Raw genomic sequence first — 125,772 nt, 5'->3', positions numbered from 1 at the left:
AAAATATAAAGTTTAATTTGAATATTGTTTTCTTTTCGTTCAAGTTTCGACATAAGTTTTATAAATAATTTTTCAACACACTTGCTCGTAAAGCCCAATTACACACTAGTGCATAATAGAATTATCTCTACAATGTTAAGAAAGTACCTAACTGCAAATGATGAGAGTAAACAGTGTATTTTCAATTTAACCGGGTAATGCAGTTTTTTTTTGTAACAACAAAGAGGTTTTATGCTGCTGAAAATCCATTAAAATTTTTGGAATATAAAATTCCTTTAGAATTCTTTTTGATGTCATTTCTAATATACTAGACACTACTACCGCTTCAGAAACAAATGGCGCTCTAAGAGAGAAGAAGCGGCGCAAGAAACTCTCCCAGCATATTTTTTGCGCTCTTTTTAAAAATACATAAAATAAAAACGATTTATGCAATACAATTTTGCTTTTACTCGTAAGTGTGTTGAAAAAGTGCGTATGCATTTGTTGTAAAATATATGAATTTTATCACTACAAGGAATATCTTATTAATGTCCAAAAATCAATTTAAAATATTTAAAAAAATTTGTTTGTTTTGTGTGGCAATGGCAAGTTTAAACCTAGTTTAATTGTTTTTTATTTGTTGTTAGTTTTAATTTTAGATCCGAGTTTCACTATTTTTCGTGCTTTGTGCTCATAGAGAATAAATAGTTTGCACACCTTCGTGTGACAGGACTGTGCGTTAGTAGCCCTCTCTGGGTTTCCACGGAAGACCAGCGTTGTGGATTCTTTCGAAACCACAACTATGCTGAGTTGGGGGCCCATTGGCGTCATTAGACCATAATTTGATTAGTATAACTTTAAGAATTATTATTAGAATGTATAATGACGTCAATAAAATTTTTTTTTCTTTCTTTCTTTCTTACTAAAATTATAATTTTGAAGTAGGCTGTGTGTAGTCAATCACCTTACATTTGGCGCGTGAAAAACATAACTTGTACACCATTTCCCATAATTAAACTATTTATGCAATACATGTTTGCTTTTACTTAGAAGTGTGTAGAAAAAGTGCGTATGAAACTCGTGAGTAACTATCTCACTAGACACACGGCTTATTAACGCCCTCGCCTTCGGCTCGGGCTGCAATCCCCAGCCTCGTGTATAATGAGCAACTTAGCTTACTTTTATCATAATATACTTTAATGCACGGGAGTGATTACGTGTCATTTAGTGATCTCAATGCGTGTAGATAAAGAATAATATTAAAATGTAGTTATTTATTTATTTTTGAAATACATACCTTCACTCGTTAGATTGCCAGCCATACCTAAGTCTAAACTTGTTAATATTCAAATTGAAGGGAACTATGACTGGTCCATGCCTCAACTCGTGGACAGGTGCTGCTTGTGGTGCCAGGTCGACCTGATAATGTTACATCATTGTAATTGTTGGATGCAATTACTAATTGTGACAGTAATCACGACCATCATGTTCATGAAGCATCCTTACACAAATAATGTATTCAGGCTCTAAAGGTTGAAGCATCCATTATACGACATAGGTATAGTAAAATCAGTAATTTAAAAGGAATATTTGTAGTGACGACTCAAAAGCGCTTAGTTTAAGCCTAATTGAATAAAGTTTATTTGACTTTGACTTTGACATTGTAAATAAATATCGTTATAATAGCATCATAATTTAAATATAAGAAAGATAATATCAGTAAGAATACTATAATAGTTATTTTTAATAATCGACGGAGATTAAATATATTATCAGTGCCTCATTTATAAGTTTTTAGTTTTGTCTGTATAATAAATGAGTTGTGGTAGGTTCGGAGAATAATTAACACAAATATTAGTGTCGGACATGAATTATGCACCACGCATGTGATGCAAATACTTCAACACAAAACATAACTTCCTGATGTAATCTAATTGAATTAATAAAAGCGCAACCTGTATATAAAGTGGAGTTCACACAAAATTGTAGCGTTAGTCCGCTAATTGCCGCCGCGGCCGCTACCGTGCGCCGCTTCCGGCACGCTATGTGTGTTCACGGCCTATCTTATATATAGTATGTATTGTGTTCTGTTGTCTGTGCATGAATCGCCCGCTATCAATACTGCCGAGCCCGTGGGAGGTCTTTATTGTGTTTTAAATATAGCCTCCCGGGTCATAAAACTGTTTTTAGAACACAAACGGTTAAATGGGTCCCTACTGCAGAGCCTTTATTGTGTTTTTGGTTGGATGCTCTATCTCGAAATGCTATATGTATGTCCGATCTTACCAGAATAACTTGAATTTCATAGAATCCATCAATGATACTTTTATCTTAATAAATCAATTATATCAAATTACTATTAACTTTGCTTTGAATCTGTCGGAAAACAAAACAAAACTTATATCATTCCATTTTTGGTGTTTGCTATTTATTGTTAAAGTCGCAATTTTTATTAACACACTCTAGCAAAATATAAAATGACAGCTGTTTATAAAATTTAAAACATTATTTTTTGTATAGTTGTATATGTTTGTTCCATCTATTCTCAAAACGGCTGGATTGATTTTTATGGGACACTGACAGATATCTCTCTCACGACTGAGGATCGTTGTCATCTAAACATTTTTTTTTTCAAAGTGATAACCCTCACTCCTGGTATTAATTACACAAATGAAATTGCTTCAATTGGCTTTAATTCCAGAGGTGAGATAATCCTCACTTTAAAAAATAACTAATTGTTCAGATTTGAAAGTGGGTCAACTCAAGTCAATTTCCTAATAATTTCTATATTAATTAATTAATTAATTAACGTCACTCAAAAGGTTGGCTCAGTGGAAACAGCGCACAGAATGCGAGAAGTCGTGGGTTCGAGTTACGCATCGTTCATAAATTTTGTTTTCAAATTTAATCGTCGTCGGCTGAGGATCTGATATGCAATGAACAGGCACCGATGGCCGCCATTGGTGCCTATCCATTGGCTGACTACAAGAACTTGACATATTGATAAGAACTTGATAACGCTATTATTATCTAAAGAATGAATAAGGGGTTCGGTCTGGTGCACCCCAGTATCAGCTCGACCCATTTGATTCAGTGCTCGATCACATAACGTTGGCTAGAGATGTTTCTTTATTGCATCTGCTGTAGCATTTATCACGAAAAGAACGAACGAGCTGTTTGCCTCATGCCTGTCGTCAAATTCCGCCATAACACCATTCAAAGTCAAAGTCAGATATAATATATTCTATTAGGCTTAAAAAATTAATTTTTATTTAGCAATTAGTAAAAAAATTATATACATTTACGTATATGGGCTCTGAAACATGTCGCGAGGCCCATATGTCTGACGTGAACAATGAAACAACGTTGACGAACGCGGACAATTTTGTAACTTAAAAAATTTCTTTTTTGATAAACAGTAATGATTATACACCATATTTAATACACTAACTGACAAGCTCATCCACCGTTGTCTACAATGAAACATATTGACATTCCCACTGTTCCCACCCTCACAATAAGTAAATGTTATCTCACAATTAATTTTACCGAACAGACAGAGACATAACAAAGTCTTGTTTAAATCCATAAAGGTATATTTATAGTTAATAAGAGCCGGTTCACACGGGGCGGGCGCCACGTGCGCGCTAATCGTCTAATATCTGTTTATTGAACGCCTGTTCGCAAGCTCATTAACTCGACGGGGAGTGGATGATTTATTTTATTATTCATTTGCTTGCAAATTTTATGCCTTTCTTAAACACGAAGATCACATGGTTTCTGTAAAATAAAAAAGCAACATATGAAGGGACTTGTCACTTGTCAACTTGGCTCAGTTGGTACGAGCGCTCGGACGGAACGGAAGAGGTGCGGGTTCGAGTCCTGCATCGTTCAATAAGATTGGTTACGGATTAAATTTATATAATAATGCTACTGTTTATCGGAGTAGTTTCTGGTCCTCTGTAAACACTGCCATAAGCGCTAGAACGATGACAGAAAAAGTGAGCCCACTCGACAGAGATCCTTTCTACGAATTTACAAACGCAGGCGTGGTTACATTAGGGTTCTTGTAGCGAATTCCTCGGAAGTTTTATTTCAAAAACCAGTAATTCATAACAAAAGTCGCTTTGAGTAAAGAGATAATTTAATAATTTCTAGTCTGGTTCGTGTGTTTTTTTTAATAAGACAAAACTGACGAGACGAGCAGGACGTTCAGCTGGGGGTCATTGATACGCCCTGCCCATTACATAAACCCAAAAATTATGAGCGGCACTATAACTGCACTCGTCACCTTAAGACATAAGATGTAAAGTCTCATTTTCCCAGTAATTTCAATAGCTACAGCGCCCTTCAGACTGAAACACAGTCATTCTTACACATTACTACTCCACGGCAGAAACAGGTGCCGTTGTGGTACTCATAATCTAGCCGGCATCCGGAGCAGAGGAGCCTCCCACCGGTGAATAAGTGTATGAAGATGTCATAAGAAGTGTCAGATTCAGCTAGATAATATTCGTGATAAAGGAGGATTCCGTCTCTATTTAGCGATTATTTTTCAAAACTCCAACTAACTCAATACTGCAACAGCTATTTCTTGCAACATCATTATTTTAGTTTGTTCATATCCGTACGTCACTTGCAGTGTACGACACACGCCCATCGCCCTCTGTTATTGTTTCTTTATAATCTCAATATACTTTATTTTCTCTGGGCTATAATTTTACCATCAGTCTGTCAGCGCCCTAATTACATAATTACACTTCACAAGCGTTTATTTTACTGCGGGTGTGTGGAGGTCTTAACGTGAAACCGTAAAGCCGTATTTTTTTGCTGCAATGACAAAGTATACTTTCCAAACTGGATATACAATAATGGGTGATGGTATATGTCTATCAATAAGTTATTTTAAAATCCAAGTTTTTATAATAATAATAATACTTAAAATATGAGAATAAGTCCCGCAAAATTATAAAATTTATTTTACTTTTCAAAACCAACCACTATCTTTGTATCGTTTATAATGTTGTTTATTAATTAGATTAATTAATATGAAATAATTATTTAACTCATGCAAGTATTTGCATTGTCGTATTTGTACATATTATGTACGATTTTTCAGAATCAATTATGGCACAAATTCACCCATACAACTTATTTCAAAATATATAATTGTAAATTATATATTTCAAAATTTTGAGGAGGATATTTCAATATCCTCGTGTGTCGTGTTAAAAGTCCAAACGTGTTAGTAGTTCTTCAGAACTACTAACACGTTTGGAAATAACCAGCTTTGAATTCGGACTGGCCATCAACAGAGTTAAAACCAAGATGATGAAAGTAGACCGCGTAAATAACAACAGGGTAGAATTTCAACACATTGCCAACTGTGAGGTGGTGCCAACCTACACCTATCTTGGTTCTACTATCTCCAATACCGGGAAGTTGCGAGCTGGAAATCCGAAGGCGATGTGCTATAACCAGATCTGCGGTAGAGAAGCTCAATAAGATCTGGAATGACAGAAGGATCACCAAAACCACCAAGGTTCGACTTATGAGGTGTCTTGTGTTACCAATCTTCCTCTACGGGGCTGAAACCTGGTCCCCTAGACTTCAAGACCGCCGCAAAATTGATGCCTTAGAGATGTGGTGTTGGAGACGACTCCTGAAGATCCCTTGGACGGCTTTCCGAACCAACAATTCCATCTTAAAAGAACTGAAGATAAAAGAAAGGCTATCGTCGACTGTGCAACTACGAATTCTGAAGTTCTTTGGTCACATCTCCCGAAATGAAGGATCGATTGAGCGGTTGATAGTGCAGGGGAAGGTGGAGGGGAAAAGAGCGAGAGGCGCTCACCCACACGATGGACGGACCTTATCAAAACAGTGACCCAGACACCTATTGTGGAGTGCTCCCGCAATGCTGCAAACCGTCAAAAGTGGAGGACCATCGCGAGGGAGACAGTACGACCCATAACTGGGTAACCAACGGCGACTAATGTTGCGTCATCTTGGCAACCACGACCACTCTGACAAGAGTGAACGATTGAGAAGAAGAATAGTAAATTCCATAGTAATAGTAGTATAAATATAAATTCTAGTAGATTTGGCAATTTTAAAAAATATGTGTTTGAACCTACAAGTTTTGGGTTTGGATGTATACACTTACAATAGTAGTAGTACTGCTAAACTTTCAACAAAAAAAAAGCAACGCTGTACGTAGATACCTATTAGTTAGATATATATGTATTAAGTATATGAAATTTTAAATTATAAGTAGTCATTGTATATCTAGTTGGTAACTGGTAAGCGTGGTTGATAAATATTTTAATAAGTAAGACGAAATTTTCATTGAACCGTAACTTGCATCAGGTTTATTGTATGTTCAATTTTTTTTTCCAATGTCGTGCATTTGGTATATTGTATCACTCTCAACTTAAATGATATTTTGACTGTGGTTTGTTGTGGCCGACCTAATTGGCAAACAATTAAACTTGTATTATATTAGTTATGGTTCATTTTTTTTAAATGAAAATAAGGGAAAAAATAAGCGACGAGCGGGACGTACAGCTGATGGTAATGCAGTGCCTTTCAGGATTTTTAAAAAACCCAAAAATTCTGAGCAGCACTACAATTGTGCTCGACACCCTGAGACAAGATGTTAAGTCGAATTTGCCCAATAATTTCACTAGCTACGGCGCCCTTCAGACCGAAGCACAGTAATGTTTACACATTACTTCTTCACGGCAGACATAGACACCGTTGTGGTACCCATAATCTAGCCGGCTTCCTGTGTAAAGGAGCCTCCCACTGGTAATATTATGGTAATAAATAGTTCAATATGAAATGCCATCGAAATACGCGCCTCTTGAAGAGTTGCATTACTTTCGGCACCAGATTTAATAACAACTCTATCTGACAGCAGTCGTATTTCATAAGTGATACTTCAAACAGATATCTGTCAATTACATTTCAATAATCCACTCTATCTCGCTGTATTAACTTTGATGAAACTTTGCACAAACGGCGCACGTCAAATGAAATCACGTCGCGTAATTAACAAAGCATTCTTCATGAAATAGACCAACGGGATATTATTATAAATGGTTTGCGGTATGTTGCGATGTTTTTGTTGTAATTTAAACCGTGTTGCTTTGTGTTAAAGGTGGTAGATTGTTTCAAGAGCTACTTGGTAAATTTCTAATGGTAAGTCAAATTGTATGCCCCTCGGTAATATACATTAATCAAGTAATGATTGAATGCACCTTTACGTGGGTTCTGTTCCACTTGGGGCCACTGAATGTCGATTAGAACGAAAGGAGTCGTCTACTTTAATACCTTAAAAAATTTGTATAAAGCGGTAATATAAAAGCTGTTTACAAAAATACGATAATAATCTTTATCATCTTATTAAGTACTACATAATATAAATTCATTCAGAAATACATTTTTGTTTCATTTTTAACTCATTAACTTTATTTCCGAATACTTACATAATTTTTTTCTATTGACAGAACAACATCTGTCGGGACAGCTGGTAATTTATATATTAGCATAAGATTGTGTTTTGGGTCTACTTAAAATTTAATATTTATTGATGAATTACTTGCCTTGCGTACCTATATAGATAAACAGGATCGCTTCTTTGAACTGTAAATTTTAGCTCAAAAATATTATTAAATTATAAAATAATTTATTGAAAAAATGCAACATAATATATGATTTAATATAATATATCTTATATCTTTAATTTTTATGGTAATAAGGGACGAGACGACCAATAGTCGTCTCACAAAGCCGAAGGATTTGGAACAGAATGTTACGGATTAACAGACAGATCTCACAAACACAGATACAGCCACAGAAAAAAGAAAACTATGTAATATATATTTTTTTTTCAGACTTACTAGTTTTAGTCGGGGCAATGTGTATACGCTGGGGCTAAGTGGAAGTGTCCCCGGGACGTCCCACCTGTCCCCGGCAGACACGCGCCGCACAATATTGGAGGGGCGGCTTTCTACTCCACATCCCTCTCCTTGTATCTACTGCATACTATGTTCATACCGCAGTTTTGTATACTGCAACGCAATATGGTATATTGTTATGGGGCAGTGCGGCCGATATTAATACTATCATTGTGCTGCAGAAGAGGCCTATTCGCGCAATTTATAACCTAGGTCCTAAAGAATCATTAAGAGAAAAATTTAAAGAAATAAACATTTTGACTGTTGCTTCTCAATACATTTTTGATAATGTTTTGTATGTTCATAAGCACATTGAGGAATTTTCTAGAAACTGTGACATTCATAATGTTAACACGAGGAACAAACATAAACTTGTTATGCCTACTACTCGGTTGGGTCGAGTTAGTAAGTCTTTTGTTGGGCGATGTATATGCTTCTACAATATGATGTACAGAAAATGTCTACAGAAAATGTACTAAACAAATGTGTTACGAAATTTAAAAGAATTGTTAAAAAACGTTTGTGTGGGAAAGGTTATTATAGCATAACGATTTTCTTAATGACACCACGGACTGGGATTAAAGCGAACACCCTCAGGCTCTTTAATTATAAATGTTTATTGTACGATATTACATTGTAATCCATATTTTATATAAAAAAAAGCCCGCTGAGTTTCTTGCGCCCATTCTTCTCAGGTCTGAGGCAGTCTCTTTTGAATAATAATAATAATAATCCTTTATTCAACTAATAATATGTGGTACAAAATGTTTTTGTGCCCTACCCTCTGCGATAGGATACCCTGAGTTGCAGAGGCTAGGTCCTTCCGAAAGGCTATCCATTATTAAACATAATCAGCAAACTCACTAAAAAGAGGTATGTGTGTGTGCGTGTATGTGTATGAGTGCGTGTGTGTGTTGGTGTGTGTGATTTTTTTGTTGTATTTGTTAGTATGTCAATCTGTGCACAAGATTAAATAAATGTTAGTAATTGAATATTAAGTTTTAATTTTAAGAACATTTTCTGTATCTTCGTATTTTAATACTATTAGCCATGATTTTAAAGATTTTGTTAACGAGAATTTATTTACTTTACTTATATTTTTATTATATTTACTGAAGTAGTTGTAAGCGTATGCCGAATTAAATTCATACTGTGACTGAGCAAAGCCTGTTTTAGTGATTGGGGTACGAAATGTGTTTATTCTGTTATTATCATTAGAATTTATATTACTTTTTACATGAAATCTTGAAATTATTCCATATGAATGGGTAGATTTTGACGTTCAATAAGTGATTATAAATTCTATTTTGAATAAAAATATTTGAATTTGAATTTTCAACCATTGTAAGCAAAAAGTAAATCTATACTTAATATGAGGTTTTTTTAATAAATATAGTTTATCAAATAGACCACCAGCTTCCTAACTGGGAGCAACATACAGATTGTTGTCGCCCGATATAGCTCGTAAAAGACACTGCTTCTTTGACTATTGAATTATAATATAAATAATAAAAAAAAAGCATTTCTCGCATTATAAAAAGTTAAAAATTACAGACATATTTTCTTAGATTATTTACATTTAGATATTTTACTTGAAAATATAAATAATATAAGATTTACAAAAGTAGACGTACAGGCATGCAAGAACCCCTCTTATTTGAGGGTTAAGGACTCCACCAGACTTTTCCATTTCTTCATCTTTGGCAACTGTCTTCCAATTTTTACCAGCTATTTTAATTATATCGTTGACCCAGCGAGTTACCGGTCTACCTTTCTTTCTAACACCATTGAATTATACTATACTAGCTTCAAAACGTACTGCTGGCCAGTACTCGCGATGCCTTATACATGGGTCATGCAGATCTCACTTGGGAAATACTCGACCAACACCAATTGAAACTTGTATTTTCTATCTACCGCCAGAAGTCTCAAGCTTATGCATTAACCACTGATAAGGGGCAACACTTAGTGGTAGATTTTTAAGGTTATTATATTTATTTATGCAACAAATACATAATTTGTTATTTTTAAGGTGACCTTCAATTCTAGGATAAATTATACAAATATTTTTTTTGTAAATTATGTATGTCACTCGAACGATTGGCTTAGTGGTAAGAGCGCTCGCACGGAACCCGAGAGGTTGCGGGTTCGAGTCCCGCGAAGTTCATAAATTTTGGTTCAACTGATTTAATGATTTTATTAGAACAAATAGTGCCAAAAGTTTAATTATCAACTTTATGCATACGTAATAAATTCCAAATTAGAACAGCTAGGAATACGTGAGTTTTTGCATTTTATAGAGCTCGTCAAGACGATGTTCGCACAGTTATTTACTGCACTTAATGATCAAATTCTCGATCCACTGAATCTATACCAATGGTTTCGCGACTTTCTCAATTCGCGCTCATATCGCGTGAGGGTGGGTGACACGTACAGTGAGAGCACAGAGGTACAGTACGGGGTTCCGCAGGGATCAGGCTTCGGACCTGTGTGCTACGCGCCGGCACCGACCTAGTAGAAACCTACCATTTGGTGCAACAGGATGTTCACGCAGTAGTCAAATGGTTACACGATAATGGAATTATTCTCAATGCCGATAAAACTAAACTCCTTGTAATACACCGCCTTATTTATACCTCAATGAGTCACCACATTTAATGTATACGCATAATTTTTTCTTTTAACCATAATAATATAAGAAACTGTGTATGTAAACTTATCGAATATGTTAATAACGTCACCTGTCTGCATGAAAGTAGATAAAAGCTTTTCCTGGACCCACACATGTCGATTATATAATATATATATATATATACATATTATGTAGTAAACTTAGAATTTTTAAGCTATAAAGTACCTAAAAGCACGCTGAAATGTTTACATAAGTCCCTACTTTAGTCTATTATAGACTATTCTATCGCTGGTAAGTCACAACCATAACACTAGGATAATATTCACGGGCGAATACTATGTACCTAGGGTCAATAATTATTATGGTGATAGAACTATTAAAAAACGTCATCCCTATTTACTTAACTGCTTGCCCGAGGATATTAGAAACGAGCCTAACAAAACTAAATTTAAAAATATGTTTAAAAATATCTATTGAAAAGTATTTGTTGCTAAAATGTTTATTTCTTGTTACATAATAACCTATAGCTATTAAATAATATAGTAAGACTGTACGATCCCCCAGTCAAACCGTCTAGGCGGCTTTGGAGGACAATGTATATTATATGCTTAGTAAATAAATAAATACATTTTCAAATGCACATGTTTCATTAAAAATGCGATTTAAAATTCATATAATATTGGCGGTGATAATACAACCACCCTGAAGAGATCTCCGACCTGAGAAGCACGACCGAAAGAGATTCAGCGGGGTTTTATAATACAGGTATATAAAAATAGCTCGAGACATTTTTTTTTTCAAAATTTATGTAATTACTGAATTGTTTTGTTGGATGACTTGTTTTTATCTTTTCACATGTATGTGTATATGCATGTGTAGTCACATGATCCACGTTGTTTTAGTAATTTTGGGAGTTTTGACTTTTTTGATGTTAACCTGACGCTGCCTAAGTATTTCAACGTCAAAATAATATTATTTTGTACAATACATATTATGTATTTATACAAGATTTATATACTAAGAGATTATATAGATTCTAGACAGATTGTGACAGCTGTGAACATGTCGAAAAAAATAGCGACGATCTTTTAAACTCTATTTTCAGCAACGCACGCACACTAAAACAAAGTAACTTACATACATATCGTTAGTGTAAGATGTAGCTTTCGCACATACTAATTAATAAGCCTGGCCTATTAAAAACGTTAAAATGATCTAAGTATTTATACGTATTCATTGGGTACTATCAACGATGAAGTGAAGTCTTTTAAGCAGTCATAAAAGTGACCTTATTTGAGCGTAACTGAACGTTCTTCTTAGATACAGCATCTACTTTACAAACTGAACTAAAATAGAAAAGAAATGGTCCCTCATTTTATAAATCCGCGAATAAATCAAGCGTTATTCTGATGATAAACGCTCTCATAACAGCTCGTTTGTATTCAGTGGCTCGTCGCGCCCGGGTTAGCCGCCACTACGCAGACTTACGAGCCGCGCCTTAGAGTACATACCTAGAGGAGACGGTGACACACATAGGTGCTGTACTAATTATTAACGTATGCACAGTGTTCATGAGGGCAAGTACCGCTACCAAAACCATGGTATAATAATCCTAACTAATATTATAAATGATAATAAAAATATAATATCGACACACTCACCAGTGGGAGGCTAGCATGGGAGGCTCCCATTAGCCCAGCAAGATTATGAGCACCACAACGGCGCCTATTTCTGCCTAGCAGCAGTAATGTGTAAGCATTACTGTGTTTCGGTCTGAAGGGCGCCCTAGCTAGTGAAATTACTGGGCAAATGAGACTTGACATCTTATATCTTAAGGTGACGAGTGCAGTTGTTGTGCCGCACAGAATTTTTGGGGTTTTTGAAGAATCCTGAGCGGCACTGCATTGTAATGGGCAGGGCGAATCAATTAGCAGCTGAACGTCGTGCTGGTCTCGTCCTTTATTTTCATATAAAAAAAAACACTCTTACACAAATTATCTTGCCCCAATCTAGGCATAGCCTGTACTATGGGTACAAGACAACGATATATTTAATACAACATACTTACTTAAACATACATAAATTCAAATAAACATCTATTACTCGGAAACAAAGATCCATATTCATCATATAAACGTTTGCACCTACCGGGATTCGAACCCGGGACCTCTAGATCAGTAGACAGGGTCACTAGCCACTGGGCTATAGTCAAATGTGAATGTAAGTTTGTTTGTTACGCTTTCACGCCTAAACCACTGAAAAGATTTTGATGAAAGTAAGTACAGATAGAGACTAGAACTTGGAAAAGGATGCAACCTTTTATCGCGAATAAGAGGTTGGGACGGGTTGAAATAAGGGATGGACGTTTGTATGGAAGTTCGCCATTATCAAAGGTGACACTATGAAACTTTGTATATATTTTTTTTGCCACTAACAAAAAAAACACTTAGAAGAAAATATAAAATTACATAATAAATTATAATACATAATAAAATAAAACTAGGCACACATCAGCCGCAAATAGGCACTAGCTCTGCATATGCTGACACACATATTACATCTTGAGCCATTCATTGACACTGTAGCTGTCCTAAGGCTTATACGCAATCTAGTAAACAATTTTTAATTATACCACTCTTTATGGTTAGCCATCTGTACGGTGAACTGTAGTGCGGAGCTAAATAAAAACATAAATTTTTTTTTAACAAAAAAGCAACCGACTTCAAACACCATTCCAAAACAATAGATATGATGTGCACTAAAAATAATATAAATAATTACGTATTTTTATTAATTATTCTAATTCTAGTTACGATTATTGTCTCGCCTCCTCACGACTCAAGCACATCTCAACTATAACTATGTGTGTAGTAACAAACCTATCTTGGATGACACCGACTGCAAAAATAACAATAATCGTAACTAGAATTAGATTAATTACAATGGGACCACACGGGAAGCATAAGCTTTAAAATAAAAAAAGAATAATCAAAATGGGTTCACCCAGTCGAAAGTTTTGAGGTAACAAACATAAAAAAAGATAAACATACCGACGAATTGAGCACCTCCTCCCTTTTTGAAGGTGGTTAAAAACTAGCGAAAGAGCTATAAAAATATTTGAATCTGATGGGTAGATCCAGAGAACAGTGGGTTCAAACAAACAAATAAACAAAAATCTCTGTACCTTAATTAAATTAATAAAAATGAAAAATAAAACAAATAGTTTCACAGATTAAAGTAGTTGAATAAATAAAACACAAATATAAATTTATTTTTGACCGTGATTTATAATTTCTGACGACAAAAACTGTTCATTTTTATTATAACCTCTCTCTTTTCTGTCTTCCGGTAATATGTCAGTTAATTCGTTAACAATAGCCTACCCTAGACATAACCACTATTTTTGTCTCTACCGTTTCTCTTACAACTTGATTCATCCATCATTGAATGTAAAAAAACATAACAGACGAAAGTTCAACAAATGGTTAAATACTTCAAGTGTACGAATATTCTAAAGTCTTTAATGGACATTTTATATTGTAAGTTTCGCAATTTTTATCTTCTATACATAAAATGGCTTATTTTTTTCCCAATTTAATGTTTTCAGAACACAGATTACAATGATATATTCAAACCAAATAAATCTTATAACTATATTTACAATACTATTTTTACATTATATTAAAACTAACGTTACGGGAAAGTGTACCAAGAATATTGACAGCATTTCCGCGTTGGACAGCTAGGCTGATCCGTTGAACGAAATAGCTGCCAGCGCTTGGGTTTCCAGTAGCTCTATTGAGGCGCTTAGTTAGTTATTTGTACATTCTCCGCGCCCCTAGACCCACAGGCCAACTGTCTCGACACCAAATGGCACAAAGATTTGACTCACTGAGTCTAACGTGTTTGTGACGTTTGCTGTCTTCGTCAGCAACAGCCCTTTCAGCAAATGACGTAAATTGGACATGAGAAGTAAACAGAGTGTCGACACAAGTTGCGTCCCAAACCATTGCTCTTCCCCGTGCCCAAGCCACCAGTGTCATTCCATCAGGTTTGCCAATTACCTCTAAACTCACAATATTTCAAGCCTACCCACAAACTAGCACTATATGAGGCTCTTTTGTACGCAACATTTGGAGTATTTCTCTTATCTCAAGTCAGGTGCACTCTAACATCAGCTCGAAAACCTTGAGTTTAACGGCTTGCATTGTCGGGTATTCAGTTCTCTGTGCGTATCACTCGGCGTTACGTAGACAGATTCCTTCATTGCGTGTCTTTTTCTGTATTTATCACGTGGAATATTATATATGCTTGCTCATTTACAAGGTTTTAAATAAAAAAAATACACTAACACACCCGTCAAAAAAAAGTATTAAACCAGAAATGTTACACGAAGAGCTAGTCATATTGAGCTGTCAATAGTTAGCAGTAATTATGGAAAACAGACAATAACCTTTGAGGGAGCATATATATATAACAACCGACCCTCAGCAAAAAAAATGCCAAAACATTATCTTCTTTTAAGGCGAGTCTTCAAAGGCATAATCTCCATCATTATGAAATGTTTCAATAGCATAAGTGGGTTGTTTTATGTTTTATCTATTTTCGTAACATTGTATTACATTGTATATCTACCAAAATCATTGTTTGTATGTACTTACCTTAATTGTTAAGATGTAATTTCTCGTGTTAGTGTAATAGATCACAATGAAAATAAAGTTATTTAAACCTAATATTCCGAAGAGCTCTAAAACATGGTTATATAAATAAATATCATCCGAACCATCTGTATGTGTGGCGTTCCTCCACGTTTTTAAGGACTTTTTCCACGTACACACGGTACGGTTGCGATTATCGAGCGAGAGTCATATAGGATGCCTACTGTTGGCCTTTCAGTATGGCCGCTATCCCAAGAAATCGCCAAAATAGAGCATGATTGAAACCATTTCTTAACAGCTTATATAATTTATAACAGCTTTTATTTTTAATAAAAATTAATTATTTTTCTACAGAAGATAAGAAAATAAATTGTTTCTTTACATTTCTATCTTTAACAGACATTGCGAAAAAGAATCACCAAAGAACCCTTAACTTTTATAGATGGAGCCATGCTAATCATTCAATTTAGATTCGAAAATTGTATGAAAAATTATTTCCTGTTTACCAATACAATGATATAGTTATAATAACATGAAATAGTTTTATAATTTTTGTGAAGAAAATTGTATTATATTTGTAATATATTAAAAATGCTTCTAATTTTGAACTAAAATAATGGCGATGTTTTGCGATAGCGATAACGTAGCCCCCTCGATTGCTCAAGGCCGTTGGCTCGATCCCCGGCCTTAATATAAATGAAAAAAAGAAATAATGAAAGAAATTGAGAGCAAAAGTGATCACTTACTGTCAGGTGATCTAAATACTTTTACCCTTCTCGCCAATGGATCCAGTAATGGCAAAGTGTAACGAAGCCATGTGTTGTGCATTGTACGTTATACAGTGTAACAATAGCGCGTGAGTTAGCCGAGTTAAAAACCGTGTAACTTTATTACAATAGCGCCGATACTGTGGGGTGGGCGTACACCGTGGGACAAAACAATAACATACAAAAACACACACCCTGTTTGGTATGTGTTCGGGTTCGACAGACAGATTTTAACCTTTCTAAATAATGCAATAGATTTCATGAATAATATGTATATTACAAAATTAATATTATAGTAGGCTGTATAGGTCTGGAGCCCAAGCCTAATATCAAAGCGGCGGGAAACAGGTGTTGTTTTTTCGTGCGTTTATTAATTTCTTCAAATTTGCTAAAATTGTTAAAAATGTACATGTTATTCTACTGTTTTATTTTTTCGCAATCGAAATGAAAAGCAGAGTTTATAACTCGTCCACAAAACCGTTTTATCCTCGATATTACTATCAGCCCTCGCCTTATTTTTGTTAAACATAGGTTTTTTTGACACCGTGTTACTTGAGCCAATCGCATGGTATTATAATAACTTTAATAAAATATAAGCATTTATGCTTTTCTGTTGTCCTGCAGTGTATAAGCAGAGCTATCTGCTAAGGCGGGTGCGTATTAACTTATAATAAACTACGCGCGGTTTTGCGGGACCGATGCGCTCACTCCGCGCAAATCCACACTATCGTAACTAAACGTCTAATAAGCCAAAATATACCTTAGTGCTTACATTTTAAAGAACATATTGGGTATTTTGGTGAAGGAAGCACTTTATTTCAGGAATTTCGACCTTATTTCAACAAGGTTCAGATTAAATATTGTGTAATACAGTGAAGTATTTGTGTCTTTTTAAGGTTTTTAAGGCTATGATACCCCAAGGCATAAGCGATATTAAAAGAGGGTAGGTATGTTTTTTATTAAAAATCATCGCTTAGCGCCTTCGCCGTGTTAATGGGATTTTTGTATAGTACTGTTTGTTTTTGAAAGTCATATTGTGGGGATTAAATATTCATAATAATGGGGATATCATAATGACGGGAGCTGATTAAACTACTATGAATAGTTTTGCTATTAATTTTTAACGATATGATGTTCTATATCTGCCAATTCATTAATGATTAAACTTTGATGCATAATTATAGTTATACGATGAATTTGCGAGGCTTAGGGGTCACTTGATGGTAGGTGATCAGCCTCGGACACATACATTGTTGGTACATGAACATTTGTAGGTTTGGTGCATATGTATATATTTTCGATTACTACATTAGGTCACCGAAACAAAGAATATAAAAACCTATTTAGCTTCAAATAATAATAAATATAGTGGCTACAAAACTGGAAGTTTTGAAGGGAATACTCAGCAGACAGGAGCACACCTCTTTCATAAATTCACATATCACTAACTCTTGATGTTTTGGAAAACCTATATATAACTTCTGGTTGACTCGGCAGTAAAACTTGTAAGTAGGGGAGCGGGGGGCACGTTGTTACAATTTTTAGATAGTTGTTAATATGACAAAAGCTATCAAATAAATTATACATTTGATTACTTGTAATATTAGTATGTCTATTTAGCTATTAAATTATGAATGAAAAATTATTACTATTTATGTAATATTTTCACAATGGAGAATTTAACTAAACAAGTAGATTGTAACATCTTACCCCGGAATTGGGGCCACTTGTTACATCATCGGGGCACGATGTTGCGGTAGATAAATAAACAAAATCATCAGTGATACATATTTTTTTATTAGTATTTCAAAACGATATAAACAATAGAGATCACTTTACACAGTCTTCTAATATTTATGAGTAATTATTATATCTATTATGGTAATTATTTAAGGTTTTTTTGTGGAAAATCACTTTAGCAGGAACATTTTTAAATCTTATATATAAATTCTACTTCTGTCATCCATCCCGAAGAATTGCCAGCTCCAATCGCTTCTACTGGTCCAGAACGAAGAAAAAGATCCGTGTATCTCATTTTGGGAAGCACGAACATCGGCGCAACTGAATTCCCAGCAGTATTTATAGCACATGCAAGAGTAATAAGTGTCCCTCTTTCGGCAGGTATGATCGCACCGACCTGTTTTTGACCCCGGGCAGCAACTATTTTCTCGTTTTATCCTGCAGCAGATTCTTCTACTTCTTTACTAGTTGTACCTCTTTCTGTTTTTCTTTTATAGTTTCTCATTCTGAAAAAAAAACAAAGAATATGTAGAATTATTAAAAAGAGAAAACGAACAGTACAATACCAGATATGGTAATATTTTTGTTACATGTAACAACTTACCCCAAACAATTGTAACTACCTGCCCCATGGCACGTTTTTTAATATAAATTGAAGTCATTATTAATGGATATCAATATTAGAATAAAACAATATTGTAAATTAAAGGATCTATTATGGACGTTCAAGGTTAAAAAGTTTGGCAAAATAAAAAATATAGTAATCAGGAATCAAAAATTTCGTAAAGGATTTTTTTACTTACTTGGTTGAAATCGGGACACACGCACACAACCTAGCAGCTCAGCGCTTGGCGGGTCACTGATTGTTTTTATCTAATGCACGTTGTTATAAGAAAACGAATGAGGACATAATAGTGACAATGACAATGAGACACTATTAATTTGGGACGAAAAAAAAACCACTCATTTAATTAAAATAAACACGTACAATTCAAATAATTTTTGAATGAATGTACTTATGTACATAGAACATAAACTTAGTACAAATTTTTGTGCCTATTTGAAGCGCCACTCACGAACGTCCAGAGAACTAATTTTGACGTATAATACAAATGGCTGCGAAGGAACGTAAAATACTCTGAAGTATTTTTGCATTTTGAATTAATTTCGTTCGTTTTACGTGTTAATTATTCTTCAGGAATCAACGTAATTTAGTAGGTACACATTTTTTTTGTAAATAGTTTCCAACCATCTATCAATGTTGGCTGAGGTTGTCATCACTAGTTTTAGTACCGATGACTCTCGCTACATGACGAACAGCGCCAAAATGGCGAATATCAAACAGACACAAAAGCACTTTGACAGCCGCCAGTCCAGTGGTATTTAATAGAGGTCAGTGATGTCAGAACCTTAGATAATTTATATGGCAAGATAGAGCCTCTTGCTGTTAGACAACCGATCAAAACAGGCCAGGTTTATACCTTTAGTGTGCGTCTTGGAGACAGATGAGATTTTATGTATGTATACATGTAAGTATAGACTGCACTGTTTAACTAATTATTGTTTAATATATCGTTTCATTAATAAATATAAAAATATTAATAAATAAACATATACTAAGAAAACATAAAAACATAGTGTCTTCCCCTTAATAGAGACAATAATAACAGTGCTATTGGATACTTTAAATTAAATTAGTTATTAGCTTAAGGCTAGGTTGTAATTAAAATTGGGTTTTTATCGAAAACACACACATAACGCACTTTCACAGCAATAATTACACTTCCTTCAGTTCAGTGTTACCTAGGTATATATCTAGGTAACACCCACTGAGCTGATTCTCTTTTGGTGTTGGGTTCGTAGCAATATATCATCAGCTTTCATCACCTGTGAAGATGTCAAGCATTTAATACAGTTATATAAAGTGTCTATTCTTGTTATTTCATCAGTGAGGTACTCTCGCGTTTATCCCTTTGTTTCCAGTAGACTGCACGAAACTTCAAAAGTGTAAGCATCGCCTAACAACAGCTATATAATACAAAGCTTCAGTAAAACTGTTATTTGTCTGCGAAGCCTGCGCTGGAGGCGGGGAGGGCTGCGGGGAGGCGGGCGGCATTTTAAAATGAAATTCCTGATTGAAGCGAAGCACCCTTCAAACGTAATTTGTGACAACGGCTGCCATATTGCTTATTGCATACTCTTTGTACAATATTTAACGTAGCGGACCATTGAGTAGGTAAGTATGCCCACCTTGTACGTGGAATGGGTAAATGCAACCTGCACGAAGTTTCTTCGGTTTTATTCTTGGTATATTTAGGTCTTGCTGTTAAACAACCGATGAAAATAGGCCAGGTTTATTACTTTAGTGTGCGTGCATTGCTCTAAATAAAGGTTCCCTGTCAACCTCAATTTTTTTTTCACAGCTGTCACAGTCTATCTAGATGTTTAAATAATCTAAGGTTTATTTATAGATGAAGTTTCTAAGCCCGCTGGGAGCGTTTCGAAAAGAATAATAATGGCAATAATTTTATGACGAATTATTAATGGCAGATAGAGAAGAGTCTGGTTAGTGATTGAAAATGCTGTGTTTGGTAATGGTTTCACGTAACATGTTAAATGACTTTATTACTCGTAGAATCGAAATGGAGGTCTAACCTTCATCAACTTTATTACCAGTGGTAGGCTCCTTTGTACAGGATGCCGGCTAGATTATGTGTACCTCAACGGCGCCTTTTCCTGCCGTGAAACAGTAAAGTGTAAGCATTATTGTGTTTCGGTCTGAACGGCGTCGTAGGTAGTTAAATAACTGGGCAAACGGTAACTAACATCTTATGTCTGAAGGTGACGAGCGCAATTGTATTGCCGCTGAGCGGCACTGCATTGTAAGCAGGGCGTATCAATTACCATGAACTGAACGTCCTGCTCGTGACATCTCTTGTTTTCATAAAAAAAATTACACGATTATTTTAAAAACATTAATATTTCTCACTCGCCACCATTTGCCATGAGTTCGTGCCGCGTCTGCAAAATTGAATACGCACTCTATATAATATCTATTAGTAAACATTTATAAAACATAGATATATGAAAGTTTTATTTTCAAATCGTGAACATTAATATTTTTTAATTTTTTAATTTTATTTCTGTATGGATACTTAGATAGAGGATTGCCCAACTAGATATCGCAGGCGTAGTCGCCAAGTGCGGCAACTAATACTACGCCCAGTCTTGAACAAATTGTGACGTGTCACATGTTCTGTTAAACTTTGCTTATAATTGAAATTAAAATGCCGGGTTGCGTAGTTAAACTTTGTAAAAATAAGTCTACAAGAAATAAAAAAGACACTGGGATCATATATTAACAGTAAGTATTTTGTATTTTATTAATTTCAATGTAAAATAACACGATGCGTATGTTACAAAATTTGAAAGATGTCATTGAGTGTCAAAATACCACGCACACAAGCATCTAATAGTAATAAAAAAGTTATTGATCTTAGGTTGTGTGCTATCTAGTTGGAACGCAGCGGAGACCAATCCTTAATCCTAGATTATTTAATTACAAGAACACGGAAAACGATATATTCATTGCAATGAATGAAATTCTACAAATAACGCAAAAAAAAATAGATTTCAACTTTGATATGAATTTTTGTATATATAGTGTTTGTTAGTAGCTGACATTTCAGCACTAAAGATATTACAGACAATTTCTGGCCTTTAGGGAGCATTTTATCAAATCAAAAATCGATCACAATAAATTTACTCGATGATGAGTTTTCTTGACAATATATTGTAGATGATACAAATCCAGATAGTGAAATAAAATTTTGAAAAACCCATTTTCATCAATGAGGCAAACACAAAATTAGAACATAAAAGGTTCTACAAGATACTGTGATAGTTAAAACCAGGGACTGGTATGGCGAAACGTTTCGGGAAAATATTCGGCATTCTTTATTCAAAGGCGTCCGTTTCCGATGAAAATACAAGAATTTCCACTCAGCGGTCCAAGCGGAGCCTTGTCTGTGTCCACTACAGCCTACCTTCCTACTATACTACCGTCTTATTTGTTTTTTACGTTGCATAGACTTACAAACGAAGCGACAGAGCCGTATATTGCCAGCCAAAATATCGTGGTTTAATTATATATTATTAGTTTAACAATTTTTTTAGCATTTGTGACTAAAGAATTACGAAGGGGGAAAGAGGGTCCCTGCTGTCCTCACATCCCTCTGCCAGTGGGCTCTTTCTCATTAACCGCAATAAACAATATTGTTGTTACAGGCTTCGGAGGAAATAACCAGTGGGAGGCTCCTTTGCACAGGATGCCAGCTAGATTATTGTTACCACAATGGCGCCTATTTCTGCCGTTAATGTATATGTGTAAACATTACTGTGTGTCGGTCTGAAGGGCGCCGTAGCTAATGAAATTACTGGGCAAAGAGACTTTTAGGATTTTCAAGAATCTTGAGCGGCACTGCATTGTAATGGACAGGGCATATCAATTACCATCAGCTGAACGTCTTGCTCGTTTCGTCCCTTATTTTCATAAAAAAAAATACAAAATCAAAGATGGCGGAAAATAAAATGCGAGATTGTAAAATCTGATATAGCTGCCATGTTAATAAAAGAAATTCTCACACAAAAATAATTACTAAATATTAACACAGGTTTTAAATTCTGTTCAATGGCCCAGAACGCTTCAGGTAATTGTTCAGAAATTGAGCTTCCTTGTTTGGTGTTTCCGGGACGATATAACATGGGTACCTACTTTCAAAAAATGCTCGTATGCATACCTACCTACCGGGCCAGCGACGCTACTGTGAATCCTCTGGTGTTGCTAGATAATGTGGGCGGCGGTGATCACTTAACACCAGATGACCCGTACGCTCGTTTGTCCTCCTTTTCCATAAGATAAATACAATTAGTAATTGAGTGGTTTTTTTAAGTGGTAGCATAATTATTTAATATTCCTATTAGAATGAATAGTCTGAAAAAAAAATATTTTATTTAATTTGAATAGAAAATGACTCGCTTTTATAGGTATAAATAGGCTAAAGTAGGATTGGTAATCAATATATATTAGGTATATATACCTAAAGAAATTTGAGTGTAAATACATACAGATTGTAGCTGATATACAACGGCGATAATAAATTTTCAAGTTTAATTCTATATATTGTATAACTCCTTGCCAGGTATAGCCACTCTGTGGAATCAACCACCGGCTGCGGTTTTACTGAACCGAAACGACTTAGGGACTTTAAAGCTTAGACCATACTTCCGAAAGGCCATGGCAGGTTGTCTATTCACATCCCATCACGTTGCCTACCTCCTCTTATAAAAAAATTAAGATTAGGTACGATTATTGTAAAACAATAATATGCTAAGCAATTTTGCACAGCCCAACTCTCAAAATCAAAAGTATTAATTAACCAGCTCTGTCTAAAAAAAATAACAGTCAGTTTAGTCGCGAACCGCCCAACGACTTGAGTTGTGCCCGTAATATTTCAATATAGTCCAGCCTTAAAGCTTTCAAGTGATTTCCCCGCGCTGCCATTGGCCTACCAGACCCAAGCCTGAATCCATCGATAGCTGTTACCCGAGCGAGAAAGAGACAGACTCATCAACATCCTGCGCGGAATACACGGAAATGAAGGGGATAGATATATATCTGTTGGTCGCTTAATATTGCATGAGCACGAAAACGTCGTATCAATAATACGCGCACGAATGAAATAATAGATTATTCGTTTGTTCAAATCGACCGTAAACAAAATGTAAGCATCTATTACTGATACTCATTCGTGGGTCGCGCTCAGGCTATACGGATGTCCGATTGCGTAGAGCGGGATAGATATATGATTGTACGTTGCGCTTCTAAAGTGGTAGAGCCACAATGTTGGCTCTAGATGTTTTTGTAGCAGTCGCTAGCGAGTTTCCACATTAAACGACTGTAAGGACGAACCAATCAAACTGCAAATTTATACAAATTGATACTAAACGGGTTATATTAATTTTATAACAAAAATTAAGTGTGTAAATAAGTCGTAATTAAAACTAATTGGGTTTAATTTAGCGCTAATTATTTTGTATTAAGGCGGTTGCGACGGGGTGCCACGCGATTATCTTGCGTCACGGCGATTTTCAAAATGTCTGATTGATTAATCGATTGATTAGTTGATTGATTGACTGAAGTGGGGACCAGTGGAGTGTTGTGGTGGAAGTTGTGTCTCGTGGGGACTTTCCTGTCACGTGTGCTGGAGATGGCGGCATAGGGAGAGGCCAGGGTTGGCCTTTCGGGGCCATGCTTAATAACCTCACATCCACAGCTTTAGGAGGTAAGTCTTGTCATGTTTTCCGAGACAGATCACAATGGAGCTCATTATTAAGTCTTCTACAGGTGCTAAATGCTACATAAGCATTTTCAATAATTTTTTTATATAAGCAATAGATCCGCCCAGACTTCTAAAAATGCGGATTTAATTTGAATAATTATGAATAGGTAATACTATCTATATCGGTCAAGAATGAATCTAGCTGCTGCACCGACGAATGACGATTCCTACCAATTAACTCAAAAATCGCCTATTATTTTTTATTACCAAAATCAAGAAAAGTTGGGGCAATGCGAAATAATTAAGAGATCGTTAATACACAGTCAGTATGTTTTTGCATTGGAAGATAGCATAATAATTTGTTTTTTTTTTAAGTGATAACCCTCACTTCTGGGAGTATTTAAACAAATTAAATTTAAAAATTAAACTACAGAACAATGCGGGACTCGAACCCGCGAAAGGTATAGATAGCATAATTATTACATAAAAAGTTACTAAATGACTTGGCAAATGTAGTCCGATCTTAGTCATGCATATTCAATCCGAACTAAAATAAATATTAAAAAAAATATTATTATATGGTATATGTATGCAATTATGCAAGAGGTCTGTAACTTTTAGTTTATTTACTTTTTATTTCCTTTTAATTGTTATTGAAAATTGTTCTTTTGTTTTTAAGTATTGTCGTCATTCAGAATGAGGCTCCCAACATACACAGTAGGCTCTATAATACTTAAGTATTTCTTAATGTATTATTTAATGCTTAGATCATTTATACGTCTAGATGACAGATGTGAAAACGCCGAAAAACTTAGGTACCTCTACTTTGAGCAATTAACGCACACTAACACAAAGTGTCATTCAAATCGCGAGTGTAAGATGTAGCTTGTCACATACACCAAATTAACATTCCTGACCTGATTTTATCGGTAGAGACTCTGTCTAAACGTATAAATTATCTAAGATTTAATTTACTTGATTAATGTAGTTGTTAATCTTGACAGTTTTCCGACACAGGCTACGTACAATTGGCCATACACTATCGAGATTAAAGCCATGAATACTTAAAGATCGATCTTGCCAATTATTAGCGCATTGGAACCTGTTACCTGTTGTTTAAAGTTGAATAGTATATCGTTTGGAATGCTGATATACGAGGAATGAAACGCCTTCCCCTTTGGACTTCCCTTTCAAAATTCGATGATGTTGTTCATTAATTTTTTCATCGCAAACAAGAGATAGTTCTAGTTCATTTTAAAATTCAGTCGGATAGTTGACATCGTAGTTAGTAATGAAATTAACGGATTTCTTTGTCTTTTCGTTGACATTTTTCTTGACGTTGATTTTTTAGAGATAATGTAACGTTTTCCCTCAACTAAACACGATTTATGTAATTATCATCAATGTTTGGGAGAACCATCTCGATGAGTACGATCTTTGATTCAGTGAAGAATATAATGTATCCAGACGATATGTCAACAAAAATCTTGCCATTACCAATATCGAGACATTGTTCAGAAAAAGCTTCACCCGATTGGTCGTTCTGTAATTCAACTCGAACGTTTAAAATCATAGGGACGCCCTTAAAAATGCAATAAGGCTGGATGTTTGTCGAAAATCACAAGCCAATTAAAACAAATATTTTTTACAAAAACGTTTCGGCTGCAAACCACTTGCTTAATTTTAATTCGTCGAAAGCTTGCAAGTCGGGATTTCATTAATTTGTGTGTGTAATTAACAGCAAATTGAGTGAAAAAATAAATCTGTTTATAAAGCATTTTTCCAGTTCCAAATGCACCCAAATAAGATTAAGAAACTTATTCACATTCGCAAATTTTATTTTGGATTATAAGAAGGTCTCTCCGTTATTCAAATAATGAATTTCAATTTATATCTACTATAATATCAATATTCTATTGGTCAGAGCATAATATTTTTTATATTTGTAAACATAATTGGCAGGGAAATCGGTACAAATAGTTCTTCAAAATACGAAATACATACAATTTAGATACGTTTTTACGTAACTGCACAACGTACTGGATCCGAGACCATCTCTGGTCAGGTTTACCGTAATATAAGCTCCAACTATATGACTACATTTAAGAAAGGGCTGCTGGAACTGCCTAGGAGCCAGTTCTCCGGCGTGATCTCTTAGACCCAATTGAAGTAAAACGCGATTAGAGTTTTATGCACTAAGCTTACGTCTGTAAACGAGTTAACAGATTATATTCGGATTACACCAATACAAACCTAACGCAGTTATTGAATAAACGCGTTTAAATGCTGACCGCCGAATTTTGGTGTTCAAACATATTTGATCGCGTTCAAGAGCTGTCACTGTCTTTAACGTAATAGAAACATTGACATATAACAAATTTAATTATGTTCATACTTATCGATGACAGTTTTGACAGTTATTTGATACATTCTGTTGTTTACGTCATGTAAGCTCAGTTTACGTCAACACGCTGAAACATTTGGTGAAATCACTTTGTTTTTAATCAAGATCAATACTGGTATTTGAACATGCTTACATAAAACTGAGTTTTATTAAACTCAGGTTGAAGTGCAATTGGTGAAATCGGGCTTAGTCAGTTCCGTTCAAAAATATAATTAATATAAAGTATTCTGGATCAGCAGCGAGTTATGGATATTGAAATACAGAAAGAAAGACATTTATATAGCATTAATCAAATATAGAAATTGAGCCAGTTAAATTAAAAAGTAAAATATATTTTAAATAAAAATAGTTTGTTGTATTTCAGTATAAGGAAATTGCATAGGTTTGTGACAATAAAAAAAATGTAACAAAAAAACAACCACCTTCAAAAACACTATTACAAAACAATAGATATAATGTGCACTAAAAAGTATAAAAATAATTGCGTATTTTTATACAATGTAATTAATTAATCTAATTCTAGTTACGATTATTGTTATTTTCGGAATCGGTGTCCTTCCATCGCAACCCGTTCTCGCCTCTCGCCTCCTCACGACTCAAGCACATCTCACCTATAACTATGTATGTAGAGCAAACCTATCTTGGATGACACCGACTCCAAAAATTACAATAATCGTAACTAGAATAAGATTAATTAATTGGATTGTATAAAAATACGCAATTATTTTTATACTCTTTAGTGCGCATTATATCTATTGTTTTGGAATAGTGTTTTTGAAGGCGGTTGTTTTCTTGTTATTTTTTTTTTATTTTATGATTTTAACAGAATTTGAAGTACACTAACTAACAATTTGTCTAAATATGTGTAAATATACAAAATTTTTCAATGCAGCAGAGAACGTAAGTACTTTGCAATTTGATTACAGACAGTGTTCCGTTACTTTGTCATGGATTACGTAATCCGAACCTAACCAAACTATCATTGAAGTATATCCTTTCCAATAAAAAAAGAATCATCGAAATCGGTTGGCGCAATATTGAGTTATTCGTAAATTTATCATCCACTTTGCTATACGTATGTATAGTAAATTTTAAGACTTTTATGGTTTTCTCATGGATTCCACAGTCAGATCTGGACTAAATTACAATGGAACCACTCGAGAAGCACCAGCTCTCAAATAAAAAGAATTATCAAAATCGGTTCACCCAGTCGAAAGTTTTGAGGTAACAAACATAAAAAAAAATACCGACGAATTGAGAACCTCCTCCTTTTATGAAGTCGGTTAAATGTACGTACCCGGAGTCAGGCGAACTACTATATCAACTAAGTATATTACTTGCGAGTAATTGCATTTAAGCTACAATTTTGTTATACCCGGGCATTACCATTACTGATACCTATTACTCCCGGATATCCGTTCGCTCGTAAACAGGTTTAATAGGACCGGTTACGGTAAATCTGAACCGTTATCGATACGGGGGGTAACGGTTATGTGTCTATGTATCGTTACTCGTTACTGTTAACTTACGTAAAGATATCGTTTATTATTTCATTCTTAATTATATTTTCTAGCCTCATTAAACAGTGACACTGTTATATTTGAGAATAGAAGAAAATGTAGGTATGTTTCCTACATTTTAAAATCATGAAGCTCAGTAAAAGATGTTTAAATAATAATTAAAATATCTTCATGTTCTGATAACTATACAAAATAGAAACAATCTTTTTATAAACTAGGCAATAAACACAATTTTCATAATGAAGAGTTTTTATTATTCGTCATGAGGATGAACTGAACTGATGAAATATTAATTTTTCCTTGTTCTATAATCCGAGGCAATCGAGAAAAGGGTCTGAAATAGCGCTGCCGATCTGCTGTTCTCCAACTGGATTCCACAGGCGTTTTCGCGAAGTGCGGCAAACAATACTTCGTCCAAGTGGGCGTACTCGGGCCAGTCTCGAGCAATGTGTGACGTTGACGTGCCACATGTTCTGTTAAACTTTGCTTATAATTGCAACTAAAATGCCGGGTTGCGTAGTAAATCTTTGTAAACAATAAGAAATAAGAAAGACACTGGGATCAAATATCATCAGAAAGTATTTTGCATTTTTTTAATTTCAATGTAAAATAAAACGAAGCGTATGGTACAAAATTTGAAAGATGCCATTGAGTGACAAGATGCCACACACACACAAGCCTAATTCTTTAAAATTTAAATAAGAGGGTCTTTTCATTAAGATTTTTTAATTGATTAATAGACTGGCTTGTACTAAGGCACATTTACTAGGAGAAGGTTTTTGGAGGAGGTACAGGTTAATGGGTCGACGGACTCCATCCAAACATCCTTGTGAACCGGTGTTCGATAGTAAGTGAAACTAATTACTATAGAATGACCGCCTTATATGTCAAGGCCGATGACGAGCGCAATAATTGAGATGCCATTGCAAGAATTATTTATGTAAGTGGGGGCAAACGGGCAAGAGGCTCATGCGATGGGGAGTGGTGATTCAGCCGCCTATGGACATCCGCAAAACCAGGGGTGAAGAGATGAGTTGCGGGAGTATGAAATATAGTTGAGTATGCTCTCGTTTTAAGGGTCCCAAAGTCGTATCTATAGTGTCGGTTAATGCTAATATCGACGTTAGTAGGTAGCTATACATAATATTATGTTGTTGCGTTCACAGCTTTAGTTGTTAACTTGTAATAAATTATTGTATTGTAATTAATATAAATAAATAATTGCTGTCTCGTAAAAAAAGTCAAATAAGCATCACGTGTGTTATATGGTCTCATATACAGTAGCCGGTAATTGATTCCACAAATTGGCTGTATGAGGCAAGAATTTTTTGTAAATCCTGAATGGAACTACAATATAATGAGCAGGGCGTATCACTTATATCAGATCTTCCTCGTTTCACCACTTATTCTCATTAAAAAAGCACATTGCACCAAAATCTAATTCCATCCCAAAATTTTTTGTGATATTTGCAGGGTTTGAAGTGTGATTTTGGTCAACAAATAACAATGGTCAGGAAACTGAGGCACTATGGTGTTAAAGAAACTGCTCACGACATCGTTATGTATGTATAAATAATATAATTCACTAGCTGAATATCAATGGTCTCTCGAGATCTCTTGGGTTTTCTTTCTTATATGGGGGTACCGCAACGGTCTATTTTCAGACCCTTTATCTTTAGAATTCATATAAACGTTATGCCTAAACATCATAAAAGTATGATAAAGTATGTTTGTTGATACTTCATTCATATTCAAAGTAAAATGAGTCCAAATAACGCGTGATATAGTAAGCAATGCTCTATCCGACATTGTTGAGTTTCTTTTTATAAAAGGGATAAACAGGCAAATGGCTGACCATATCGAAAGTGAAAAATGAGTGCCAATGGCATTCCCAGCCTTTGAGGTGGTTATAAACTCTTAGCTTGAAGATTTCTCGTTTAGCGCCAATAATCTAGCTTAAAATATTAAATTTACTGAAGTCTGCACTAAATGTTAAAATGAAGATTCGAGTATTTTGTTAAACGGCGAGAAATTGAAAACTGTGGAATCTACTGTATTAATATTAAGGCTCTATGAGGACTCTCTACTAGAATGCACGGTTAAAGAGATAAGGCTAATAATATGTGGCATAGACAAGAGTTTGTTTTACTTACTTTGACGATTACTACTACGATATATTGCTATAGGGCTATGTAGCCGATATTACTCCGATTATTGTGCTGCAAAAGAGGGCTATTCGCATAGCAGTTGTGCAAAAAGACCTAGGTCCTACAGAATCATTATGACAAAAATTTAAGGAAATAAAAATTTTGGCTGTTGCTTCTCAACATATTTTTGATAATGTTCTATATGTTCATAAGTACATTGAGGAATTTGTTAGAAACAGTGACAATCATAATGTTAACCTACTACTCGGCTAAGTCGAGTAAGTAAGTCGTTTGTGGGGCGATGTATATCCTTTTAGAACAAAATCCCAGAAAATGTACAAAACAAAAGTACCACGATATTGAAAAGAATTGCTAAAGAGCGTTTGTGTGGTAAAGGTTACTATAACATAAATGTATTTCTTAATGATTCCACAGATTGGGAATGGAACGACCGCCCTTAGGCTATTAACTGATGGGACTAACTGTACGATATTACTATTTAAACATATTTTTTGATGAAAAAAAAAGGCCCACTGAGTTTGTTGCGCCTATTCTTCTCGGGTCTGAGGCATTATTTTTGTCATGGTTTTGTGATAGTTTTTGACTTTGAATAAGTGATGTCATATCCTGTTATGAATAAGAATATTCGAATTTGAATTTGAATTTGAAGAACCAGTCCCACTACGGAGCTACCAGTTCAATCCTCGCTATCCATGTCCCAATATATTTCCGGTTTTCGAATATTACTTAAGTACGTTCATTCTATGATTTATAAATTCGCCATTTGGATCACAGTAGAGCCTTCATGATGTGTGTATATGGGCACTTAAATGAATTTGCTAAAAATTGTAGTAGTATTATACTAGGTTTATATACAAACTTTTAACAATATCATCTCTCATATCTACAAACATTATGCGTTCTACTCGGTTAGATAAAACTCTATTGTAATAAAGACTGACTCTAAAGCCTAAATTTTTATTAAATATGAGAGAGCAATCTTTTTTACCAGTAGGAGGCTCCTTTGCACAGGATGCCGGCTAGATTATGGGTACCACAACGGCGCCTATTTCTGCCGTGAAGCAGTTATGTGTAAGCATTATTGTGATTCGGTCTGAAGGGCGCCGTAGCTAGTGTAAATACTTGGCAAATCAGACTTCATATTATCTCTCAAGGTACAGAGCGCAATTGTGGTGGCGCTCAAAATTTTGGGTTGTTCAAGAATCCTGAGTGGTAGTTAGTTACTTTATTGTAATTGAATAAGCTGAACATCCTGCTCGTCTCATCCCTTATTGTCATAAAAAATCTAAATCTTACAAGAGGCTCACGTGTTGGAAAGTGATGAGGCAGCCTCCCATGGACTTCCACATCACCAGGGGTCGTGAGATGGATGGCCGGCCTATAAGTTGCGAAGTATGCTCTTCTCTTGAAAGAGTTGGTGTGGACATTATTTGGAATACCTCCATGTTGTTTTGTATATTTAATACCTATACATTCGAGGATAAGTTTTATCGTATCTACCTCACAGGAAAAATTTCAAAGACCGTTTTCATACTGCCGCTGAGAATATAGGTGAAACTGGATGGGTTGCTTAAATTGTACTGAGAACAAGCCAGATCTAGATTAGCAAAAGAGAGACATCTTTTATTATAGAGTTAACGCATGTGTTAGAACATTTTAGCCGGAAGACGTCCACTGCTGGACAAAGGCCTCCCCCAAAGATCGCCATGACGATCGGTCCTGTGGTGCCTTCATCCAACGTGTTCCGGCGATCTTGACCAGACCATCTTGTAGGCTAATCACCACTACGTCTTCCGGTACGTGGTCGCCATTCGAGGACTTTACTACCCCAACGGCCATCTGTCCGTCGAACTATGTCCCCTTCCCACTGCCACTTCAGTTTTGCAACCATCTGGGTCTATTTCGGTGACTTTGGTTCTCTTACACGATCCACTCATTTCTCATTCGATCTCGCAGGGAAACTCCAAGCATGGGCTTTGCTCTCTGAGCTATCTCCATTGCCCTCTGAGCGATATAGAGCTTCCTCATCGTTCTTTTTTCCATTTTCTTCCTTATGAGGAAGATAATCAAAACCATGTTAATGTAGGTCGGTGACTTCTGAAAGTCCTGGAAAACAGTGATTATATGATGTATATGAATTCATAATTGTGATTTAAATATTTTTTTAACAATATGTTATGTTTTTAAAGTGATAACCCTCACTTCTAGGATTAATACACAAATAAAATTTGAAAAACAAAATTTTATGAACGATGCGGGACTCGAACCCACGACCTCCGGCGTTCCGTGCCGCAGCAGGTTATCAACTGTAAAGTGAATCCTGTAGATGAAGCCACAACCTGAGAGTTGAACAAAGCAAACAGAATTTTATAACGAGGCGGTACTCGAACGGTTCAAAAGCTCAGTTGGTTAGAGCACCGGCACGGAACGCCGGAGGTCGTGGGTTCGAGTCCCGCATCGTTCATAAAATTTTCTTTTTCAAATTATATTTGTGTATTTTTTTAACATCATATATATAAACTTATAGCCCGTCATTACTTAAAATCATTTAGAAAAATCTCCATTCATGCACCCAAATAAATTACTTTAATTAATATTAATTTCACATGAAACCGCAGCATCCCAAGCTTATTCAAATAGATAATGAAATGTAAAACTCATTCCGACGTAAATAGAAAATGGAATGAGAAACAAAGATTAAGTTGAGCGCTTCACTTTAGCGGAACGGCGTAACTTTGACAATCTTGCTAAGTCCAGAGCTTAATGTAACCTCAACGCTTTTGGACGTTTTGATCAACTTTTCACGAAGATGTCACTTTCAAACTGATGACAATAATTAACTACTGTATTTATCTCTTTGTAGTTTTTTTTTTATAATATTCAAATTCAAATATTTTTATTAAAAATAAGATTCAAAATCACCCATTGCACGTGTATTTTTTTCGGGTGGGTTATTTGAAATATATACTCGAAATCATTTCATGAAGTTTTTTTGTGAGCATTATTTTATAACTCTCTATAAATTTTTCGGATTCTTATCACATGGCTTGTCATACATAATAAGATGTCATTATTTACGCTGTCTTCTGGTTGCGGGTCGTCCCCTTGCATAATAAATATTAGGTGCGATGGAAACGATGGAAACGATGGCTGGTCCATGTGGACGTCAACTAGGTGACGACAAGAGGCTCTCGGTGCCCGGTCAACATGTTATAATTATTAATAATCGTTCTTATTAAAGTGAAACTTTATTACTTCATCTCAAACTTTTTCGGCTGTGTGTTGCATGTCGCGTGACGGTCGGGCGGCGCCTATAGTTAGCAGCAGCTGACCGTGTAGTGTAGAGACTTTAATTCATTTGTGCCAATTCTCCACGCTATTTTGTTTGTTTTTTTTATTTCCCATTATCATTCCAATTTTCCAAGTATAAAATTAAGATTGATAAAGCGATTTTTATACCCTTAATGGAATATTATTCCAAAATTTTTTAGTTGAATGTCTATAATGTGAAAAAAATGAATGAAATGAAAATGAAGATTCGAGTATTTTGTTAAACGGCGAGGAATTGAAAACTGTGGAATCTACTGTATTAATATTAAGGCTCTATGAGGACTCTCTACTAGAATGCACGGTTAAAGAAATAAGGCTAATAATATGTGGCATAGACAAGAGTTTGTTTTACTTACTTTGACGATTACTACTACGATATATTGCTATAGGGCTATGTAGCCGCAGCAGCTGACCGTGTAGTGTATAGACTTTAATTCATTTGTGCCAATTCTCCACGCTATTTTGTTTGTTTTTTTTATTTCCCATTATCATTCCAATTTTCCAAGTATAAAATTAAGATTGATAAAGCGATTTTTATACCCTTAATGGAATATTATTCCAAAATTTTTTAGTTGAATGTCTATAATGTGAAAAAAGTTTCACTTTTACCGTGGTTTCATAAAACCAAACAATCCTTTTTTTATGTAATTGCTAAGGAATGTCCAAATCAGTATTAATAGGTTGGTGCTGCCACGATGCGATAGTTTATATAACGTTTGCTATTTTAAGCTCTGTGATTATTGAATTGGTATGAATGATATTGGATATTGTTTGCAGTACCTTATAACTAATTTGTTATTATAAGCATATAAATACATTAATAATTAAGTTAGTTAAGCTTCAAGCTAATACATCTTATTAAACAAGGAAACTATACATTAAAAATTAATCCAATCTGAAATATTTCGTACCTTTTACCAGATTAGTTTTATGGTTACTAGCCTCATTTTTTGTTTATAGCCTCTTAACTATGTTATCGTTATTAAAACAAATCACTGAAAAGTTCCAGTCATTTGTGGTATTCCTTCCATAAGTTCACCAAATGGTACTTTCTTATACCATTGCTATAGCGTATAAAATTTGAGGACTTTCACACACACACTCACACACACACACACACATTTAATATATATTTATTAAAATTATGTTTAATTAGTAAGTTAAGCTATTTGCAGTGAGTGTAAAAAATGAAAATAAAGTATTATTATCTAAATCTCTATTTTAACTTGACCAGCCTGGAAGTATTGATAGGATATCAACAGAGAAAAAAAATCATATTCCGATAATCTATTATTCCGATAATCTATGATAGTTTATGAATCGTTTGCAAAATAAATTAGATATTAAGTAGATATAACGTACTCATTGTCATCAATATAACAGTAGCAGTTAAAGTTAACTTCATACTGTAATAAACTTTTAATACAGTTGCTCAAAAAGTGGCGTATTGCAGGGACGTTTCGTATTCGTATTGCGTTCGGGATGTTAGCTATTACACCCTCGAGCTTTTTTTACCTTTTCCGCACTCGTGCGTTTTCTTTCCCAACTGTCAAAATAATGTGTATTAAAAAGAAATAAACCAACCACGAAGTTTTTACAACAAAAAAATTCGTAGAAGTTTTTAGGATTCATGCAAATATTTCTAAAAAGAAGCTACTTATTTGTTTCAATATCAAATCGAATGATGTGATTCAATGAGTTAGGTTAGGTTTCATTTCATTTCATCTCATTAAATTTCATTTCATATCAATAAAAAAAATCTACTGAAGACTTGGCTGTATGGGCATAGTTCCCTTTGCCTACCCAGAATGGGTAAAGAAAACAAAAAAATCTCTGCTTATATTCTTTTATAGTTGGCGCCATTTTGTGTTTTTAATATTCTATTAAAATGCTTCATTTTTTCGCAACTGTATTAAAAATAGTTGTTCAGTACACGTGCGGAACCGTCATTGCAACTTGTTCCGACTGTCAACCCTCACCTTCGGCTGCACCTCGGCTCGGGTAGACATTTGTCGGAACTCTTTGCAATGACAGGTTTTCCGCACTCGTAATGAAATATACTATTTAAAATGTTTATGCAAGCGGATCACCGGCTTGCTCATAGGGCGCAGCATACGTGTCGTACTCGACGCTTATTGCTCCAACCTGGAGCCTGTGAAAGAAGCGTTAATCACAAAAAAAAAACATTTATTCCTTCCTTGCCTCGCCTAGTTTCGGCATACTGGCTCTCGAAATCTCGCTGCCAGTCATGGAGAAAGCAAAGCCATAATGGCTTCGAAGAAACGAGGGAGTTTACAAATACAACATGGCAATGCCCAAGGTGCAGATCCAGCCGCATATGGAGTATTGCTGTCACCTCTGGTCTGGCGCACCCCAGTATCATCTCTAACCAATTAACCGAGTGCAACGCAGAGTCCAATTATCTGTGAACGGCTAGATCACTTGAATCTGACCCGTGTTCCGAATAACTGTGTGACTTGTATCCTGCCGCCGATTTCCTTCGCACGACACGCCATAAATTAGGATATCATTCCCACCGTCTAGATGTCTAGCGTTCTTCTACAGTGCAGTTTTTAAGACAATTTCTTCCACACAGAACCAAGCCATGTCATGAGCTTGCTTGTGTGGTTTTTCCAAGTCGGATGCGACATGGGAACATCTATAATTTATATGAACACAATAGTATAACTGTTTTTATTGAAATTCCTTGAGACTAAACATTTTCAATATGTTCATCTCTTATTGCGATTAATCTCTCTTACTCTCTCTCACCAGAAGAATTACAAGAACGTAGACGACCTTATCGACCTAAATAATCTATCAATTGAAAAACCCAAAAATTCTGAGCGGCACTACAATTGCGCTCGTCACCTTGAGATATAAGATGTTAAGTCTCATTTGCCCAGCTATTTCACTAGCTACGGCGCCCTTCAGACCGAAACACTGTAATGTTTACCAATTACTGCTTCACGGCAGAAATAGGCGCCGTTGTGGTACCCGTAATCTAGTTGGCTTCCTGTGCAAAGGAGCCTCCCGCTGGTACATACGTTGTGAGAACAAGAAACACTGAGTACGCAACGTCATTCCATATTATAGGCTATATTACTTTTTCATTAGGCTGCAGACAGTGCTTTTATATACTAAAAGAGAAACTTCAATAAAATACTCGAAGGGTTGGTTCAGTTGGTAAGAGCGCACGGAGGGAACCCGAAAGGCGCGGTTTCGAGTCCCGCATCTTTCTAAAATTTAGAATATAAATTTAATTTGTTTCATTGAATTACCTAGAAAAGAATACCATAGTCTTTACGAAACAGTTGTTATCATTTTACTAACTAAACAACGCAATTAATGAACTTAAGAAGCTTTACACCACTATCAGAAGTGAAAAGTTCATGTAGGCCAGGTTTATAACAAGAAAAATAACTATTTTCATAAAAAAAATAACACGAAAAATTTATTTAATAATAATCATACTAGTGACGACCCGCTCCTCCTCATTTTTAATGTAACCCTATAGGAAATGTTTGACCATGAATAGTTTTTGTTCTCGACCACCCGAACCCCATACTCAACGATTTTAAGCTATTCTCATCAAGAACTTTCCACCGATATATTACTGCGAACGATAGATTGGTGATCTATACCTATTGTGTTTGCTGAGGAATTAGATTTCAACGCCATCTTTGTGTTACACTACATTGCTCTTATATCTTATATAGATATAAATTACTCTGTTAAACTTATCGGGTAGCTCTCTTATTCGACTTGAGTCAACCTTACCCAAACGGGTGTTATATAGCCGATCGTTACATCTCAGTCTTATTAAGCACGTGAAATAAGATACTCCTAGCACTTCAGAAGTTTTCACTTTAAGAATTTTCACTAGATTGATTTAAATATTACCACTCTGGCGTAAATTAATTACTCCTTGTCACATTTAGGCACTTCCGACCCCTTTTACCTCGCATTGAGTAAAAGGGATTACGGCGTGATTAAGATACACCTATATAGCTTAAATATATTTATAATGTTAACAGGATAAACGTTACAAATTCGAGATGGCAGGTATCATGTTAAATAGTCCTTCGAAATAATTAAAAAAGGAAAAAAAAAAACAGATAGAAAATAGTTCTTTGGAAATGTGGTGATTTGACAAGATTGATTGTATGTCTGTAGGTCACAAAGAGCAGTGCAACGACAGCAAGCTCGATCTAAAGCCGAGTGTGGAGCGACATCATGCGCCCGGAGCGAGGCTGCTCGCACACACCATCCGAGCCGACCACTTGCAAGGTAACTTTGTTCTCTGTTTATCTGACGACGTATTATGTACTGTCTGTAGGTCACAAAGAGCAGTGCAACGACAGCAAGCTCGATCTAAAGACGAGTGTGAACCCAAACCAACCGAGGCAACCACTTGCAAGGTAACTTTGTTCTCTGTCTATCCAACGACATATTATGTACTGTCTGTAGGTCATAAAGAGCAGTGTAGCGACAGCAAGCTCGATCTAAAGACGAGTGTGGACCCAAACCAAGCGCCTGGTGCGAGGCTGCTCAGATAACAACCGAGCCAACCACTTGCAAGGTAACTTTGTTCTCTGTCTATCCATCGACATATTATGTACTGTCTGTAGGTCACAAAGAGCAGTGTAACGACAGCAAGCTCGATCTAAAGACGCGTGTGAAGGGACGACATGCGCCTGGGGCGCGGCTATGGGAAAGTATTTAACAACAATATATAGTTAACCGACTATTACCAACAACATTTTAAGTTAGCATGTTTTTAAATAATATAATATGTTATCAGTCACTTTTCTGTTTGTTATAAGCTTTTTGACAAAAACCATATACTTTCTATCTGCTTTTACAAACGCACCAATAATCTACTAGTATGTTACTAATCAGCAACACGTGGTAGATTCTACTGCTCACTACACACTTGTTTGTTTATAATCCAAGTCAATAGAAATAATATCTTCATTATTTTTAGTTTTCAATTTTGTTTCGAGTAACTTGTAATGAGTGATTGACTCCTAACACAGATTATCTAAATCTACCAGGAGAGTTTCATATGTATTGTAAATTACTGGGTACAAATAAAGAAATTTTGATTTGATTTTTTGACTATGCTTGTGGATTTAGGTGGAGTTCACCAGCAACACAGCGGCCACATGTCCACGGTACCCGTCAGCATGTCATCGTCAGCATCAGATAGCGACAAGCCCACCAAGCAGAAGAGACACAGGACGAGGTAAACACGCACACAATATTTAATTATATATACCTATACAATAGTGATTATACATTTATTCAAACAATACAAATCTTATTATATTTACAAGACTATAATTACATAAAATTAAAACTATCATTACGTGGAAGCGTGACAAGAATACTGGAAGCGTTTTTACGTTGGATAGCTAGGCTCATCCGTTGATCGAAATAGCTGCCAGCGCTTGAATTGCCAGTAGCCCTATTTAGGCGAGAAGTACTTTGTACATTCCCCGCGCCTTTGGGCCCACTAAGTGTCTCGAGACCACACGTCGGAAAGATGTAATCACTGAGACTGAGATATTTGCGACGCTTGCGGTATTTGGCAGTCAAAACAGCAGCTCCAGCAGCAACTGTGAACTGACGTAACTTGGACATGAAAAAGAAGGACGCCAGTGTGTCCCAGACCGCGCCCTTCTCCGTTTCCAAGCCACCAAAGTCATTTCGTCAGGTCACCGGTCAAGCTTTCCATCGCGGCTCGTAATACCATTTGGTTCAAAAGTAGCTGGTATAATTTGTATTGTATCTTGTAAACTGAACTTTACTCGGTGTCTGATGATTCTTATGATGCCGATAATTATATTGTATATTGATTTATTGACGTCATCTCTCGATAATTCACAGTTAATGCTCCGCATTAACAATACCAACCTTACTATGGAATCCAAAAGAATTAATTGTGTTTTAGAGTTGGATTTTGGATTAGGAATTTGCGAATTTTAAAATGCCATTTTTTGAGTACAGATTTGTTATATCAATCAGCTACTGATGTCCTCTGAAATAAATAAATATGTAAGACAATACAATACAAGATATAATTTATTCATCGGCAGAATTCTATCGCACTAACTGTCGAAATTATACGCAGCCAAGTGTACCAGATTAAATAAAATACCACCTGGTTGTGGCCACTAGAATCCCCTGGAAGTGGTGCAGGACTGAACTTCACAAGATCCGCAGTGAAACAATGGAAATCTCACGATTGATGTTGCCAGAAAACTTATGCGATTAGTTATATTAAATTAATGATATAATTTTGAACAATAGTTATATGATAATTAATTATAAATTTAAAGCTTATATACAGAAGTTCAATAATACCATTAGTAGTAAAGTTTCAACTGAGGATAATGATGGTATAGGTTTACACCGGCACAGCTGAACGAGCTAGAGAGATGCTTCACAAAAACCCACTACCCCGACATCTTCATGAGGGAGGAGATTGCCATGAGGATCGGGCTTACGGAGAGTCGAGTACAGGTGAGTCTTTCACTTTGTATTGAAAATTGAATACCTTTTTTTAGGTAAGAAAGATGGAAATTGTATGTAATAAGTATTTTTTTCTAATTTTATTAAATACTGCTTAAGTTTCACGATAATGAAGAAGAAACGATATATTTCCTACATAAGTCGCATAATCGCTGTTCCGTTCTTGAGTGATTTTTCTTACAATCAGTTCACTTATTTGTTCATCCTTTATAATAAAAATAATAAAGTTTACACATTTACAAAAACGATATAAAATACAACACCGGCCCCAGAGAATCACCTTGCGTGACTCCCTCTTCACACGTCGCGTACAAAACTTGCACTATATTGATACATTTCACAAGACCTCTTCTACCTGATTCAACCTTCGTATTACTTAGTTTTTACGTCAGCTCGAGAGTTGCAGTGTATTTGATCTCGCGAGAATGTCGCAAATATTATAATTTGAAGTGAATTTTAGATTAATTTCAATCTTTTGTGAAAGGGAAATAGGCTATGACTTTGACTGTATTTTTTAATAATAAAAAAAGATATAATATATACATTATTCCTTTGTCATTTACATATTATGCGTAAATAGCGTAAATATTATAATATTGTTTCTTTTTTTAACTTTATAACGCGTAAATATTTTTTATTAATATTTTTGCGTCTATTACAGCTGTATTTTATTCATAATTTACATTATTCATTAACATTATAAATTAAATTTATCCAGCTCACGGGTGTGGCACCCGTGAGCTGGATAAATAAATTACAACTTACAAAATAATCAATACTAAAATTTAAAGTAAATAAATGAATATTAAACTTCTATTAAAATTTGATTATGAATCGACTTTTTAGTAAATTTTTAAAGAACAGTTTAGAAATCAGGTTGAGTTAGAAAATCAGCACAGTATCGTTTATTTTTATTATTTCATTTTGTAAATTAACTACAGTTAACTCGACTTCGAACAGTAACAGTAAAAGAGGATGGTATTGACATGATTGGCGCTTAAGTATTGATACACCTTGTCATAATATTAATGTTAATCCTCTAATTTTATCACCAACAGCAAGCCGCTAACAGAGGCTTTGTGGAATCACTTAGTTTCAAGTTAACTAGTACTTTGCATTGGATATTAGACTTAATTTGTGCCTTCAAATATTTGTATTTCGTTAACGCGACGACATATGGGTGGACGGTTAACTTTATTGGTTACTAATGATCTCTGACAAGTGTTAATACTCTATTTATTCTGTAGTAATTTGTAGCTCTCATCTTTGTGTTTATTGCTGCCTGTTATCTTCTAATTAACTACATTATAATGTCGTAATCTTTAATATTTATGATAGGTCATCATATGAGTTACGTTTATCTTTATTAGAAGCTGTGATTGAGTCGCTAAGATTAGACAACAGTGTATAAAATATTTCATTCATACTCCTGAGATTACGAAATATTTTTAAAGTAGTAACTACCTAAAATTTTTCAGTTTTAAGTCTTTCCTCTTTATCGTAAAGGAATATTTATTCAGTCATATGTAATTTGGAGATGTGTTGTAATTAAACGGTGTAATAAAAAATATTTTAATTTTTTATTACAACGTTTAATGCTTTAAAAAACCTACTTTCTAGATCTCGTTCAAACCAATTTTCGGTGGAAGTTTGCACGGTAATGTACATCATATATTTTTTTTAGTTTTATCGTTCTCTTCTTTTAGAAGTTCCAGTACAAGTTACAGGGGACACACATTTTACCAGTTTAGGAGTGTGTCTCGCGCAAATTATTTAGTTAAGAAAAAATGATATTAAAAACCTCAATATCATTACCTATCTACTATATATCTATAAGGGTTCCGTTTTTAGACATTTGGCTACGGAACCCTGAAAAACAACAACAATATGACGTAGTTGCGTAATTAATCTTTGTAATATGTTTAGAAATCCATCAGCTTTTGAAATAGGTAGCAGCTAGTGGCCGAATGATACACAAACAAGGAGATGTGAACTCCTAGGAACCGCAGCGTGTTTGGCTACAGCTCATGTGTGCGTGTTTACCTACCGTGGGTCTGTGTCAATACACTGGATAGTGGCCGCTAGCTATCTGTCATTTTCTACTATCTCATAAATACTATATAGAAATCTTCAGATAGTAAAGCCGATTCTGGAAAAAAACAGGGAATGATCTATGCATAACTTTATTGTCCAATGCGTTTTTAACATCACCGACTGTGGCTTTCATCAACAGTGACGCATGCATCATCATCTAATGAAAAACAAAAAAAAACTACGTTTAAAAAAACCAACTTCAAAAACTGAAAAGTATCAAATAACTTAAAAGTTAATCGAATACACCTTTACCTTGATTATTAATAAAATGCTTCAAAGCAATCAATATTTAGCACATACAAATGATAGTAATTTATGAATATTAAAGGTAAAAGTGAAGTAAATGAAATTTTTGGTTATTTGATACTTTTCAGTTTTTGAAGTAGGTTTTTTATACGTAGTTTTTTTATTTATTTTTTACTTTTTAGTGACAGTTAATAATTATAATATATAATCAACCTGAATGAAAACTCCTAAAAAAGCCTTACACAACAAAACAATTATATCATCGAGGTAAACAAAAATTTTCATAAAAAATGTTCATAAAAAAACTACTGGGCCAAACCATGTAAATTTTTTATGGGACCAAATGGCATCTATTCTGCAACGAACTGAAAATTACGTAAATCGGAACATAAATTTCAGAGTACTCGATGTACATACATAAAAAAATACCGATCGAATTGATAATCTCCTCCTCTTTGAAGTCGGTTAAAAAAATAGAGTGAACAAAAACAATTATTGCATTTTATACATCAAGTAAAACAATTGGTAAATATTGGGTGGAAAGATCGGGATCAACGATGAACGTTTCGAACAAAACTACATCATAAACGATCAAAGAATACATCCGAAACCCATTCACAGATCACGCAGCATCATAAATGTTGCTTAAACAGAAGCCCTTTCATTGCCTGCTCTTGTAATGTACTAACACAGTGTTGTAAAGCATGCGGCACACACAATTCTCTACTTATGATTTTTATGTCTTTTATGAATTTCACCTTTGTGTCATAATTTTGTGAATGTCTATTAATAAATAAATAAATAAAATAAGCCTTTATTGCTGTTACTAACAATTACATTTTTTAAATATATATCCTTAACTAATTGCTTACTATTTTCTTAACAGCTTGTCCTTCGACATAGGCCTCCTCCAAAGACTTCCATCGTTCTCTCTCTCTCGCCATTCTTATCCATTTTGGGCCAGCCACTCTCTTAAGGTCATCCTCCCATCGTTTTATTTGTCGCTCTTTGCTTTTTTTGCATTCTTGTGGATACCACTCCGTTATGATTTTTGTCCATTTTTCGCTTTTGTCACGTAGCATATGTCCTGCCCATTTCCACTTTAATGTTTTGCACACAGTTTTGACATATTTGAATTTAGTTGTACTCTTAATTTTTGTTAGTTTTATTTTATCTCTTCTTTTAATTCCAATAACTGTCTATTATCATTACATAAATGTAAAATATTTGATTGTCACTTAGAACAATTATTCGAAGGCTATTTACAATTATTTATTGATCTCATTCTCATGCAACAACAGTCATTTGTTCACTAATCAATATATTTATCCCCTTAGATCATTTTACGTCTAGATAGACTATGACAGCTGTGAAAACGTCTAAAAAAATTGAGTTTAGGTCTAATCTCTATTTTGAGCGATTCACACACACTAACACAAAGTGTTACTCAAATCGCGAGTGTAAGACGTAGCATGTCACGCGCACTAAAATAATATTCCTGGATTGTTTTTATCGGTTGTCTAACAGCAAGAGACTATCTAGACATATAAATTATCTAAGTTATCACCTTTTTTTGAAATTTTATGACTTTCATTTTCTTTATGAGAGAAAAGAAGCTGTTATAGTCCAAATATAAGTACAAAAATAATATTGTAATAAAACAGCTAAACTTGAAAGAAATGTGGGACATTATTTAGAAACATAGTTTGCAATTAGGCTATTCTAGGCTCGATTATTGGTTTCACGAGCGGTTTATTCTGTTTTTTTAGTCAAAACATGATTTTATTAAATGCATCCTCCAAATAATTTATCTCAGAGGCCCACTGAAGTGGAATGTCTTCGAATTTAGAGCAAAAGTGTGTGATTCTCTACTGTTTGACTGATAATTTCCCTGTAAAATTAAAGTACAAAAATTATTTGACAAGAATAAGTCCATCATATTTCTAGTTGCAACGGTCGCCATTATCATGGATATATTAATTGTAGAATGATGCGCCATTAGATAAGTTTTTTTTGTTCCACAGGAAAACACAAGGAATCATACTAAATATATCAAAATCATGTAAGAAAAGAAAGACAAAAACATAATGTACTAAGGGATAGGATTGGTAGACGTGATAGAGATTTGTTATTTCGAAACATCTGCTTTCTAAATACTCCTGATCGAAAGACATAATTTAACATAAGATAGGTGTATAGGTCTGGTGACTACCGCAATCTAATGAAATTTGCAAATTTATTATAACTTAAATTGTAAATTGCCCCGATATACAAATAAAATATTTTATTAATCCCCAAATTTTTTAGGTCAGTTAATTTAAACGAAGATCTAAATATCAAAGCGATATTATAAAAGTTAATATAAGCGATATGGGTTATTCCTTCACGACAGTCGACAGTGTGGTCCCGGCTTTATACATTATCTTGGAGATCTTCGCGCCACACTGCGAGATTCTTACTTAAATTGTATTTATTTTTATATAACTCTGAGGCTACTTTTTTAGACGCAAACTTGATGTTGTTTGCTAAGTTTATTTGTTCCGTGACCAATGCCCGTGCTGGGACGTAGCACGAACATTTTGTTTGTAATGTATTAGTATCAGTTGAAATTGCTGTATGTTTAGAGTTCATGCCGCAATATAGCGATGCATTTCTTTTTATAACAGAAAGAGACGAGACGAACAGGGCGTTCAGCTGGTGGTAATTGATACGACTTGCCTATTACAATGCAGTGCTCGTCACCTTGAGACATAAGATGTACAGTCTTATTTTAGTTCCCATTAATTTCACTAGCTACGGCGCCCATCAGATCGAAACGCAGTAATGCTTACACGTTACTTCTTCACGGCTGAAATAGGCATCGTTTTGGTACCCATAATCTAGCCAGCATTCTGTGCAAAGGAGCCTCCTACTGGTAAAAATTAGCCTGTGTCCCGATGTTCAGAATTTTTGGGTTTTTCAAGAATCTTGAGCGGCACTGCATTGTAATGGGCAGAGCATATCAATTACCATCAGCTGAACGTCCTACTCGTCTCGTCCCTTATTGTCATAAAAAAAAATGTGTTTGCGTAGGTACTTGCACATAACTAGTTGACGGCAGAGAAATGCGTCACTGTTGTTAACCTTGCTAACTTCCTTGGATAGGATTCTAGGATGCTAGATAAAATGATCACTTATTATGAAATATCCCTCCCTCAAGCTCCTATAAAAATAAATCTAAAGTCATATAAAAAAAGGAACCTCCAAATAAACACTGAGTCGTTTTCGAATTTGCAGTGTAATAACGAATTCACGAGCATTAAATAAAAATAAAACATCACCCCCGTACCGTGATTCGCACTTTGTTTACTAAAGCCTTTCATTATTAAAAAGATATACTGCGCTAGTGATGGGCAACGCTCTCACAACGGTATCGACGTTTTATTGGATAGAGTTACATCTAACGGCCCCTAAAATGAATAATAGCATTACCTATTTACCTAATTTTAGTAAATGTTTAAAAATTAAAGGATTAAGATTATTTAGTTTGATTTTCAGATTATTACTATTTATTCCAACTGTGTGTGAACAAAAATGTAGTTAAGATTATAAAAAATTCAATAAGACGTCATTATTTTGGTATTTAATTATGGAAGAGGAGGAACAAAATGAGCGTAGCGTAGGGGTCACCTGATTTTAAGTGATTACTGCCGCTAACATCTTTTGTAACACCAGAGGAATCAAAGGAGCATTGCCGACCTTTTACTCATTAAGTTTCCTTGATGATAATCATACATCGAAGTCAAGATTATTCGTGTAAGATAAAATATAATCTCAGTACAACCAAACTCAGTTTTGGTTTTATAAAATATTTAAAGTATCGATAAACCACGCTGGGGCTTTAATTATTCTCTACTTTAAGCCGTTTTACACGTTGACAGCCTAATGTGTGACGGTGTGGTCTAGCCGGACTGTGTTTTTTTTTTTATTAATGTTTTTATTTAAATGTAAATGTCTGAATGCTTTATTTTATCGATGCATTTATATTTTATAGGAGTTTTTACATAACATTACATTTTCGTGATTTGCTTTAGATTTTCTAAATAAAAATTTTATGAATTCTGTACTCTGACTTGCGCATAAATGTAATGATGATTGTAAGTAAAATACAAAGAGTCAAACACCTTTTCCTTAGTTTTTGTAAAGAATATCTAAACGTAAGAAAATAAATAATATATACATTCAAGTAATCATATAAAGTATTAGATATTAGCGAACTTATTTGAAAATTACATTATTATAAAAATCTTATATTAATTTTAAATTTCATATTCTACATTTTTGGATAGATTTTGATTTGCTTCTGTATTGTGTTGGACTCTTGCGCTTTTCACAAAATCTAGAAGGTTCAATAAATACACTATAATTGTTCACAGGCTAAATGTACTGTAAATTGATATAGAACAGCTGTAAATTAAGTATAATTCTAAGAAATTTCCATGAGGTGCTATATTGTACAAAGATTCCATTCCATTTCTTTGACTTGCTAATTGATGACTCATACCAGCTCAAAATTCCGTATCAAGAACTTTTCGATAAGTTAAAAGGACTGCATCAACGCAACAGTAATCGATATAACTCATAAGTACATCCCTAGAGTACTATGTAGTGGTAAAGTGCGGGGGAGGGGTTTTGGTAGCTCTGAGCAGGAGGGAAGTGAGGGTAGAATTAAGATTTATTGCCACTATAATTAGTTGTGTTCCGACGATCAATTAATGCAGTGTTACTTTTAACTATTTTAAAATCTGAAAAATAATAAGCTACATTTTATTTCGTCAGTTTGTGTGCGCAAATTGCGCGTGGGTAGATTGGAAGACTTGAAATTTTTTCATTCAATTGTAAATTTTAGGAGAAATTGCCATCATTTGAAGCAAATTCCCATCAACCAATATTTTATTATTCCAGTTGTATTTCTGAATTTTTAAAGTATACTTTAAACAATTATATATATCTAATAATATATATATATATATATATATATATATATATAGACAGATATATCATATCTATCTATATAGATATGTTGTGGTTTCAATGCCCGCTCATGTTTGACGTTGACATATTTGACATGTTGCAAGAGTGCAACACATAAAATTACGCCTAACCGATTATACATACCAACACTGAAAGGTATCATACAAAGTCATAAAATTATTAATTTTCGAATGACGTTCTATACTTAAAACTCATTGTAGTTTTCTATAAAACTTATTCTTCGAGAATTCTTTGTCAAAAATAGTCATTTGGTGCGAGAAAAAACGATGTAAATACCCTCCGAGTATTATTTTAAGCGCCTTTCTTACTTAACATTAAATAATAATGTATTACAAGTTAATCACAAATTAAATCAAGGTTACGTTCCAGGGCTACCTGAATATTCCGTTGAGTAGTAAGATGTACTGTAGAGCCTCTTCTCAGATGATTTAGAGAGAACGTCTGAATATAGGCGCAGGCGTTGGCTATATGATTGTCCTGTTTGGTTGTGATTCACTTATTAAAAAGATATTTAATAAAAATCCTATAGGTGGGGCATTGATTCCCCATGCAGATACATTTAAAGTAATTGTAGTCAATAATGAGCTTGGCCAGGTGGTAACTTGAGGTCGTGACGCACCCAACTCAACTGACTGACAGATGTGCTCTATCATACATAATATTATGGTCTCACTCCCCGGAAACGGCACGACCGATTTTAATAACTTTAACATCAAGCTAAGAAAATCGGGAACTTATTGGTTTTACCCCGATTTTGGGAAAATCGAGTTTTCTTCAGGTCTCGACGTTTTAAGGTCTTAGGAAGCTTCGCTGACTATTCCCGCGATGGTGTCCGTACGTCTGTATGAATGTATGTGTGTGTGTGTATGGATGTATTTAAACCTCTTATAACTTTTGAACGGCTACGAACTTTTTCATATGTGGTTTTTTGGAACATTTTTAAACTACTTTACCGATTCACTGAAAACTGCGTGAAAATTGGTTTTTTCATCTAAACGTAATCTAGAATCTAAAAAAAACCTACTGCAGTTTACAGAACAACCTATTACAGACACTTAGAATAGACATTTAGTAATAATAAACATTAAGACTAGATTACATCAGGTAAACTCATATATATATAATTCGTTGCTTTATTTTGTTCTGTATTTTATAGTTATTTTTTTTAAGTTGCTATGGGGAGGCCTACGTAACGTGCCGCGCGCCTTCAACAATATAGATCCCATTAAACGAGAGCGGAAAAATGAATCAACTCCGTAAAAATGCTGTTCGAAACTCTATTTCACGTGCTTGTAGCCTAAGATAGACTTTTTGGGACATGGGCTAGTAATAATATATAATCAAACTATACAAATGATTTAAGTTTTCTTTAGTGTTAATTCCGCCAATATTTGTTTTTAAAACAATTCGACACGTGTTTCGCCTCTACACGAGGCATCTTCAGGACGTGTTGTCTCGCCAAGATTAGTCTCTAGAGGCGAAACACGTGTCGAATTGTTTTAAAAACAAATATTGGCGGAATTAATACTAAGGAAAACTTAAATCATTTGTATAATTATGGATTTCCGCAAAGTAACGCCTAATTCAATAAATAATCAAACTAAATCAAAACTCAACTAAAATTTAAAAAACAAAATTTTATGAACGATGATTCGAACCCACGACCTCCGGCGTTCCGTGCCGGTGCTCTAACCTACTGAGCTAACCGTTCGAGTACCGCCTTGTTATAAAATTCTGTTTGAAAAAAAATTCTGTTTGTAAATAAAAAACTCTGAAAAAAGCTGTACACAATATAAAATTACATCGTCCACGTAAACAATAACTTCGTCCACGGAAACATGAATGTTCATAAAATGAAAACTACTGGGCCAAACTATGTGAAATTTTTTGGGATCAAATGGCAACTATTCAAACATCAATACAGGCATCAAACTAGATGAATCACGTAAATCGGTTCATAAATCTCAGCGTAATCGGTGTACAAACAAAAAAAATATACCGATCGAACTGAGAACCTCCCCTTTTTTGGATTCGGTTAATGAAAATATAAATGAATAGAAACAAGATGTTGTATCATGATCACAAAAGCGACTGGATTCAGAATTTTCGTCAAAGCTTGAATTTCACGACTACATATAAGGTAATTCCAAGAGACGTATTTGTCTGTTACTTCTCCACCAATCAATATTGTATTGTTAAATAAAATGTTTCTACATTTGGAAGTACGAAATTGACACGACTTGGTTGCATTGGCTGCAAGGTGACCTGTTACTAGTCAAGTTATGTAAGATATTATTAATAAAACTGTTGGTAATGTTCAAGTTATTGAAAATATTAACAAAGATTCGTGTACAAACAAAACTACTTCACATGTTCTTGTCGAAATATGCTTAAACATGTTTTTATAAGCCGGCCATTTGGGCGTTTGGTAGACGGACAATTTTTGAAGGAACCAACTTTATACAGAATAATAAAATACTAAATTTGCGATTAAGAAATGAGGGATGGGGTAAGAAGGGTGAAAATACTTTACAACCTGTTCAACCCACCAAATATACAGAAAAAATTAGGAAAACGATTGACCTTAAAGGCTATCTATATAAGTTATCAAGGTAAATCAATTGAAGAAGTCCCTACTATAAAATTCCTTGGTATCAGTATAGATAAAAATATAGAGTGGAAGGCTCATATAGAATCACTAGTTAAAAGGATACATAAATTTGTCTCTGCTCTTAGGCGAACCAGAAAGACTATATCAAAAGAAGCTGCAATCATTGCCTATCATGGCTGTATAGCAACTATAATTACGTATGGTATCTTGCTATGGGGTAACTCCACAAACATAAACAAAATATTACTGGCTCAAAAGAGATGTATAAGAGCTGTGGCTGGTATAGGGCCCTTCGATAGCTGCAGACTTTTATTTTTAAATTTAAACATACTGACTGTAACCGAAATTTACGTACTTTGCTAGCTTATTTGTTAAGAAAAATTCAAATCTATTCACTCGGCTGGACGACTGTTCTTTGTTTCCATCGCGTGATCCTACGAGACTTCGAGTACCCCACATTAGAACCACTTTGTACCAAAAAAACTGTCATGCTATGTGTGTAAGAAATAAGAGAGGAGACAGTGTTAAATAGATTTAAATTTAAATTATTAACACTGTTAAAAAATATTGTTTTTACTCAATAAATGAATATTATCAAACGAAGTGGTAACTGGCACCAATACTATTTTTACCAATAATATTGTATTTTGTTGTGATTATTTTTACTACATTATCTCTTAGCATTTCATTTATTATTGTAAATGTGTAGGGTCTTTTAGTAGGCTTTACGTTGATAAATTAAATGTAGCTGTAATTACTCATTGTGTTAGGTTTATAATATTGTGAAGTGAAACCACAAAAATATTTGCATGTCTGTCAAGACGAAACATGTGCGTGCTCCTAAATTTGTAACAACTTTACTTGTGAATGTTTCTGGCAATTAAAGAACTTTGACTTTGACTTTATCCTTCAACTTCTCGCTAATTCCATAACTATAAACGCCTTAAATTGTACTTATGATTATTTTGAGCTCTTTAAACTTAAAGGTAAAGGTAAAGCCGTTAAAAAATGTTCCAAAAAACCACATATGAAAAACTTCGTAGCCGTTCAAAAGTAACACTTGCGTTAGGTAATCAATGAAAATTTTATTATTGTTGTTATAATTTTATTAAAAAGCTTAGAAAAGGCATTTATTTTCTCAAAATTGATTCCTTTAGAATTGATGTCAGTTCAATAACTACCACCGCATCGGAATTATTTTACTTTAAAGTTATTAAGTTATGAATTATATTGATTGTTATATACAAATATTTTTATTGTGTTTATGACGAGTTTCTTGTCACTTCTTCTTAACGGTTTGCGAATTGTAATGTAATAGTTCTTCACGATCTAATGTTCTTCTTAAAAAGCTTCTTTGACTTTGACAATAAACCTTCACAAAACCGATAAATTATTAACAAGGATATATCAACAGCGGTGAATAACTACCATAAGGTGTCATGTCTCGCCCTTCCCATAAAAAAACCAAGAAGACAAGTCAAAAAGCCATTTGTAATAAAAACCGCCATTATTGCCCCATTATACAGGAAGGAACAATAAACACTTTTCTTAATCTACAGTAATGTTGGCACACACAAAAAATAACCCTAAATTGTAGCAGGATTTGGTCTTGATTTAGCATTATTCGCGGGAGGCAAGCAATAAAATCGTATTGAGGATCAAACCTCATTCCAGCGAGGGTGAATCGCGATTGCGAGGGGTCGTCGCTTCGATACCACGATACCAGGTGGTTTAAATGAACTGTCGCACTGACCATTACTTTGTTAATATTTGGCCAATTAACGTTGACCCCACATACAATATATTTATAAGCCAATAAGGTTGTTACAAGAAAGTCGATGGTTTGGTATAGACTATGCTCCTTTGCACAGGATGCCGGCTAGATTATGGGTACCACAACGGCGCTTTTTCTGCCGTGAAACATAAATCTTATTAATTTCAATGTAAAATAATAATAATATTATTGATACACTTACACAAATTATCTTGCCCCAAAACTAGGCATAGCCTGTACTATGGGTACAAGACAACAATATATTTAATACAATATACTTACTTAAACATATATAAATATATATAAACATCCATGACTCGGAAACAAACATCCATATTCATCATATAAACGATTGCGCCCACCGGGATTCGAACCTGGGACCTCTAGCTTAGTAGGGTCACTAACCTATATGGGTCTATATGGGCTATATGGGTCATCAAATAACACGAAGCGTATGTTACAAAATTTGAAAGATGCCATTGAGTGTCAAGATGCCGCACATACAATCATTCAAAAGTTGCCGTAATACAAAGCTATTGTTCTTAGGTGGTGCGGCATCTAGTTGGAACGAATCGGACACCGGGAATCATTCCCAATGATATTATTCATTGATTTCTTGAGACACATAATACGATGTATATGCTTGCTTGTGGCGGTGCTGTGGAACTGGTCGTGCTATGCGAGTGCTTGTGACTTTAATATTTTAAGGCTGGAGACCGAGCCAATAGCCTTGAGTAATCGACCGGAGCTAGGTTACCTCTCTCGTACAAGATCACCATAGTTTTAATTCAGAATTAGAAGTTTTTAATTTATTTTTGTTTAATTTACCTTTGTAATATAACACAATTTTCTTTACGAAACTTAAAATGACATAATTTTAAATTGTATTGATGTACAATTAATAAATTTTCTTACGATTTTTATCTAGATTGAAAGATTAGCATGGCTCAAACTGTAAAAGTTAGGGGTATTTTGCAGATTTTCTCGAGAGTCTATAAAAATAGAAATGTAAAGAAAAAATGAATGTTCTTCTCATATTCTGTTGATATATAATATTTGTGAAAATATCAGCTTTATATAAACCATCATGAAATTGATCCAATTATGCGTTATATTGGCGATTTCTTGGGATAGCGGCCTTAATTAGTGTTTTTTTATGTGCTGTGTGCATGTTTGTCTTGAAAGTAAAGTTATCAATAAAATATTTAATTAAATTACAAGACGGCCGCGTGATCCCGGCGACAGCTCCGACGGGTGGTCGGTAACAAATCGCTATAATCCGTTCATAATAAACAAGCCATGTCTGCGCGGATTTGCCACCGACATACCGAGGGTGCGCCCGCCTCACTACACACGGCACACGACACTAGGCAGCTCTCGGGACACACGGACACTGTAAGGTACCTACTCGATAGGTATTTGTCTTTTTTTTACGATAAAAATCGTAGTAGTTGACTATCGACTAGATAGGACGATACAACACTAAAAAAGCGGCCAAGTGCGAGTCGGACTCGACACGTCGACACGACGGACAGGACACATTTTAACACTTGGTAAACTCTTGCGCAAACTATTCAGTTTAGAAAAAAAATTTATATTAGAACGTCAATATCATTCTGTAATAAGTATCAATTAAACCAGTTTCAGTTCTAAGTATGGGGAACCCCCAAAATTTATTGTTTTTTTTTTTCTATTTTTGTATAAATATGTTAATGCGGTTCACAGAATACATCTACTTACCAAGTTTCAATAGTATAGTTCTTATAGTTTCGAAAAAAGTGGTTGTGACAAACACAGACACACAGACAGACATGACGAATCTATAAGGGTTCCCTTTTTTGCCATTTGGCTACGGAACCCTAAAAAATGCGCGTTTCTACACCATCACATCTCCAATGAAAATTTAAGCTTCATATTTAGGAAATTTTAATGAAGAAAGCTTACTATAAAGTTCAGGAATATGTAGACCTCTTGTTCAGGAATATATGGATCTTGGCGTTGCGTAGAGACGTCGCCTCATTGCGTGTCTGTTACCGCATTTATCACGGAGAGTGTTCCGAAGACCTGTTTCACCTGATTCAAGTCGTTGATCAACCCTCTAGGTAATCCAAGAGCTAGCGGTTCACTATGCTGTTCATGATTTTGGAGAGCAGGGAGGTCATATCAATTATAAGCTTGTAGTTTACCGGATCCGAACTATCTCATTTTTTTATGGATGGGATGGACAAGTTTATAAGGAACGTTCGTTTTCAAGGAACTTTCTTCCACGTACAAAAAGGTATGGAATGAGCTTCCTTGTGCGGTGTTTCCGGAACGATACGACATGGGTTCCTTCAAATAAGCGCGTACACCTTCATTAAAGGCCGGTAACATTTCTGTGGATCCTCTTGTGTTGCAAGAGAATGTGGGCTGCGGTGATCACCTAACAACAGTTAGGTGACAGACAACGCTCGTTTGTCCTGTTTTCCAAATAAAACCTAAATATCATTTACATAATGACTGGTGATTCCAATCTAAAATCAAGTGTAAAAAATTTTTCACTTTGCTTGAAAAAGGAAGTTCAAATATTTTTTTTTGTATACCAAATATTAAAATAGAATTTTTAAATACAGATAGATAAATACACATATATATACATACCCACACACAACCACAAACACACACTCACACGCCTTTTTCGGGTCGGGGTAGGCAAATACAACAGAACGCCACTTGCCTCTATGCTTACAAACCTCACGCACTTTCTCTACATTCATTACTCTCTTCATACATGCTCGCCCGTTCCGGGTGCTTCGGACCTTTTGTTTTTTTCAATACCTCTCCAATTTGGTCGGCGAATTTTCTAGGAACTCTCCGTGACCGACTTGACACATACTACGCAGTGATCACATCTCAAATGCGTTAATTCTGTTTTTATGCTTCTTCTCCCATACCCTACGCTCATTTCCGTACATCAACGTGGCGACAAGCACTCCATTATGAACCGCCATAAATAAACATATCGTTCGATTTTATGTTTCAAAGAAAGAGGATCAAACATTAAGAAAGGTGACCATATAGATTTTTCGCAATGCTATTTTTGCAAAATTAAAAAAAAATCTCAAAATTCAATTTCTCGTGAATTAAAAGATTAGTTTGTTTAACTGCTACCGTTGAGACATTTCTGGTGTTAGCTTTAATAATAAAATAGATTTGCTTCCATTGTATCCTTCCCTTCCGGTAATCTCTGATCGCGCGGTATGCCTCAGATTATCAGCCTCATCTTATAAACAAAATAAGGGTCAGAAGTTGGTGAGGGAGTAGGGTGCCGTATGGCACTTTCGGTTTTGGTGTATCTGTAAAATCTAGTGCCCTGGGCACTGTCGTCGTCAAGCAAGACGGTATGCGTTGGACCCTCATATCTATGTTTGGAATGTCTTGATGAGAAAAGCTTAAAATCGTCGAAAAAAATCAAGTTTGGTTTTGTAGGTGGTCTGATTCAGAAGCTATGGTTAGGTTCAAACATTCTACTAGGCATGCATACACGTGCAGGAGTCACGCGAGGGACGTCACTAGTTATAAATAAATCATTCTCATCCACATCTACCATCACTCGCCAAACGAGTCAAAAAGACAAAAACGATTTCCGTGTCGCGGGGCCCGTCCATTACGCTGAACAAGAGCGTCAGGGTAAGGGGGCCGGGGGAGGGGAGACTGTGACGTAAACACGGCAACCGAATTATAAGTCCCGCGGGTGAATGTAGCGCCATCTGCCGGTGTGTGCATTTTCTGAATAATATCTTGTTGATTATGAAAATCACATTAAAACAACCGTAATCGCGTGATGGTGATATTCACCACTCTCAATTGTGTTAATACGGTGTCACACTCCAAAACAAATGTGATAGGTGGAAACTCGGTTAAGTTTTCATTGATTCTCTATATTGATATTGCTCCGTTCTTTACAAGATTATAGCCGTCATCTGTCAATCTATCAATTACTGCACGTTTCATACAATCGAGTGAATCGCTTTTATCTTACAGTTTCGCTAGCCTGTTCCATACAAAAGTAGTATGGCGATTACTTCTGATAGACGGTGTGACGTTTAAAGAAAAGTATTATTTATTTGTCTCATTATTATCTAGCCTTGTTTGGAAACAAAAAATTACAAAAAAAACATAATGTGTTAAAAGTACATAATGGGCGTCAAAACTTCCATATTTCAACAGTTATTTTAACGTATCTGTGTATTAGTTTTTTCAAAATATCTATATACCCCAACAGCCTGTTTATAAAAAAATTTCTCATAAAATAAGTTTATATATATTGTGCTCCTTATATCATAGAAACCTGGATACAATGCACAAGATCTTATCAATAAAGGCTGTTTTGAAGTATAAACACTAAGCGGCGTTGAACACTCTTCTTGGGATGGGTATAAAATGTTAAACTCGCGTCAGGACACGTGACCTGATTCAAAATTCGTAAGACAATCGTTGCAATCATCGATGAATATTGATATTTCTGAGAGACTTTTTAATGTCAGGTATTTGTAATAGTTCGGATGTGTTAAATTTTTTATGAAATATAAATTGTAATTTTTGTGTACGATGGCGCATTAAATGAATATTGTTTTTAACCACATAAATGCTGGTACTTTTATACAGATAAATATAGAAAATTACGTTAATGTTCAAGTTTTCACTTCAGCCGGCACTCCCGGAGTGCAACCCGTTATTTTTTAAGAAATGACCGTTTGTGATGAAAAATGTGACGGGTTGGCCCCTCTTGAGTGACTCTAGTGAGTAACCTATTAGGTATAGTTTATGATTGATAAGTACAGTTTAGTGTCAGGTTGCTTGAGTTTGCAATACCTGCGGTACCTAAGTTTCGTCAACAAAGTCAATTCATTTCAAACCCAAAAATTCTGAGCGGCACTATAATTGCGCTCGTCACCTTGAGAAATAAGATGTTAAGTGTCATTTGCCCAGTAATTTCACTAGCTACGGCGCCCTTCAGACCTAACCACAATAATGCTTACACATTACTGCTTCACGACAGAAATAGGCGCCGTTGTGGCACCCATATATATAACCCATTTAAATAACAATTGTAAACAATACAATAAGGATCTGAACAGAAATTTTCAAATTATTTAATTAAGTTGCTTATTCAAACGCTACAAGCATATTGTTATTGACTTAGGACATTGTCAATAAATGTCACAGTTAATTATTTTGGACTTTATTAAATAAAGTTGGTCCGTTAATTAAATTTCTAAAAGAAATGCTCACCTATGAGACGATATTGTTACTAGAATTGATTCGCAGTTCCTTATCAAAAATTAATTTTATTTTTATTTTTTTTATTTAGCATAAATAGTATTTGAAGGACTTCCCTTTTAAGTTCGCAGAACCCGTGTTAGGGAAAGTCGTCTTATGCAATTAGTAAAACATAAACACCAGCACACCACACATGGCAATAGTTTGCTCCCTCGGAATTTATATGTTCAACTTTTAAACTGTCCAGATTAAGAAAACCTTTGCTCGTACCACCTTTACATAGTTCGTCTATTTCTAAGTGTAGGATTTTAAAATAGTTTGATATATATCGCCCCAATGATCGTTATAAGCAAAGAGGAGGTAAATACTTCCCATTCAGAGACGGGATTGCCAAAGTAAAAATTTAAATTTAGTTTAGTATGAAACGTGCAGTCATTTGACATAATTTTGAAATAGTACCAGTAATTACAATATGACTGGTGATGAAGTATAATGCGGCTAAGTTTGAAAGCGAACAGTTGCTTAAAACGTAGTGAATTTCGGGTATTACGTTTTTTACAAGATTATAGCAGTCATCTGTCAATATCAATGACTGCACGTTTCATAAAATTGAATCATTTTTTTCCTATTGAGTTTGGCTAGCCTGTTTGAGTTTTGGTAATGACTGGGACAATGCTATTGATTCCTACGAGGGTATAGCCAGTTGGCACGAGGCGAAGTTGACCGCTTTAAATACCTGCATTCCAGAAGATAGTCGCCACGACGAGGAAAGTTAAAAATATTTTTTTAATAAAAAATAGTATCTAGTGTTTACACCTCTTTGAACTCAAACGTCATCAATATTGAGTCAATGACAGTATATTCAAGTAGGACAAAGAATAATGGAGACATTGTACTATATGTATGTATAATGTATACGTCTATAGAATGTGCACCGTTGTAGGTATGTGCTCGTGTAGTCTGCAACAGTAATTATCTGAACAGCTCGTGTACAGAACAGAATGTACATATAAACAATTGTTCACTTGTTCTCATATAGGTTGCTCTGTATATAGCGCTCTGTGTAGCGGAAACATGGCGGAGGCTAGTGATGGGGTATATTGTCGATGTTTCTTATGATTATCACGTCGCTTACAGCAAATTATTACGGCAAGTGATAATCACCAAACATCGGAATGTATTCAGGTAAAGTAAACCTGGAACCTTTGTACGTTTTGTGTGTGTAATAGTTCTAACAGTTTTTTTTGTGTATAATAATGGTGGATTTTTGTTATAAGAAATCTCAGTTAAAAAACCCTTACAGGTTCTGATAGCAATAATAGTCTTAAGCGAAGAATTTTCTCTGAAAATCAATGTTCAGCTTGGTTTCAAATAAAGTATAGTTACTATTTTAAGTAAATCAAAAGGCTGTATCTTCTTTATCCTTACCTTACCGATATATTATTTAAATAATTTTATCGCTATCTGTAGCACATCCCTAGCGCGGGGGCGTGTACGCTTGCGCGCTTATATATTGAACGATTCCATCACTAGCGTGTAGCGGCGCGGTACTTATATAACATTACTTATAGTATATTAGTTGTACTTATATCATATTGTATTGATATTTGAACGGGTTTAATATCGCGTTTCCATTTTGAATCAATAAGAAATACGCTTGTTATATTTATATGGATTTGAACGCGGACGCGGAGATGTTACACCCACACAGACGTATCTCCACTTTTGTGATCTTATTCTAGCATTTTGTGCTAGAAATGAATTTATGAATCCGTTGAATTATCTTTTACGATTGGCTAAACGTGTTGTATTAACTAAACATTAAAACTTTTAATAAATGTACAATATCAGCATATTTAATGAAAACCTATTAGAATATGTTTACTAAAATCGTCATTTTTTTTTGCTAGCAAAATCTCTTATTCATATTTATATCTATTTCAAATAGTGATATTCTTATCTACAACTCCAGAATAAATAATTGCTTATTATTAACTTTAGTAAGCTCATTGTAATTAATACATGATTGTTATTGTATGTAAACGAATTCATTTTAAAAATTGAGTTCCAGCTTATGGTTAGAGAATCTCTCTAAATAAATTAAAATTTTTTGTAAAGCATATTAATGCTATAAGTGTCATTACATAAAAATCGTCACCTTTTTGCTCTTAATAGTGATTTTCATTATTATAATACAAGAAATAAGGGATTGCTTGTAACTAATTCTAGTAGGGTTCATAAGATACATAATAGCTTTAAGGGTAAATGTATACACTTCTAAAATAAAGTCCCACCCACTGTTCAGGCATTATCTATAAATAAATTTAAATGTTTTATAAAAAAATGGCTTTGTCGTAAGTCCTATTACTCCACTGCTGAATATCTAAATGATCGGACAGCCTGGGACTAGATTGTGATTATTTTATAGCGATAGAAATGACTGTACAATATTGTATATTTTTATTGAAAAGAGCGCAAAAAAATAATGCTGGGAGAGTTTCTTGCGCCGCTTCTTCTCTCTCAGAGCGCCATTTGTTTCCGAAGCGGTAGTAGTAGCTAGTAGTTATTAGAAATGACATCAAAAAGAATTCTAAAGGAATCAATTTTGAGAAAATAAATGCCTTTTATGCCTTTTACTCATTTAGATGTTACCTAAATAATCAGGCATGCAGGGAACATATTATGATTCTCTTACATTTTATAATAATAGAATTAGTTTTAAGGGAGCGCATAAAACAGTACTTTAAGAGTTTCTTGCGCTGTTTCTCAGAAGAAGCAACTTCGCCCTATTTTTCCGAAGCGGTGGAAGTGTGCACTCAGCATGCAAAGTGCCGTTCTTTGTCAAACAATGGACTGACCGCGTGTTCACGTTGTCTCCAATTAAAATGATTTGAGGTTAATTAAAAACCTATTGATGAATGCCATATCAATCGTATGCTCTCTGCTATTATGTTAACAGCAGAAGACTCAATAAGTGACTTTCCACACTGTCAATTAATTAGGAGAGCCCATAAGCCACCTACTACGCAAGGATGGGGATATGTATAAGCACTTCCTCAACTGTATTTTATTTTTATTCATGACACTAAGGGACGAGCAGGACATTCAGCTGATGATAATTGATACGCCCTGCCCATAACAATGCAATGCCGCTCAGGGTTCTTGAAAAATCTTTCCTTGAGACCGTCTCCGTGTTAAGTCTAATTTGCCCAGTAATTTCACTAGCTACAGTGCCCTTCTGACTGAAACACAATAAAGTTTACACGTAACTGCTTCACGGCAGAACTAGGCGCCGCTGCGGTACCCTTAATTTAGCCGGCATTCTGTGCAAAGGTAAAATATATTATTACATATATATACATAAATTCTAACATAGTTTATGAGACGATCCTTCTCTGCATTACAACTATGAGATCTGTACACACACGCGTTGATGTAGACCTAATTAACTATGCGCAGCAGTATAATACATAGGTCATAGCTTCAAATGTGCTTACTTCAAGTTTTTGAAAGCCTCAAATAAAGAACTGATAACGCATCCGCTATAACGGACCACGGTTCTTATACCTTGTGATTTTTCTCTCCAAAAATTAGTAATAAATAAGAGGGTATACGACTTACAAGCCCTGGAGTGATTCAAGAGGTCCCTCTGGAAGACTGGAACAACTGTTTTATAGAATGTTTTCAAAGAATGCAAAAGCGTGTAAAGAATGAAGGAATGTACTTTGAAAAGATTAAAAAATTTCATATATAATTTGTGGCATTATTATTGAAATACCAGAAATTTACTGGACGACAGAAGTATTACAATATTACAGAATATTGGCGATAAATACATCAGCCTCAGTTATTAATATAGAACTATTGTCAAAACTTAGTAAAACTGTCAAATTAATTATTAGACCAGTGTCGATAATTTTTTAAAACCAAAAAATCAATGAAATTTTGTGAAATGTTACCTCTTGTATTCTTTTGATTCAAATATCGAAAAACGACCCTTACTTTCAATCAAAAATTCTCTCGTCAAAATATCAGCTTTTTCAAAAAAGTTGGTAGGCTTTTTGTTCGTTGAAATTTCTACTTTTTGATGGTGTGAATAAAAATACATTACTATGGTAAACCTTTGTAAAATTAAGCTCTTCAAAAGACATTTCATAGAGAATTCATACCCGTTATTTCGTAGCAGCAAAAATATGGAAATCAATTAATCAAATCTATTTATAAATGTAAAAAAGATAATGATTCAGTGTTATACTATCGTTTCCTTGCATTTTTGTTATATTCTATTACTTTTCCAACAGGATTCATCCTACTATTATTATTTTTTCACTTTTTATCATTTTCAAAGGCTTCAGCACTGGTCTATATTGTTTGTTGTGTTTTTCATGCACATTTACTTGAAGTTAGTTCTTTTTGTTGTGAGTTATATTTACTTTAAAGAAATATATCATATGTCTTAAACTGGTCACATTGTATCAAGTAATCCAAGTTACTAGAACCCTAGTGGAATTACTTCTACTACAGCAATTTCTTTGTTTATATTTAATTCTATGCTTACTCGAGATAATATGAATCTTAATAATCTATAGTTTGACCACAATGGACTTCAGTTACTTGTAGCCGTCTATTCAGGTTTAGAATTAATGTGGTAAATACAACACCATTTTTTTATTATAGTGAAAGTTCTAATGCTATGACTTACCCTCTAAATCCTTCAGTAGGGTTTCTGATAAAGTTGTACTCAGGTCTCATTAGTCGACTGGAGATAAATTAAATGATCCTATTCTAAATTATTTTGAAGGAATCAATGTAAAAACAACCGAACAAGTGCAAGATGGACTCGCCGAATCCTCGACCTCTATTTGTTCCTTCGGTTCCGTACATATTAGTAGGTACCTACCTATACTTATATTGGAGGGAAAAGGCTTATTTTCATTCTTAGTTATAAATCGAAAACTATACATCATAAAAATAATTAAAGATCTATTTAAGCTTGTGCCAGTGAAGCCCAGTGATACTCCACATGACACGGTTAACTAAATTTAAAATTTGGACCGTCCTCTGCTCTTTCCTTGCATAAATGCCCTGTTATTTATTGATTAAATAATAAATGTATAGTTTTCAGACTTTTCCCTATACTTGTAGTATAAGACTCTATGTATTGCCAAACGTCATAGTTCTAGGTGAACGGTAAATATAGCCTATGAATTTTGATTCCCTTTAGTGTCGGAATATACATTTTGTGCGGCATAAGCGATCATATCTTTTTTTTAAGTAAACTTAGGGGTTTGTTTTTTTTTCTCAGTTTCAAGAACCTATAGACTTGAGTATTTGGTTTTAATTTCAACTCGATACTTCCACGCGTTCCCGAGGTAAAGGGTCTTAACCGATATGGACGAACAAACGGATTGATGGACAAAAAAGTTCAAAAAATTAAGTTAATATCTAACTTAAATTTCTCCATTCCAATATGTTTACCAATTAATTTATTTTATTTAATAATAATTAATTTACATTGCATAGTTTCTAGAATTAAGATTAAAGGTAATTAATAATTTCTTTTTTTAAATGTTGAATGTACCTAATTAGAACAACCAACATAGAATTAGTATGTCAGTGCAAATCAATTGGTAACGTTGAGTTATTGTTGGTTCATCTAATAAAAAATAAAAAATAAATGCAAAACAAAATCCTATAAGGGTTACAATTTTCCTTTTGAGGTATTGAACACTAAAAATGACAATTAAAGCATGAAAAATGGATAAGCTATCGTTTCGCTGGAAATGGCTAGCAATGACATTTTAGTGATAATGACGAAACATGCAGCGAGAACTTAACCAGATAGAAAAGTTGAGCTGTTGATATTGCAAAAGTGTGGACTTAAAGCGTAAGGTGAACTAGGCAACGATCTCCTTTGTGTCTCGTTTGGAGACTACAATATGAGCTGTATGTTCACCAGAATACGACGGGTCGGGAGAGATGTTTCGTCTTCATAGTTACTGCTTTTCTGGGGCATAAGGTCTATATTTTAAGGACGTTATTTACCAATGCTAAACCTCTATTCCGAGAAATCGCAAAATAGCGCATAATTGAAACCATTTCTTAACAGTTTATGTAAAGGTTTTTTTTTACAAAAAATAATTATATGTCTACAGAATATGAGAGAAAATTTAATTTTTTCTTAACATTTCTATATTTTATAGACATTGCGATTAAATACCCCTCTAACTCTTACAGTCGGAGCCATGCTAATCATTCAATCTAGATAAAAATTGTATGAGTAATTATTAACTGTTTACCAATACTTTTTAACATAGTTTTGTTATTTTTGTTATGAAAATCGTACTAGGTTAGATTAAATTAAACATGCTTCTAATTCTGAAATAAAACGATGGCGATCTTGTGCGAGAGTGGTAACCTAACTCCGCTCGATTCCTCAAGGCCGTTGGCTCGGTCCCCAGCCTTAATAAAGCGACACTAGGTTGCTGCTACACACCTGGTGGCTGATGCGTCAGTGTGACTTGAATCCAGGAGATTAAGCGGTGGGGAGCCACTACCCCACAGATTGTTTAGGCGTACTGTACGATGCGTGCAGAACAAACGTACGCCGTCTTCTATGTTGTCAATTACAGTATAATGCTTCTTTAGGTTAGCAATTCGTTTACCCTACAACTGTATTAAAAAGTAATGTTGTGCAAGCCACAAGGTATACCAACTATAGTGTTTGGCGATTCGTGAGGGCAGTGTTAGCGCCGCGTGTTTGATAGTCGTGAACCAGCCGCGGCCATTGGTGCGGCGTGCGTGGTCTTGTGGACGAGAGCTAGCGGGCGAGCAAACAACGTGTCAATAATTGATAAAATCTGCAACGTCAAGGTAATAGGGCTAGAAAGAAAATTTAAATCGTGTTCAAACATTATCTTTGCTACCCGGCTTACTATATAATAAACTTAGAGCATGAAACTTTTTGTTATAAATATTACTAAAAGATAGTTAAGTTACTTCTGTTTTATCTGTTGCTTCGGTCACGAGGATTACTTTTCACTCCATATCGAATCAAATTTAATTTAAAAAATTCAGAGTAATTTAATGTTTCCCTCACCTACGCTTTAATCAAATAAAATAAATAATAATATAGAAACTATTAATGTCTGAAGTCATAAAAATAAAGATATCATTAACGAAGTTATTTCGGTTATAAATTAATAGTTATTCGCAACATGAATGTAGGCCGATTAAACATTTTTATTAAATCTATTAGAAAAATGATTTAAACAAAAAGTTTTACTCAAAGTTTGAGTAAAACTTTTTGTTATATATAAAAATATAATATTATAGTTGTATTTTCATCAACTTATAATTGTGTTGTTTTATTTACGGCCACATCTAGCGTGATAATATGTTGCCTACAATATGTGGTTCCGACATCTTGTTAATATTCCATGCAACATTTTAATTAAACCAATTCAGCAGTTTTTGGGTTTCGGCCGGCTATACATACAAATAATTAAAAAGAAAACTATATTAACTTTTTTGGCTATGGAATTGTTTGTGGAACACACAGCATGTAGTCATTTTAAATGATGTTCAATTTTTTTTTTTTTTTTATTAATATATTTCAGTCTTTTGTGTCCAGTGATTTTACGTGATATTTACTTTGTTATAATTTTATTATATATATGTATAGATAGTAAAACAATTTGTAAATTAATGAAATATCTGATGGAAAAATTCAGTTGTAAATACACGCGTTATTATGAGTTAAAATTTGTTATTTACAAAGTCTTTGCATTTTTATTAGTAGATTGGTAGTAGTATCTAGTATATTAGAAATGACATCAAAAAAATTCTTAATCAATTTTGAGAAAAAAAATGCCTTTTATATAAAGTAAAACAGTAAAGTGTAAGCCCGCTATGCCTATGGCTTGCACCACGCTTTGTTAACGTACAGAACAAATAGACAGATCACGCTTGGAGTCGCAATGCTGCCGCGCCTCCCCCGTACCATATAAGCTCAGACATTAACGTGTCACATATTATTTTGTTCACATTCACTCAATACAACAGCAACTAAATTAAATATAGTAATAGTTTTTTTTTATTATAATTACATTAAAATATATAATAACTCATGATCATCAATTATCGTCCGAGTGAGTTGTTATATAGACCTCAAGATTATAATTAATTGTAATAGAATTGTATTTTTTTATGATACTTCTCATTTTATTTTGAAGTAGTAACTTTACAAATATTGATTACCTGCTGCTCTGAATAATAATGTCAGTAGGTACTTGCATTATAACATTATTTTGTACTGAAAACAAAAATACATCAATATTATATATAAATAGGATAGTACACACTGTACGTATGTGCTGTGTCTATTTCAAAGAGCTTGAAGAATATTTTATCGGTCTTACGGTATCAAAGGTATGGCTTTAAAAAAAAATTACACATATTGGTACCTATAGTTTGAAAAAACAGTGCATTTCAGACAATAGATCTTTTGAAAAGGAGAATTTTTTATTTTGTATACCTCTTCTACTTTCGTATAATCGCTCAGCTTTATAATATAAGCTATATATTTACCTATGAAATTATTAAATTATCACATGCACCACGAAAGGCAATGAATGAATGTAGCAATGAACAGCAGACAAACTTCATTAAAGTATACGTTGATATATGTAACTTTTAACACGAGTAGCTTTTCTAAAAAGCATAATATGAATTCGGCTTTTAAGTATTCTGGAAACTTCTTATAAATTTAAATCAATTTAAGATTAACTGAAATTCAAATGTCAACATTGTGTAAGGACTTCAACTGTGTACTGTGAGTTTACATTTCGAAAAAAGATTATTTTTATAGCTAGGTATCTGTCTCCGGGGCGCGTCTATGATTTTGGTGTAAAAATTTGGGTTTTTTCTTCCAAAGTTACATATTTCTGGTATATGTACACACGCATAGGTGATGTTAGAATATTGAGGTTCTGGAAATGAGTCTAGTACCTTTCTCTTTGTTAAACATTTGCAAGTACACGAATACATTTTTCTGTAAAATAAAAATGCCGCAGTGTCTGAAGACGAAGGTTTTCAACCAGTGTGTGTTGCCAGTGATGACTTACGATACGCAGACGTGATCGTTAACTATGGGCCTGATGAGAAAGCTCATGGTCGCTCAGAGGGCAATAGAGAGCGCTATGCTCGGAGTTTCCCTGCGAGATCGAATCAGAAAAGAGGAGATCCGTAGGTATTAGTGAAATTACTGAGCAAATGAGACTTAACATCTTATGTCTCAAGGTGACGAGCGCAATTGTAGCACCGCTTAGAATTTTTGGTTATTAGTTTTATTAGTTAGCGGCACTGCATTATAGTCCAAATGATTGCGAAACTGAAGTGGCAGTGGGTAGGGCACATAGTTCGACGGACAGGCCGGCGGGGCGGAAAAGTTGGTAGGCCCCTTACAAGATAGCGAAACGGCATACGATCTGGTCAAGATCACTGGAATACGTTGGATGAGGGCAGCGCAGGACCGATCGTCGTGGAGATCTTTGGGAGAGGCCTTTGTCCAGCAGTGGACGTCTTCCGGCTGATGATGAAAAAGTTGGCGAGTATGTACACTGTTACCTCACAGTATGAAGCCATAGTTTAGCCACGCTTGTGCGTAGGTGTGGTAGGCTGTAACTGCCTTTTGTTTCTGTTGTTCTTGAATACTATTAACGTGCTCATATTATTATATACTTCGTGATATCGTAACGTTTGTGAATTTCTTGCTATATCTCTATCTATTTTCTAATAATCATTTATGAAAGTCTTACAATGACAACAACAGACAAAGTGTGGAGTTAATTAAAGGACCTGCTTCATTATTTTTTACCCCAAAACTTCTCAATAAACCTGTAATACAAAATAAAGTTGTGAAGTCACCCCAACGCCTGGACGAACCGGGTCCGAGTCCCCCGGGACCCTGGATCGCCGATAGTCCCGGCTTATCCCGGAATCAATAAGGCGGAGATGACGTGCGATTCACAATAATCTGGCATCGTTTGTCTCTGTCGGGATTGCAGGGTTTACAAATGATATTGGCAACAGGTCGTTGGCAACACTTGTTTTCATAGTTATTTCTGGTTTCACTTTGCCTTACGTGTAAATAATATGTAACAGGCATACTATAGACACGAAACAATATATAATTTCTCAAAGGTGGTTTTTGTAGGAATGCCATTATAAATTCTATAATTCTTTATTAAATTCCATGAATGAATCACCAATTTCTGGTTTTAACCGACATCCAAAAATTCGTCTGTATATTTCCTCCCTCAAAATATCCGACTGGGTGAACCGATTTTGATAATTCTTTATTAATTATTTTTTTATTTAAAAGCTGATCCTTTCCGTGTGGTCCCATTGTAATTTGCTATCCGGATATTTAAGTCATCTACCATAACATAGTTATAGTCAAGTAATTGTCGTAGTCGAATATGATGACCAATGAGACTCATTAACGACTTACAGTAACGGTGCGATCTGTGGCAGAATTTCTAACTGTCTGTAATCAAAGCACTTACGTTCATTGCTGCATTGAAAAATTTAGTATATCTACACATATTTAGACAAATTGTTACCAAGTGTGCTTCAAAAACACTATTCCAAAACAATAGATATAATATGCACTAAAAAGTATAAAAAATTTCGGCGGAAGGACACCGACTCCAATAATTACAATAATCGTAACTAGAATTAGATTAATTAATTAGATAAAAACGCATTAAAATACGCATTATTTTTATACTTTTTAGTGCATATTATATCTATTGTTTTGGAATAGTGTTTTTGAAGTTGGTTGTTTTTTTTGTTAAAAATTTTGTTAATTTAGAATTTGCTTCACACGCCATATTTTTGAAAAGGCCTGAGACATTTAAGAGAGCATCTTTCTCATGAAATCATCCTATCTTCGATAATTATTATTGTCAGTTTTACTTACCCTAGAAATAACAATTATTTTAAACCGACTTCGAAATTAGGAGGTTCTTAATTCGAATGGTATTTTTTTTATGTATCTACATCGATTACGCTGAGATTTATGATCCGATTTTCGTGATTCTTCTTTAGTTTGATGCGGAATGTTTGCCATTTGGTCCCATTAAAGATAGACAGAGCGTAGCCTAGTAGTTTTCATTTTATGAATATTTTTGTTTATGTGGATGATGTTATTATAGTTTGTGTACTGCCTCTTTAAGAGTTTTCATTTAGATTTAGATTGTAGTTTTCATTAGAACGTAGTTTCTTGTGTTCATATCATACTATCACATAGCTAATATATTTTTTATTGTAAATAAAAACAGTAATAATTTATAAATCTTTAGATTTAGATCTAATTGACTGGCTATATAGCTCTATCTATAGTCCTATATAGATCGAAAAACTCTATTTTTCAGCACAAAACAAGTATCTATACAGCAGCATATCGAATAATAATATATAATACAGACGTTATGATATGAAAGCAACTCAAATACACTTATCTTGCTCATATCATACCTTATAATATGTTGAAATTTTAGTAGTTGGTAACGCTGGTGTCCCGCAAGGCTGCGTGCTATGCCCAACACTGTTTCTTCTGCATGTATGCATGATATGCTGCAAATCAGCAGTATTCATTGCTATGCAGACGATAGCGACAGGAAAGCGTCGGCGATATTGTTCATATAGTACCCATATTAAGGCGACACTAAATGCCAGCGACCTTGAGGGATATGAGTTCACGGCTGCCCACCCACTATCTATGTAACAAAGTCAATGTTTTCAAAATCCTTGCGTGGAAAACGTAATATTTTTACAGGCGCAAACAGTTTATATGCTTACAAACCTCATTATTGATTACTAATCTGAATAAATGTACCTACACAAAAAAAGTACAATCTGTAAGAATAACTTTTCTGAGAGTAGTACTAAACAAATGCGTCATGCCGAGAAAAAACTTGTTCAACTGCAACGAAAAGTAGTAGTTCAAACTAGCTATGGAGTGTTAACTATAACCAGCAGCAAACATTAGCAACCTACAAATAAGACTTAAGAGTATGTGTTATATGCTAAAGTAGTGTTCATAGCTCCTAATACTATATTTTCACCAATAAACTTGTTTTCTGTGTTTTCTGCTTATCCTTCGCCTTAATAGACTATCTGAATTTACCGAAATTTGCAAACTACCTGAAAACCTTCAACGACTCTAAAGGCTTTAAATTAAAAAAATACGGGTTGCACTCCGGGAGAAGTAAAAACTTGAACATTAACGTTGTACATTTTTGAATATTTTGGAATGGTTAGGGAATAATTTCGCACGAATTGCTTTATTTATCAGAACACAGGTACTAGCATTTATGTGATGAAATATATTCATTTATTGCGCTATCGTACACAAAAAATGACGATTCAGAACTATTATTATCTATATTTATTTCTATATTTTACATCAAAAAGTTTATCTCTCAGAAAAATCAAATTTCAGAACACCAACGAACAACAACAAGGAGTTAGCACAGCTAAATTAATTTTAAGATGTGCATTGTGCATGAACCTCTAAACTGCATATGAAGTCCTAGTATATGTTGCTAGGATGACACATGATTTCAACCGCTATGAAAGACATTACTATGATTTGTACGTCATAGACAACAACGACCCATAATATTTTAATAACAACTGAAATCACCATGGCAACCATTGTTTATTGAAACTGGTTCCAAACAAAAATCAAATAGTATGCATATTTCTGTCTCATTCTTTGCCGGCTTCATCCTACACATTTTTATATTTGTGTCTCTTACCTGTCGTTTTTTCCGTTGCATCCGGTTTGAAATCATAACGATTCTAAAGAAGTTTCACTTCAAAACTTCAAAAGAACTTTCCCGGTGGATCTCTCGCTCGCGCCACGGCAGCCGAGTGCGTCTATACTTCTTTACATTTTTACAAATGCAATGCGCTATAAAATTTTCCGCATTGTAAACATAGAAAGCGTCTCGTTGTATGTTTTATTATAAGTACCTGCGATATAGGAAGTTATTAAAATTCAATAATTAATTGAATAATTTAAGTAATTAAATCACATTGTTTCTAAGTAATGAAAATATAACATATTAGTTAGTGACAAAATAATAAGTACATTCGAAAGTCGTAACTAATATTTCAAATGTGAATCTGAGTTTGCTTGTAGGGCTGTCACGTCTACTCAACCGATCACCATAAGATTTTATACATAATATATAAATAAATATAATAATACCAGATACATAAATATTATATTTCCGAGTGATAAAATATTGGTCTATATCTTGATACACCAAATAAAGAGAGGCGTGAAATTCGTATTCGAACTAAACTTGAGGTCGTTCTTTAAAATTTAAATAAAATTAATTATAAACAATATATATGAAATAAAAATACAAATGTAAAATACGATTTAGAACCGGTAACAGTTTAATAGTTGTAATACCAGTGGGAGGCTCCTTTGTACAGAAAGCCGGTTAGATTATGGGTACCACAACGGCGCCTATTGCTGCCGTGAAGCAGTGATGAATAAACATTACTGTGTTTCGGTCTGAAGGGCGCCGTAGCTAGTGAAATTACTGGGCAAATGAGACTTATAATCTTATGTCTCAAGGTGACGAGCGCAATTGTAGCGCCGCTTAGAATTATTGGGCTTTTTATGAATCCTGAGCGGCACTGCATTGGAATGGGTAGGGCGTATCAATTACCATCAGCTGAACGTCCTGCTCGTCTCGTGTCTTATTTTCATAAAAAGTAATAATCAGGACATTTTGTAATATAGCCCAATTAAAGTTCTTGCTATAAGTCATTATTCCTCATCGCATTTTCTGCGTATATAATTCTTGTTTTACGTTATTTCGCGGATGACACAGGCGAGACGCTGTAAACTAGGGATTTTATGTAACCCCAGAAATAATAAATACAAGTAAAAAAAAACCGAAAAACTCGCATTTCATACAATTTTATTAGTTTGGTTTATTTATGTGTGTTACTTTTTTTTAAATTTGCATTGTTGAATTAAAAAATTCTATTTTGTGTTCGGAAAATTCCTAATATTAGATAAATCGGTTAAAGGTAATGGTTGAACTTTAAAATTAACATTAATTCCTGTCTTAAGGACGAGATGTAAATTATATAAATTTACTAAAATTTTATTTTGCATATGAAAAAATGGAATAACCTTGTCAAATTGATGTACTCGTATTGCCATCGGTCCTCGATAAAGCTACGAAGTTTGAACGACATCTGGCTGTTTAAAGTGGGTCAAAATTGCGACCAAATTGTTGGTTACAAACAAACATACATGCAGGTGAAACTAATAAAAGGCGTGTAAAAATCAACCAGCGCTAATTTCACCCTCGCCCTATCCAGAAACAGAATATATTATATTAGGTGCATGAGTTTGTCTGTCATACTTTAACACCATAACTAAACCATGAAATTGTACACATACCCTGGGTAAGTATCGATCTCGAAGATACGCGAATAAACGGATAGACCATGTTACTGAAATTACATTAGTAATCTGTTCTTGAAATATAAAAGGACACACAGATTAAAAATTAAGAAAATTGAATAATCGTTCAACATAAATAGTAGTAGGTGTTTCGGCTTTGTAATCACAAAGATTCAACCACAGATACTGGTTACGGCGACTTTAATAATTTGACAAATCTTGCTAAAAACACGATCAATATGACAGAACGGCAGAAATATTTTGGTAAGTGAACTATATTTATCCTTATAACAGGAACTAAATTTTTAAATATTAATCGCAACTACGACTAGTTAGGCTTCCAGTGCCTACCGCGCTGGAAAACCAATGCACGCCCCTGCAAACACTGGACCAATGGCCGTATGATACCAAGTCGAAATAGCTAGTTAAATTAGTTAGAAGTATAAATCTTACATCCATAATTTCAATGACTGTCTTACGAATTTTCGATCAGGCCACGTGTCCTGACGCGAGTTTAACATTTTATACGCATCCCAAGAAAAGTGCTCAATGATGCTAAAGAAGTTTTCACAATAAAAAAATTTACGAGTAGAATGAACTATGTTATTTAGTTGCCGAAGCAAGGCTGCAAGAGGTCGACACTTTCACCCACACCCGCTGACATAACTCAAACCGTTCCTCGCGGTTAGTTTACAATAAACCCGGGCTTAGCTCCATTTCACCCCTATTTGTTATTACGATCGTTGACTTGGCCAATTCTCTGTTATCGCTGACGAGTTTACCGTATTTCTTAAAGTAACATTGTTAATTGTTTCCAATTTTGTATTCATAACAGATATCACTTGTATTAAGCTGTTGCCAGTTAGTTGTACGTAGGTAAACATACATATAGAGGGCTAATTTTAAATTTAAATATATTTGAATATTCAGCAATTGAGATTTTCATGGCACACATAATTTTTCTCTCTACTGACATAAGACAAGATGGACAGATGTCAAATATCTTCCATCTCACCAATGACGACAGCGTTATACTTCAACAGTAATCCAAATATAACCACAGTATCTGTGTTATTAATAAACTGGAAGTAAAGTTATTCAAAATTGAAAAAATATTTTGCCTTTATCTCACCTTTCTCACTACATCACTGGTAACAGTGGGAGGTTTCTTTGCACAGGGAACCGGCTAGATTATGGGTACCTCAACGGCGCCTATTTCTGCCGTGAAGCAGTAATGTGTAAACATTACTGCGTTTCGGTCTGAAGGGCGCCGTAGCTAGTGAAATTACTGTGACGATTTACGGTGACGAGGGCAATTGTAGTGCCGCTCAGAATTTTTGGGTTTTTTAAGACTCCTGAGTGGCACTGCATTGTAATGCGTAAGGACGTATCAATTACCATCAGCTGAAGTCCTGCTCGTCTCGTCCCTTATTTTCATAAAAAAAATACATGACAAGGAGAAGTAATTTTAAACTTGGAGTAACTTTACATTGCTCTTATTCATAAGACAGTTCTATCTTTTTTATTACAATATAGGATGAGACGAGCAGGTCGTTCAGTTGATGGCAATTGATACGCCCTGCGCATTACAATGTTGTACCCCTCAGGATTATTGAAAAACCCAAAAATTCTGAGCGGCACTATACACTACTAAAATAAAATACCTTTAAATGGATTAAAACGAGTGTAACTGTATTTTTATATAAGGTAAAAAATTTAAAAAGCTAAGTATTCGCAACAGCACAGCACGAAACGTAAGGTTAAATAAAGTAATTATAGGACAAAAAAATATGTGTTTTTATTAATATAATTTTTTAAATACCAGTACTTAAAGGGCGACAAAGATAATATGATTGTAATATATTCTTTTTTCGAAATAATTTGTTACAATGACGGTTGTTATTTATTCATGTCGTAGTTATATAGTCAAAGCCATGATATTACAATTTCACTAGTGATATTATAATTTAACGGTAGATTGTCAATCAACTTCATTTCTTACAATTTTACGGCCTGGTTTTAGATATTATAATGTCACTATAGTTATATTATTATAATTAATCTAGGTATATTACAAATGACGTTAGCAGTGTGAGACATCGAGCGTTTTGCTTGGTAGTTTATTTTTTTTATAATTGTAAACATTGGAGCGTATATGCAATTTTTAATCTGAAATTATTGAAATAGTAATGGACAAGGGCCGATTCTGTTCTTGCACTTGCCGGCCGCTGCCGCGGTTGCTACGCTCGGCTCGTGCGTTTTGGTCAACAATCTAAATTTGTTTTTTGACCTTCTAGTGAACAAAGGACGATTCAGTTAGATAACAGTTAGTTGATTACACTAATGCATAACTAAAAAATAATAACTTTACAATAAAGAGAAGAAACAGACTAATCAGTGACGGCCTGTTAAACTAACGAACAGTAAAATTGACAAAATATCATTGTCTTACAATATCACTATAGTGTACCCGTGACGTTACAATGTCCCAAAAACTAAGCCGTTAAGTTGTAGGAAATGTAAATAAGTCGATTGACGATCTACCGTTTAATTATAATATCACTAGTGATATCACGTCTTTAACAATATACCTGCGACATATATATAACGTTATGTAGTTCCATGATTTATTTTCACATGTTGAAGAGTTTGTTAAATTGATGGTAGAATTATAGTATGAAGGTTTATTATATTAAGATGAGTCTGTTCGACACAATAACAGGATTCTTCAAAATGAATCGTTAGCAACAGTGGTACGTTCCAGGTGTGGTTCCAAAACCGGCGCGCCAAGTGGAAGAAACGCAAGAAGAGCACCAATGTGTTCCGGTCACCCGGGGCACTGCTCCCATCGCACGGTCTGCCGCCCTTCGGTGGCGACATGTGCGGGCCCGCGGTGTTCGGAGACCGGCCTTGGTCCATGCCTGCTGGTAAATATACACATCGTATTAATTTCACCTGGGGCACTGTTCCTCTCGCAAGGCCTGCTGTCCTTCGGGGGCATCGTGAGCGGGCCCGCGGTGGTCGAGGACCATATATTCCGGCGATCTTGACCAGATCGTCAGTCCATCTTGTGGGGGGCGTACCAGCACTGCGTCTTCCGGTACGTGGTCGCCATTCGAGCACTTTACTGCCCAACCGGCCATGCAACAATGTGCACTGCCCACTGTAACTTCAGTTTCGCAATCAGTTGGGCTATGTCGGTTGAGATCTTGCCTTTTTCATGTTGATTTTGAGACCTACTCCTTGGGAAGCTGTATTGAGGCCATCGAGCATCGAGTTCTGGTCGATGCCTGCTGGTAAATATAAACATCATATTGATGTCACCCGGGGCGCTGTTCCCCTCGCAAGGCCTGCCACTTCTGGAACATCATGAGCGGGCACACTGTGGTCGAGGACCGATTCTGGTCCATACCTACTGGTAAACATTGGAACAGTATAATACAGTTTTGTAGTATGTCTGAAGTGAGAAAATCACCTGATGATAAGTGATCACCGGCGCCCATTTTCTTATTCCTATTCAAATATTTGCACCTAACTGGATTCCAACCAGGGACTCTACTTATGCTAACCTCGTCGTACCATACACTCATGCATTGAATGAATAAAATTGCAGTCGACATCGACTAGAGTTGGCGGTTGAGGAAACATGGAGCAAGAATGTCTATTTCAGAGTATGGTTGTACGCAAATGAAAGATCTTCAAAAACCCCACTTATAATAGAAGCCGAATTATTATTAAGCGTTTTTTACTAACTTTTTTTTTTTGGAATAGGAGGACAAACGAGCGTACCGATAAGTGATCACCGCCGCCCACATTCTCTTGCAACACCAGAGGAGTCACAAGAGCGTTGCCGGCCGTGACAAGGAAGGTGTACGCGCTTTTTTTGAAGGTACCCATGCCGTATCGTCCCGGAAACACCGCACAAGGAAGCTCACTCCACAGCTTAGTAGTACGAGGAATAAAGCTCCTTGAAAACCGCACTGTGGAGGACCGCCACACATCCAGATGGTGGGGATGATTACCTAACTTGTGGCGTGTCGTGCGAAGGTGGAATTCGGCGGCAGGAATCAGGTTAAACAGCTCTTCGGAACTCTCCCCGTGATAAATGCGGTAGAAGACACACAATGAAGCTGGAAGGATTCGGATAGCTTGGAGCTGCATTATGATTAGGTATTAGAAGGATTGGAAGGTAGTGCCTTAATTAACTTTTTTAAATTCTACACGAAACATTTTTGAGAAAAAAATGTCTGGTATGCCGTTATCATATTTGCAGTTTTTGTATTTTATGCCATTATTCGCAGGTCTCGGTCAGCTGTCACAGAGCGGGGTGTCTATGGGCGGGTTCGGCTCCGGCGGACTGCCCCAACTCGCGGCAGACCTCAACCCATCACTGCCTATCAACTCCGTCGCTTCGCAGCCATACCAGACGCACTACCCCCTCAATTCCTTGGGTAAGTCTTGGTAACCTCATTTCAAATTTTATTTGTCAAGTAAGTTGTATGGACGAAAAAATATTTGACATTGAAATCGTGAATGGTCAAAGAGAGGAACACAGGCAACGATCAACAATCATAGAGCCACAGAGTACGTACTACCGAGATGGAGCAGGAAAAAGTTCATTCTTAAGATGTCGTTATAAGCATAAATACGAATTATTATAATCGCAAAAATCATATTTATTTATTTAAAGCTATTCTGTACTACAATATTCATACTTGTTCGCAAAAACTCTGAATTAAGAATCATTTTAGTGATTTTTTTTATTATTTAGCTCAAAACAATAGAACCCAGAGCAGTGAAGCCAACTGTGACAGTTATGAAGTTAGATAAACTAAACAGTTCAATTGATATTAATTAGTTTTCAGCTAATTCCCATTGAAAGTTTATATTATTTAATGTGATATTTAATCAGAAGAAATCTAGTATTTTTTGATGAATGTGGCATTTGTGTACAGTTTCGCCAAATTTTGGCGATCTCCTATGGGAAAATTTATTGAATTAGGCGTTACTTTGCGGAAATCCATAATTATACAAATGATTTAAGTTTTCTTTAGTGTTAATTCCGCCTATATTTGTGGCACGAGACTCAAAGTAGTCTCGTGCCAGATTTTGGCGAGACAATACATCCTGAGGATGCCTCGTGTAGTGGCGAAACACGTGTCGAATTATTTTAAAGACAAATATTGGCGGAATTAGCACTAAAGAAAACTTAAATCATTTGTATGATCTCCTTTGGTTTAGTATGAAACGTCCCGTGATTTGACATAAGTTTGCATTGTAGTAATTACAGTGTGGCGATTGGTGACGAAGTATAATCCGGCTAAGTTTGAAACGAAGTAGATTTTGGCTATCTCCGTTTTTTACAAGAGTACTGCCGTCATCTGTCAATCTATCAATGACTGCACGTTTCATACAATCGAGTCAATCGCTTTTTTGTTAGAGAGATTCACTAGCCTGGACTAAATAAAGTATGTACTTATAAAGGCATATATTTTCTCAAAATTGATTCCTTTAGAATTCTTTTTGATGTCATTTCTCATAACTACTAGATACTACTACCGCTTCGGAAACAAATGGCGCTCTGAGAGAGAAAAAGCGGCGCAAAAAACTCTCCCAGCATTCTTTTTTTGCGCTCTTTTCAATAAAAATATACAATATTTTACAGTCATTTCTATCGCTATATAATAATCACAATCTGGTCCCAGGCTGTCCGATCATTTAGATATTCAGCAGTGGAGTCATAGGATTTACGATAGAGCCATTTTTTTATAAAACATTTAAATTTATTTATAGATAATGCCAATGAACAGTGGCTGGGACTTTATTTTAGAAGTGTATACATTTACCCTTAAAGCTATTATGTATCTTATGAAGCCTACTAGAATTAGCTACAAGCAATCCCTTATTTCTAGTGTTATAATAATGAAAATCACTATTCAGAGCAAAAAGGTGACGATTTTTGTGAACGTATATTAAATTTTCATAAATGTACTGACAATGAACAGTCATAATATTTATTTCTTTAAATTTTTCTTTGAGAGACTGTCTATAACCAAGCTCATATATAGCACGAACACGAATGACTGATCGTGGCAGATAAAAGCGACAGATAAAAGTTGAGGAGGAGAAAGATATTATTATTTAATATTATTATTACTCATGTCAATACTTAACAACTCATTTATACCCATACTACTATCAATTCTTCCCCAGGTGACACTATGATGTCATATTGCAACAACATTGGGCAATCGGGAGGAGTAGAAGGTTCGCCCACGGGAACACCCCCACAGCAGCACTGCGCCAGCGCATCTCCTGCTGCCTCAGGTAACCAGCTCTCACCACATAGATACTCTTCTTTGAATTAAAAACTCATTACAAATGAGCATATTCTTTTTCATCAGCATGTCAGCTATAATAACACGTGGTCCGTGCGTCGTTCTTGGATCACACAACTACACAGGCTTACCTTACAGTGGAGTTTATTTTGTTTTCTATTATTTATTATATTGCCCGCTGACCAATCTAATTGACTAGCTGACCTGACGTTGTTCTGTACAAAATAAATAAAATACTTACTGTTTTTATGAATTTGTAAATAATATTTCATAACATCAAGAATTATTTCGTTAGGTATGCTCCCTGTTGTTATATAACGAAATTGTTTCACAGCAGAACTATCAATAAGTTCTCTCATAGAAAATATTATGTCCATACGTAATAAATATTGGAAATAAAAATAATTATGGGTCCCAAATTAATATAAAACCTATCCTATGTCTCAAGTTGGACTAAACTGTACTCCATGAAGTAATCCCCATTTAAATCCGTTCATTAGTTAAAGAGTTCACTGGAAATAAACATCAGGACTTTGTATTTATATATATTAGGATGATTATAGTATTATTCACAAATATAACATAACAAAAAATAAATAAAAAAAGTAAAAAATTTAATATTTAAAATTAGTTGCTCAGTCGAAATTACCTTGTCTTTTATCATATGTTGGCGTGAAAGAGATTGATTACCACGCTAACCGCCGTTTCAATTTATTTTGAAAGTTTGTACTTTGAAAATTTGAAAAAAAGTCATATAACGTTAGTTATAGAATATATTGTTTATAGATAAAATGTTCACAAACATATGTAGGTAGGGGCACACCCCTAAGGGTAACCCTAGATCACAATCTACATACATACACATGATATACACGGCCCCTGAGCAATCTTGGGAAGACAAAACTATTGAGTACCACGCTGTCCGAGTTAAGGCTGGGTACCGAGCTAATGGCCTTGATGAATCGAGCGGAGCTAGGTCACCTCTCCCGTACAAAATCGCCATAGTCTTAACTCGGAATTAGTAGTACTTTAACTAACTACAAACATTATACAATTTTCCTTACAAAGCTAACAAAACTATGTCACGTTAAATAGTATTGTGGTGTACAATTCCAAAATTTTTGTACAATTTTTATCTAGATTGAATGATTAGCATGGCTGCAACTGTAAAAGTTAGGGGTCATTTTGGTACTATTCTTTCGCACTGTCTATAAAAAATAGAAATGTAATGGAAACATAAATTTTCTTCTGTAGATATGTATTTATTTTAAATGGTTTCGACTATGCGCTATTTTGGCTATTTCTTGGGATAGCAGCATTAAATTATCTGCGCCGCGACATCCCCGTAGTCAATCTTTTTGTACGTAGTTATCAACCATAGCGCTCCGCCCAGACGTAGGTATAAATTTGAAGCAGACCGCTGAGTTACGCTACTGTTCCATTATTTGTACTGTGTGTATAGTGAGTTGTGCATGTGGCAGGTAACGGTGGCGAACAGGAGGACGACATGTGGCGTGGACACAGCATCGCCGCGCTACGTCGCCGGGCCTCCGAACTGTCCGCTGCCATCCCCCCCTACCTGCAGCTCAACTACGACGCACACAGCCCTGTCTACTAGACCAATAACCAACCATCACCAAAACATACAACTACCCTCAACATGCCTCTACCATCTCCCAGTCCTCACCAGTGGAAGGCTCCTTTGCACAGGATGCCGGCTATACCACAACGGCGCCAATTTCTGTCTGGAAGCAGTAATATGTAAGCATTATTGTGTTTCGGTCTGAAGGGCGCCCTAGCTACTGAAATTACTAGGCAAATGAGACTCATGCTATGTCTCAAAGTGCAATTATGGTGCCGCTCAGTATTTTTGGATTTTTCAAGAATCCTGAGCGGGACTGCATTGTAACGGGCAGGACGTATCAGTTACCATCAGCTGAACGTCCTGCTCGTCTCGTCCCTTACTGTCATAATAAAATGCCTCACAATGTAAACCAATTCTTCATGTTTTAAATTTTTTTGCTTAGTTACTAACATCCAGAATATCTCTCATGGAATCAAAAGAATGATTTCAGGTGAGGTCCATTTGAGGGCCAAGCACATGGGTAGATTGTATAACGAAATTGACCGACAATTTTCAAGATTTTTTTAATTCGCTTGTTGGAACAAAAATAAGGCATAATCAATTAAAAATAGAGTCTGTTATATTCTGATTTTATTTTATGATGACTTACGGTACGCAGAAGTGGTCGCTAACTATTGGTCGATGAGGAAGCCCATGGTCGCTCAGAGGGCAATGGAGAGGGCTATTCTCGGAGTTTCTCTGCGAGATTGAATCAGAAATGAGGAGATCCGTAGGAGAACCAAAGTCACCGGCATAGCCCAAATGGTTGCAAAACTGGAGTGGCAGTGGGCAGGGCACTTAGTTCGACAGAGAGGTGGCCGGTGAGACAGAATAGTCTTCGAATGGCAACCATGAATCGGAAAACGCAGTGTTGGTAGGCCCCCCACAAGATGGACCAACGATCTGCTCAAGATCGCCGGAATACTTAGGATGAGGGCAGGGCAGGACTCTTTGGGGGAGGCCTTTATCCAGCAGTGGACGTCTGTCTTCCGGCTGATGATATTTTGTGATACTTATCGTGACATTAAACTTGGTAAAATGACTAGTTGAGGTGTAAGTGCAAACCGTTTGATAATTATTGCTACAATAACAACAGGTTTTCTACAACAGATGGCGTTGTGACTAAAGTATCGCTATTATGAGATTGTGGACATTTAAATAATAAATTAATATAAAATATGAGCTCTAATGATACATGTATACGCATTCGTACAATAATATAGTTATAATTTAATGTAAGTGTCGTCGTTATTATCGATAAGTAGTTACGGGTGACTGGCCCGCCATTTTGTGAAATCTTTTGTATATTATAGTGAATAAAGCTATTAAACCTATAAATCCATATTATTCAAGGTATTTATTGTAATATAGACTATAATTTCTCATTATAATTATTAAATCTTATATACATTGTGGACTTATGGCAGATCTAAACCTATTTGTGCTATATTAAGTGACCGTATTCACTTTTGTTACAATATAAAATAGTTATTCGTAAACTTTTTTACATTATAGTGAACTATACGGTTGCTTGATGAATTAGGATAATTTACTATAATATACAAAGATATTACAGCTAGTTGTTAAAATACATTCCAAAATTTCATATAATGTAGCGCATTTATAGAAATATTATAGAAATTGAGTCAGTGTAATTACTCCACTATTAAATACAAAATGTCGTGGCGATTGTATACGAATGTAGGTTTAATTTATAATTATTATAAATGTTTTTATGTTGTCAGTGAAAACGAAATATAATGATAAACTATTTCAAATTGGTTTTATTGATCTATTATAATAAGCTTACTCTACGGGTTTTTTACACCAAAGCAGCGATGGGCAGATGACATCGTGCAGGCGGTGAGGAGGAATTGTATCGATCAGGGAAAAACGGAAAAAATTGGGGGAGGCCTATACCCAAAATGGGGTCCATAACTAAAATTATATAAGAATAAATAATTAAATTGGTCACTTTTAATAAAACTAACACAAGATTTTAAGAACTTTAAATTACTAAAATTTGATTGTATAATATGGGTTATGGAAGAAATGGCTTTTTATTATTTATATTATTTTTTTATAATAAGCGTAATAACCCATAACGCATACAGGGTTTTTAAAAAATCCTGTACTTATATCTTAAGGCGTATATCTTATATCTTTAAATTAGCAATTCTTGTATATATATATATATAATCTGAATCTCGAAAACGGCTCCAACGATTTTCATAAAATTTAGTATACACGGGATTTCGGGGGCGATAAATCGATCTAGCTAGGTTTCACTTTAAAAAAATGTAGTTTTATCCGTGCTTTAATGAGAAACAGCTACCATAACATTAGAATACAAAGGTAAATTTCGCCACTATATACAAGACTGTAATAGCTCAGATGAGATGGGACATTGGGTGATCCGGAAAGCAGAAGACCCCGGTCCGAATCCAGATGTTCTATTAGTTTTTCTTTAGTTCAAGTTTTGTACATTCTTACAAATCCGAGCAAGGCTCGGTCGTCCGGATATTTGGTATTAAGTAGTGAGTACATATAAATTACGATTTTCAGGAAATAAACACTTTAATAAAAGGTAAAAAAAAAGATTAATAACGTACTCAATAATAAAACTTTGGACAGCTCCGCTTGCGGCCATTTTCATTTTTCGCCGCCCACACACCCATTACATTCATGTTACCTGCGAAGGGTGCGCGGGCGGCTGGCGGCTGTGGTGACAAATAACGAAAACTAATTCATTATTATATCCAATTGCTCATTGTCTCTCAACCGCAGGTTCTTCTCGACGTGAACGCCACTGACTCCGATACATTTAGTGCAACGTATCACGACGTTGTTATATCGTCGTGTCAGTCTTAATCGTATCGAATACTGTAACGATCCGGGCTCTCATTTCCTATTAATATATAAATTTTTTGTAGGCTTAAGGTTTGTACTATTGGGTAGCTATATAGAGATACCAGATATATCTATGAAAAATAAGTAAGATTGTAGTGTGATATATATTGTATGTGTGTCATGTACATTTAAATTAAAATTATTATTTAAAGATTATTAAATAAAAGATAATAAGTTGAAATTACAAAAAAATTACGGTACCTACTCCGGGAGTGCCAGCAGAAGCGAAAACTTGATCAAAGAATTACAAATATAACTATTGCCTAAGGGAGAGTCTTCGCTAATGACAAAGCTTAAGAACCAAATAATTAAACTGCAAAAATATGACACGACTGAGACTCGATCGCTCGACCTCGCGGTGTTTCGGCTTCGCAGTCACAATGATTCAACCATTCTGCTTCTATTGAGCAGTGTAATAGCTTGTTGGACTCGGCTCCTATTGAGCAGTCTTATTGTTTAGTTTCTGGCGTGGAATATGTTCCAAATTATTTATATTAGTCAATAAGACAATAGGGGACTCCTCTAGCAATATAAATACACAATGTACAAGTACTAAGAAACATAGTAATTGTAAAGTTATAAACCTGATGCACCAAAATATGCAAGGATTGTTAGGTAAAGAACTGGAACTGGAGTTACTAATGAACCATGAAAATATTGATATCTTATGTCTTACTGAACACTGGCTTAGAAAATATGAGCTCATTTTTTACTCCAGTGGTCATCGGGTGGCTAGTGTGTTTAGCAGAGAAAAGGCAACACGTGGCGGCTCTCTTATACTTATAAGTAAATCATTTAAATTCAATGACCGTAAAGATATTGTGGGCCTCTCTGTTGAACGTACCATTGAAATAGCCTGTGCAGAGCTTGAGTGTGCCATTGTTGTAAGTATATACAGACCCCCCGTTTCATTATATGAGTTACTTGAGAGTGTATTAGAGGAGGTTCTATCAAAATTATCAGAATCTAAGAAATATATTATGATTTGTGGTGACTTTAATATTAACTTATCAGAAAAATCCTCCACAAGTATTAGATTCAAATCTTTGTTTAAATCATATAATTTATCAAATATTTTTTTAGAACCTACTAGAGTAACCAGCGCCTCTAAAAGCTGTATTGATAATATTTTTACTAATTATAAACCTATTTCTCAGTCAATAATTAGTAAACTGAGCTCAGACCACTTTGGTCAATTAGCCTCTTTTAATATTGAAGTAAACAAATGTACTTCAACTAAAAAGCTGAGATGGGCCTTGAAAGAGTCTCAAATTGGCTAAACCAAAATCTATTGTCACTCAATATATCAAAAACAAACTATATATGTTTCTCTCCACATGACAGATACCAGCCCGTTCAAGACTTCTATATCAAAATCCATTCATGCTCCAACCCACACGATTTGAATTGTAATTGTCCCTCCATAGAAAAGGTGAATTGTACCAAATATCTCGGCATCCTGATTGACCAAAGGTTAAGTTGGTATTCCCAAATCGAACTGGTCATAACCAGGGTGAGAAAACTTATGTGGATTTTTAAAACTCTGCGGCACGTTATGTATAGCACAGTCCTTAATAAAATATACATCGCTTTGGCTCAATCAGTGATCACCTACTGCATCCCGGTATGGGGCGGTGCAACTAAGATAAGCCTCTTAGAATTGGAAAGAGCTCAAAGATCACTTCTCAAGGTCATGTACTTCAAACCTTTAAGATTTCCAACTGATTCACTCTATTTGACTTGTAATCTTTTGACAATTAGGAAACTTTATGTTCTTAACATCATTTCAGCCGTCCACAAGTCACTTCCGCTAGATCACGCCAAATTGATCAGTAGAAGAAATGATAAAGTAGCAGATACCATTACTATTCGCACTACTTTTGCTGAACGACAGTTTAGCTGTTAATCAGTGTTCTTATATAATAAAATAAATCGTGTCCTAAATATATATCCAATGACATTACATCTATGCAGAAAAGCTTTAAATAATTGGCTAGCTTGTCTTGCTTATGATGAAGTGGAAAATCTTCTGATCAGACTGACATGATAAACACACGCATTGCATAGATGGATCCAATCAAAGGTCCAATTCAAACCCACATCCACACACTCACTCACTCACTCACACACACACACACACAATTAATTGTAAGTTGTAAAATTTGGTTTTTAATCATTTCTGTTTATTTCTATATTGTTTACTAAATAAAAAGTTATCTGCTAAGGAAGTTGCGAGATATTCCCAATACAAGTGTCCTAAGACAACTTACTGGGAAGTCTCAACCACTAAAAAATGTATATGTAATCTTTGAAATAAACGAAATTTATTTAAAAAAAACTAAAGAGTTTATGTTTGTTCCGATAAACAATAGGCGAATGGAGAAATATATAGGCAATGTTTCGGAAAAACTCTCAAACTTGTATTTGAATTATAACAGTACTCCAAATGAGATGTATGGTAATTTATTTAAAATAATTAAAACAGAGTTTGCCTCTATATTTACTTCAAAGACAGTCAACTCGGGTGGTCTCTTGTCATTTAACAACTGGGCAACAGCTGGTATTCATAGGAGCAGACAACGGTTATATGAACTATATAGTGAGAGTTCATCATGTAATCATGATGTATCTTTTGTTCTATATGTGAAAAAATATTCAAAATTATTTAAGAAAGTATGTACTATTATATATATGGAGCATATCTGTAAAAATAATAAATTCTGTTATTGACGTCATAGCACCATATCTAGCACTAGTTTTTAATAGCTGTATTGAACATGGCGTGTTTCCTGACCTTCTGAAGTATAGTAAAATTACACCAATATTTAAATTAGGACTCACTTCTGACCCGAATAACTATCGCCCTGTTTCAGTGTTGCCGACCCTAAGAAAAATTTTTGAAAAAATTATTTTAAGCCAAATGCTTACTCACTTTAACACTTATAAGTTACTTCATATAAAACAATTTGCTTTACTAGGGGACACTCGACTACGGATGCAGGTGTTGAACTAATCAGAAATATTTTTGAGGCCTGGGAGGAATCACAGAATGCACTTGGTATCTTCTGTGATTTATCTAAGGCTTTTGATTGTGTTCAACATTCAACGCTGTTCAGGAAGCTATGTCACTATGGTATAAGAGGATCTGCACTCGATCTTCTGATCTCATATTTAAATAATAGGATTCAGAGGGTCGAGGTGAATGGCAAGAGATTTCCTGGGACTCCTCTCGGTATGGGGGTACCACAATGGTCTATTCTTGGACCCTTCCTCTTCCTATTTTTTATAAATGATCTACCTAACCTTGTAGAAAAAAAACACAAGGTGGTATTGTTTGCGGGTGACACTTCACTTATATTCAAAGTGAAACAAAGCCAAGTTTTATATGACGAAGTAAACAATGCTCTATCTGACATCGTGTACTGGTTAAGCGCTAATAACTTATTGTTAATTACTCATAAAACGAAATATATTAAATACACCGCACCAAATGTCAAAAATGTAGATGCGAATATTTTATTAAATGGAGAGGTGGTAAAACCAGTGGAATCTGCTGTATTTCTTGGCATTACTCTTGATTCCAAATTGCAATGGGGCCCTCATATTGAAGGATTGGCGAATAGGCTTAGTTCTGCAGCATATGGGGTTAAGAAAATTAGACGGTTAACTGACATAGATACGGCGAGATTAGTATACTTTAGTTATTTTCATAGTATTATGTCCTATGGTATATTGTTATGGAGCAGTGCGGCCGATATTAATAACATCTTTGTGCTGCAGAAGAGGGCTATTCGCGCGATTTATAACCTAGGTCCTAGAGAATCATTAAGAGAAAAATTTAAAGAAATAAACATGTATTGAGAAGCAACAGTCAAACTGTTGCTTCTCAATACATTTTTGATAATGTTCTGTATGTTCATAAGCAAATTGAGGAATTCTCTAGAAACCGTGACATTCATAATGTTAACACGAGGAACAAACATAAACTTGTTATGCCTACTACTCGGTTGGGTCGAGTTAGTAAGTCTTTTGTTGGGCGATGTATATGGTTCTACAATATGATCCCAGAAAATGTACAAAACAAATGTGTTACCAAATTTAAAAGAATTGTTAAAAAACATTTGTGTAGGAAAGGTTATTATAGCACAATTTAATTATAAATATTTATTTTACGATATCACATTGTAATCCATATTTTATATAAAAAAAAAGCCCGCTGAGTTTTTTGCGCCCATTCTTCTCAGGTCTGAGGCAGTCTCTATTGAATGGGTGGTAGTTTTTGACATTCAATAAGTGATTTTAAATCCTATTTTGAATAAAAATATTTGAATTTGAATTGGTCCTATGACCGTATGATCATTAATTTGAAATAGCCGAACTGTAATTATAAGCATATATCTTTCATCCATAATATCAACGATAGTCTTACGAATTTTCAATCAAGCCACGTCTCCTGACGCAAGTTTAACATTTTATATACATCCCAAGAAAAGTGCTCAATGCTCAAGTGCTCAATAAAGAAGTTTTCACTTCAATTATTAAGTGGCTTACTTCAGCCGCAATATAACTACAGAAGTTTTATTATTCGATGCATCCGTTTAAATGACAATGTTAAGCTATTCGTCTGTAAAGTTGAAATAAAATAATGAAAAAATATTAATTATTATATGAACGAAATGGAAAAACAAACGTAAATGGGATCACCTTGTTTCAATTGTCCACTAATTGAAGTTTAAAATGAATAATTTTTAGATCTTAATTCCAAAGAATTCGTGACTTGGTATTGTGAACTCTGCGACCTCTTCCGAGATGATAATCCGAGTTTGTGCGTTTTCTAACATTTTTGACACTTTTGAAAAAAATTCAGTAATCGACATTTTCGCATTAAAGTTTTACACAGAATGCCCGCTGCTCCCAGTATAACACACCATTGCGACTAACACACATATTCCAAGAAGTATCTTTAAAAGTTTCTCTACTCAAACTCAACTGATTTTTTTTAATCTTGAGGATTATTTAAGCACTTCTCCAAACCGGTATTCTATAAAATTTGAATATTTGGCGTATCTTGAGGATGCTCTGATAAGGTAGAGTCGTGGTGGAGTAGAAGAAAAATCTCATCACATCATGGAGTAGAGGAAATACATCATACAATTGTAAAAAATTGTGCGTTAACCATTAATTCTGGGAACGTTTGCCATCATTGTAGCATACATACATCCAAGTGACACTTGGGCCTTAGACAGGTAACTAAAACACTTCATCAGTATAGCTTTTTTTATTGGCCATTCGTTCCTGCTTGTTTTGGAAATATGTTTTCCGCGTGCGCATTCCATATGGAAACAGTACTGCTATAAGTACTTACAATAAAATCTCATGTCTTACTGACCCCTGAGTTTAAACAGAATATCGAAGAAAACTTAAAAAAAAACTTTGTTTTATGCGTATATTTCTTCCCTGATAAATATAATATTCGTCAATAGAAATAAAATAATAATATATAAGTTTCCCAAGACTAGTCGTGTACGCTGTCTTTATTTTGTTTTAATTCAGCTCAACGTTGTCCATTCTTTTAAATAAAACTATACCCAAGAAAAAAAATGATAGGAGAATACTAATCTAGAGCAAACGTCAATGATTTTAAAATTCCGTTAATAGCACCGCTGTATTCAGCACTGTATTGAATCTCCGAAAGTTTTTTTTAAGTTGTGTTGAACATTTAAGGTGAGTGGCGCCATCTTTTCTATCTACCCTTTCAGAAAACGGACCCCGTCTTGAAACACACCGTGTAGTTTGTAGCGAACAAAATTGTGTTATTAGCTTTAAATTACATTATATCATAGTAGGTATTTTTGCACACAAATTTTTATACAAATTTAATATTTATGTATACATTTAAAATGTTGGATTTTGATTCAAATGAAAATAATATCACAATGTTATTTAAACAATTTACTAATTTAGCGCCATCTAATGTAAAACACGTACACACCATCACTGCAGCATGCGCTGTTAACTAAAGGTTCCTGTTAATTACAAGAGATGGCGTAACAACAACCAGTAAACCATTGCTAAAAAATGCTGGCTAAAATATGGGGCCGTATTTGGTTATGATAAACAGTGATTCCACATTATATTGTTAATTATACTTTGCCTGAGAGATTTTGACAGTTTCAACTTATTAAATGGTATTATTATTATTATTATTATAATATTATTATTCATGTGATCATCTCCCGTATCACCGCACATACTTTCTTGTACATAAGGTGCGTGTGCATGCATTTTCTTAAAGGTACCAACGATTGCCAGTTATATCATTTACTGTATTGTGTTTGTTATGTTTTAATTCCTATATTGGACGAAGTAGAGGGAAAACGTTTTCATCTTTTATACTTTTCCGCTGTTCATATAATAAAATTAACCATGTGGGATCTTATTATATTGATTAATCTGTTTTAGTTATTTAGAAGTATTAGGAATGAATCTAAAGGTTATATGATAAGCGAAAAAACTTTCAAAAAAGGGAGGCAGTACCTACTCGTCACTATGACTCGTCTTGTCTATATCACATTAATTTTCAGATAATACTCTTAATTACAGTGACAACAACAGACCATACGAAGACTGCTGTACACCGCAATAATGTTTGAATAATTCCACTCAAACAACGTCCCTACAAAACCTTAGTGAGATGTGGTGCTGGAGGAGAATGCTAGGAGTTTCATGGACTGAGTTTCGCACCAACGTCTCCATTCTCCAAGAGCTTGACATAAAACAACGCCTTTCGGTATTAGTACAGATTCGCATTCTTAAGTTCTTCGGACACGTCTCTGGCGCGAGAGTGAGTCCAATGAGCGCCTTGTCGTGTAGGGCTGAGTGGATCTGCCCCAAAAGATTTCACTTCGTGATGACCTGCCAAGAGTGTAACGAAGAAGAAGCAGAACAAAACTATACTATGATTTTATACCCAAAATGTTTCCAAATACTTTGTATCGATAGAACTTTCACATGTGTTTAGTTTGTTTAATCAATACAGAAACATAGCGACCTTAAGCCGTGTTTTAGATATCCAGTAGACTGAGGGAATATTGAATTAAATATAAAGATTTGATTACAAGTAGGTCTGTATACAAATAAATAGTTGAAGTATAGTGTGTTTTGATTAGATCATGAAGAAGTGTGAGTTTATAGCGATGTTAAGTCTATAGAACATCATATCGTCCAATCGTGTTATAGAAATCGTGTAGATTGAGGGAATATTGAATTAAATATTACCATTTGATTACAAGTAGGTTTGGATACAAATAAATAGTTGAAGCAGTGTGTTTAGACCACGAAGAAGTGTAAGTTTATAGAGATGTCTATAAAGTCACAGAAGTCATTGATGGACGAGTGCTCGGAGATATTCGAGCGGAGCTACTCTGTCAGGAGTTTGTCTGATGATAATCTTTCGGGGTGAGACACTTTTTTGTACTAAGTAAATAATACGCATAATTTTGATATGGTTTTCGATAATGTTCGGAGTAGAGAGTATTAAAAAAAACGTTTTGATATGAAAATGACAATGCAGAAATCAAATCTAAAATGCTGGTCAGCAAGAAGTGACGTCATGTGTTTCAAAGCACATGACGTCACTTCTTGATTGTTATCAAGAAATCAAGATCAAGAAATCTTTATTCAATTTGGGTTAAACTAAGCGCTTTTGAATCGTCACTATAAATATTTATTTTCAATTTCTGAATCTATTATATGTTCGGAAAAGTTGAGCTCGTGAGATAAACATACAAGAAACTCGAGGGCCATTCTTTTCAATTTAATAGAGTATTTTACAATGGCTGTAATTTACATAACAAATTAGTTTAGGATATCACCTTTATCCAATAAATGAATCGTCTTTATATAAAATCAAATATGTATTTCATGAAAAGTAATATCAAATAAACTATATAAATATAAAATATCGTATAATGAATGCATCAACCTTAAGGGCTTGAATTCATTGTTTGTATAAGATTAGTAAACTAAATATCAAAATGGTATATGTATACATATGACGTCATTAAACTTTTCTTTTTCTCATTTTTTCATTCACTTTCGTAGATCTGGAAAAACGCTAATTCGAATTACCTCCTTTGCATACGGTTAATGGTTTCATCTAGCAGTCTATCGAAACTCTCAGAAAAAAGCGATGAAACGTGCAGTCATTGATTGACAGATGACGGCTATAATCTTGTAAAAAATGGAAATCCACTACGTTTTAAGCAACTGTTCGCTTTCAAACTTAGCCGGAATATATTTAGTCGCCAATCAACATGCTTTAATCACTACTATTTCAAACTTATGGCAAATCACGTTTCATACCTAAATTAAATTTCAATTTTTAACTAAGCAGTCCTGCCTCTTATTATGTAGTATTTACATACTCTTTGTAATCTAGTACTGGAATAAAACATAGTTCCGGATGAGTATTAAAACTTGTTAAATTGTTGTGCCTGTGGGATTGAGAGTCACTTCCAGGATTGTAAATCTCTTTATTGGCAACTTTTTATTCCTTAGAAATCTCATTATTAATAATATTTTCAGCGAAGATGATGACGAATACCTATGTCGGGAGTTGTTTCGGAAGATGTCTCCGGCGGTGCTCAGCAAGCTAAGAAAGAGCTTTCGGACATGGAGAGGACGAACCACCAGAAATATTGACTCGTAAATATGTTACACCCAGCCTGACTTTGTTTATAGGTGTAGTTCCAAAATAATATAATGGGAAAAGGTTGGATGGAGGCAGCGCAGGACTGACCGTCTTGGAGATCTTTGGAGGCCTTTTTCCAGCAGTGGACGTCTTGACGATGATGACCATAATGGATCCTTGATCACATCTGGCTCTTGAAAGATCAGCTGAGAGATGAATATAAATACCCCGAAATTCCACTAAAATACACCCAGTTTCTATGTAATTTTTGTAGCCTTTGAAAATGATAAAAAGTGAAAGTAATAATAGTTGGATGAATCCCATTGGTAACGGAAGAGAATATAACAAAAATGAATGGAAAAATAAATTACGGGCGATCTGAGATCGGGAAGTGGAAGGGTTTATCTCCATTTCCGGAAAAACTGCAAGTCTTATGGAAAGAAGTCAAATACCAAAGTTGTAGAAATAATAGAAAGATCTACAACTTTTGTACTTACAATTTTTTGACATAACCTCATTTTTTTTGTGAAAAATTCAAAAAAAAAGTTCTTGTTTTTTGATTTTTATCTTTTTTTAACTATTTTTTTTTTCACGAAATATGATGAAAATTTACCTTTTTATGTCCAGATCATAATGCGACTCAGTGGAACATGAATTAGTTTTTAAATACACCAACAGAGTGCGCTAATAAAATTCCGTGATGATAGACTTTTAGGAAACTGAATTTTTAAGACCTTTATGAAAGATTACGAGAATATTATAATAATGTTTATAACGTGACATAGCTTCGTCGGATAATAATCAATGTTTGAACAGCAAAGTGGAGGCGGTGATGCGAGCTGCAGCGGCTGAGGAAGGAGTAGAATTCCCACCGTCAACAGTCCAGGGTCCACCACATCTCTACTTGGATGAAGAAGGTTTTATTAGTGCTCTCGACAATATATTTGGTAAGTGGTTTGTCTGTTCTGTAATTTTTTTATTGCAACACCGGAGGAATCAAAGGAGCACTGGCGGCATTTAAGAAAGGTGTATGCGTATTTTTTGAAGGTCATATCGTATTTTCCCGGAAAAACCGCACAAGGAAGGTCTCAGCTCGATTGTACGTAGAAGAAAGTTCCTGGAAAACCACACTGTAGACAAACGCCACTCATGCAGATGGTGGGGGTGATATCCTAATTTGTGGCGTGTCGTGCGAAGGTGCATTGCTGCGGAAGTAACCAGGTCTATCAGCTCTTGGAATATTTCCTGTGATTAATAATAATAATTATTATTATTTATTCAAGTTTAAAAAATATATGGCTACAGAAAGTTTTGTGCCATGCCCACTGTGGAATTTTCGCCTGAGTTGCAGAGGCTAGGTCCTTCTAAAGGCTTAGCAAACTCACTAAAAGGGTCAATTTCAACGCGTGCGAGTGTGAAATTTTGTTTATGTTCTATTTTCAACGCAACGCCAAGACGTGATCTAGTCGTAGTCGACAGAGTACGGGAGAAGAACGAAATAAAGATTTACTAAAATATCCGCTCTATGGAGGCATTTTTTTCGAATGGGCGCTACATTCTGTCTGTCAATAGTGATATATGTCATGAAAAGGCATAAAAGGCATTTATTTTCTCAAAATTGATCACTTTAGAATTATTTTTGATGTTATTTCTAATATACTAGATACTACTACCGCTTCGGAAACAAATGGCGCTTTGAGAGAGAAGCAGCGGCGCAAGAAATTATTATGTATCTTATGAAGCCTACTAGAATTAGTTACAGGCAATCCCTTATTTCTAGTGTTATAATATTGAAAATCACTATTAAGAGCAAAAAGGTCACGATTTTTTGAACGTATATTAAGTTTTCATATATGCACTGACAATGAACAGTCATAATATTTATTTCTTTAAATTTTTCTTTGAGAGACTGTCTATAACCAAGCTGATATATAGCCGGAACAGCTCTTTTTTGCAGAGCAGACACTATATCAATGTCAGCAGCATGACCCCACAGTAAAATACCGTACGTCATGATGCTGTGAAAATAACTGAAGTACACTAATCTGGCGGTCAGAACATTCGTGTACTCTCTAATCTTTCAAACGGCATATGCCGCAGAGCTGAGTCTATCTGCTAATTGGGCAATATGTGGACCCCACTGAAGCTTTTTATCTAACGCGATACCCAAGATGACCGTAGTGTCCACAAGTTCTAATCTCTGGTCATTTATAAGTACGTTGGTTTGTACCTCCGTTGTGTTTGGTGTAATGAACCGTAAACACTTTGTTTTTTTACTGTTTAAGTGCAGATTATTCCTCCCAAGGTTATATAGGTTATAGGTTATCACGGGCTATTATCCGCAACTCGACGACTACAGCGCGCCTATTTTGCGTGGTGAGGAGGGCGGCTAATCCTGCCACCCTAGTTCCTCAAGGTAATGTATCAAACCTCTGATGTCACCCATGACCTCGGGGAGAGTCCTCGGTGACCCCAGGTGTTTGGCCCGGTATGAGGCCACACTCCTACACTCCAAAATGACGTGTGCGGCCGTTTCGTCCGCCTCCGTGCAGGCTCTGCACAGTGTGCTGTCGGTGACACCTATATTGAACAGATGCTTGTTAAAAGGGCCGTGACCCGTTAGTACATGAGTTATTTTCCGTAACCTAGGTCGTGGAAGTTTTACTAGCTTGCGAGAGAGCTTGGGGTCTATTTGAGGTAGAGCTTCTTTTGCTTGTCTACACCCACTTACATTCGTCCAGTACTTATTATGTAATTCCTTGGTGTGTTGGCGTATTACCTTCGTAGGCCAGCTAGGCGGGAGAGGGATAGTTGGTTCTGGTCCTTTTGCTGTCATCGCTGAGCCTCTCCTGGCCAATTGCGGCATCATTCCCTCGTGAGTTACTGTGTCCCTTTATCCATTGAAGAGTTACTTGGTTGTTATTTTCGCATAACTCCCTCAGACATTGGTGACAGTTGTATATTAGCTTAGAGGTGATAGTGTGGCTTTGTAGGGCTTGTAGTACTGATTTGCTATCTGAAAGGATGCGGATGGAGTAGTCTTTTACCTTTCGAGTCAAAGTAGCAGTGACTGCTTCTATGATACCCATACATTCTGCTTGGAAGACAGTGTTATGAGCTCCTAGTGATGCAGCTATTCTTATATTTAGGTCATCCGAGAACACTCCGTATCCCGTGCCCGACCTTGTCTTTGAGCCATCTGTGAAAATCCTGAGGTTTTTTGTACTGAGGTCCTCTTTCAGTTCTTCATACAGCTGTATTTTGTATCTCTTATCGAATATGTATTCCTTTGGAGATCTATCACTTACTGCCAACAGCAGAGGCTCCTTTTCAATCACCTCATTTAGAACCTCTGGGTGTGGGGATTGAGTGGTTTTCCAAATATTTAATGTCTTCAACCTTACTGCGGCGCAGGCCGCCTCTTGTTTTATATAGAGGTGTAGTGCCGGAAGATTCAGCATAGCTTCTACAGCCGCGGTAGGTGTAGTTCGCATACATCCTGTGATAGCCATACACGCTAGTCTTTGGAATCGTTGCAGTTTATTACAAGTAGTGATCAGCTTGGTGCGTGGCCACCATACAACTGCGCCGTAACATATCATAGGTCGTATCACAGCTGTGTAGAGCCATAGTACGATGTTCGGGGCAAGTCCCCATGTCTTTCCCAACATTCTACGGCATTGCCAGAAGGTTACGGTAGCTGTATTTATTTTTGTTTCCAAGTGGGCCGCCCAGTTTAACTTGCTGTCAAGTATAACTCCTAAGTATTTCACTTCGCTGTTTAGTTGGAGTTCGGTGTTAAACAGTTTTGGCAGTTTATAGTTACCCAGAACTCTTTTGTTTGTGAACATTACCAATTCCGTTTTATGTGGGTTGACTGATAGGTCGTTATCTATGCACCATCTTTCCACGATTTTCAATGCTGCATTTGTTACTTCACATATAGTACTGGCAAACTTTCCGCTTATTAATATAGTTAGGTCGTCTGCGTAGCCTACCGTAAAGTAGTGATTTTCGTTTAGAGTGGTAATTAGATCATTTACTACCAAGTTCCATAAAAGAGGTGAGATAACTCCTCCTTGGGGGCAGCCTTTAGCTACAAATGCTTTCTGTGTCTCACTTTCATTTAGTAAAATCACTCTGTGTTTGAGCATGTTTTCAATCCATGATGACAGAGTTGTACATACTCCATGGTGGTGTAATGCTTCTTTTATTTTTGTAAATTTTGTCTTATCGAAGGCTCCTTCAATGTCCACGAAAGTTCCTAGACAAAAGGTTTTTTCCGAAAGTGCGCCCTCTATAACGTTCACTAGGAGTGCAGATTCGGTGCTTTTACCCTGACTGTATGCGTGTTGGTTGGGGTGTAGGGGTATGTTCTTAAGGTAATTCTCCCTCAGTTCTCTTTCACACAACCTTTCTAGGGTCTTCAGGGTAAAAGAGGTAAGGCTTATGGGTCTGTAAGATTTAGCGTTAGAATAGTCCTCCCAAACCAACCATGTTATCCACAGGCAGCCACAAGTACAGTCCCCACACGCGCGCTCTGTATCGCTCGCTGGATCGGTTCCACACGGGCCGCGTGTCCTGGTCGCAGCTGGTCGCCCGCCTGCTGGATAGTGGGGCCTGTTCCACGGCCACGAGGCTGGACGCCTGGAGACCTATCCAGCACGCTGGTGTGCTTCAGTTGGCGCACTGTAAGGTACAACTTCGACAACTGTTACGAAAAAATTTAAAATAAGTATATATAGCTATAGATATATTATAAACGCTGTAAGGCTAACTACCGCGACGGGATGGCAAGGGATTATGCCGTCAGTCAGCGCACACTAGCCGCTGAGAAACCGCGGCATTCCACGTCTTGCCACGGCATGCCACGGCGTACCGCAGTTCAATGCCGTGGAATGAAATCCCTTTCGATCATTTAAAGCATAGCAATTTATCTCGTATTTCTATAGCCAGATGTTTACATGTCCATTGGTAAAAATTGAAATCCCTTGCCATGCTGCCCCATTCTGGGGGCCTTCATGCCTGTAGGTTGTAGGCAGTACGTGAGCGTATACAGGCGTTTTCCGGCCTTAAGACATCGCCTTAGTTTTTGCTTTGTTTTGATTTATTGATGTTTTGATACTTATTTTGCTAATTCCTGATATCATTTCCTGTAATTCTTTATGTATGTAATAGCAGGGCCCCTGTTTCACGCCTCGACATATTTCTTATTTTGGCCCAAGTTTGTCAAGCTTCACCCGTATTACACTTTTGCATTAGACGTCCTTTAGAAAATATATTTCGGTTTTAGCTATATTTTCAGTGCCGCTTAGGATTCTTGAAAACTCTGAAAATACTGAGTGGCACCACAATTGCACTCGTCACCATGAGACATAAGTCCCATTTGCCAAGTAATTCACTACCGACGGCGCCCATCAGACTGAAACACAATAACGCTCACACATTACTGCTTCAGCATAACATAGCTAGATGTCGGCACATCCTGTGAAAAAAAACTCCCAGTGGTAATGCCCTTACTTAAAATGACCCTCTTGGGCCTGAAACTTCCCTATTCTGGCAAATCACGTCGTATGATATTGTGTAAGATAGAGTTGAAGGCGTAGTCAATAAAGGCTAGGTATAGGGGCTACTGGCGTTGGTGGTGCTTTTCAATGACTTGTAGAATAATAGATACAATGATATTGTAAGTACCTATGTTTTGTATAAATAAGGAATTAGCCAGAAATTTAATATTTCAGCGGGAAACAATAGTTCGAATGTTGAGAATCGATCGTGAGGATTTATTCTGCTACGTGGCTGTGTCCAAGGGAGGTCGGGTGGGTGTTTACGATGCAAATTGCAAGCTACTGAAGACATATGAGGTGAGAGAAGTGCGATAAGCCTGTCGCGTACCATACACCACTAATTAATTAAGTACTACCTATAACTTACCTTACCTAACCTTATGATGAAGCTTATGGTCGCTCAGAGGGAGAAAGCTCAATGGAGAGGGTTACGCTCGGAATGGTTGCTTAACTGAAGAGGCAGTGGTCCGGGTACGTAGCTCGACGATTAGATGGCCGTTGGGGCAGTAAAGTCATCGATGGAAGTCAAGATCACCGGAAAAGGTTGGATAACGACAGAGTAGGACCAATAGCCTTGGCGATCTTTCGGGGAGGCCTTTGTCCAGGTGTGGACGTCTTCCGGCTGAAATGATGACTTACCTAACACCTGTTTGCGTGGAGGTCCGACACAGTGCGGTTTTCAAGCATCTTTCTTCCAAGACCAACGAAATTGTGGAATAAACTTGTTTGCAGGCATTTTATCACCATTAAAATACATACGGATACCCAACTCAAAGGTAAAGATAAAGATGGAGGAGGGAGCCGTGATCAGTTGACAACTAGTTCATAAAAAAGTGTCACGCACAAGATTGATGCCGTGCGTAATGTCAAGAAGCAGATAATTAACAGGCTAAAATTTTAATACGAGGATTCCATTAATAAAAATGGGAACCCGTGGAGTATAACTGCAGAAAATATTATTTGTTATTAAAACTTTTAATTTAATTTAAATTTTTGATGTTAATCATCTATAGCAGTGGGTAAGACTGACTATTACCGTTGCGGGGTTAAAGTACCATAAATTTAGCTTGGGATTTCAATGTAAATTTTGCAACAAATAAATAAATGCCATTAATTACGTTCCACGATGAAGAATTTTAATTGCAAATTAACATTTCCAGAGAACATACTATCAGATTTACGGCCGTACCCATATGCTATCTACAAATAGAAATAAATAACCACCTTCTACTGTAGGTAATTAGCTGTCAATAATCTGAACTGTCCCAATCACGGAACAGAAAAAACTTTTTTCTGTTTTGTGGTCCCAATATACCCGATAAGTCATTCTTATCGCCTTATATTGGGACGTGTGAACTGAAATATTCATACAAACTTCTATCGCTGGTAAGCTATACGTCGTCCCATTGACAGACAGCGTGTACGGATAAGGTGAGTTACCGTCGATAAATTTATCGGGACAGAAAATTCAACGATAGTTACGATTTTTATCTCAAGTAAGAGATCGACTGAATATTGGGATCGGCCGTTAACAACCATAGATGCTGTATTTATAAGATAAATTGATAATGTAATGGCCAACACTTTTGTAACATACAGTAAAACCCGCTTAAAATATGCGGGTTAGAGAAAGAAAACGTACTACAAAATATTATGTTCTAACAACGTATAATATGTAGGTATAAAATTAAAAATTTATAAATTAAACTTATTATTAAAAATACATAGTATAATTTTAATTACGTTATTTAAAGTAATCACTTACTTTCGTTTGAAAAATAGTTTTTGATGCATTAGCAATTACAAGATTTTGAAAATAATTTCACTATTGCAGTGCGTCTTTGCTTTGATTTAAAGAAGCTGCAAGGTGTCTTAAATCACTAATAGCTAATAATCGACAAAGTCAGAGTTGACATCTCTTCGTCTTGATCATTCTACCTTAGGGCTCCTTTTTGTTTGTTGTTCACATTCTCAATAAGACCTTCAATTCATTGAATTTCGTAGGGCCATTGTCATCAATCGAAGAATATGCAGGAAACCCTGCAGTTTCAGGGGTTCTTGTTCTTCTGTTGTTGGCGTATTAGGCGTATCAAACGGGCTGATGAATCGTATTAAGCATAAAGAAATGTATGAAAACATTGTATTAAGTTGCAGTGTCTGGCGTAAAATGGCGTAAAATGGCGAGAAACCGTAAAACGTGAACGTATTATGCGGGTTTTACTGTACGTCAGTTATCATTGACCAATTGTGTCAGTAATTACAGAAGTCATTGCTTAAAAGAACTGAGTTCTCTCAATTTTAAAAAAAATCTTTTCCTTCATAAAATTGTTAATATTTTATTTTTCGTTATGACATAATTACTTCGCCTATTAGCCAAGTTAATCGCAACTTGCCGTCAACATCTGCGACAATCTGGCAGCAAGTTTTGAAAATGAAATCACTTCGCACCAACATGTTCATCAAGTTATCAGCAAAACCGAGGTCTGAAACTGTTTCCTATCAAGTTGACGACAAGTTCTTCATGAAATTTCGTGCGTTCTTCATGAAAGTTCTTCATGAAACCTCAAGGTCACCTTCACCAACATTTTCAAATTCAGAACTTAATGGTAAGTTGGTGGCAACATATCAGACACTAACTGGTTGGTCAGAAATACAGACTATCAGGGATCCTGTCTTAAGCTATCCTTTTATGCATATTACCTGTACATAATGATTTCGATGATTTACATCTGAAAAGCGTCCCGCGACGACTCATATTTTTTTTTGCATTCAAATTTGGTACGTTTATTTCGTTAGAGACTTCGATCATTTCCCGCCACTTCACATATTGATGTATTAAATCATAATAATGCAAATGGGGTGTCAAAGAAAACAGAATTGCAGTGACTGCCTTGCTTAAGTGGTATTTCAATATTTCTTGATGTGTAAATTTTGTATTTATTAACTATTATTTGTGTAATATGTTTAGTTTGTTTGTAATTAATTACTTACTTTAATATTGTTACTGGCTAACGCCGTTTTATTACAATACAAAATAAATATTAAATAAAAGTGAATATGGAGCCAAGAAACCTCAAACTATCTGTCAGATATTTTTATATCATACCATCGATAGATATATGAAGACATTCTCTGTCGAAGACTATAAAAGATCGATGCGGGCACTTACTGCTACGGAAAAAGGGGTGTTGAAGCCAGATTTCACCGGAATTCTACATTGAATCAAAAATTATATCGCGAGAAATTAAGATTTCCGATAAGACTCATTCGCGTATCATCAAAGAAGATCTAAGGCTTGATGTTTATCGTCCGAACAATACATTAATTTTTTAAAAGCAAATTGAAATCTTGTCTATAAAGCCGGGTCCGCTGCGCGTATTAAAAAAAAACACTAACAAAACATTTTTAAAATAACAGTCCGTCCGAACGATTAGGTCCTGTTGCGCTCGGGTTTTTGTCTCACATTCCTGTTTCGTCCCACGTTGATTTTTATTCCTGTTTCGTCCCACTTTTTAAAATGTTATTTTTGTACAGCCAGAAATAAAATGTGAATTACAACAATATTCTAGATATATAGAAGAGCAATAGTTTACCCGAGACCAAACGATGGCATGAAAGGTGTTACCTATTACAGGATATTATGTTCTTGAAGATTGCGGCACAGCTGTCTTAGGTTGTCTCAAAAGTATAACGATAAAACTTGGCACCAAAATATCATAAACGGACCAAGTACATAGTAAAATTATCTTGATTCCGAAGTCCATGCATCAAGATGAAGGCGGAGAAAGAGCGGGCACACGTTGTACACGTTTTTTTAAAGATATTGAGTTTTTAAACAAATTTATAGAACAATTTGAATAAGTAAAATTTGAATTAGTTAAAAGGCTTCTGTTTCCATTAATTGATTTCTAGATGAATAGGAGGACAAACGAGCGTACGGGTCACCTGTTGTTAAGTGATCACCGCCGCCCACAATCTCTTGCAACACCAGAGGAATCCCAGGAGGTACCCATGTCGTGTCGTCCCGGAAACACCGCACAAGGAAGCTCATTCCACAGCTTTGTAGTACGTGGAAGAAAGCTCCTTGAAAACCGCACCGTGGAGGACTGCCACACATCCAGATGGTGAGGATGATATCCTAACTTGTGGCGTGTCGTGCGAAGGTGGAATTCGGCGGCAGGAATCAGGTTACACAGCTCTTCGGAACACTCCCCGTGATAAATGCGGTAGAAGACGCACAATGAAGCGACGTCTCTACGCAACGCCAAGTGATCCAGCCGTTCACAGAGCACTGGGTCCCCGACAATTCGAGCTGCTCTGCGTTGCACGCGGTCAAATGGATCGAGCTGATACTGGGATGCGCCAGACCAGAGATGACAGCAATACTCCATGTGTGGCCGGACCTGCGCTTTGTAGAGCGCTAGTATGTGGGCCGGCTTGAAGTATTGCCGTGCTCTATTAATGAGCCAAATTGGCTTCAAAGAAACTGGGCGTTATTATTAATAGTATTTATATTAATAATATTTATCGTCAAAAATATGATTTTTTAAATATTTTGTATGCTGTCCGTACAAAACATGTTGTAAAACACATAAATTACTAACCGGGCCGAATAAAGAACAAAAAGTGAGGCAAAACAAGAATAAAATAATAGATTATTCAATATTCTTATTTTCGAGACGAAACAGGAATAAAATCTGGGGCGAAACATGAATTTTTTGTGTGGGGCGAAACAGGAACATATCGTCCGAACCTACTTTTGTTTATGTTTTTGTTTCATTTAAAAAATTTGTTCTGACAAAGAAGTCGTGGCTGCTGTTCTGCAATAGTAGATTTATTTCTCAAAACTTATTTTATAATCTAATCTTGTTTCTTAAAACAGGATTAGATTCCGGGTCCGAGTATACCTGCAATCACGTTTGTACAATATTTAAAAGTTGATGATAGGTTAGGTATGAAAAACTTTTTTCGTTGTTTAGAAAGTGATTTTCAAGAGTTATCATAATTTTTATAATAGTCTCACCAGATTTAAAAAAAAAGGATGTGGAGGAATTATGTGAACCACTAAACCATCTCAAAGACCGGTTCTTGCTAATACGTTGCTATCATTCCGATTTTCAGGTATTTTCTAGAAGAAATGGTGTTCAGCGACGAGTGAAGAACTGTTGGATAACAGACGCTGTGTATATGGAAGTCGGTATTGTTAACATTCAAACATACAATCTTTATCACTACATGTTATAAAACAAAGACCTCCGCCGTGTCTGTCTTTTAGCGATAAACTTCATAACTACTGTACCGATTTTCATGCTGTTTTCTCCAATGGATAGCAGAGTTCTCAAGGAAGGTTTAAGTATAAAATTTGTTAAGTTATTGTATACATTTTTGTATGCATTAACGATATTTGTTGGAGGTGTCGGAAAAAAAATATGCTTTCAATGAAAACGCTGTCTAAACCCTTTTAGATAAAACAAAATATATATAGATCTACAGAATAGTCCGCGATGGTATATGGCTATCGCTTAAGGAGAACATTCTATATCCATATAAATGCATAAAAAAATTGGTATTATATATATTTAATCATAAAGCGGTAATGTAAAAGCTGTTTACACAAATACGTAATGAATTCTTATCATTTTAAATAAGTATAGATATTTAACACTTTTCACCATATAATTGCTTGATGTGATAAATTCCTCTTCCACACCGTCTTGCCTACTACAAACAAAAAACGGTAGTTGACGGGTATGGATCTTTTATTATTGTATGTTATTTTTAACTAATTAAATTGTATGTCTTCTACCGCATTTATCACGGGGAGTGTTCCGAAGAGCTGTTTAACCTGATTCCTGCCGCCGAATTCCACCTTCGCACGACACAAGTTAGGATATCATCCCCACCATCTGGATGTGTGGTGGTCCTCCACAGTGCGGTTTTCAAGGAGCTTTCTTCCACGTACTACAAAGCTGTGGAATGAACTTCCTTGTGCGGTGTTTCCGGGACGATATGACATGGGTACCTTCAAAGCTCTTCAATGGCAACGCTCCTGTGATTCCTCTGGTGTTGCAAGAGATTGTGGACGGCGGTGATCACTTAACAACAGGTGACCCGTACGCTCGTTTGTCCTCCTATTCCATTAAAAAAAAAGATTACCCATTTCCGATAGCTTTAGACTACATTATTCCCGAATAATTAAATGATATTATTTTTCTCAGCTGGTCAAAACTACTGGATCGATTTTGATAAATTTTTCAGTGAATGACAGAGGCTATATATTTTATACCCGTAGAAAGCCAGAGCGGGCAGCTAGTCACTACACGTATAAAACAAACTAGCTTTCTTTGTCCTTATATCCCTATGTATGCTTAAATCTTTAAAACTACGCAACAGATTTTGATGCGGTTTTTTTTTAATAGATAGAGTGATTGAAAAGGAAGTTTCATATGTATAATATGATCCATTAAATAGTGGAGAAATACTGTTATTTTTGAAGTTTCAAATGTGATGTCGTAAATAATTACATATTTTCCGCTTAAATTGCAATCGCAGGCTGAACCCTACGAGATTTATCGAAATAATGTACTAAGTATTGCGTTTACTATCGGAGCTCTCTAGCGAGGAAAATAACAATACTTAATGAAACCGTGGTTTTCAACAACAATGTATCAGTAATTATAAGTAAGTTACGATAAATGATTCTATGATAGTATTTTAAAATATTGCGGGCCACGGGCAGTACTGAATAAATATTGTATATAAGAGATTTCCACCTATTGACGCTAGTAACCATATATTTTTTAATGTTCATTATTGTGCAGTTGGTAAAGGTTTAGAGTGAAAATTTTACGATAAAGCGTCATGATTTAAAAAAAAATTATGTTTATAAATTGATAAACCTCACTTCTAGGATTAATTCACAAATAAAATTTGAAAACAAAATTTTACGAAGTTAAACCTTAACCTTAATTTTATGGCATGGAACGCCAGAGCTTGTGGCTTCGAGTCCCGCATCGTTCATAAAGTTTTGTTTTCAAATTTAGTTTGTGTATCACGATTTTAGTACATTAGTATAGTGTGAAGTGAAGTGTGGTCTTTATTATGAAAATATCTGTTACGCAAGTAACACTGTAACACACATACTAGTGGGAGGCTCCTTTGCACAGGATGCCGGCTAGATTATGGGTATCACAACGGCGTCTATTTCTGCCGTGAAGCAGTAATGTGTAGGCATTACTGTGTTTCGGTCAGAAGGGCGCCGTAGCTAGTGAAATTACTGGGCAAATGAGACTTAACAACTTATGTCTAAAGGTGACGAGCGCAGCTGTAGTGCCGCTCAGAATTTTTGGGTCTTTCAAGAATATTTATTATTATATACCCTTATTTTCATAAAAAAAATGATTATAAAGACTCCAGAATACTCAGAGCTTTGTGTTTAAATAAAAAAAAAATTACATAAAAACAATCGACTTGGAAAAAAATATTCTAAGACAATAGATTTAATATGCACTAAAAAGTAAAAAAATAGTTGCATATTTGTATTCAATCTAATTAATTAATCTAATTCTAGTTACAATTATTGTTATTTTTGGAATTGGTGTACTTGCGCCACGCCCTTGCCTCTCGCCTTATCACAATGCGCGTGCGACACAAGCGCATCTCACCTACAACCTTCCTACAACAATGTATATAGTTACAAACCTACCGTGACATACCTACTGGATCTCAAATTACACGGGAAGCACCAGCTTTCAAATAAAAAATAAGAATTATCAAAATCGGTTCACCCAGTCGAAAGTTCTGAGGTAACAAACATAAAAAAAGTACCAAATACTCCTCCTTTTTTGAAGTCGGTTAAAAATAGAAGTTATTATACAGCCGCCACATTGTCGCGATAAGGCGACGATTTCAAACATGTTTGGACAAGCAATATCTTCGCGACACCTCATGCTGCACTTTTTTGTTCTTGTATGTTTTGTTTTAAATAATGTACACATTTTGTGTGTTGATTGGTATGAACATAATATAAAATGTTTATAAAGAGTCTAGGTCTTTTTTCTCAATCTTAACAATGCTTTGTATATTCGCAGGATGTCTGCTGTATCTGTGTGAGTGCGTCGGAGCGCAGCATCACTATATACGACGCTTCCACACTCACACACGCGCCGCTTTACTGTGTCTCTTCGCTGCCAAACATACCCACTGTGAGATAAGATAATAATAAGATTTTATTACATTTTTATTTGAATAAATTATACACAAATTATGGATAAAATCACGCCTCTTTCCCGTAGGGGTAGGCAGAGACCACTTCTTTCCACTTGCTACGTTCCTTACATACATTGTTGGCTTGGTCCACTTTCATTATTCCTTTCATACATGCTCTCCGGTTTAGGGTACTCTTGACCTGGCCTTTTTTCAAGACGTCCCTGATTTGATCTTGAAACGTCCCTTCCAACACTTTCATTCACACTGGCCTTATACACTTTCTTCGTTGATCGTTCTTCATTCATTCTCTATACATCTACAAATCATCTCAGCATATCTGCTGAAATTATGGAGTCCCTATTCTAATCGCTGTTATCTGTATTAGACAAAGATCATTCATCGGAGGAGTCCGAATCATGACGTATAATTTCTTTTAGAGTTAGACCGTTCCTTGGATATTGCTATATTTTTATAAAATAAACGTAGCTTAAGTTACTCCTTATTACATCAGCTACCTGCCAATAAAAGTCACCGGATTAGCCGGAACAAACAGACAGACAGACCGACAGACAAAAATTGTAAAAAATGTTATTTTGGTGTATGTACCGTATATGTATTCATAATATACACTTAACAAAAAACGGTTATTTCAATATTACAAACAGCCACTCCAATTTTATTTAAATGTATCGATAATTCACACAATATTTTTATAAATTATAGCCTATATGTTATTCTGATGTGTAAGCTATATTATTGCAAAGTTTCATCAAAATCCATTCAGTAGTGTTTGCGTTAAAGAAGTTCAAACATACATCCAGACATACAAACTTTCACATTTATAATATTAGTAGGATAACTCAGTATAACGTAGCTCAATAACGTTCAGTTTGTTTCCATTATTTATCTCGACTCGTTGGCCTTAGTATAGTCAGTTATAATTCACTTCTGGACTCCACATAATATCTGCCTGTGGTCTGATGTAGTGCCTCGCGTACAATGCTGGCGGAAGCCCGCCCGGACCTGGCTCTCAGTTGGTGATAGGCACGGAGCGCGGCGATGTCAGCCGGCTGGTCTTCCTGCAGCCCCGAGTATCCCTGCTGCCTCACAACTCTGACAGCATCCATTACTACTATTGGTTTGTGAGTATATCACTTATATATTTTATCAGCTAACCTACCGTAAAAATGCTACTCCAAGATCGACAATGTTTACATCGTCCCTACCTCATTTGGCCATTTATTATGCGGATATTTTTTCACGGAATAGGAGAACAAACGAACAAAAGGGTCAACACCAGAGGAATCACAGAAGAGTTGCCGGCCTGTAAACTGCTCGAAGTTCTGCATTCCAAACTTTCGTCCACGTAAAAGAAAGTTCCTTGAAAACAACATCAAAAAGAAACGCAAACTGATGACGAGAATGAATTTAAATTTGGAGCGTTCGATATGATGATGGAATCAGGTCAAACAGCTCTTCGGAACACTCTCTGTGATAAATGCCGAAGTAGACAAAACACACGTTTCATGATGTTTCTCCAAGCAGTCGAGCAATAGAAGTATCTAATATTTTTTAGTAACTGTGTTTCCCGGCTTCTGTCTTCCAAGCACCTTGCTCAGTGCAGAGCCACCACTCAGTACAAATAGGCTACAATGTACTCAACTATTCACAATTAAGATTAATTGTATCTTGTTAACTTTAATTACTTTGTATGTATCTTAATTTTGGTAATGATTTTTTATTATTATATAATTAATCAATCTGGCAGTATATTATTAAAATTACTTGTGAAAGACTCATTCCATCCATATTACTTTTAGTGTTAAATAGTTTGTGGTTATGCAGGAGCTCGCCCAATCCCCGCACACATCGTACTGTAGCCTGCACACTTGGAAACGTGTACATTCTCGCTCGGTACGTCGTCTCGCTTTCACACGCAACGGGGAGATCTTGTTGTCCTGCTCGCACGACGGTGAGGTCAGCCTCCGAATGAAGTACGTGACAGGGATGTTGCCTGACTACGTCATTTGTGTGCCAAGAGTAAGTTTGTACCTAATGTATATATATATGATATACTCACTCGATATTATATCACAAAAAAATCGACAAAGCATTTTTTCAATTTTTTTTATGACAGTAAGGCACGAGACGGGCAGGACGTTCAGCTGATGGCAATTGATACGCCCTGCCCATAACAGTGCAATGCCGCTCAGGATTCTTGAAAAACCCGAAAATTCTGAGCGGCATTACAATTTCGCTCGTCACATTGAGACATAAGATGTTAGGTCTCATTTACCTATTTATTTCACTAGCTACGGCGCCCTTCAAACCGAAACACAGTGATGCTTAAACATTACCTGCTTCACGGCAGGCGCCGTTGTGGTGCCCATAATCTTCCAGGCATCCTGTGCAAAGGAGTCTCCTACCTATAAAGAAAAAATCTTACTTATCTAAAAAAATGAATTTACTAACGAACATGAAAACAAGACGCATGGTTATGCATCGTGAAAAGAGCAAATCCACACGCTCGCGCGTTGTCGTACAATATAATAGTTGCTAAAATGAATCCTGACTACAGTTTCCTTTGAGCAGTTTTACAGAAATTATAGAAACTTTACCTAGATTACAACAAAAATTTCTTTTACACAAATAAAACTGAAAACAAAATTTTATAAACGATGCCGGATTCGAACCCGCAACCTCTCGCATTCCGTGCCAGCGCACTTCCAATTGCGCCAACCGTTCGAGTGACGTATCGTTTATAAAATCGTGTGTCTTGATCTACTTTACAGTTGATAATCTGCTCAACCCCAATATTTGTATATAAGGAAATTGACTTGAGATGTCGCTCAAGCAAATCTAAGCAATTTGAGCAAGACATGCAAGATTTTATAAACGATACGTCATTCGAACGGTTGGCACAGTTGGAAGTGCGCTCGCACGGAACGCGAGAGGTCGCGGGTTCGAGTCCCGCATCGTTCATAAAATTTTGTTTTCAGTTTTATTTGTGTAATTAGTCCTAGAACTGAGGGTTATCACTTTAAAAACATAACAAATTGCTTAAAATTTCTTTTGGCAATAATAGCTGGCGGCGCATGGTCCAATTGTCGTTGGTACGCTCAGAACCTTATGATGCGATTGTTTCGTTCTGTCTTATGTTCGAAATGAATATGAAATATTAAAAAAAAAAAACAATGCGCCCTTGTATTGAAAATCTCAATACGCAATATTGTATATTAGTGACAAGGACAGCAACATCGAATAAAATGTTCTTCACAATTAATGTCAATTGTCAGATAAACGTCACAATACACCGATTAATTAAGATTGTGTAAAAAGTTGCAACTCTCCGAGGTCCGGAACGAGCGAGTAGTGTCAACCAAACTTTTCAAATTCAAATAATTTTATTCAAAATCACTTATTGACTTTTGCCCTGTGCTTCCCCGGGGCGTAATAAGAATAGGGTAGTCCCAGGCCCAAGGGTATCGTAAGAGGCGACTACGGGCTTATTGAAAGTGGGAGAGTCACGCTACCGTCTTTTGACGTCAGCACAATCGGGCCAGACTCGTCCGGGTTACTTACCACACTCGCACAAAATACCGGCGTGAAGTAGTGGCTTAATGCCGCGATGTTCCGCATAGGTTAGTGTCGAGGACTGGAGGCCATCCCCCCCTTCCCCCCAACAAAATATGAGAGCGGTATTCGAACAGAAATTACCCCAGGAGGGAACCGGATCCCTCCCCGAGCATTCGCGCTAGGGCTGCCCCTCGGGGGAGGGCACAGTACCGCGTATGTCACAGGACAAACAGGGCAGCAACACCACGGCACCCCGCTTCACGCTTAATGTGGACTTTTGTAACATCCGGGGAATTCACTCCAACTTAAACGCCGTCCACTTTTAGACGGCGCAGCCGGCCTTGTGTTTCCTTACGGAGACGCAGATATCTCGACCTAGCGATACGTCATATTTAACGTACCCGGGTACAATATTGAGCACAATTTTTTGCCTCATGCCGGGGTATGTGTGTACGTTAGGGAGGATATCTGCTGTCGCCGTCTTGGCAATTTTGAGGGTAGGGACCTGTCTACTCTCTGGCTCCGCGTAGATTTAGAGGACCGCGTCCGCATCTATGCATGTGTTTACAGGTCTCATAGTGGTAACGCAGGAACCGATCATCTCATGGGCTGCGTTCAAGCGGCAATTGACGACGTGCTTGCACAGATCCCCCCCGCTGAAATCGTAGTCTTGGTTGATTTCAACGGGCACAATGCCGAATGGCTTGGATCACGTACCACAGACTACGCAGGGCGATCTGTGCACAATTTTGCATTGGCGTATGGTCTGTCCCAATTGGTTGAGTCGCCTACGCGGCTCCCGGATGTGGATAGCCACATGCCGTCCTTATTATATCTTCTGCTGACTACACATCTCGATGGTTACCAGGTCTCTGTCGACGCACCTCTCGGAACGTCCGACCATTGCCGCAGGAGTGTAGTTCCCATCCGATGCCAACGTCGCAGACCACCAGCGACCCACCGCGTTTGGCACTACAAGTCAGCAGATTTGGATAGGATGCGTTCCTTTTTTGCATCCTACCCTTGGGGCAAGGTTTGTTTCCCTTCGGATGATCCTAGTGCCTGCGCCGTTGCAGTAGCCGATGTGATACTGCAGGGCATGAATATTTTTATACCAAGCTATGTAGTACCGATCGGTGGCAGATCACAGCCCTGGTTCGATGCGTCAGTTAAAGCAGTATCTGATTGCAAAAAACAGGCATATCGAACTTGGGTTGCGGCGCTGGGCACAAAGGATCCGAACTGCAAAGTTCTTAAGAGGAAATATAACCGTGCCTCCAGATTTTATAAGCGGAAAATCGCCCGTGCGAAGTCAAAGCACGTCGTCAAAATCGGCGAGCAGCTTTCCAGTTACCAGACTGGAACAAGCAAGTTCTGGTCGTTGTCGAAAGCTGATCTTGGTAACTTCAACCAGCCGTCCATGCCGCCGTTGCACATGAGGAATGACACCCTGGCCCATACGGCAAAAGAGAAAGCCGATCTCCTATGCGCTCTTTTCACCTCCAACTCGACTCTTGACGACAACGGAAAAACACCGCCGACCATCCCGCGGTGTCAGAGCTCTATGCCTGAAGTACAGTTCAGACAGAAAACTGTTAGGCGAGCTCTGTTTTCGTTGGACGTCAGGAAGTCGAGCGGGCCGGAAGGCATTTCTCCAATCGTGCTTAGAACGTGTGCCCCTGAGTTGACGTCGGTGCTAACGTGTTTATTCCGGCACTCTTATTCCAAAGGCGTAGTCCCTGACTCATGGAAGTCAGCCCTTGCCCATCCGATCCAAAAAAAAGCTAACAGTTCGAATCCGGCAAACTATAAGCCTATTGCTATTACCTCCCTGCTCTCCAAAATCATGGAGAGCATAATTAGCCGCCAGCTTCTAGTATACCTAGAGGGTCACCAGTTGATCAACGTCCAACAATATGGCTTTCGCCATGGTCGGTCGGCAGGTGATCTTCTGGTATACCTAACTCATAGATGGGCGGCGGCTATTGAAAGCAAGGGGGAAGGCCTGGCAGTAAGCGTTATATAGCGAAGGCCTTTGATCGTGTATGGCACAAGGCGCTCCTCTCAAAACTTCCATCATTTGGGCTTCCCGAGAGCTTATGCAAGTGGCAGCTTCCTCACTGGGCGTAGCATACAAGTCGTTGTTGACGGTTTTTGCTCGAATCCCAAGGCCGTGAACGCTGGAGTGCCCCAAGGCTGTATGCTATCTCCCATGCTGTTTCTTCTGCATATCAATGATATGTTGGACACCTCCAACATACATTGCTATGCAGACGACAGCACTGGTGATGACGTATACACGGGCCATGCAAGTCTCTCTCGGGAAAACGTCGACCAGTGCCGGGAGAAACTTGTGTCTCCTATAGAGTCCTCTCTCGAGAAGGTCGCGGAATGGGGTAAATTGAACCTTGTCCAATTCAACCCTCAGAAGACTCAAGTTTTTGCGTTTACCACTAAAAAATCACCATTTGCCATATCACGTCTCTTCGACAACACTTCCCTGAAAGCCTCGACTAGTATCGGAATACTGGGTCTCGAAATTTCGAGCGATTGCCAATTCCGTGGCCATCTGGAGGGCAAACCCAAATTGGCTTCGAAGAAGCTGGGCGTCATCAATAGAGCACGGCAATACTTCAAGCCAGCCCACATTTTAGCGCTCTACAAAGCGCAGGTCCAGCCACACATGGAGTATTGCTGTCATCTCTGGTCTGGCGCACCCCTGTATCAGCTCGATCCATTTGACCGCGTGCAACGCAGAGCAGCTCGAATTGTCGGGATCCAAAGAGCTGTTTAACTTGATTCCTGCCGCCGAATTCCACCTTCGCACGACACGCCACAAGTTAGGATATCTTCCCCACCATCAGGATGTGTGGCGGTCCTCCACAGTGTGGTTTTCAGGGAGAAGAAGAAATGGAAAGGGAAATTCCACAGCTTTGTAGTACGTGGAAGAAATCCAAGTACTACAAAGCTGTGGAATGAGCTTCCTTGTGCGGTGTTTCCGGGACGATACGACATGGGTACCTTCAAAAGAAGCGCGTACACCTTCTTTAAAGGCCGGCAACGCTCTTGTGATTCCTCTGGTGTTGCAAGATAATTTGGGCGGCGGTGATCACTTAACACCAGGTGACCCGTACGCTCGTTTGTCCTCATATTCCATAAAAAAAAATTGAACGTCAAAACCTACCCATTCAAAATAGACTGCCTTAGACCTGAGAAGAACGGGCGCAAGAAACATTACACATGTATAGTTTAAGAGCCTGAGGGTGTTCGCTTTATTCCCAGTCTGTCTAGCATTACACATCCAATGAACCTACGTGAAAGCGCCTCTGTGTAAGGTGTTTCTGGTGATTCCAGGGTGTGACGTGCTTCGCAGTGTCGCAGCAACTGCGCCTGGTGGCAGGTGGGGGGCGGGAAGGTCGTGCTCGGCTATGGACGATGGCGCAGCGCGAGCACCACGCCACGCTGGCTGGTCATGGGGTGCCCTCGCCGATCGTCGACATTGCCATATTGGAGAACATGAAGCTGATTGTGGCCTGCTGTGCTAATTGTGTGAGTGATAACTATCTTAAAAAAAGAAAGAAAGATAAGTTTATTTGAAACGTATAGTAGGTCCTAGGTATCTGCATATAAATACTATAATAATAATAAAAGGCTTAAAATGAAGTTATGAAAGAAATGAACAATAAAAAAAACAAAAAAACAAAAACTAAATCATTTATATTAAATACTTTATGAAAATTATCCCAACTCAGCATGTTTGCTGGTTTGAAAACCAACGCTGGTCTTCCGTTGGTGATGTCATTCGGTGAAGTCACTATGAATATATTATTAATAGCCGTTCACGCCGGCGGACTTTAAATTAAATTTTATTCACATTATTTCAAATACAATAAAAAAATATGTAGCCATAAACCGTCTAGGATAAATTTCGCATCGAATGGTGCTTTATTCCGCCAATATTCGTCTTCAAACATGCCTCTACACGAGGCGTCCTAAGTTGATATTGACTCGCCAAACACTTGCACGAGACTGTCTCGTCGAATTGCTCTTGAATTCCTAACTCAAGAAAACTCAACTTATTTGGGAAATTATGGATTTCCGAAAAATATCGCCTACTTCAATAAATTAAAAAACATATCTCCTTACTAAAGAGTTCTATCGCTTTACTAGTTGGAGTACAAGTTCTATCGCTTTACTAGTTGGAGTACCCATTGACTGTATAATATGAATATCTGAGTAGACTTTTAAATCTTTTAACCCCAACCCCAACCTCAGAATATCACATCCTTGTTACAGACAGTTTTTATTTGGGATTTATACGAGGAATGTTTGCTGCAAACCATCAAGCTTAAGTTTCCATTTCTTGGAGTTTTGGGAAAAAAGGTCGAGTTTGGTGCAGCTTGCCTATTCTTGGGTACGTACCTTATTTCTCATCAACATGCATTTATCTTTTGGCTCCTTCAAAGTATTTTATAAAAATTTATATATATTGGTTGAATATCACAAAGACGCAGTGCTGGTAGGGCCCCCACAGGATGGACCGACGATGTGGTCAAGATGGCAGCGCAGGACCGTTCGTCTTGGAGGCCTTTGTCCAGTAGTGGACGTCTTTTGGCTGATGATGATGATGATACATCAGTTTAAAATTATTAGTGTTAAGACACTATAGTAAGCTATGACATTTGTATACACACTTACTATCCGTCAATATAGAAAATATTGTAGGTCCTCCAGCACAAAGAGCACGATACGATGGACATGATGAACAATCAGGCAGAACCTCCACAGACGTGGACGAAGTTCCTTGCGAGTTATATAATCAAAGTGACTGGCCACAAGACAGCACGTAAGTTTTTGTATACAAATTCCAATGACAAAAATATTTATCAAGTACATATTTGTTATTTCATGATAATATATCGACCATTGGATAATAACATTATTTTTTGAGAATCTACATTGACAGGGTATAAAATTAGTCCAATCGGTAAAATGTTTTCGCTGAATTCCTCGATCATAAGATAGAATAATTATAACATTTACCAGTGGGAGACTCCCACGCGCAGGATGCCGGCTAGATTATGGGTTGGTACCCGCGCCGCGTACAATGGCGCTTATTTCTGCTGTGAAGTAGTTATGTGTAAACATTATTGTGTTTTGCTTTAAAGGGCGCCGTAGCTAGTGAAATTACTAGGCAAATGAGACTTAACATCTTATGTCTCAAGGTGACGATCGCAATTGTAGTGCTGCTCAGAATTTTTGGGGTTTTTCAAGAATCCTGAGCGGCACTGCATTGTAATGGACAGGCCGTAACAATTACCATCAGCTGAACGTCCTGATCGTCTCGTTCCTTATTTTCATAAAAAACATAGCACGTCAGATTTCCTTTCCTTTGACGATTCATTATTAATTTTATTCCACGCTTATCCATATTCAAGTATAAAACAAATTTCACACGATGGTACTTGCAGATTGATCAAATCACATATTATTACACGGGCACTTTTAAATATATCAGAACAAGTAGAAATACAAAGCAAATAGTATTGTTTATCAGAATCTGCGAGCTGCTGGTGACCTGGAGCGACTGTGTGTGCACGCTACAGCTCTGCGAGTCCAGTGGTGAGGTGACGTCACAGAAAACTAAACGAGAGCATGCCGTCACTAGTCTGGTAATTACTGTTGTAAGACCTACAAATAGATGATGATAGTGTTTTAATAGTCTGGTAATGACTATTATAAGATTTACAAATGGATGATCATTTACAAGTCTGGTAATTACTATTATAAGACCTACAAATGGATGATGATTGTATTTTTAGGGCGGCAGAAAAAGATGACAGGTTAACGCTCTTCATTGTTCAGTTTGGAAGAAAGCTCAAGATTTCTCTTCTTCTTCTTTAGCTTCAGGATTTTTGTCACTGTCAGTTAATCAATAACTCAATAGGAATCTATTACAAACGGACATCTTTTGTGCTTAGAATTAACTCCTTTTTACAGAAAACATTTTTTTACAGAATTCATTGCCAACGTTCAGCAATGTAAACTCAGATACAGTACTTGAAGAAGTGGAGAGAGCGTCCACGGAACACTCGGCAAGCGGAGAAGTCCCATCAGATAGACAAACATATTATACGGAAATGTCTGAAGATGTACAAAAAGTTATTGATGACTTAGGTACAGTTATAACGATTTAACCAATACAATATAATATCTTATTAGCCTAATTAGCACCAAATTCGTTGGAGTCTATAACTGTGTTGTTTATTGTGCTCTTGTAGGTCTGACCAATATTTTCGGAAAGAACTTTGTTACAATGTGTAACATTAAACACGACATCAATAAGAAGCTGTATGAGATGGAACTCAAATCTGATGATGTAAGTTAATAAATTATTCTTTACTACTAACTACTAGCTGGTACACACGCTGTTTAATCAATAAAAAAAATTATACAAGTATTCGGGAATAGTGTAAGTAGAAGACACGAAAGCCTGAAATGTGTAATAAAAATTATTCAATTTTGAATGCTTTAACAATAATTATGTTGTAATAAAATTATAGGAATTAATATCGTATGTGTGTAAACCGCTTGCCAATTTGTTGAAGTATTAGAATGGATATAGTATGTTATCCTTAAGAGATAGACATATGCCATCGCAGACTTTTCTATAGACCTATTAAAGATATACAATTTCACCGAAAACTCCCATGGGAACGGGGTACGGGCACCATGGTAGAGTCCACGACTCAAGTGAGCCACCGACGCTCAAAAATAATAATAATCGCGACTTACTGAATTAATATATTCTGTTGTAATGATTATTCTGTATACTATTTCAGCACAAATGTGTGGCGGGGGTGAGTGCGCCGTACCTCTCCCTGCAGAGCTACGAGTTGGATCCTCTACCAGACTTCCAACATCTGCTGCACAGATACAACTCCATTACCAAGTAACAGATTAAACATAGAAATAGAAACTTCTGGTGTCGCACAGCTATCATGAGAAAGCAACTACCGGCCGATCATTTCTAAGGCTGAGATCTATAGAGTATAGAGCGTACTGAGTGTGAGCTTAGCATAATCTTTGATTTTGTTTTTATAGTCATTTGCTCAGCATAATGCAAATTATTAGCATTTTATTACACCTAACTAAGTCTTACGTAAGGAAAATCTGAGCAAAGTCTAAGCACGCTCTGTAGATCTTAGAGCCTTAGAGATGTCCAGGGGTGGCCACTCTCACTTTGGATTTGCCCAATCTTTCACAAAATAACTTGTGAGTGTTTAATAAACTTCCCAAAAATACAAATAAAATTTGAAAAACAATTTTAACTGGTGGTGGAAATTTTACTGGTGTTTTCTGATCCCTGTAGTCCTGACATCTAACAATAAATTCCAGCCACTAGCCTAGCATTACCTATCAATAGATTTACATGTTTTATCAATCAATCTCCTTTAAATCTTATTACTCAAGAGCGATATATCTTTGCGATCGCACAGCCTGACATTTAATTACAGCAATAGCAGTAATTCAAAACAATATTGTTTAAATTGTACTGTTTCTAAAATGATAAAAAGATTGGGAAGATTCTGTGCCGTTTCTTCTCTCTCAGCGCGCCATTTCTTTGCGGAGCAGTAGTAGTGCTTCAATTGACACCAAAAAGTATTCGAAAGGCCTTTTTTGGGAATTCAATGTCTTTTATGTAATATAATGAAACAATGAAAGCAAAAATTAGTTCGCAACTAACACTTTCTTTGCATTCACAACAGTGTTAATTTATCGGGAGCTCATCAAAAGTCTTTATCCTTACGGACTGTATTAAAAACATTTTATCATGACAAAATAAAACATATAACTATATTTACAATACTATGACTGCATGAAATTAAAACTATCATTACGTGGAAGCGTACCAAGAATACTGGCAGCATTTCCGCGTTGGATAGCTAGACAGGTTCCTTGACCGAAATTGCTGCCAGTGCTTGGTTTCCTGTAGCTAAGGCTCCACTTCCAGATAGTATTTTGTACATTCTCCGCGCATCTGGGCCCCTCGGGCCAAGTGTCACTACACCAAACGACAAAAAGATGTATGACTCACTGAGACCGACATATTTGCGACGCTTGCTGACAATTTTATCGTGACATGAAGATATCTGAACAAGCTGTAACTGATGTTATTTTTGCAGATTCTTCCCCGGGCCCAGCGTCAATATAACACCAGCTAGCAGTCAGACCACAACACCTCGCAATAAGTCATAGTATATAGTCACATCACATGCAACTTTTATATGTACATCTATTATATGTATAATTATACAAAACATGATTTACGATGGTGTTTTCTTCTTGTTGGTATTGGAGGTTGCTACAGTATGGTATGGTACCTATAATCGGGCCAATTTCCGCCCTATTGCTTCCGGGCTAACGTACGCCTATTTTGTGTACCCCAACTTCTCCAGAAACCTTAGCAACCTCCTCTCCTTCCTAAAGACTTTGGAGGTGGGAGAGGGAGGTGGAGATGGTTGTCTACCATTAGGAGGCTCCTTCCGCCAGCTAGATTATGAATACCACAACGGCGCCTATTTCTGCCGTGAAGCAGTAATGTGTAAACATTGTGCTTTCGTCTGAAGGGCCACCGTAGCTAGTGAAATTACTGGGCAAATGAGATATAACATTAAGATGTTTTCGACATAAGTGTTTCAAGGTGACGAGCGCAACTGTAGTGCTGCTCAGATTTTTTGGGATTTTCAAGAATTCTGAGTGGCACTGCATTGTAAAGGGCATGGCGTATCAATTACCATCAGCTGAGCGTCCTGCTCGTCTTGTCCCTTATTCATCATAAAGAAAAGGTTTTCACTTAAGGGAATAATTACCTCAATGAAATTTAACTGAGATTTTAGTCAACGATATTTGAGATTTTCAAATTCTACATTTTATATTCGGGATGGGCAAAAAATACAACGATTTCAGGGCATTCACTGGTTGGAAATATGTCAAAGTTTTGATTTAAAATTGACTTGAAATAGCGTCCATTTAAATTTAATAAGATTTGAGCCATTTCCTATGTCTGTTTTTTCTAGTTTCCTAGCTGACCCAGCAAACGTCGTATTGCCATATAACATATTAAAATAAATCAGTTATTAAAATTGTGATGCAACCGATTCTCAGACCTACCAAATATAGCGTACTACGATTATTGTATTCGATTGCCATCTTGCAACCCTATATCGATTTGGTGGATGGAACAGAATAATATAAAAATCGTGATACAAAAATAGTTGTAGATCGTAAAAGGGCGAAAATTTTAATTTGTATGTATTTTTCAATGCTGAATCATAATAAAAAAAATGTCAAAAAATTAAAAAAAAAATTGGGGTGGATTACCCTTAACATTTAGGGGGATGAAAAATAGATAGTAGCCGATTCTCAGACCTACTGAATATGCATATAAAATCAGTAAGGTAACTAACATTGTGACACGACAATTTTACATATAAGATTTATTTTGGAATATGTTGAACTATATCTACAAATTTGTTGACAAATTATTTAAAAATATATTTCAGTATTTATTTTCTCCCAATATTGTACATTTAATTTTATATCACACACAAGCGATCTCGCACTTCATGGTCGTTAAAAATCAGGGGATTCTTCTTGGTCTTTCAGAATGAATATCTCAACTATGAAAGGATGTGTATTTTAGTTTTGTTTTAGAAAGAACAGATAAAATTGATTATAAAATCATTAATTAATACTAAACAATACCAATTGTTTTCATTGAAAATACTCATTTATTCTAAAATATAACAGTTTTTAAATTTGTATCTGTAAAATAAAATAAAACAAAATATAAATAATTTATGCATGATCTTATGGTTTATTTTGATAGCTTTCTTTCAGAATATATTCTTTTACTACACGTAAAAAAACCACACATAGATACATTTTCACTCGGCAAAATCGCTCGAAAATAAACAGAATTGAATCTTTGCGAATTAGATCAATTTGCAAAGCGTTAAGCCATTTTATCATTTGAGAAAGCCCCGGAACCAACTCGAAGTAATTTATGTCTAATGTCTAAACTCTAAATAATAAGGAATGGTTACTAGTAATGGGTTAGGATGTCTTTTAAGTCGCAATAAATATAAGCGCCTATACATACTGGTGCTGGTGCCAGAAAAGGCACCTCTGTAAAACCCATAATATGTCTGGCAACTTGGAAACCTCCCACATTTTTGCTACCATAATATTTATACCCGCAATAAATATTTGACTATGTAAAGTTATTTGTATACTCTAAGCATATGGATGACTAAGTAATAATTTCTTATCTTAGAAGTTCGGCCCGGCCTATCGTAGAAGTCAAATTTAGCGAATTTATCTTTGAACAAAACTCATTAATTGTAATGAAAACACAGACTGATACAAACGCTTATATAACTTGTGTGATATTATAAAAAAATTGTAGTCAATATTGTATAGATTTTATGAACACATTTTATCGATATTAAAATAAAAAACTTACATATTAATAAAATAAAGTATATGCAAAAACACAATTTGTATATGAACTGGTGAATCTTAATTATTTATTTATAAATTACTGGACTCGTGTGAATTATATTGCCGAACAATGATTGTTTCCAAGATTCAACGAGAGATCTTAAAGGAAGTGAGTCTATTGTCCACACTGAGGCGAGGGCTGTCTAACAATGTGGAGGATATTTTCAATTTTCATGGAGACCGGGAGACCTTAGGGTTCAAGGATCGGTACCGGGTACTGGATGAAAAGGATTACGAAAGATTCATCAGCTCACGCTCGAGCAAAAGAGAGCCAGCGATGACGAGATCATTGAGTAAGTGTTTCTTTATTATTATGTTTTATAGCAGAGTGGCTAACTTCATTAAGATTAAAATTTTACTGACAAAATCCTATGGGATTCACCAAGCACATATTTATTCAATCCCTACTAATATTATGAATGTGAATTTAAATTTGTTTGTTACGCTTTTACGCCGGAGGTACTGAACCGATTTTGATCAAATTCGGTTCAGCGATAGACTAGAACTTGCGAAAGGACATTAGCTTTTATTCCAGAAAATCCATATTTACTGCGGGATTTATGAAAAACTGAATCTGAAAAAATCTTCCTCGAAATAAGATTCATATAATATGTTGGGGACGGGAGCGAAAACTGGAACCAGAACGGATATGAGATAATCTGCAATTCCAAATTCCCAAAGCACTGCAGTTGCGCTCGTCACCTGACCAGTAATTTCACTAGCTACGGTGCCGTTCAGACCAAAACACAATAATGCTTACACATTACTGCTTCACAGCAGAAAAAGGCGCCGTTGTGGTACTCATAATCTAGCCGGCATCCTGTGAAATAGGAGCCTCCCGCTGGTATATGCTTCTTTCCTATTCCTTCCCTATTCATTTTACGCCCTGGGAAGCACAGGGCTTGTGTGTGCAGTGTACCTCTTCCTGTATTAACAATTATTGATAAAACTAAGCCGTCCTTTGCAGCCAGCCAAAAGTTGAGCCAGTGCAGGATGAGTGTTATCAAATGTCAATAAGAAAATATCCCAAAAGAATCTGATCAAAACTACTTTATTAAATGTCTCGTATATTAAGTGGAAATTATTTATAATGATTATTTTAATTCAAATTTGATTATCTCTAAGCTATCTCCATTTATTTTTCACGCCCACACAAATAATAACACATAATATGATAATATTATTTTCTCCTTATCGCGAATAAATTATTCAAATTTACTAACTGATAAAATTATAAGATATCGGGATAAAACAAGATAAATAATAAAATGAACAAAACAAGATTAATTGTGATACTTTGTTAAATTCTTTTTAAAACAAACACTATTTCAAAACAATAGATATAATATGCACTAAAAAGTATAAAAATAATTGCGTATTTTTTACAATCTTATTAATTAATCTAATTCTAGTTACGATTATTGTAATTTTCGGAGTTGGTGTCTGTCGGTGTCAGGCTATTTAGTCTGTCTGCAGTTGTTTTCTGGCTGGCTTTGTTCCACCACACAATGGAGGTGTAAATGATTGTTGGTCTCACAATTGCTGTGAATAACCATAGGAGGATCTTTGGGCGCATTCCCCAATGTCTCCCTACCAGACGTCGACATACACCCAAGGTTGTTTTGGCCTTTTTTACGGCTTTGTCGATGTGAGAATTCCATGTGAGTTTCTGGTCGAATGTGACTCCCAGATACTTAACCTCAGCTGAGAATTCTAAAGTAGAGCCGTTCAAGGTGGGAGACTTCAGTTTGTTAAGTGTCCGTTTCCTCGTGAATGGCACAATAACAGTCTTTCCTGCGTTGACTGACAGTTTGTTGGCTGTACACCACTGTGAGATGGTGTTTAGCGCCTTTTGCAATATAGAGCTTAGTAGGCTTTGGCAGAAACCTCTGACGATAATAACTAGGTCGTCTGCGTACCCTAGTGCATCAATCCTGAGTTCTGCCATCTTACTAAGTAGTTCATCTACTGCTAGTGTCTATAGAAGTGGCGAAAAAACGCCACCTTGTGGGCAACCTCGAGTAGTGTATAGCTCCAGTGATGTCCCATGGAGGGAGATTAGAGCTTTGCGATTTGAGAGCAACCTTACCCATTTGAGAAGGCTTGGCTGGTCTTGTTATTCCTTACAGAGACGTTTCAAAAATGCCGGCGAAACTTTTGTGATAGCTCAGTTGACGCGTACGTGTTATAAAAAGTTGTCCTAGATCAATAGTTGGAAATAACAAAAAAATTGGAAATGTTCCAGCTTCCCTATCGTACAAAATCGGGAAGCAGATGATATCTCTGGCGGAAGGAATGCCCAACGAGGACATATTCCCCTTCAGCCATCTTGAGATCAAAACGAAAAGCGGCGGGAAAATTATATTGAAAGACAAGGAACTTGCCAAGGCACTTCAATATGTCCCTTCGCAAGGGTGAGTGACAACATTCAATAAATATCTTTAAACAATTGTTGCACATAATATATCATAGTATTATGAACAGACACTTAGTAGAATGCCTAAAATTTCGTGAAAAATTATTGACTTTGCTTTATAAATAGCGTCTACCGCTTCAACCTCAGAGAAATAAAATATATTTTATTTACCACAACACTATCTTTATATATTTACGATGTAAAACTTAAAATTCATCTGACACTGGTGCTTTAAAACTTTATTAAATTATGTAAATACTGTCACTAATTATCATTATAATAACATGATCGTTGATAATTGCGAATAATGATTAAACAACAAACAATACTTAGGTTAAGTTAGGTTAGGTCAGGCTGCGCCCTACTTGATTCTATCATATAGTGGCTTTGCAGATTGCCAGCATCGTACTAATATTCATACTTAGTTACTCGTTACTTCCTTGTTTTAAATAATAATAGCGACTATTGATTTGATTGATCGTACGATTTGACTGTACCTTGGTATCAAATCTGGGCTGACACAGCGTCATTTATTTTTTACTTGCCGGTTTAATTTAGTTAACTGAACTGTTAGGAATTTTGGGACTACGTGCATGATTTTCCAATCTGTTCTTGTAGCTGCCACGTTGCTGTTTGTAGATTTCTAGAAATACTGTGTTGATTGGAGATTTCTTAAATATAATACAAATAGGTTATTGAAGCTTTGTTTTTTAAATACTTTTGGGTTTAATGAGAGGCTTAGATAGCAGTTAAATCGATGAACCGAATCGATGACGACCTTTGTCTGAAGCACACCTGCTATGAAAATTAAATAAAGCACAGGTCCAACAACGGATACTTGAGGCACCCCCATGTGGATATCACAAACGCTGAAACAAGTTGTGTTCTGAAGGATACGTATGATTTCAACATTCGAAAATAACTGTAACTATAGCTTTTCATAGCACGTCTTGATGCCCACTTTGTTAAAAGCCTGATTTAGCATTAAAGAACACAGTAGAGCATTAGCAGTGTTGTTTACGTTCTATGTATTTTCTTCTCATTTATAAACTGATAATTAATAGTGATTAACAATAAATGCAGGCTCCCCGAGTTACTGGCAATTCTGCGGAAGTTCCAAGAGGACCTGCACCGGCCTCCTCCACTGGATCGGGACGTGCTGGTGACGAACGGCTCGCAACATGGCATCTACCAATGTGTGGATATGCTGGTCAACCCAGGTGACCCCGTGCTCACCACGGAGTACACTTTCACGGGCTTCCACAGTGCTGTAAGTGTCTCCCGTCAGCGTCCCTGTGACGTAATTTTGGGTTCTTGGTTCATTGATTAAACAATGGTGTTAAATGATACAATCAGCTAAGACATAATGAGAATCGCTGGTCACTCCTACCATTTGCCCGTTTTCTGTACGTGTTTCTACATTTCTGTAATAAATGGGGTACTATGTATAACAGATATGTAGACACATGTATCGCAACTATTAACGAGTAGTAAAAGTGTGAGTGTGCATTACACATTCAAGCTTTACATGTCATTCTCCACTGAACTCAAAGTTAAAATAAATATGATAGATGATAGATGGTCACCAACATTCAAGTGATCTGCATGATCGTTAATGAATTACATAAAAATGGCGAACAAAGCTATTTCTGTAATAAAAATACCTTGATATCATTATTGCTATACACTGAAGGAAAATCATGAGAAATGAAACTGCTTTTCTAAGCTCTTCATTCCCTTACGGTGTTGGGCTCTTCAACATCACTACTTATTTGAACAATCTTAACGGCTTAAGATATGACGAAATAATCAAACAAAATAATGTAACACATTCCTGATCCTTGTTACAAGGCCATCTGTGACGTAGATACTCATTTTCATTGGACTTTTGGCTTAAGTCAAATTTCCAGTAATTTTGCGATATATTTTTTATTTGGTATGTTTAAGTAACCTTGGTTTTTTCCTAAATTTTACTATTCAAAAAACAAATTTTAGTTCTGTGCCTATTCGTTTTGTGGCATGTTCTATATTTAATATATAAATATTATTATGTCCAATGTCTCTAATTTATGGTATACAAAAAGAAATACCATACAGTATAATATTATATTTTGGAAGATTAACGGCCGTTTTCAATAACCTATCTATCCTTAGTTTAACTTACTAATGGTTACTTACATTTCAATAACCTATCGACAAATAGCATTGGATTATAACTAATAATATAACTATATTGGACATAACTATCGATATATAAGATCTTGTCACTAAACGGTGATAGCAATTTATCCGTAACTCTCTAGTTATTCTATACGATATTGAAAACGGCCGTAAAACTGTTCTCGTTAATGTATGGATAGCGACTGGGACGGGCGTCTATAAAATTGTATGATGTATGCCAAATAGGGAAAGTACCGATATAGTACTTAGTGAGTACAATTCTATCTTTTCTCACTTCTCCTCTGTATGTTGATACTTATTTATCTCTTGCTTCACAGCTACGTCCCTACGATCCGGAAGTGCTGACGATAGCTGAAGACGAAGACGGCCTAGTTCCTGAAACATTAGAGGCACTCCTCTCGGACAGAGTTTCCAAGGGTCTGAAGATGCCCCGGATTCTGTACCTTATCCCAACGGGTAACAATCCGACCGGCACGGTGATACCGCTGCAGCGGAGGAAGCAGATCTACGAGCTCGCTTGCAGATACGACTTTATAATCATAGAAGATGACCCGTATGCGTTCCTTAATTATTCTGATGTAAGTACTATTAAATACTGACACGAGAGTGGATCAGAGATTGAAAATAACACTCCGCTTATAGGAACGAGTCTTTATTTGCGCTCACTTTTTCTGAACTTGCACTTCACCGGTCTGCCGCTGTTCCTCTTGTGGGCGGCAGGTCCTTCCACTTCACAGAACACTAGTTCTCTTCTATCTTCCTTTTCTCCTGGATCACTTTCCACTTTTTACCACTTATTTTTTTCTACCTTCTTTTCCTTTACACTTTCGAGTCTGAACTAGAACTGCCGTAGGCCACGCTTAGTACGGCTTATATACCCACGGATCTGTTCTATTTTCAAAAAGAATTTTCCATTCCATCTTTAAATTTAAATTCTACTAGAAATTTCTTTTAACTATTTTTATCCTGCGTACACATTTATTTCCATAAACTTTACAAAACCCACAATATTCCGTACACTCGGGTCTACGGAGTCTGAAGTAAATACTATTCCGCTGAGCTACGAGTATTACTGACGTAGCTGTTGAAATCATCAATTCCTTGAAGTTTGACAAATCTCGTCATGTGTGTTACTACGCGACAATACGAACATGTAAAAGCGATTGATACTAGAAAGAGAGATAGAGATTTGCACCCATTATTTGCACTGTTTACTGGAGATTGACCATACGACGTGATGATTATGTCATATATTATTACGAGAGCGGTCGCGAGTACATTTACAATACGTTATGTAGAAAAACATGAATTATTCAAAAATATATATATATATATACTTCATAATCTATGCATTATAAAATATATTGTGTTTTTCATGTTTTATTTATTTCTTCTATAAGTAGCTTATAAAGGCACTGTCAATTAGCCTGGATTAGTAAAATGAGAGTGCTTAGATAGTTCCTGTAACTATCGACTTAATCAGAAATAATTATTATGAATTTTCGATTTCACAATCTCAAGATAATCCACACTGGATTTATCAATTCAAATCGATATATTTTATTTCTGTTACGTAATTATCTGATTACTATTTCGATCTGCAATTACGAAACGAAATTATTACCGATGTTCTGAGTTCTGACCAGACTGACTAACGAGTAACCCCCTGCCAACATCCTCTCCACCCGATCACTTTTCGTGCGCACGTGACGAAAATTGCCAACTACCCGCGATTTATATTTTCGAATTTCTAGCTACACTCGATTTTATTACATACGAATTAAATAGTAAAAAGTATTCCATACATGTTCAACTAATTTAATAAAACCTTACAAGTGTGTGTTAACATGACGCATGTCGTACTCGTAGGAGGTGACACCCTCGTTCCTGTCGCTGGACGAGTGTGGGCGCGTGGTGCGGTTGGACTCCGTGTCAAAAGTGGTGAGTGCTGGACTGCGCGGAGCCTGGCTCACGGCACCTACTGCCCTGTTGCGACGAGCTGAGCTGCACTCGCAGGCTGAACTACTACACTCCTGCACGCTGTCACAGGTAATGATACATAACGAGAGAATTTTAGACGCAAACATTAAAACAATCGTAAAATCGACATCAATACACAGCTCCTATCAAGGA

At 36.0% G+C, this 125,772-nt stretch overlaps 3 protein-coding genes across 3 annotated transcripts in view; all 3 read left to right on the top strand.

The window, feature by feature from the left end:
* Positions 1–23,980: 23,980 nt before the first annotated feature.
* LOC126970116 (homeobox protein orthopedia-like) lies at positions 23,981–81,295 on the top strand. Its single transcript, XM_050815880.1, has 8 exons — positions 23,981–24,081; positions 37,677–37,790; positions 38,640–38,748; positions 39,911–40,028; positions 74,326–74,488; positions 75,863–76,012; positions 77,775–77,888; positions 79,381–81,295. The coding sequence occupies exons 1-8, from the start codon at positions 24,048–24,050 to the stop codon at positions 79,515–79,517; spliced, it is 939 nt and encodes a 312-aa protein (XP_050671837.1). The 5' UTR covers positions 23,981–24,047; the 3' UTR covers positions 79,518–81,295.
* Positions 81,296–106,804: 25,509 nt separating this feature from the next.
* Positions 106,805–116,770, top strand: LOC126969816 (uncharacterized). The gene is made up of 9 exons (XM_050815414.1): positions 106,805–106,940; positions 111,831–112,025; positions 112,773–112,890; positions 113,202–113,322; positions 114,034–114,148; positions 114,494–114,653; positions 114,758–114,855; positions 115,319–115,428; positions 116,663–116,770. The coding sequence occupies exons 1-9, from the start codon at positions 106,890–106,892 to the stop codon at positions 116,733–116,735; spliced, it is 1,041 nt and encodes a 346-aa protein (XP_050671371.1). The 5' UTR covers positions 106,805–106,889; the 3' UTR covers positions 116,736–116,770.
* Positions 116,771–118,961: 2,191 nt separating this feature from the next.
* LOC126969239 (kynurenine/alpha-aminoadipate aminotransferase, mitochondrial) overlaps positions 118,962–125,772 on the top strand; it is a 12,285-nt gene continuing 5,474 nt past the window's right edge. Inside the window, exons 1-5 of the mRNA XM_050814641.1 lie at positions 118,962–119,335; positions 121,288–121,456; positions 122,542–122,728; positions 123,957–124,217; positions 125,509–125,688. Of these exons, the coding sequence (XP_050670598.1) occupies positions 119,113–119,335; positions 121,288–121,456; positions 122,542–122,728; positions 123,957–124,217; positions 125,509–125,688 (1,020 nt within the window). The 5' untranslated portion in view covers positions 118,962–119,112. The remainder of the gene's footprint in view (positions 119,336–121,287; positions 121,457–122,541; positions 122,729–123,956; positions 124,218–125,508; positions 125,689–125,772) is intronic.

This window comes from Leptidea sinapis, chromosome 1 (genome assembly GCF_905404315.1).
Source record: "Leptidea sinapis chromosome 1, ilLepSina1.1, whole genome shotgun sequence".
Lineage (NCBI taxonomy): Eukaryota > Metazoa > Arthropoda > Insecta > Lepidoptera > Pieridae > Leptidea > Leptidea sinapis.
Note: the sequence above shows the minus strand (reverse complement) of the source record. Positions and strands in the feature narration are given on the sequence as shown.

Bases quoted from the DNA above. Each gene is read 5' to 3' on its own strand.
- LOC126970116 (XM_050815880.1), top strand. From the start codon at position 24,048: ATGCTTAATAACCTCACATCCACAGCTTTAGGAG. The intron at 24,082-37,676 runs GTAAGTCTTGTC...GTATGTCTGTAG, and splicing joins CACATCCACAGCTTTAGGAG to GTCACAAAGAGCAGTGCAAC. The intron at 37,791-38,639 runs GTAACTTTGTTC...TTGTGGATTTAG, and splicing joins CCGAGCCGACCACTTGCAAG to GTGGAGTTCACCAGCAACAC.
- LOC126969816 (XM_050815414.1), top strand. From the start codon at position 106,890: ATGAAGTACGTGACAGGGATGTTGCCTGACTACGTCATTTGTGTGCCA. The intron at 112,891-113,201 runs GTACGTACCTTA...AAAATATTGTAG, and splicing joins TGCAGCTTGCCTATTCTTGG to GTCCTCCAGCACAAAGAGCA. The intron at 113,323-114,033 runs GTAAGTTTTTGT...ATTGTTTATCAG, and splicing joins GACTGGCCACAAGACAGCAC to AATCTGCGAGCTGCTGGTGA.